General features: G+C 37.1%; 2 pseudogenes; one reads left to right on the forward strand and one right to left on the reverse strand.

Annotated features, from left to right (window-relative positions):
* Positions 1 to 22606: 22606 nt before the first annotated feature.
* On the reverse strand, positions 22607 to 23581 carry LOC139437889 (olfactory receptor 7A17-like; annotated as a pseudogene).
* Positions 23582 to 59081: 35500 nt separating this feature from the next.
* On the forward strand, positions 59082 to 112693 carry LOC101439535 (olfactory receptor 7A17-like; annotated as a pseudogene).
* The last annotated feature ends 9203 nt before the right edge of the window (positions 112694 to 121896 follow it).

Consider the following 121896-nt stretch of genomic DNA (forward strand, 5'->3'; position numbering starts at 1 on the left):
TATGTTGAACCATCCTTGCATACCTGGAATGAATCCCAGTTGGTCGTGGTGTATAATTCGTTTAATGTGTTGTTGAATACGATTAGCAAGTATTTTGTTAAGTATTTTTGCATCTAGGTACATTAGAGAAATTGGTCTCTAATTTTCCTTTCTTGTGGTGTCATTGTTTGGCTTTGGTACTAGGGTAATGTTGGTATCATAGAAGAAGTTAGGCAATGTTCCTTCTGTTTCAATTTTTTGGAACAGTTTCAGAAGGATTGGTGTTAGTTCTTTCCGGAATGTTTTGTAGAATTTACCTATGAAGCCGTCTGGCCCTGGGCTCTTCTTGGTTGGGAGGTTTTTAATGATGGATTCTATCTCTTTACTTGTGATTGGATTGTTGAGATCATCAAATTCTTCTTTCGTCAATATGGGCTGCTTATGTATTTCTAGGAAATTGTCCATTTCCTCTGAATTGTCATTTTTGTTGAAATATAGTTTTTCAAAGTATCTTCTTATGATAGTCTTTATTTCTGGGAGTCAGTGGTGATATCTTCTTTCTCATTTCTTCTTTTGTGTATTTGCATCTTCTCTCTTTTTTTCTTTGTTATTCTTACTAAAGGTTTGTCAATTTTGTTGATCTTTTCAAAAAACCAGCTCTTGGTCTTGTTTATCTTTTCAAGTGCTTTCTTATTTTCTATTTCATTTAGTTCTGCTCTTATCTTTGTTATTTCCTTCCTTCCTCTTCCTGTTGGATTACTTTGTTGTTATTTTTCTATTTCCTCCAAAATGTGCAGTTAGTTCTTCACTTTTGGTCTTTCTTCTTTTTTGATATATGACTTTATGACTATAAATTTCCCTCTCACTACTGCTTTTGCTGCATTTCATAAATTTTGGTATGTTGTGTTATCATTATCATTTGTTTCAAGGTAGTCATTGGTTTCTTTTGAGATTTCCTCTTTGACCCACTGTTTTTCTAAGAGTGTGCTGTTTAATTTCCAAACCGTGGTGTGAAATCTGGGCCTCTGAGCCTTGCAAATTTCCAGCTTCACTCCACTGTGGTCAGAGTTATTATTTTGTATGATTTAGATCTTTCTGAATTCATTAAGCCTTTCTTTGTGGCCTAGCATATGGTCTATCTTGGAGAATGATCCATGTGCGCTTGAGAAAAATGTATATCCTGCTGCGTTTGCGTGCAATGATCTATATAAATATGCTGTTCAAATGTTTTGTTTCTTTAGTGATTCTCTTTTGAGATGTTCTGTCCAGAGTTGATAGTGGTGTATTAAAATCCCCCACTAAAATTGTAGATGCATCTATTCTTTCACTTAGTTTTTCCAGTGTTTGCCTCATGTATTTAGAGGCACCCTTGTTAAGAGCATAAATATTTAGATTGTTCGATCTTCTTGACAGATTGTCCCTTTCACTAAAATGTAGTATCCTTCTTTGTCTCTCACAATTGTTTTGCATTTAAAGTCTATTTTGTCTCATATTAATATAGCTACTCCTGCTTTTTTTTGGTTATTGTTTGCTTGTATGATTTTTTTCCTGCCATCCACTTTCAACTTCCATGAGTCTCTGGGTCTAAGATGTGTCTCTTGTAGACAGCATATTGATGGGTCATATTTCCTTATCCAATGTCCTAGTCTGAATCTTTTGATAGGTGAGTTTAATCCCTTTATATTCAGTGTTATTACTTTCAAGGAATTATTTGTGTTAGCCATATTTTGATTGGAGTTGTGTTTGTCATATTTTGTTCCCTTTTTTTTTCCCCTTCTCTCTTTGTCTTGTTGGCATACTCTTTCAGTTACTGTTTATCTGTGAATATTCTGAACACTCCATCATTTTTGAATGCTAGTTTAGCTGGATAGTGTATTCTTGGTTGGAAATTTTTTTCCTTTAGTACTTTGACTATATCATACCGCTGCCTTCTTGCCTCCATGGTTTCAGATGAGAAATCAGCAATTAATCTTATGGAGCTTCCCTTGTATGTGCTGGTTTTCTTTTCTCTTGCTGCTTTTAGAATTTTTTCTTTGTCTTGAGCGTTGGATAATTTGACAAGTATATGTCTTGGGGTGGGCCTTCTTACCAAATTGATGTCCAGACACTTCCTGCCCTGCAAAAATCATGAAACAGCATGGTCCTGGAGAACCTCCAATGCTGCCCAGCCACTTTTTTGCAGGAGAGACCATCAGGTAAGCTCACTCAGCCACCATCTTGCTCAGCCCCCTGGAATTTCACAGTCTTAAATACATACATTAGAAAAGAAAAAAAAAAAAAGATCTAAATCAAAACTTTAATTAGACACCTGGAGGAAATAGAAAAAGAACATAAAATGAATCCCAAAGCAAACAGATGGAAGGAAATAATGATGAGCACAGCAGATTTAAATGAAGTGGAGAATAAGAAAAAGTAGAAACAATAAACAAAACCAAAGCTGGTTCTTTGAGAAAATTTATAAAATTGAATAACCTTTAGCTAAGCTAGCAAGGAGAAATAGAAAGAAGATGCACATAAATAAATTAATGAAAGAGTGAATCACCATTGGACCCAAAGAAATAGAGTATCCTAAGAGGTTACATTGAAAAATTAATGCCAAAAATACGGACAATTTAGATGAAAGGTACAAATTTCTAGAAAGACACATCAAACTACATTGAGGAAAAATAAATTGAAGAACCAAACGGAACAATTACTAGAAATGAGATTGAACTTGTCATAAAAATCTGCAAACAAAGAAAGGCCCAGGATGAAATGGCTTCATGGGCAAATTCTATCAATCATTCCCACAGAACTTATAAAATCTCTGTCTAAAAATTAGAAAGGAGGGAACATTACATGACTTAGTCTATGATCACATGATCATCTCAACAGACACAGAAAAGACGTTCAACAAAACACAGCCTCCTCCTTGATAAAATTACCTCTAAAGATAAGATTAGAGGGAAACTTCCTCAACATTATAAAGGGCATATATGAAACCCCACAGCCATCATCATACTCAATGGGGAAGGCTATAGGCTTCCTCTCTAAGGTCTGAAACAAGACAGAGTACCCACTGTCCCCACTTTTAGTTACCATTGGATTAGAAGTACTTACTTGAAACATAGGCAAGAAAAAAAATCAGCTTCCAGTTGGGAAAGGACAAACTTTCATAAATTGCAGATGCCATTATTCTACATATAGAAAGTAAAAAACAAACAAACACTGAAGCATAGCATTTAGAGCTGATAAAGTATTTCAGTAAAATGGCAGGGTATAAGATGAATAGGAAAATCAGCAGCTTTTCTCCACACCAGTAATAAGCAATCTGAAGATGACATCAAGAAAAAGAATTCTATTTAAAACAACTACTAAAAGAATCAAATATCTGGGAATAAACTTAAGTATGGATGTACAGGACTTGTAGACAGAAAATTACCTAACATTGCTAAAGGAAGTCAAATAAGACCTAAATATATGCAAGCATATTCCACAGTGATGGCTTGGAGGATCAAATATAATTAAGAGTGGGGTGAGGGGGAAGGGAGTATATGGGGACCTCATATTTTTTTAATGTATCATAAAAAATAGAGAAAAAAAGAAGTTATAAATATATATATATATATATATATATATATATATATATATATATATATATATATATATATATATATCCTTTTCAAATTCATTTACAGATTCAAAACAATTCCAATAAAAGTTCCAACAGGACTTATTAAGAGACCTGGAAAGGCAAATTACCAAATTTGTTTGGAAGTGTAAGGGCTCCCAAATAGCCAAAAAAACATCTTTAAAAAGAAAAATGAAATTAGAATGATCATACTACTTTACTTTAAGTATATTACAAAGCTACAATGGTCAAAATTTCATGATTTACACACAAGAATAGAAATACTGACCAAAGAGACCATTTTGAAAGTTCAGATATAGTCCAGCATATACAGAGCAAACTGATATTCAACAAGGCCAACAAACCCCTCAACTGGGACAGATCAATGTCTTCAAAAAATGGTGCTTGGAAAACTCGATATCCACATCTAAAAGAATGAAAGAGGATTGAAAGTGGCCTCCAATCTAATAGGTATAAGTTGATATCTCATTGTAGTTTTGGTTTACATTTTGCTTTTTATATCTAGGTAGTGATGTTGAGTATCTTTTCATGTGCTTTTTAGACATTTGTATTCCCCTTTGGAAAAGCTTCTATACAAATATCCTGCCCTTTCTTTAAAAAATTAATTTAATTTGAATGTCTTTTCATTTTTGAGATGTAGGATCTCTATAAATGTAGGATGTTAGGAATTCATCAGAGAAATGAGTCATAAATATTTTCAATCATTCGCAGACTCCCTTCTTATTTTCTTAACAAAAACCTTTGAAGTGTAATATGCAATAATTTTTTAAAAGGACCATTTTATCTATTTTCTTCTTTCATTGCTTTTGTTTTGGGTGAAAAATTTTATAAAACTATTTCATTCTACAGGATCTGGTATAATCACATCATTGTGGATTCATTACTTCAGTTATTATTAGATCATTTTTATTTCAATATTTATAATAGTAAAAATCAGGCAAAGAACTCATCACCTCCCAAAATCTCTGTTTCTATTTTTCTAGTTTATTTGTATTTATATTTTGTATAAACAGCTTTATATGTGCAAAATCACTCCTACTTATAATTCACATGTGGTTTCACTGTATTATGTATTTCTGTTATATTTTTTATCTTTCCTTCTAGTACTGTACATGCCCTTAGACTTGCCCTTTCAATCACTGTCATACTCCTTTAATACCTCTGCTAGTAACAAACATGATGTATTTTAACCATTTGTATTTTTGCATGAAAAACATATCCTGGATGGAAATTTACTTTTGATAAATGTTCACGTATATACAATGTTCATGTATATACATAAGCTTTTCAACAAATGGTTCTGGGAAAGCTGGATATATAAATGCAGATGAGTGATGTTAACCATCTACTTCACACCGCATACAAAAAATAAACTCATATTGGATCACATACCTAAGTATATGATCTAAAGCTATAAAACTCTTTGAGGATGATATAGGGACAACTCTTCATGAACTAAGATTTGGAAATATATTCTTGGATATGATTCCAAAGCACAGGCAACAAATAAGTAATATATTAATATCATTTTCTCAAATGTACTCATTAAAACATATTATGAAGAGATGAAAAGAGAACCAACAGAAGAGACAAAATAGATTCAAAAGATACTGGATGGAAACAGATGTAGATCAACCAATTGGCTCCCATCTACCTTATAGGAGGACCATGAATCAATACCCAAGGCCTCCTACTGAGGGCAAGCTGGCCAATATGGCAAGCTCACCCACATGGAGTATTGACCTATGCTCGAATCTGCCCCATGCAGGGAAACGACCCCACGTGGGAGTGCTAACTCATCCTGAAAGCTGGCACTGAAGGATTACACAAGAGACGCAGAAGAGAAGAAAAATAAGAAGACATAGCAAAACAGGGAGTTGAGGTGGCACAAGAGAGAAATTGCATCTCTCACACACCAGAAGTTCCCAGGATCAGTTCCCAGAGCTGCCTAAAAAAGACAAAAGTAGACTCAGAAGAACACAAAAAGAATGGAAACAGAGTGGACAATGGGGGGAACAGAGGGGAGAAATTTAAAAAAGTATATAAAATAAAAGATATAGCAGGTGAGGGCATAATATATAGAATATATAAATTACATGTGCATTGCCATAACAGAAAGGAAAACAATCCAATTAAAAATATGTCAATGAACTTGAATTGATATTTCACTAAAAAGGGTATATAAATGGGTAAAAAATACATGAAAAGATGCTCAACATCATTAGCCATTAGGGAAATGAAAGTTAAAGCTACAATGAACAACTTTGAGCCCAAAGAAGGACTATTTTAATAAATTCAGGAAAAATAACAAGTGTTGTGGATAAGGAAAAAAAAATTGGAACTCTGGAGGAGTGTTAGTGGGAATATAAAGTGGTGTAACCACTATGGAAAATAATATTTCATTTCCAAAAAAATTCATCTTTCAGTATATTTGACTACGCCCATGATTCTTTCCCCAATCTTCCTTTCTGGGATATGGATCAGTGCTTAGAGGTTAACTCATATTCTGTGTTCATGAGAATGAAAACAACACAATAATTTAATGAATACTGAGACCCTAGACATTTCATTGAGCTGTTATCCTAGTTCAGGGGTCCCTAAATATAGATTTGTGGTTTGTGGGTTAATAAAGCCTTAATTCCTAAAAAGCATTATTATGTTTGAAATTTTTACCTTGCAGATGAATTCCATTCCTAACTGATTCACTAATTATAGAATATTTTTAACTTGTATCACCCATAAAAGAGTCACAAAAGAATCAAAATAGTTATTCCCTGTAAAATGTATGATAATAAATGCATTTACTGGATAGTATCCTTTGAATGCTGTTACACACTAAGTAATTTCTTGTAAATCATAATACTTCCACAGAAGACAGTATAGTATAGAAGAAAATACAAACACATGGCATAGAAAAGCCTCAAGAATTCAAGGAAACATATTATTTGCATAAGAGAAGTACTGCAGCTTCACTTCAAGCCATCTCTGCTGGCAACATTGGAGTGTCCACTGCCCAGGCTCTACTCAAACCCATTTATGTTTGATACTTGCATTTTGGAAATGGTCTAATTCTGTCAGAAGTATTGACCCAGTATTTCAAAACTATTCCATTTTTCCAATTCCTATTTCTTTGCTGTCTATTTCCATTTGAAGCATCACATCATCCCAGTAGGACCCAACATCCCCAGTTACCACTACTAGAATTGAAATCTTTATATATGTACACACACAAACACACGCACACATTAATGAGCAGCTCAGTCAAATGTGACAATATATACATGAGAACTGGCTGGTAGTAGTGAAACAAGAAGTACAATGCTCTGGTAATCAGTAAGCCAAACATGAGTTCCTAGGATATAACCGGGAATGTCAAGGGGGAAAAAAAGCTGATATTTTGTCTTATCCTAGAAATTGCAAAAGACACATTAGGGGCATTTTTTGAATATTTACGTCTCAGAGTGCCATGTCCTTCTGGAATAGAATATCCCAATAAAACTTATTTGAGCCAAAATGTGTGCCTGTTGTAGAATCACTAAATAGATGGTCCCATTCCTCCAACTTTCTCTTATCAACATCTTTTGCAATAGGACAGTGCAGCTCCATCCAAGAGGTGAAATCCCGTTTTCCATCTTTGAATAAAGGTGGAAATGAGGATCTTTTATTTGATTTGGCCAACAGAATACGGTGTTACTGACAGAATGTCTCATTAGATCTCTGTGAGTTTCTGCTTTTCAGTCTTACATTCCTAATTCAGCCATGCAAACAACTCCAGTCTGGTCTGCTGGAAGTTGAGAGGACATGTGTAAGGAAGGCCAGTGTCAGAGTTAAGGCAATTCTAGACCAGTCTAAAGATTATGAGGCCAAACATATGTGAGAGAGCACAAGAAAAAAGATCAAAGCATCATGAGTTGACTCACACCTGACCACAGACACATAAGAAGAGGAAAGAGATTTAAAGAATTAAAAAACAAATTCCCATTGAATAAAAAAATCATCATCTTTAACCATTTATTTTGTGACTCAGGTTATGCTGCAATGGCTATGCAGCACAGTAATTAACATTCAGATCAGTCTGAATGTTCCTTAGACTTTGATATATTCAGATAACCTGATTCTTCTTGGTCTTTGCATTCTTTCAAACATTTGAAGGTCATTGAGGATCCTCTGGTTTTTCAAGTTTTCTTTAAATACCTTCACTTAAAAATAACCACCAATAAGTTTAGCTTCCAGATAACTAGGGGAATTTGGAAAGATCTTCATATTTCTGCCTGCGTAACTAGTGACAATGCATCTGAGGTCTCTATTACCAGGGGTATTTTGTGGGCAGGAATTAAAACTCTTATGTGAGCCATCCTTTGATCATGAGGCTTGAAGAGAATTTTGAGGCAGGTATGATAAATAGTGTCTTTCTAAGTACATAGTTTATTCTTTCACCTCCTATTTCCTGTTTACATATTTTAAAAGAGCAGATATGTTTCTTAGAGGAATATAAGGAGTCATGCTTGAGGGCATCTGAGGAAGTTTACAAGAAAAAATGGAAATATATTCCAATAAAATATTATAGAACAGCAGCTACTGTGGACACTTTCTCCACATCAATGCTACAATTTCTTCCATTACTAATAACAATATTCCATCGTAGAATATAGTAAGTCCACCCTAATCCATACTTTATTCCTCCAGCCTGTGGACCCTGGGATGGTGATGTCCACTCCACTTCTATATCAAGGGTGGCCTTAAATTCCTCATGGATGAGGGATGCAATTCTCTTGCTTGCAGTTTTAGGTACTTTGGCCCCCTGGTGTGGTGGATGACTTTCTTCACCTCCCTGTTAGCTGGCCAGGGTAAGTCCAATGAACCAGAGTGTAGAAGTTGCAAGTCTGCTGAGGCTCAGGAACTGGCTGTCACACACACAGTCCAGAGATTCAGGACTCCTGAGTATACACCAATTCCAGCGGCAACCACAGGGCAACTCCCATTTTGTCTTGCTGGGTAATTCTCTTACTATTCTCTTGGATTTGGCTTGTTAGTTTTTCCTGAGTGTTTTCTGTCTATATTTATGAGAGAAATTGGTCCTTGGTTTTCTTGCCTTGTTATGTCTTATTTAGTTTTGGTATCTAAATAACTTTAGTCTCATAGAATGAGTTTGGAAGCTATATATAGCTCGACTTCAAATTGGAAGGTTTGAGAATTATCACAATTAATTCCTCTTTGAATATTTCATACATTTCATTATTGAAGCTGTGCGATCCTCGACTTTTTTGGGGAGGTTTTTGATTATTAATTGAATCTCTTTACTTGTTATAATTTTGTTGAGATCTATTTCTTTTCAGTCAATTTAGGTAAATTGCATGGTTCTAGGAATTTCTCCATTTCTTCTACTTTTTCTAGATTGTTAGCAAACAATTGTACATAATTTTCATGAATAATCCCTTTAATCTCAGCAATATCTAGCAACTTCCCTGATTTCATTTTTTACTTTGGCTGTTTACATCCTCTTTATTGTTTCTTTTTCAACCTAAATGAACCTGTGCTATTTTATTGATCTTTTCAAGAAACAATTTCATTGGCTCACTCAATTCTATCTCTATTTAATTTCTCCTCACTCAAATCTATATTTCTTTCCTTCTACTAGATTTATGTCCAGTTTTTCCTTCTTTTTCTATTTCCCAGAAATCATTAGATAAGGTATTATGTGTTATTTCTTAAATATGAGGATTCACACCTATAAACTTCTCTGAGTCTTTTAAATTTATTCTTAATTTGACCTAACAGAATGAATTAATTTGGCCACAAATAAATAATAGAATGGACTGTGATTCTTAGTGGATCTCAAATTCCAGTTGCAGTTTTGAGAGACTGTCATCATTGAAGAATTTGAGATTCAATATCATCGAATATGTTTCATATGAAAATGAAGTAAAAAATTCCCCTAAGTGGAAACTCTGGTAAGAGATTCCTTTTTAAAGGTGGATCCTTGGAATTGTAGTTGCATCGTAAATGTTAACAATGTAAATTCATTAATCAATTATGGGTATCGAGAGATGCACTTCTCCTGATCATGGTGAGAAAGCCCTCTGAATAAGGATCCAGCATGCATTCTGAAATCACAGCCCCTATGTCACCATAAGACTCTTCATGCACAACTCAACTTTAAATTATTTTAATTTGCAATTTCAAAATAATGTCAAATGTGAATCTCTCTTTTCCACCAAGACATCCAAGAATTCACAGAAATATGGGCTCAACAAATTAAACAGAACACAATATAAAAAATCAATATATCAATGCTATAATTTCTTTCATTGCTAGAATCAAAATAAGTCCATAGTAGAATACCAGTAAGTCTACTTCAGTCCAAAGTTCATTCCCCAAACTAGAAGATTCTGGCATGGTATGTCTACTCCACATCTAGTTGAGAGGGTCTGTGATCCATTATGGCTGATGTATGGGACTCTCTTGATTGCAGTTGTAGACACTCTTGTTTCCTTGATATGGTAGTTGTCCTTCATCACCTCTTTGCTAGTTGTCCTGGGCTAGACCAATGTGTGGGAGAGTAGGTGTTGCAACTCCATTGAGACTCAGAGTCCACCTGGCACATGGACAGCCCAAAGATTTAAGTCTCTTGTACATACACCTACCAACTCTAGTAATAATTATAGGTTCAAATAAAAAAGCAGAAAAGCCACATGTAGAGAATGTGGAGGTAGTGGTCACTGGAAGTTCTGAGGGCAAGAAGAGGGAAAACTGGTGTAGTACAGGGACATTTTCAGGAATTGGTAATTGTCCTGAAGGACATTGCAATGACAGATGCAGGCCTTTATATATCTTGCCATAACTTACAGAATTGGAAGAAAGTGTAACCCTACAGTGTAAACTTTAATCCTTGTTTAGGGGCAATACTCCAAAATATGTTCCTCAGGTGCAATGAATGAACCTCACTAATGAAAGATGTTGTTAATGTGTGAAATTGTAGGAGTCGTGAGGAGCAGGGCATATGGGAATTCCCTATCTTTTTTCACTGATATTTGTGTAATATAAGTATTTTTAAAAATTTTAAAAAATCAATATAGACCCAAGGCCCTCACACCCTGAAAGAGAAATTGGAAAATAAGCCAAATATATATCCGTGGACTTTAGTAAATTTGACACATTCTCTGTGTCCCTCCATTTACTGCCAGTAAAACATTCCCTTTCATGCTATTTTATTCCCACAGTAAAACAGAACCACAATTCATTTCCATAATGTATTGTTCTGCTGATGGTTTCCTCTTTGGATTATAAATAAATACAAAATATCTTCATTCAGGAAACTCCAGGAGATGAAACATATATATGACCACACTTAGGATGATGTACCTCAGGCCTATTAATATGTGGGTGCTTACAATTCTTCTGAGAAGGGTGTTCTGGAAGTGAGGAGAAATGGGAAGAGTGGCATTGAGGAAAGACCCTAGGAGGTGAAATCTAGGACCTTCTCATCCAATTTTGTTACTCTAGATTTTGCTTCTTTTGTACACTCAGCTCTTGGCAGTGGAGGAAGGATTCATTGCTCCCATGTTTCTATATATATATATATACTCACTTAGACAGTGACTACATTATTACAATGCATTATAAAAATGTAAGGGCTCTATTACTGCTTTCTCTTCTATCTTAGTTCAAAGGATGTTCCATGGAACTGAGGGTGTTTATTCTTACTTCCCCCACTCCAAGCAATTAATCTGCAATTTACAGTGTTCATCTTTTCTAAATTTCTCATGATAGGGTCCCAAAATAATTCTCTGACTCAAAGAACATAATACAATAGAACCAAACAGAGCTCACTCAAAATGAGTCTAATTCTCTTTATATATAAAGTATATTTCATGCCTTTCAGACCATAAGCAAATTCCCAAATTGTCCATGAAATATACCAGTATCTCCTTGATCAACCGGGTGTGTATCACTCACTGATTTTATTGGAGTGTTTAGCAGAAATCAATATTTTAGGGCCTCTCTTCAAGTTTTCCCTTAAAAATAAAATCCCTAAACTACACTTAAGTTTCACCAATAACATTTTAATCTATAGACCTTTATAATTTTTGCTGTAATTTAACATGTCCGATATCCATCATTGCATGATCTTGTGGAACACTTCCACTGCCCCACAGTTAGACTGATTTCATCTATTCAACATCTCTTTCCCCCTCCCCTCAGGCCCACAGTGACAATCTTCACTACTTAAAGGACCATACTCAGAATTACTTGCAACAATGTTGAAGGCTTCACATACTCAACTGCCCTAACCCATTGGGAGCCATGAATTCTCTCGAGAAAACAATTGCCTCTGTTTGAGAACTTCAGACCTTCCCAGGATGTGGATATCCCTTCACTCTTAGTGAATGGGTCTCCAACCAATGATATAACCCACTATGAGAAAAATGGGCATTCATATACTCCCTAGAATCTTGCTCTGTGTCAGAAGACCCCCTTAAGCATCTTAAACAGGCATCCTTCATTATTATAATTTCCAAATAGTTTTCTCTTCATTATAATTTCAAACAGATACCTGAGAATCCCTATGCTCTAATATTCACCCCACCCTCCTCCCAATTTCTTACACTGGCCAGCTAACAGGGAGGTGAAGATGTTCAATCACCACACCAGGTAGCCAAGAGTGCTTACAACTGCCAGCAGGAAAATTGCGTCCATCATTCATATGGAATCTAAGCCCTCTCTTGATATAGAGGGGGAGTGGACATAACCATCCCAGGGTCCACAGGATGGAGGAACAGAGTATGGATTAGAGTGGACTTACTGATATTCAACTGTGGAATATTGTTATTAGTAATGGAAGAAATTGTACCATTGATGTGGACAAAGTGGCCATGGTAGCTGCTGAGGATAGGAAAAGTGAAGAAGAGATATGATGTGGGTCATTTTCAGGACATGGAGTTGTCCTGGGTGGTATGTCCTGTCATTGCCCACTGGTGGATTGAGGGAGAGTGTAAACTACAATGTAAATCACTATCCATGTGGTGCAGCAGTGCTCCAAAATGTATTCACCAAATGCAATGAGTGTTCCATGATGATAAAGAGGTTGTGGATGTGGAAGGAATGGGGTGAGGGGGTAAGGGGGTACATAGGGACCTCATATTTCTTTAATGTAACATTTTTTAGAAGTTTCATCAATAAAAATGTTATGTTTCTTTTTATAGCTTTTTATAAATTATTTAGAAAAATGTTAAATACATAAATTACAAAAAATGTTATATTAAAAAATATGAAGTTCTCATCAACCCCAAACACAACACCCCCACTCCTCCCATCAACAACTTTCTTCATTGTGGCACATTCATTGCATTTGGTGAATACATTTTGGAACACTGCTGCACTACATGAATTATAGGTTTCATTGAACTTTGCACTCTCCCCCAGTACTTCAAGTGTGTTATGGCAGGATATATAATGTCCAGCATCTGTCCCTGCAATACCACTTAGGACACCTCCAATCCCCCAAATATGCCCATATCACATCTCTTCTTCCCCCTCCATGCCTTCCACAACTACCATGGCCTCTTTCTCCACAACAATGCTGTAGTTTCTTCCATTATTAATCACGATTGTTCTAGAGTGAATAGCAGTGAGTCCACTCTAACCCATATTTTATTCCTTCATCCTGTGGAACCAGAGATGGTGATGTCCACTCCACTTCTACATCAAGAGGGGACTTAGTTCCCACATGATGCTAGATGCATTTTTCCTTCTTGGAGTTGAAGGAACTCTCGTTTCCTTGGTGTGGTGGTTAACCATGTTCACTTCCCTGTTAGCTGACTTCAGTAAGCCCAATGAACCAGAGAGTAGGATTTGCAACTTTCCTGAGTCTCAGGGACCAGGTGGTACATGGCCACTCAGAGATACAATTGTTCTATGTATACACCTACCCCAGCAACACCATACGTTCAGTAAAAGTGACAGAAAAGGCATGTGAAGAAAGGTCACATGTGAGTCAAGCTCCATCACACTAAGGAAGACAAATTACAAACTAAGGCACACTGACAATTCACTGAACTGCAGAGCCATTTGCCATGACCTGTCTCTCTATGTAACCCTCAGAAGTACCAGTACCTGGGGTTTCATCTCCTTTGGCGGTCTCTGGGGTCCTGCTGAGGCTTGCGTAAGCTCAACTCCTTTGATGACACCCTGACTCTTTTTTGAAGACTCTTAGCCATATAAACTCATTTTTCTTTATCATTTCACCCTTTTATTCAAGGTAATTTTCTAGTTTCATCCCAAGTTAGTGATTGGTAGTAATTTCTCAGTGACAGTGAGGCTCATCCCCGGGAATCATGTAGTATGCTTGGGGAAAGTTAATGCCTTTACATGCTGAATTTGGCTTCGATACTGGCCATATTTGATCAACATGGAGACACTCAGGAGGCATTTCTTAAGCACACTGTAGCCTAAGCCTAGTTGAAATTCCATTCAAAAAGGCTCATAAACATAGTCATCGTTGTCTTGGGCTGATCTTTGCCCCTGCACTTGGGGGCATTGTTGCTGTTCCTTTGGGCAATGTGACTGAGCTCCCCTGGCTATGAATTCAGCATGCCTTCAGTTGTCTTTTGTAACTGTAATTACTATGAAAATACCCAATGAATATCTGAATATTTTATGTTTTCTATATACATGCCCTGGAGAATTCCCTCCTCACCCTGTGTCCTCCATTAATAAAACCCACATCAGAGTTCCTCTCCTGCCATAGTTGAATCCAACTTTAGTCCAAAACTTCTTCAAAAATGAAGCCTGTTTTATTGTCAGATTCAAGTAAAAGAAAAATTATATATTAATGATAAGTTTAAAGATTAGAAATAGAATACATACTAATTTAGAAAAACTAAACTAAAGTAAAAATAAACTGGGGTATTAAAAGATGAAAAATATCAAAAAACTTTGTTTTTGCCATTTTGGCTTTCATTACTGTAATAGATATTGACCTGTATGTACAGTGGCAAGGAAATTTCTAACATTTCTTCATCATTGTCTACATCCTTTTTTTAACATTTTTAATTTTGTCTTCAAAAAAGTTTGAGGAAATTAGTATATACAATATAGGGGACTCCTGTATTTCCACATCAAACATTTCCCCCTTCCCCAAGAGTGATCTTTTTACATGTTCATATTATATTTTCTGCAGTTGATGTACAGATATTGAAACAATAGCTTTCAAACGTGATTTCATTTGGGTTTACATTATGGTTTATATTTTAGACTGTACAATTTTCTAAATTTTTAGTTATCTTATGTTTTATATTATGGTTTACATTTTAAACTATAGACTTTTATACTTTTTTGGTGTAATTTAACATGACCTATATCCATCATGGTATGATTCTTTAGAACACTTCCATTATCCCACAGTAACCCTGATGCCATATATTCACCACCTCTTTACCCTTTCATTCAGGACCCTCCATGACAATCAGTCTTCATTACTTGAGGGACCATATTCAGAGATACTTGCGAAAATGTTGAGAGTTTGACATTCTTGACTGCCCTAACACATTGGTAGCCACCAATTCACTCAAGAGATACAATTCCCTCTGAGAACATCAGTCTTGCCCAGGATGTGGGTAAACCTTCACTCTCATTGTATGGGTCTCCACCCAATAATATAATCCACTATGACAAAATGAGAACTCACACATGCCCCAGAAGCTTGCCCTGTGTCAGATGCCCCACCTTAAGCATCCCAAATGTACAAACTTCCATATTACATTTTCTAAAGAGTTTTCTCTGCACCACAATTTCAACCACATAGCTGACAATCTCCCATGATCAAATGTTCCCCACACCATTTCCTTTATTTCTTGGGCAATCTGACTCATCCTCCCAACCCAAGCACCCACAAAGCCAACACAATCCCACCCAAAGTTAGCCCTATGCCTCCAATTTATCCCTTCTTTGTACAAATACTTACCTCCAGCTTATCATAGATTTCACTTAAGTAGGTGTCACATCACAACCTTACTCTACCCTCCAAATACCGGAAAGTTTATCATCCAGTTTCTAGCTCTCTGAAACAGCTTGGTTTACTTATTTCATATCAGAGAGTTCATGTAGTATTTGTCCTTCAATGCCTGCCTTTCTTCACTCAACTTAAGGTTCTCAAGATTTATCCATGTTATCATATTTGTTTGTACTGTATTTGTTCTTATACCTGAGTAGTATTCCATTGTATGTCTATACCACATTTTATTTATCCATTCATCTGTTGATGGGCATTTGGGTTGATTCCACAGTTTGGCAATAGTAAATAGTGCTGCTAGGAACATTGATGTGCATATATCAGTTTGTTTACTTGTTTTCAGATCTTCTGGGTATATACCCAGCAGTGGAATTGCTGGGTCATATGGCAAATCTATAGCTAGTTTTTTTGAATAACCGCCAAACTGTCCTCCAGAATGGTTGGATTCTTCTCCATTCCCACCAGCAGTGGATGCTTGTTCCCATTCCTCCACATCCTCTCCAACAATTGTAGTCTTCTGATATTTTGATAGCTGCCAGTCTTATGGGAGTAAGATGGTATCTCATTGTTGTTTTGATTTGCATTTCCCAATAGCTAGGGATTTGGGACATTTTTTATGTGTTTTCCAGCCATTTGTATGTCATCCATGGAGAAGAGTCTCTTCAAATCTTTTTATCCCATTTTTAAAATGGGTTGTTTGTTTTTTTTTTTTATTTTCAAGATATAGGAGTTCTTTATATATGCAAGATATGTCTCCTATCAGATATATAGTTACCAAATATTTTCTCCCATTGTGTAGGCTCTCTTTTTACTTTCTGAACAAACTCCTTTGAGGTGCAGAAGGCTTTAATTTTGAGGAAGTCCCATTTATCTATTTGTTCTTTTGCTACTCATGCTTTTGGTGTGATGTTCATGAACCCATTTTCTATTACAAGTCTTGCAGATGTTTCCCTACACTGCTTTCCAAGGTCTTTATGGTCTTGGTTTTATATTTAGGTCTTTGATCCATCTTGAGTTGATTTTTGTATAAGGTGTGAGTTGGTAATCCTCTTTCATTCTTTTACATGTGGATATCCAGTTCTCCAGGCACCATTTGTTGAAGAGTCCATTCTCTCCCAGTTGAGAGGGTTTGATGGTCTTGTCAAATAAGATATGACTGTATATATGAGGATCTATATCAGAACTCTCAGTTCGGTTCCATTGGTCAACGTGTCTATCCTTGTGCCAATACCATGCCATTTCAATACTGTAGCTTTGTAGTATGTTTTGAAGTCAGGTAGTGTGATTCCTCCAATTTCATGTTTCTTTTTCAATATGTCTTTGGCTACTCGGGGCCTTTTTCCTTTCCAAATAAATTTCATAGTTAGTTTTTCTAGTTCCTTAAAGAAGGCTGTGTTGATTTTTATTGGGATTGCATTGAATCTGAAGATCAGTTTTGGTAGGTGAGACATCTTAATAATAGTCTTCCTATCCATGAACAGGGAATATTCTACCATTTATTTAGTTCTTCTTTGATTTCCTTGAACTGTGTTGTGTAGTTTTCTGTGTGTAAGTCATTTACCTCTTTAGTTAACTTTATTCCTAGGTATTTTATTTTTTTATTTACTATTGTGAATGGTATTTGGTTCCTTATTTCCTCCTCAGTTTGCTCATTATTGTTCTACAGAAATGGTACTGATTTTGCAGCATTTATCTTGTAACCTGCGACTTTACTGAACTCATTTTTAAGTTCTAGTAGCTTTGTTGTAGACTTCTCAGATTTTTCTATGTATAGGATCATATCATCGGCAAATAGTGAAATTTGACTTCTTCCTTTCCAATTTGGATGCATTTTATGTCTGGTTCTTGTCTCAGAGTTCGAACAAGTACTTCTAAGACTATGTTAAATAGGAGGGGTGATAGTGGGCATCCATGTCTTGTTCCTGATCTTAGAGGGAAAGATTTTAGGATTTCACCACTGTAAATGATGTTGGCTGTGGGTTTTTCATATATACTCCTTTTTTAATTTATATACCCTTCACCATCCTCACCTCACTCCTCCCCCCATATCAACAATCTCCTCCATCATCATGAGACATTCATTGCATTTGGTGAATACATCTCTGAGCACCGCTGCACCTCGTGGTCAGTGGTCCACATCATAGCCCACACTCTCCCACGTTCCACCCAGTGGGCCATGGGAGGACATACAATGTCTGGTAACTGTCCCTGAAGCATAACCCAGGACAACTCGAAGTCCCCAAAACACCTCCACTCTCATCTCTTCCTCCCTTTCCCCACACCCAGCAGCCACCATGGCCACTTTCTATAATGTTCAGAAAGTTTCCTTCTCTTCCAGTTTTTGCAGGGTTTTTATCAAGAAAGGGTGTAATGTTCTGTATATGTCTATTAGGTCCAGCTCCACTAATATAGTGTTCAAATGTTTGTTTCTTTATTGATTCTCTTTTGAGATATTCTGTCCAAAGTTGATAATGGTGTATTAAAGTCCCCCACTATAATTGTAGAGGCATCTGTTCCTTCAATTAGTTTTTCCAGTATTTGCCTCGCATATTTTGGGGCACCCTTGTTAAGAGCATAAATGTTATTGATTGTTCTTTCTTCTTGAAAGATTATCCCTTTCACTAATATGTAGTGTCCGTCTTTGTCTCTCACAATTGTTTTGCTTTTAAAGTCTGTTTTGTCTGATATTATTATAGCTACTCCTGCCCTTTTTTTGGTTATTGTTTCCTTTAAGACTGTTTTCCAGCAATTCACTTATAACCTCCTTGAATCCCTGGGTCTAAGATGTGTTTCTTGGAGACAGCATTTAGATGGGTCATATTTCCTTATCCAATCTTCCAATCTCAGTGTCTTGACAGGTGAGTTTAATCCATTGCCATTCTCTGTTATTACTTTCAAGGAGTTACTTATATTAGCCATATCTTCTTTGAATTTGTATTTGTCATATTCTTTTTTTTTTTTGTCTTTTTAGTTGCTGTTACACTCTCCTCCAATTCTATCACTCTTGTTTTTTTTTCTTTCTTTCTGCCAAACTCCCTTTAGTATTTCTTGAAGAGTAGGATTCTTGTTGGCATATGCTCCTAGTTTTTGTTTATCTGTGAATATTTTGAACTCTCCATCATTTTTGAATGCTAACTTTGCTGGATAGAGTTTTATCAGTTGGATTTCTTTTTTCTTTTAGTACCTTGACTTTCTTCTTGCTTCCATGGTTTCAGGTGAGAAATCATCACTTAATCTTAGGGAGCTTCCCTTGTATGTGATGGCTCTCCTTTCTCGTGCTGCTTTTAGTATTTTGTCTTTGTCTTGAGCATTGGATACCTTGACAAATATATGTCTTGGAGTAGGCCTGTTAGCATTTATGCTGTTAGGGTTGCGTTGCACTTCCTGGACATGTGCATCCATCTCCCTCAATAGGTTTGGGAAGTTTTCAGCCATTATTTCCTCCAACACCCCTTCTGTCCACTTTCCCTTTTCTTCTCCTTCTGGGATGCCCATAATACATATGTTTGCACGTTTTGCATTATCATTCAGTTCCCTAAGCCCCTGCTTGGTTTTTTCTATCTTTTGATCGACCAGTTCTACTCTCTGTTTGATTTCAAATGTACTGTCTTCCACATCACTTAATCTCTCCTCTGCCTCTTCGAGTCTGCTGTTATTCGCTGAGAGTGTATTTTTGATTTCTTGAATTGTGCTGTTCATCACCATCACAGCTGTTATATTTTTGCATATGACTGCAATTTCTTCTGCATTCTCTCCAATTGTTCTCTTCATAGTCTTAATCTCTTCCTTCACCTCATCAAATTGGTCCCTAATATATTTTTTGAGATCTTTAATTCCCTGTTCGATGTTCTGCTCCTCTTCCTGGTATTTTGTTTGTTTATTTGATTGTGACATGTTTTCCTGATTATTGGTTTGGTTTGTAGTTTTTGGTTGCTGTCTGGTCATAATTTTATCTTGACAGGTTTAGTCACTCGCTTAGGTTCTTTTTCTCGTTTGGAGTTTAATTAGTTGTTTTTGCATGCATATTAGTCTTCTCTTTATCACTTTGTTCTTCTTATTCTATTTCCTTGTTGTTGGCTAAGTTCTCTTAAAGAAAAATATTATGGCCAGTGAAAGCAAAGTGAGTAAGAAAAGAAGATGAATAATAGTAGTATTGATAGTATACATTAACAGAGGAACCATGTGAAATATATGAGAATGGATATAAGATTCATGTAGGGTATGTAGAGTAATAACAGTAAGAAAAGTAGATTAGATAAAAATATTAATATGGGAAGGAAGACAGTGTGAATTAAAAGTCCTGTGTGTTCAGGAAAGAGGGAAAGAGAAAAGAGAGGGCAATAATATAAAGAGTGAATATAAGGTAGAAAACAGAACAAAGGTATTAGTAACAAAAAGCCAGAAAAAATCAGGGGGCTAACAAAGAGAAGTGTAATGTAAGAGAAACAATCAATGATGTAGAATAGAAAGATGTAGAGGAAAGGGAATAGTGTTGGTGGCCAAAATCAATACATACAGAAAAGCGTACATGGAGAATGAGAAAATACAGCACATGTGAAGCTCTCCCTGCAGCACATAATATATGAAGAATAAGAAATCAGAGGAAGAAAGGGGACAAAAAAGGGACAAAAGGGAGTCAGGAAGTAAGTAGGAAAAAGAAAAAAGGCAAGAAAGAAAAAAGAAAGAAAAAGGGGCCTTGAGGGGATGAAGAGGAAGGAAAAACAAGGAAAAACCAACCAAATACTAGGGAAGGTTTCAAGCTAGGAATTCTGTTTGTACTTAAATAAAACACTTAGGGATCTGACGTTTCCCCCTTTCTTCCTTCCGCACTTCCCTCTCTCCCAAGCAGCAGGAAAGCTGCCTAAGAGGTCTGGTAGGAGATTCAAATGGGTCCTTGTTGAATCAGCTCTGCAATGAAAACAATGACGCTTAATTTCTAGAGAGAGAACACCCACACCTCACCAGGAACCCCAAGTAGCAAATAGGGGCTTGGAAAGCAGCTCCTACAGTCCCTCTCCTTTAGGTGTGCTATGGGAGGCCTTGTTGATTTTCTGACTCCACCTTCTCCCAGTGAATTTTTATTTTTAAAGAATCTTTAGATTATTTAAATGTCACATAAAAAATAAAGAACTCTCCTGTATGTTCCACATCCTTACCCTCCTACACTTTATCACATTTACAGTATGTTTCATTATTGTGGCACATTTGTTAACATTGAAGAAAACTTATTGAAGCATTGCTACTAACCATAGAATATAGTTTAGAATATAGTTTACCATCTGTCTCACACAATTTTATAGGTTATGACAATATGTATAATGGCCTGTTTCTACCACTGAAATGTCATGCAGGAGAATCCCCTTGTCTCCAGAATATCCTTATACTGTACACAATCATCCCTGTCCCTCTCCTCAAACCTCTGTTGGTCACTCTCTTTATATCAATGGTAAAATTCTTTAATTGCTAGAATAATAATATCTACTTATTATAATGAACAAAAATCAAAGTCAAAATTCTTGAAAAGCTTTTATTTGGAAAGCGATTTCTGCTTGAAATAACCCTTTCGTATAAACTATTTTGTACAACACAGTTTTGCAAAAAACTGTTGTGCAGAGTAGCAGTCTAGGAATTGGTACTTCAAATTGTTGGGAGTGGGAACACCAATGACACTGTTTCAAATGGATAAATGTACAAGATTGTGTATAAATAGCTTGGAAAAAATGATTCGCAATATTTTGTTTGCAGTAATATCTAAAGACAATACCTGAGAAGATTATTTACAAACTGACTGGTTTATGTGATAAATGCTTTTACTGTAAATCCTAAATGAAGTAATTTTGAATAGGGTGGGGATCTAACTTGCACTGGAGAAAATTCCAGAAAGAAATGACAAGTTGATGATTTTTAATTCTGAGATTATTTTGCAATCAAAACACAGTATTTTATAAGAATGCATGAAAGAAATATCTTTCCCTAAAATTGCAGTTCTGAACTAGTAATGACTCACATAAGAGCCTGATCTTGTGTGATAATACATTACAAATGAAAATGAATTCAGTTTTCCCAAAGAGTGTGAAATGAATACAACTACATAACCATTTATTAATATTTTAAAAAATGACCATTAATTCAGACATCACTAACTCCAAAATGCCACTCTGGTTTGCTATTTGTAGTGATGACACAGAAATAAGTTGATGAATGAAGTATTCACCTTATTCTACCTCAGAAAGAAAACAGTATGCCTACATAAAAATCTGAAATTATGTCCTAATATCTGGATTTAATAGTAGATTAAGATATGTAGAAAATGAGGAAAACACTTACATTGGTTTTATGATCTATAAATGTGTATTATTATTGTAGGGAGTTCTGAGAAAAATTCCCAGAAAATATGCTTAACTATGAAAATAATTTTTAAAGGGCAATGTGATGTCACTGGAAGAATGATAGAAATTATTGAGACCATCAATATTTGAAGAATCATGGATTGTGTTGTTGATTGCATCCTCACTTAATTTATGATTTGGAATATGCAGGAGAAAGGCATATATTGGGGATGGAATGTGGATTATTGTATAGCAGTCAGATAAGGTCTACTATACAGGATGTAATCTCTTTCAGGAAACAATGAATAAAACCTTGATAGCTGGTAAACAGACTTTGGTATGAGAGCTTATTTTTCAGTAAAACCATGAAACACAAGCAGTTTCTTTCATCTGGCAGTGACTGCAGTACACCTTTATCCATCCAGCAAATGTACATTTATAAATATAGAATAATCTACATGAAATATTCTACTGCTGAAAATCCAGGCAGCAGATTCTGCTTTCAATCCTGATGATGGGAAATATAATGATAGAAAACATGTAAAATAAAAGAAACAGATATCCTTGATACATAAAAATTAAATAAACAGAATTCTGTTGTTAGGAAAATAACAGATTATCTCTCCATTCACTTGTAAGTATCTAGATTAAGATCTCCTAGTGTTTGAACTCTGAGCACTTTTGTAAACTTGAAAGTATCTTTTTATAGATAATGTTTCTCAGCTTTTTTAAGGCCTGCTTTATGTCCTTGTTTTTAAGACTGTATATAAAGGGGTTCAACATGGGAGTGACCACTGTGTACATCACTGAGGCTATTGAATTTGCCCTTGAGTTTTTGGTAGTAGCAGAACTAAGATAGACTCCAAGACCTGTAGCATAAAACAAGGTCACTACTGAGAGGTGAGACCCTCAAGTAGAAAATACTTTGTACTTACCCTCAGTTGTTGAAATTCTCAAAATGGAGGATATAATCTTATAGTAAGAGAAAAGGATTCCAGTGAATGGAATAACATCCAGTAGTCCAACAATAAAATACATCACTAAGTCATTGAGGAAGGTGTCAGAACAAGCACGTCTGATCACCTGATTAAGTTCACAGAAAAAATGGGGCATTTCCAACTCTGTACAAAAAGACAATCGCAAAACCATTAAACATTCTAAAAGAGAGAACAAAACATTCAATAGCCAAGAGGTCAGCAGCAGAAGGCCACAGAATCGGGTGTTCATGATGACTGTGTAATACAGGAGGCAACAGATGGCCACGAAACGGTCATAGGCCATCACAGTCAAGAATGAGTTATCTAATTGTGTAAAAAGTATGAAAAAATACATCTGGGTGAGACAATTTTCAAAAGCTATGGTTGTGATGCCTTTCTGGATGTTCAGCAACATCTTTGGTACCGTGGTGGAGGTGAAACAGGTATCTATGAAAGACAGGTTAGAGAGGAAGAAGTACATGGGTGTGTGGAGGTGGGAGTCTGAGATGATGGCCAGGATGATGAGCATATTTCCAATGAAAGTGACTAGGTACATGGACAGAAACAGCCCAAAGAGGAGGGGTTGCACTCCTATATCTTCTGAGAGCCCCAGGAGGATAAATTCCAAGACATACGTTTGATTTTCTGTTTGCATGTAGATAATGAATTTCCTGGAAGAGATATCAGAGCAATGTTATTTTATACACAAGCAGTGAGCAGAAAAATATATAAGCCATATGGTTTGTATTGTAAATATGTTATTAATATATAGATCTATGTTATTAATATGTAGATTTTATGTAGATCTAGTATTCTTATCTGAAAATGTCAGGGAAAACATATGTTTCTACTTCTCCTTGATATATTTGCCTACTAGAAATCCTTGTCCGTAATAGAAAACACTTTGCCCAGTGAATATTTTCCATGATAAATTCTCTCAGACTTTATTTGATTTATTTTTTTCCTTCAGTCTTTATTTTAAATAACAGACACTATGACCAGTCTTTTTGTACCCTGTGACAAAATAGTAGAGAAGAACAAAGTTGTACGAACCATATTACCTTGTTTCAACACTTAGTATAAACACACAATACTTAAAGAGAATCCTATTGATGATGTGGTCAAATGACCCCACACACATGAGGCCTACTGGTGTTGCACAGAGGACAAGGCCAGTCGAAGTAGAAAGTATGGTCTTCTCAAGAATTTGTTTTGGAAAAACAAGATGCACTCATGCCAAACAAAGAAAGACGCTAGGCCCTGATTGTATTCGTTACACAAAAATTGAATCAAAATGAATCATGTAACTTTAAAGTAAAATTCGTTGTAAAAGTGCTAGACTAAAAACTAAAGAAAATCTAGGAACCCCTAGTATGATAACGAGTTTTTTAGATATAGCGACAAAAGCATGATCCATGAGAGATTAAAATTTTAAATTAGTTTTTATTCAAATGTAAAATCTCTGCTCTGTGAAAAACATTGATAAAGTGTTGCAAAGAATATTTACAGTTTTGGAAAAATATTTACAAAACACATCTGACAAATGATTTGTATAAAAATGAATAAAATTACTATTAACATTGCAAAATAAGAAAGAAAATATTGAATTAAAAAAATAGGATCTGAAGAGAATCCTGATGTAAGATAACACTTCCCAAATAAGCATACAAAAATTACTTCAAACTCACTGGCACCTAGATATTATTGCTAAGTGTCAACTTGCAATGCATGTGGAAAAAGACCTTGAACAAAAGGGGGAAATAATAGAGATGAGTTTTTATGACTAAGAGATTTCAAAGTGAGTTTTGAGGTCCTTCCAGAGGTTACACTTAGGCATGTCTCAGCAGAATCTCCCTGTCTGCTACAGTTAACATTGCCTCAAAAGGCAGGGCTGCTGATAGTTCTAGGGACATCTAGACACTAGAAACAGTGCAGAGAATCTCAGGATTTAAGCACCCTGTCTGTGGGCCTTACTTTGGAATGTATGCTCCTCAGTGCAAAAGAGTTAGACTCATTTGAAGATTCCCAACAGGTGGCTCTTTTGCACATTTTATTTATTTACAGAAGAGCCATGTGTTGGCATTATATTTTTTAAATGTATGTCCCAGAGTCTTCAATCTTTGGTCTTTTTATGTGACAGTTGAGCCCTGAATCTAAGCAGAGTTTCACCACCTACTCTCCAGTTCATTAGATCTACCCAGGACAACTAACAAGGAGATGATAATTGACAATGTCCAACCCAAGGAACAAAGAGCGTCAGCAACTGCAAGCAAGATAAGTCCATCCATCTGCCCCATGGGATCTAAGCCCCCTCTCAGTTAGAAACAGAGTCGGCATCACCATCACAAAATCCTCAAGATTGGGGAAAGAAAAATGGAATAAAGTGAACTTACTATTTTTCTATTATAGACTTTTTATTATACTAGCAATGGAAGAACTTTTGTCATTGATATAAAGGCAGTGGTGATCAGATGTTCTGAGTGAAGAGGGAAGAATAGGTGTATAATATGGCCATTTTCAGGAAATTGGGATTGTTCTGTACAACACTGCAATGACAGATACAGACCATTTTATATTTTTTGCAGGATAGACTGTTTAATATAAACCATAGTCCATGGTTAATAGCATTGCTGCAATATGTATTCATCAATTGTAGCAAATGTACCATACTAATGAAAGATGGTGTTAATATGGTAAAGAGTGGGAGGGAAAAGTTATGGGGCATATGGAACTCCCTATATTTTTGGGTAACGTTAATGTAATCTAAACCTACATTAAACATTTAAATAAATAAATGAATGAATAAATTTAAAATTTTTTTTAAAAAGTTAAAACATCTTTGTTAATAGGGAGTTACAAAATTTAAACCATAATGATATATCATCACCACTTATTAGAAGAGATAAAAACAATAAACACTGAGAATACCAATTGCTGTTGAGTATATGGAACAGTACACCTCTCATTCATTGATAGTGAGAACTCAAAATTATTTTGCTGATACAATTTAACAGTTTCTTGTAAAACTAAATATTGTCTTACCATACAACCCAGCAATTTTGTTTTAGGTATATATGTGACTTATATGAAACCTGGAGTCCACACAAAAACCCACACATGGATGGTTATAGCAGCTGTATTTGTAGTCTCCAAATTTGAAAGCAAACAAGATATTGGTCAACCACCATACCGGGGAACTGAGAGTTTACAACTGCAAGCAGGATAATCCCATCCATCAGCCATGTGAGATCTAAGCCCCCTTTTGATTAAGAACTGGAGTGGACATCATTACCCCAAGGTTTGTTGCATGGAAAGATAAAATATGGGTTAGAGTTGACTTACTGGTATTCTACTATAGACTTATTTTGACCTAGCAATGGAAGAAATTATATCAGTGATATGGAAACAGTGGCCATGGATGTTGATGTCAAGGAGAGGGAAGAAGAGGTGTGATATGTGGGCATTTTGGGGACTTGGAGCCATCATGAATGACACTGCAGGGACAGATGTAGACATTATATATCCTGCTATAACCTACTGAATGGACTGGGAGAGAGTAAACTACAATGTAAACTATAATCCACGCAGTGTGGCTGTGCTCCAAAATATATTCATCAAGTACGAAAATGTACCACACTGATGAAAGAGGTTGTTGATGTGAGAGGAGTGAGGGAGGTAGGAAGTGGGGGTATATGGGAACCTCTTATTTTTTTAATGTAACCTTTTTTTGTGATATGTGTCTTTAAAAAAGTGAAAATAAAAAAATCCTAAAGGGCTGTGAGGTGGCCAAATGGACATTTTCCAGAAATTTTATCAACTACTAAGGTAATTTACAATCCAGACAAATATCTGATAGCATTTCCACAATATAAATATTGTCTGGTAAAAAAAAGTATTGTTCAATAGTTTAATAGATAAACTCAGTGTGCTATAAGTATACAATGGAACATTCGTGAGATACAAAAAATTAACATCCAGCCAAAAAAAATGATGAATGAATCTTAAATAATTATTTCTAATTAAATGAGGCCAATATTAAAATGCTGCATGTGGTGATATCAATTATATCTAATTCTGGAAATGGCAAACAAAGAGACAATAGAATGTTCACTGGTTTCCAGAGGACTGAGAAGAGAGGAGAGTTTAGAAGGTGAACTCCAGGGAAATTTTTAGAGCAATGACTCTATTATGTGTAACAACATAATTGTAGACACATGACTATAGGCCTTTTTAAAACCCTTTATACTTGACAACACAAAGACTGAACTTCCCGTATGCAAGTAGAAAATCAGTGCTCCAAAATGTATTCACCGAATGCAATGAACATGCTATGATGATTAAAGAGGATGTGGATGTGGGAGGAGTGGGGTGAAGGGGTGGGGGTATATGGAGGCCTCTTATACTTTTTGAATGTAACATTAAAAAAATAAAGACAGGAATAAAAGTCATTTACAAGGCCAAGGGGATACCAGATAGAATGAAAATGTTGCAAATCTATTTAATATATCACAAATGCATAATTTGCCCTGAAAAGAGGGGCTGAGTACAGAGGTGCAGTTAAAGTAATAGTCAATATGATTGAAGCTTGTAAAATGAAGTCAAATAAAATGTGTATAGGGAAACGGACTTGGCCCAGTGGTTAGGGCATTCGTCTACCACATGACAGGTCCGCGGTTCAAACCCCGGACCTCCTTGACCCGTGTGGACCGGGCACATGCACAGTGCTGATGCATGCAAAGGAGTGCTGTGCTGTGCAGGGGTGTCCCCCACGTAGGGGAGCCCCAAGCGCAGGGAGTGCGGCCCCTAGGGAGAGCTGCCCAGCATGAGAGAAAGTGCAGCCTGCCCAGGAATGGTGCTGCCCACACTTCCCTTGCAGCTGAGGACAACAGAAGCAGACAAAGAAACAAGACGCAGCAAATAGACACAGAGAACAGACAACCAGGGGAGGGGGAGAAATAAATAAGTAAATCTTTTAAAAAAGTAAAATAAAATAAAATGTGTATAAATACTGTACTCTAGCTAATAAAGTAGGGTTCTATACTCTATGGATTAATAATTTTGATGCTTCTAAACATGTAGACTGGAATAAATAAATCCATAGAGAGATGGCAGATGAGGGAATATTTTTCTCACTGTGAAGTGGGAGCTTACAGATAAGCAAGGGGAGGAGTCTAGAATGCTCTTTGTGATAGTGATTTAGAGTTAGACACAACAGTATCAACTTATGTTCAGGTGTATATAGGTAATGTTGGTTGCATGTAGACATAATTTTACACATTAATATATAGAAGCTCAGTATACACACATACACATTCTCTGGAGAGAGTGCCTAGAGGCCACAGTAGCAGGAGCACAGATAGTGCCCAGACCTTGGAATTTAACACCATTCTCTAAATAAAATCTTCTTGGAGAAATTGTTGATTCTAAGAAACAAATATGCAAGAAGCACATGGCATTTCTTCTGGTATAAAAGATGAAATAGTCACTAAAATAAACCACTCAATGACAGGGTTATAGTAAACAGAACCAGGGTGCAAATGAAAGTGCTCTGATGGCCAAAAGTGGAATAAACTGAAAAACAAAAATAACAATTATAGTATTGTGTCATACCCAAAGTATGAAATAAATGTCATGTGTTCATCCTGAAATAACTAAATTATTGATTAAGTAAGTAAAAAGAGACAAATCTCTTATGCAGAAGAATTCAATAATTGATTTAGATTTTGTTCTCTCAATCCTGTGGAACAAAAGTCCCACTCCTGAAGACCTCCTCATGACTCTTTCCAAAGATGATATAAGGAAAGGCTGAGAAATGAAGAACTTTATACTGGGGAACCTCAAAACCCTGTTGATCAAAGTCAGCATGAGCAATGATAAGTCCCATTGATAGGCTACAACCTGGATAGGATGTGTTGAAAATGACACTTTATCTCTGGTGTTCTCCTCCAAAATGCATAAAACAAGTCTAATTATGAGAAGAACATCAGAAAATTGTACTTGGGGAAACTACAATAGACCTCAATTCCGCTCCTCAAAAGTATATCAAAAATGAGGAGAGTCTGAGAAGCTGTCACCCTCACAAAGGGACTAAGAAGTTATGACAAATAAGTGTAAGAAGTTATTTTGAGTGGCAGATGTTAAAAACAGGGGAAAAGGGGTGAGAGGTTCTTGGAAACTATCTCTAACATCCTTACCATTTTCCTAACAATCTAAGACTGTTCTAATATATTAAGTTTATTATTAGTGAAATGCAAAATCCTAGGAATATTGAACTCCAAGATTGAATCCTGACAAAATTACATGCCTTGTACAAGCATATCACATTTTGGTAAGTCTCACATTTTTCATACCTTGAATCAGAATCATGAAGCTGATTTCATAGTGTAATTTAAAGAATTAAATAATGAACATAAAATATCTGACATTCTGCCTAGAATTAATAGCCAATATTTTATACATTATGAATCAAGTGTACACAGATTCATTCCTCACACTTCCATCCCCATCTTCACAGTGCTGATTCCATCCCTCATGACCAATGTGGGGTTTTAACAAAAGTGGTACTCATCCTGGTCCGGAGTCATCTTTCTTCGGGGCAAGCTTCTATAAACCAGCACTTACTCTCCAATAACTCCAAACATTTATATGCATATTGTGGAAAAAATACAAGGTTCTCTGTTATCTGCCTGCTGCCAACCCAGCCAGGCTCATTTTCCCCTTTTCAAATCCCTGCCCCTCATTTTTGATCAGATATTACGAGCAATTTTTAAAACCTTACCACCTTATGGCTATATTGATTGCACTTTTGTGTCCCTTTCATCTCTTCTAGTTGTGCTTCTTCCCTTTTATCCTCCTGAAATTATTCTAAAGCTTCCTTCAAGTCTCATTACAATTAAAAACATCCTTGTGACATTTTCAGTAAAATCCACAGGATGAGTCTATATTTTGATCCATTTCACCATGATTCCAGAAACACTTCAGGGTATTGGACATACTCATTTCTATGACTACTACCCCATATGGATGTAATCTCTATAAGAAGAAGAATAGATACTTACTCATTTCTTTATTCCCAAAATAATATCTATGGCTCATCATGAAGTAACTGATGACTAAACATTTGTTGAATGAAAGAAAACACAAATGAATGAAAGAAAAAACAAATTGTAGAGAAAGAAGAATGAGCAAAATAAGGAAAAATGACCCTGAGAGAGGGAAGACCCAAGAGAGAGACCAGAGGAGACAGTTTGGAAAAAGAATATATTTTAGTGCATTTGCTATCTATTTCCACTCAGTCTTTTTAATAAGACAGAACATTGTACTTTAAGCTATCTCTATGGTCAAAACCTGTTGACATCCTTAATGCTTCTACAAATAAAAGGGGTCCATGGAGACGAAATATATTCCCTCAGTAACTGTGAAGCTTTTATAACTCACCCTGAAATTATCAAGGCAGGGTCGAAGTTCACCTGCAGATTCTTCCTTGAATGATGGATGAAGTTGGAAGCTCTGTTCCCAGGAAGAAATGGGAGATAAAACCAGTCATGTGGTATCTACAAGATAAATTGTGCTTTCTCTTCACCAAAGCTTAATAAAAGTAGATTTGATATCTTTAGAGTTTCTGAGCATTAGAGATTCCATACCCATGAGCCATATTAATGAAGTGATCTTTTGTCTCAGTACTCCCTGAGATATTTACTTCTCTCGAGATAAGAAAGGAAAGCACAATGGAAGCTTGTGCCAATTTTGTCCCTTGTGAGAGCTTTGGAGCTCCATGTTCATCTCTTATACCTGTGGACGCTTGCCTCCCAAGAGGAGTTCACCTCTCTTAAGGCATGGGCTTTTGTATTTCCAGGTATTGCTTTTGCTGATTCTTGAGAAAGTTTCTGGGTACAATAAAATGCCTTATTTTCCCAATATTTCTCCTCTGGATTTGGGTCTCGTGAATGGAGACATCCATTTTCAAGAGAATTTCCTCTTGTCTCACTGCTTCTCCTTTATCCACATAGTTAGCAATATTTATTCAAATCACACAACCATTTGCTTTCTCAGTCATCCAACAACTATTTATTCAGCAATTCTGTATGGCAAAACCCTGTAAGGAGAGCTGCCTAGTGTGAAAGAAAGTGCAGCCTGCCCAGGAATGGTGCCACACTCATGGAGAGCTGACACAGCAAGATGACACAACAAAAAGAGACACAGATTCCTGTGCAGTTGACAACAGAAGCGAACAAAAGAAAACACAGCAAATAGACAACCGGGTTTGGGAGGGGAAGGGGAGAGAAATGAATAAATAAATCTTTTAAAAAAAAGACCTAAGCATTGTTGCAAATGTCAATGAATCTTGTACTTCAAGCAGTGAAGCTTGTTTGTCACGGTGAGCTCTGATGGGAAGGGGAGAGAGGAATAGAATAGTTGAAAGAGGGGTTAACTGAGGAATAACTTAATTGTTCTGCATGATCAAGCAATGATGGATACAGTCCATGCTAATTTTCACTAAAAATTTATGAAAGTGTATAGCCTAAAATGTAAACCATATGTTAACTACAGTGCATGGTTGGTAGCTATGTTTCAATATTTGTACATCAGTTGTAGCAAACATTACATTCATGTGTAAAAACATTATTAGAGGAGAAGGGGGAAAAGGGGGAAGGTATTTGTTATACAGGAAACCCCCTATATTCTCTATGTGACTTTACTATGTCCTAAACATCTTTGAAGAAATAATAAAAAAAGAGGCAAAACACTAAGGAAGAAATGAAAGAGATTGCCTTGTCACTGTATAAACAGGAAAACAACTATTACATTGATAAAAGGCAAAACATCAAAACAAATATAAAATTTTCATTTTTAGTACCCCAATTTTATTTTAGTTTTTCTAAATTATTATACATTTTTTTCTAATATTTAAACCAATCATTACTATTTCATTTTCCAGTTATTTGAATTAGGCAATAATTTTGGCTTCATTTTTGAAGAAATTTTGGATCATAGAGGGGTTCAACTATGGCAAGAAAGGAACATTGCTGTAGGGTATCGTTGATGGGGGATGGATGAGAGGGAGTTCACCTGGGCACATATATAGGGTGCATAGATATGTTTGGATGTTCATTAGGTATTGATGCAGTGGGTATAGAGTCACATGACAAGAGAAGAAGTGCTGGGTTCCCATTCTGGGGAGTCTGCTATAATTCCCAATGGAATGGGAACAATCCCCCAAATGCAAGGGCTAAGGCAAGTAAAGAACGATGGTCCAATGATAGGCACTTGATACTGATGATTATGCTTATGGGTCTGGTATGCTTGAAATTTAAACTTTGCCTAGTGTTGCTCAGTGCCTTAGTGTCACCTTCTGAGAGGATACAAATTGCTAATATGTGGCCACTCTCTAAGCCAAACTCAACATATAAATGGGTTACTTTCCCCCACAGCATCAGACATGACTCCAGGGATGAACTTTCCTGGCACTGAAGGATTACTACAAAGCACCAGCTGGTGATCAACCTGGAAAAAATAAAAATAAAACAGTTCATTGAACTTAAACAGGTCCTGACAGGGAGGAACCAAGATAGTCTACAGCTGTGGACATGAGAGTCCCATCCATCAGCCCTGGGGGATCAAAACTCCCACCCAATTGAGAGGTGGAGTGGGCATCACCATCCCAGAATCCTCAGGATGGAGAAATAAAATATGGATAGAGTAGACTTACTGGTATTCTACTATAAAATTATTGTGACTCTAACAATGGAAGAAATTATATCATTGAGGTGGAGCCAGTGATGACAGCTGTGGCTGAAGGCAGGGAGAGGGAAAAAGAGGTGTGATATGGGAGTATTCGGGAACTTGGAGTTGTCCTGAATGATATTGCAGGGACAGATGCAGGATATTATATATCCTGCCATAAAACATTGAATGGACTGGGAGAGAAATACAATGCAACTTATAATCTATGCTGTGTAGCTCAAAATGCATTCATCTATTGCAATGAATGTACATCGCTAATGAAAAAAACCTTATGTGTATTTAATAGTTCTTCCATTTGGCCTAAGTCTCTTTTATGGGTTATATGGGAATACCTAATACTTCCTATGTGGCTTTTCTGTAGCCTAAATCTTCTTTGAAGATAAAATGGAAAAAAATAAGACTCTGGGGGAATATAAGGAAGACATTGTCACAGTATATAGAAGACAGCATAACTTACAATGCTGAGAGGCACAATGTCTAAAAAATATATATTATTTCAATGTTTTAAATTATTTTGCATTTTATTTGTTATTTTTATAGCTATTATTTCATTTTTTAAATTTTATTTATTTACTAGGCTTTGATTTTGGAGAGGTTTTGGATCATAGAAGGTTTACAACAGTGGCAAGGGAAGATAACTGCTATGGGCTGTCAGTGATGGGGGATGTGTGGATTGGGTGCACCTGGGGCATACTTCTAAGTCAAATGAATATGTTCAAGTGTTCATTGGTTATCCTCTAGGTAGGTGGAGACCCACATAATGACCAAGAGAATATTGAATTCCCATCCTGGGGAGTCTTGCTTCAATCTAATGGAACTTCAAGAAGCCCCTGAGTACATGGGCAGTGCCTAGTGAAGGAAAAACAACCATTACTCCAGACCACTTATATTGATGATTCTACATAAGAACCTTTTCCTGTAAAATTGAAACTTACCTAGTATTATACACTACCTTTGAGTTACCTCTCGTAAGCTTCCTTGTTGCTCTCTAAACAAAATTCAGCATATATACACTCTAATTTCCCCCCAGCATTGGACATGACTCCTGGGGGTGAGACTCCCTGGAACCAAGGGATTATTACCAAGTGCAAAACAGTATTGGCATCTTAATAATTTTAACGTTTCCTATCAATGAACACAGGAGTTCTTATCATTTGCTTAGGTTTTTATTCTAAATTTTTGTAGCAGTGTTTTATAGTTTTCAGTATATAAGTTTTTCAAAGCTTTAAATAAAATTTATTTCTAATTTAGATTCCTTTAGATATTATTGTGAATGAATTCTTTTTAATTTCCAGTTGGGAATATTCTTAGCTAGTGAATACAACACAACTGATTTTTGTATATTAATCTCATATCTTCTACTTTGCTAGATTCATTTATGAGCTTTTGAAATTTTCTTGTGGAAGCTTTGTTATTTTCTGTATAAATGATCTTATTATCACTGAGTACAGATTGTTTTGCTTCTTCCTGTCAAATTTGGATGCATTTTTGGGGTTTATTGTATAATTTATTTGAGAGGGACTTCTACTACAATACCGTATAGAAATAGTGAAAGCAGGCGTGCTTGTCTTGTTCCAGTCCACCAAAGGAATTGTTTCACTTTTTGAGCATCGAGGATATTATTAACTGTACATATACAGATATATATTTATATATGTACATATATATATGACTTTTACCATGTTGAGGAATATATTTTGTATTCTTATTTTTCTGAGTGTTTTTATCATGAAAAGGCATTGGATTTTGTCAAATGCATTTTCTGCACCAGGAGATCTTCATGTAATTTTCCCCATGATTAAATTAGATGTTCTATTGATTTTCTTAAATTGAAAACCCTTGCATCCTGGGTGTGGAAGTTTGATATTTTTATGAATTCCAAAAGGAAATATAGATTAAGTTTGTAAGCTGGTCTATTCTTCTGACATGATAACCCTTTGATTTTCTTGGAATCAGCCATGATGTCTGACTAAATTATGTTATGCTTAGTGTTTTAATCCAGCCATGTCTTTAGATTGTGACTCAGCATTGAGTTGCAGCCCCCTTTGTCTGATAAAACAGATTCTCATTTGTAAGTAGACAAACAGAAGCAGACATGCAGAATGAAGAGGTGCTCCATAGGCATGGCCCCAGGAAGAGAGATCAGGCCGTTATACAGCAGACTTTGCGGAAAGAGCAGAGCAGCTAAACCGGGAAAGTGATGAGCCCCAGGAAGAGAGATGAGTCTTATGCTAGCCTAAAGCTGAAGATCTAAAGAAGATGGGAACATGAAGCTTTAAGAGGAGGGATGAAGGCTGAAACCATGCAGACATTATCCACCATATTGCATCAACACATGGCAACAGAATTTCAGTGGAAAAGTGCCTCTCCTAATACATTGGTTTGGAATATTTAGGGCCTTTGTTTGTGCTATGACACTAAATAAATACTCTTTATAAAAGCTAACAGAGTTTGGTAGTTGGCATCAGCAATACCACTTGCTAATGGTGGATAATTATTTTAATATTCGCTTTGATTTGATCTGCAAATATTTAACAGAGTTTGGTAGTTGGCATCAGCAATACCACTTGCTAATGGTGGATAATTATTTTAATATTCGCTTTGATTTGATCTGCAAATATTTAGTTTAGGGTTTTTTCATGTATATTTATAAGAGAAATTTGTCCTTCATTTTCATTCCTTGTTTAATTTTTATGTAGCTTTGGGATCACAATAATTTTAGCCTCATAGAAGGAGTTAGGAAGTTATTCCTCATCTTCAATTTTGAAAATTTTGAGAAGTGCTGGAACTAATTCTTCTTTGAATGTTCGTTAGGATTTACCTTTGATGTTGTCTGGTTCTGAAATTCTCGTTTTTTTCTCTCTCTTTATTTTTTAATGTTACATTAAAAAAATGCGAGGTCCCATATACCCCGACCCCCCTCACCCCACTTCTCCCCCATCAACAACCTCTTCCATCATCATGGGACATGCATTACATTTGGTAAATAGACTTTGGAACACCGTTGCACCACATGGATAATGGTTTACATTGTAGCTGACACTCTCACCCAGTCCACCCAGCAGACCAAAGCAGGACATACAACGTCCAGCATCTGTCCCTGCAGTACCACCCAGGAAAACTCCAAGTCCTGAAAATGCCTGAACATCATATCTCTTCTTTCCCCTCCCTACCCTCAGCAGCTACCATGACCACTTTCTCCACATCAATGCTACAATTACTTCTGTTATTAATCACAATATTTCCATAGTAGAATATCATAAGTGCTCTCTAATCCATACTCTATTCCTCCATCCTGTGGACCCTGGGATTGTTATGTCCACCTCTTTATCAAGAGGGGGCTGAGATTCCACATTGATGATGGATGCAATTCTCCTGCTGGGAGTTGTAGGCACTCTTGTCTCCCTCGTGCAGTGGTTGGCATTCTTCACCTCCTTGTTAGCTGGTTGGGGTAAGTCCAAAATACCAGAGGGTAGGAGTTGTAAGTCTGCTGAGGCTCAGAACCTGGCTGTCACATTGAAAGTCCAGAGATTCAGGTCTCCTGAGTATACACCAACCTCAGCACCAACCACAGGTCTTGTAAAAGTAACAGGAGAGGCATGTGTAGAAAGGTAATGTCTGAGTCCAACTTCATCACACTCAGCAACACAAATTCCAATGTAGGGCCAACTAACATGCCATTGAACTCCATAGTCATCTGCCATTACCATATTAATTGTGGGTCTCTCTAACCCTCAGGAGAACCAGTACCTGAGGTTTTATCTACTTGGCTGTCTCTGGGACATGATGAGGCATTCAAAAGCACGACCCCTCTGATGACCTCCTGTCCCTTTTTGGAGACTCATAGCCATAAAAACTCATCTCTCTTTTCTATTTCCCCTTTTTATTCAAGGTCAAAAGCAGTTTTTAACACCCGATATTACATTTAGGCTGTGATATTCTCCTGGTCTGAAGTGACCCTTTTATTCAAGATCTTTTTCTAGCTGATTTTCTCTTTATTGGGCAGTTCTGAATACTGATTGAAACTCTTCCTTTTTTTGTAAGTCTTTGGAGATCTCTTTCTTCTTGTCTCAACTTAGGTACGTTGTGTGCTTCTAGTAAATTTGTCCATTTCTTATAGGTTATCTAGATTTTTGGCATATAGATATTCATAATATTCACTCATAATTGCTCTAATATCTGCAAAACCTAGCAATGCCCACAAATTCTTTTTATACTTTAATAATTTTCATGCTCTCTTTTTTTCTTTTCCAATATAACTAAACCTTTGCAATTTTATCAACTTTCCCAAGAACTCTTGGTTTCATTGGATATACTAATTATTTTTGCATTTTCTATTTCATTTTCTCCACTCACATGTTTTCTATTTCCTTCCTTCTACTAGATTTAAGTCCAGTTTTACCTACTTTTTATAGTTCCCCTAGATCTGTAGATAGACTATTGATAGTGATTGTTCTTCTTTTTTATATAATCATTCACACCTATAAATTTCCCTTCATCTTTTAAATGCATCCCTAATTTAACCTGACATAGAATTAATTTAACCTCAAAATAAAAGATAATAGGGATCTTGCTGTTCAGAGGAGTTCAAATACCAGCTGTAGTTTTGACAAACCATCAATTCTGAGGAGCTTGAAAATCTATAATAGTAAAGTAGGTTCATATGAAAACAAATTCCACACTTCTCTTAAGTGAAAACTCTGAAATCTACAGTCGGATGTTGGCATGAGTCAAAATCAGAGTCTGATCCTGTTGTTTGATAAAGAACAAACTAAGATGATTTTGAACCTGGGTCAAAGAATATGAGGTGAATAAAAGAAATAACCAGAACACTTTTTTTTTTCCAATTTGGGCACAAGCTCTAAGCAATTACTAATCTGAAAATGTCACTCTGTTTTGCAGTCAAAGGAATGGCTCTGAAGTCAGGTGATGAATGAAGCATTAGCCTTTTTCCAGCTCATAGAATATACAGTTGGTCTATAAAAAAACACTGATGTTTCCCCCTAATATCTGGGATTAACATGGGAGTTAAACACTTGATTTAAACCCTGGAGTTCAACAACAGTGAGTTGTTTCGGGAACTGACAGAACTGGATACTTCAGGGCAATAATCTGGAAAAAGAGGCCAAAAGGCCAAGGGAAAACCATGAGTTTCTTGCCCTGGTGGCAGGAAATGGCAGTTGGTTAAGCCCCACCCTCAAGGCAAAATGCTGCTGCACAAATTCTGACTCCCACCAGTCACCAAAGTAGAGTTAGAGAACTCCTGGTGTCAGGGAGATCTGGCAAAGAGTGGACAGGGGTTTCCTTTCTGGGGTTTTGGTTACCTGGACCACCTTTGAACCTTAGGGAGCATACCGGCTAGCAAGTAGGAGCCACAGGAAGAGGGGGAAGATGAATCTGCACGAGCAGTCTGATTTACCTAGCCTTCCTGGGAAAAAGGAATTTAGTCTATGAGAGGGTGGAATCAGGCAATTCAATAGTTTGGTTCTGTAAACTATAAAATTCCATCTTCTCGAAGGAAGGTGGGGAGTAGAAAGTGCTTTAAAACCTTCCAAGAGCCTCCTTGGAGGAGGGGGAGGTCTGGAAGTGGTTTGAGGGTCATTTCTCTATGGTGAGTTCAGATACCAGGGTCCCATTTGAATTTCGGAAGGGAACTCAACCTCACCAGGAAAGTTGACGGAGGATGTTATCACACAGGCTTTCAGGTCCTGCTACCTTGGTAGAAGAAGCAAGAAGAATAGGAAAGGGAATAGGGTCACACAGATTCCTAATCAGCAGGAATCTCCCCAACTGCAAGAAGTCAACTCTGCCCTAGGTAAAGTAAAGGAATAGCTCTCCAGGTAACAGACCCATAAGAAAGTTTATCTCAGCAGAGGAGTTTCCAAATTGAACACATAAGGTCCCTGGTTCAATTCGGAGGTCACCTTGGAGAAGTAATACGCTGGGTTATTAACCACTGAGCTGATAATTTAGAACACGGAACACATAGGTAGTATTTCTGTATTAGCTTCCCTTGAGTCTCTTTTTTTTTTCTTTATAAAATGTTCCCTACTTTAATTTTAACTTGTTTTACTTGCTAAAACCCAATTAAAAACCTGTGGAAAGCAAGCTATGGAGTAACTGTGGTACCTGGAGAAGTGCATATCCATATGCAAAAGAATGAAAGGCGATTACCATCTCACACCTTATGCAAAAATCAACTCAAATGGATCAAATAGCTAAACATAAAAGCCAAGATCACAAAGACCTTGGAAAACAATGTAGGGAAGCAACTACAGGACCTTGTAATAAGAAATGGCTTGATGAACTTCACACCCAAAGCAGAAGCAGGAAAAGAACAAATATAAATGTGGGACCTCCTCAATATTTAAGCCATTTGCACTTCAAAGGACATTGTCAAGGAAGTGAAAAGAGAGCCTATACCATGGGAGAAAATAATTGATATCTATGTTTCTGACTGGAGACTAATACCTTGCTTGTTTAAAGAAATAGTATTTCTCAAATATAAAAGGACAAAAAATCCATTTAAAAAATGTGAAAGAAATGTAAACAGACCCTTTCCCAAAGAAGAAATACAATAGCTAAAAAGCATATGAAAAAAAACTTCAAATCACTAGCTATTAGTGAAACGCAAATCAAAACAAGAACGAGATACCCTCTTACTCCCATTAGACTGGTGGCTAAAAAAAAAAATAGTACGAGTGTTAGTAAGAATGTGGAGGAATGTGAACACTCATCCACTTTTGGTGGGAAAGCAGAAGGATCCAGCCATTTTGGAGAAGAGTTCGGCGGTTTCTCAAAACATTGCCTGAAGATTTGCCACATGACTCAGCAATCCTACAGCTGAGTACATACCCAGAAGAACTGAAAACAACGACACAAAGATGTATAGACTTCGATGTTCAAAGCGGCCTAACTCACCATTGCCAAAAGTTGGAATCAACCCAAATGGCCATCAAAGGATGAATTGATAAACAAAATGTGTTATATACATATGATGGAATACTACTCAGCTATAAGAAGGAAAACATGGGATAATGTGGAGGAATCTTGAGGACCTTATGTTCAGTGAAGCAAGCCAGGCGTCGAAGGACAAATACTACTTGAACTCTCTGATAAGTAATGAATTGATAAACAAAATGTGTTATATACATATGATGAAATACTACTCAGCTATAAGAAGGAAAACATGGGATAATGTGGAGGAATCTTGAGGACCTTATGTTCAGTGAAGCAAGCCAGGCATTGAAGGACAAATACTACATGAACTCTCTGATAAGTAATAAGGAAACCAAGCTGCCTCAGAGAGCTAGATGATAGGCTTACAGGAAATTGGCGGGGAGAGGAATGTTGAGAGCAGACGCCTACATGGTTGAAATCTATTATAAAGTTTAGGTACTATTTGTATAGGGAAAGGAAAAGGTGGGGGCATAACGATAACTCTTGGTGGGGCTTTGAAAGCTTAAGGGGGGCTAGGGTTTGGAGGATGTTACAGATGTCCCAAGGAATTGGGGGCAGGCCTGGGGTGAACAGTTGAACATGAGATATTATTAGGTATGTGATTGGAACTATAATGTTGAGGAACCACTGTAGAAAATATGCTAAGGATGGATTACCTGTTTAAGGTGGCTTAGGGAAGGCCTCTAGGGAGTATGTGAGTGCTCATCTTGTCATAGTGTGTTATATCATTGGGAGGAGAACTAAACAAAGTGTGTGAATGTGTGCTCACATCCTGGGAAGGGCTGATGTTCTGAAATAGAGGGAATTGTGTCTCTTGAGAGAATTGGTGGCCCCAATGGGGAAGTAGAGTTTAGTATGTCAAGCTCTCAACATTGCTGCATATATCTGTGAATCTGGTCCTTCAAGCAATGAAGATTGGTTGTCACTATGGGCCCTGAGGGGAGGGGGAAAAAGGAATAAAATAGATGGAAGCAGGGTAACTGGGGGCAATGAAAGTGTTCCACAAGATTATGAAAAATGGATATAGGACATGTTAATTTACACCACAACTGTATAAAAGTCTACAGGTGAAAATGTAAACCATAATGTAACTAAAAATTTAGAAAATTGTACAGTCTAAAATATAAACTATAATGTAAACCAAAATGGATTCATGTTTGATAGTTGTTTCAATATCTGAACATCAACTGCAGCAAAAATTATGTGAACATGCAAAAAGATCATTGTTGATAAAGGAGGAAAAGGGCTTGATATTGGATACATGGGAGTTCCCTATATTGCATAGGTGAACTAAAACTTATTTGAAGACAACATTAAAAGTTAGGGAAAAAAAAGACAGGATGTACATACTGAGGAAGATATGAAAGAAATTGCTTTGCCACTGTACAGACAGGCACTATTACAGTGAAAGGCAAAATGTCAAAAAAGAAGTTTTATGATAGTTTCATTTTTAATACCCCATTTTATTTTTACTATATTTCAGTTTTTCTAAACTAGTATGTATCAATTCTAATCTTTAAACCTATCACTAATATTTCATTTTCCTATTAATTGAACTTGGCAATAAATTAGGCTTCATTTTTGAAGAAGTTTTGTACCACTGTGTGGTTCAACAATGACAGGGGAGGAAAGCCGGTCTGGGGTGTATTGACAGGGGACACATGGTTGGGAGGAAAACCTCTGAGGCCTGAATATAGAGTAAATAAAAATGTTCACATATATGTTGGTTAACTTCATAGTAGTTTCAGTTACAAATGAGAACTGAGGGAGTGTTGAGTTCCTATCTAGGGAGCTCTGTCACAATCCCCTAAGGAACAGCAATAATCCCCCAAGTGCAAGGGCAAAGATCAGTGCAGAAGGATGCTCCAACAATGAGCCCTTCATACTGATGACTATGCTTATCAGCCTGTGCACCTGAAATTTGAACTAGGCCTACAGCTGCAAGGTGCCTAAGAGTTACTTCCTGAAACCCTCCATGTTGCACAAATGTGGCCACTCTCTAAGTCATACTCAGCATGTAAATGCATTACCTCCCCCTCAGCATGTGACATGACTCTGGGGGATGAGCCTCCCTGGCACTGAGGAATTACTAGCAATCACTATCTGGTGATGCAACTAGAAAAATAACTTGAATAAAATGGGGGAATGGTAAAGAGAAATGATTTTATATGGCTAAGAATCTTCAAAAAAGAGTTAGAAAGTCATCAGTAGAGTCACGCTTAAGCATACTTCAGGAGTATCACATAGACAGCCAAAGTAGATAAAACCCCAGTTTGTCATGCTCCTGAGGGCTACAGAGACACACAGGTTATATGGCCATGACTGTTGTCTCTCGAGTTCAGTGCCTAGTTCATAATTTCTGTTCCGGAGTGTTATGGAGTTGGACTCAGGTGTGACCTTTCTACACATGTCTCTTCTATCACTTTCAGTGAAACTGTGGTTGGTGCTCAGGTTGTTGTATACCCAGAGGACTTCAACCTCCAGACTGGCCATTTGCCAGCTGAGTCCTGAGTCTCAGGAGAGTTGGAACTCCTCTTATCCGGTTTGCTGGACTTACACAGATCAGTTAACAGGGAGGTGAATATGGTAGGTACCTGAGAGTACCTACAAGTTCATGCAGGAGAATTGCATCCATCAACCATGTGAGATCTAAGCCCCTTCTTGATATAGAGGTGGCATGGACATCAACATCTCAGTGTCCACAGGATGGAAAAATAAAATATGGATTAGAGTGGACTTACTGGAATTCTAGTATAGAACTATTGTGACTAATAATGGAAGAATTTGTAGCATTAATGTGGAGAAAGTGACCACAGTGGTTGCTGAGGGCAGGGAGAGGGAAGAAGAGATGTGATGTGAGAGCATTTTGGGGACTTGAAGTTGTCCCAAATGATATTACAGGGACAGATGCTGGATGTTATATATCCTGCCATATCTCATCTCTTTTTCCTCTGTTTGTCCACCTGTTCAGTCTTATCAACTGTCTATACATATATTCAGTCTCTCTACTCATCCTTTGGTACACTTTCCTTCATTGCCTCTATGTGGTCACTTTGTCCATTCCTCTCTCTTTCCTTCTTTTCTTCCTTTCATTCAACTATCAACTCTTTTCATCTTTTTCTCTTTGACTCTCTGTCTGGATCCATCTGTCTATCCATTCTTTTTCTCCATTCCTTCATTTGACAAATATTTTTCTTTTTATTTGTACACTTAATAATCCAGTAAGGATTGTGCTAGAAAGAAAAATTATACACTAATGTAATTTTAAATATATGCAATAATACTTTATGTAAATTAATTCCAAAAAGTCTCATTTAAAAAAAAAAACACACACATCATGGCCCATTATGGTTTTCCCCAATAATTCATATTCAACATTATTAATGAATTTTTTTAAATGAACAGGTATAAGAAAAAATAAACACTGTGAAAAAAGTCAACAAAGACATTGACCAAATCATTATAAATTTCTGAACAATATAAAAATTGAAGAAATATTTTTAATTTTAAAAAGATTATGGTAAAACAACCTATTTTTATCATAAAAGCTTTGGCAAATTTCTCAATTAAGACATAAGAAACAGATGGAAATTCATGAGAAATAACTAAGATTAAACATCTTAATAGCAAAAAAAAGAAAAATAAATAAGAATGGTAAAGAATAGGAAAGAAAAAATATTGTAAATTTGCCTACAAAATATATGAACCATCAAGTACTTCACTATAAGTGAAGGTGGTACAAAATTTAATTGAAAGAAAGCATATTATCCTTTAATAAAACTATTGCATGAAGTAGCATTTCTCAATTATATGAGTTAGATCATCAAAGTACTTATTCTTTTTCTTTTTCAAAATGAAGAGATGAAGCAGATGAAATGGAACAGCTTGTAATATTTAGATTGAATTATTACTTCTTTTTTCAAGTGAATTGGTGGTATTTTCCATCTCCATATATAAGTTTGTAGTAAGGGAATAAATAGAAATAAAATGAAAGATTAGTGAAAGTCTTTTCCTTTTTATTATATTATTTTTACCTTATTATTGAAGATACATAGATCAGAAAAAATGTTACATTGAAAAATATAAGAGGTCAAAGCTGAGGAGGAAACTAGCAAGATGGCCACAGAGTAAGGAGCTCCCAGATTCAGCTCCTGCTGCAAAATAATTAGTAAAACCCAGAGCTATCTGGAGCAAGCTGAAGCACCTGTTTAGGGGCTCCAGGAGGCCAGAAGAGCATCCTGCCAGATCCTTGAAGGAATGGAAGGAGGAGACTGCACATTTGAAGAGAAGATTTGTAAGTAGAACACTCTGTGCCCCAGAGGCTGCCCAGGCTCTACTGGAGCCACAAACCCTCTCAGGAGCTGTTCTGTGGCTGGAATTGAAAGCTCCACATCCCCAAATTGATGGAGGTAGAGACAGTTGGCCACCAACTTCAGCTACTGATGAGTAAATTCACTGGGCTAAAGTATAATCCTGGGAACAGCTAAAGTATGAGCCTGTCCAAGTCAGAAAGAGGTCAGTGGTTGCCATCAAAACCCCATGCCTGGCACAAGGGGAAACAGAGTAGACTGAAAATGCCAGTGCTGGTAGGGACTGACTTCTTTCTATCCAGGTCAGATTGCAGCTCTAACCTAGGCTCAAGTGCCAACCTCCAGCAGGAAGTAAGCTGTGGGGACCTGCATCAGCCTCTCTGGGAAATTACCAGCGAAGCCAAGGAGGCTGGTGAGTATCCTACTCTGGTGGCATGAGCGGTCCCAGGAGATATTTTATGGCTGGAACTGGAAACTCCATTTCCCCAAAACAGGGGAGGAGGAGTTGGTTGACTCTCAATTTCAGATACTGATTGGTAGAGTTGAAAATGGTGGCCACCATTTTGACTCTGCCCCCAGCCAGAGTAGAAACCTTGCTGACCAAAAATAAGAATGATGATTTCACAAGACTTTCATGCTACTTTACTTTACTAGAATTGTAGTTGGTGTTGGGGTTTAAGATATATTTAGGGGATTTGAATCCCTGGACTGACAATATGATAGCTATGCCCTGAACAGCAACAGACTTCAACTCCTACACTCTGATTTATTGGACTTACCCCACTCAGCTAACATGGAGTTGAAGAATGTCAACCATCACACCATGGAGCCTAGAGTGCCTAAAACTGAAAGCAGGAGGATTGCATCCAGTATCCATGTGGAATCTAAGCCCCCTCTTGACATAGATGTGCAATGGACACAACCAATCCAATGTCCACAGAGAAAATGTGGCATTGGTGTGGGAAGGGTGGCCATGGTGGCTGCTGGGTGTGGGGAATGGGAGGAAGAGATGAGATGGGGAGGCATTTTCGGGACTTGGAGTTGTCCTGGATGGTGCTTCACGGACAACTACGGGACATTGTAGATCCCCCCACGGTCCACTGGATGGAACGTGGGAGAGTGTGGACTATGATGTGGACCATTGACTATGGGGTGCAGCAATGCCCAGAGATGTACTTACCAGGTGCAATGGATGTGTCATGATGATAGGAGAGAGTGTTGCTGTGGGGTGAGTGGGGGTTGGGGGCGGTGGGGTTGAATGGGACTTCATATTTTTTTAATGTAATATATTTTTTTAAATGAATAAAAATTTAAAAAAAAGTTTCTTTCACCCAGATCCACTTGCAGCTCTAGAATAGGCTTCTGCCCCACCTCTGGCAGGGAGGAGGCTGTTGGGTCTGCACCAACACATCCAGGTAATGGCCGGTACATTTGACTATCACTGACTAAAAATTGGAAGTCTATGGAGCAATTGTGGTCATGTTGGACCTGAACTACAGAGATTTCTGCTTACACAATCAGTTCCATCATCACCCCAGGCAGGGGAGAAAGGGGTGTTAAGCTTCATCAGTCTCTCTGGGCAACTGCAGACTAGGTCTGCTCAACTTTAATTATTCCACACAGCTGTGACTCTGTCCTACCCCTGGCAAAGGAGAAAGTTGACAGAAGTTTCATAAGTCCTTGGCACAATGAGGGCAGTTTGAGTATTCACAGCTATAGGACTAATTACGGTCTTGGCTCCGATTGAATAATCAGTAAGGGAGAGAGACCAGGAAGCCCTAAACTAAAGAGAAAAAACCGCAGTCAGAATAAATATGCTAGTAATCAAGATGCCAAGACACCAACAAAAATTTGAAATGCACATCAAGAAACAGGAAGATATGGTTCAGGAACAAAATAAGCCTCCAGATGACATAAAGGACTTGAGACAACTAATCACATATTTTCTCTCAAATCTCCTCAATAAATTCAATGAGATGGTTAAAAAGATTAAGGTATTAAGAAGACACTGGATGAGCACAAAGAAGACTTTCAAAGCATATACAGAAAAATAAAAGATCTTATAGGAATAAAAGGTGCAATAAATGAAATTTTAAAAAACTTTGTATCATATAATAGAAGATTTGAGGCAGCAGAAGAAAGGATTGGTGACCTTGAAGAAATGACCTCTGAAAGTGAACATACAAAAGAACAAATGAAGAAAAGAATGGAAAAAATTGAACACCTCAGGAAACTAAATTACAGAAAAAGTAATGCAAATACACATGTCATGGGTGTCCCAGAAGGAGAAGAGAAGGGAAAAGGGGAAGAAGGCATATTTGAAGATGGTAAAAACATCCCAACCCTATTGAAGGACATAGATATTCATGTCCAAGAAGCACAACATGCTCCCATTCAGGAAAAATCTGAATAGACCAATTCTAAGAAACATACTCATCAGAATGTCAAATGGCAAAGACAAAGAGAGAATTCTGAAAACAGCAAGAGAAATGCAATGCATAAGTTTTAAGTGATATGCAATAAGATTAAGTGTTAATTTCTCACCAGAAACCATGGAGGTAAGAAGACAGTGGTCTGATATATTTAAGATAGTATAAGAGTAAATCTTTCAACCAAGAATCTTATATCCAACAAAACAGTCTTTCAAAAATGAGGGAAGATTAGAATATTCACACATAAACAGACACTGAGAGCATTTCTAAGGAAGAGATCAGATTTTCAGGAAATACTAAAGGGTGTCCTAGAGCCTGAAAAGAAAAGACAGGAGAGAGAGAGGCCTGGAAGAGAGTCAAGAAATGAAGATTATGTCAATAAAAGTAACTAAAAATGTCAAAAGAGTGGTGAAAATAAAATATGACAGATACAACTCAAATAGCCAGCAATAAACTTAACCAACAATGTAAAGCAATTGTATTCAGAAAACTGAAACTCAATGTTAAAATAAATTTTAAAAAGGCCTAAATAACTGGACGAACATTCCATGCTCATGGATTGGAAGACTAAATTACATTAGGATGTCAATACTACACAAATTGATATACAGATTCAATGCAATTACAATAAAAATTTCATCAGCATTAACAAAATTTGAAAACATGATCATCAAATTTATTTGGAAGGGTAAGTGGTCCTGAATTGCCAGAAGCATCATAAAAAGGAAAAGCGAACCCTCATCTCCAGGCTTTAAATCATATTACCTAACTATAGTGGTAAAAACAACATGATACTGGCATAAGGACAGACACATAGACCAATGGAACCAATTGATGCTTTACAAACAGACCCTCACATGTATGTCAAGTGATTTTTAACTAACCTGTCAAACATTCATAGCTCAGACAGAACAGTCCATTCAAGAAATGGTGCTGAAAGAATTGGATATCCATAGCCCAAAGAAGGAAAGAGGACCCCTATCTCACTACTTATCCAAAAATTAACTCAAAATCATTCAAAAACCTAAAATTAAAAGCATGAATCTTAAAACTTCTAGAAGATATTGTAGGAAAATACCTTCAAGAACTGGTGGTAGGTAGTGGATTCTTAAAGAGATAAGAGGAGGACTAAGATGGAATAATGATGTTTAATATATGTAGAAGTTTTAATTAGCTTCACTGTAAAAGTGTGGAAATGTATAGAGTGGAAAGTAACACATAGTTTATAAATGGAGATGTGGCCAAAAATTGTAGTCTAGGTATGTAAATATTAATTGACAGAATGCTAGAGAATAATCTAGGAATTGAATAGCACGGTAAACCAGGAGGTGGATGAGAATTTTGGTCGATGGTGCAAATGTAAGAGTGTTCTTTGTGAGCTAAAGCAAATGAGTATCATTATTGCAGGGTGTTGGGAATGTGGAGAAGCATGTGAAAAATACAGCTGGAGAGACATATGGGCTATGATTATCAGTAATAACATAATATTCTTGCATCTATGTCAAAGATGCGCTGTGTTGATAATGGGGCAATATGGAAAATGTGAACCAAATGTACATTACAGACATGGTAACCATCATATGATATTATCTTTTCTGTAGCAAGTGTTCCATGATGGTGTGGTGTGTTGATGGAGAGTGTTGGTTGATAATTCTGCACATGTGCATGACTGTTTTATAAGTTTATAATTTCTGTCATAAAAATATTTAAAAAAATAATAGGTTGTGTTGGAAAAACACACTGAAGTTATGATAAGGAATATGACTTGTAGTAAGATATTGACAATATACTTTCATAATTTGTAACAAATATATCACAACAATGCAAGGTATTGGTGGATGGTTGATATATTGGACAACTGAATGAGATTATGCATGTTTGCTTTTTAAGGTCACAACTTTTAGTGTACACTTAGTTGTTTATGTAGATTCATATGTAAATGATATAAAGGTAATAATAGGGTTGGCTGGGGAAAAGTAATTTCTTAGTAGTAATATATTTTTTTAAAGATTTATTTATTTATTTAATTTCCCCCCCTCCCCTGGTTGTCTGTTCTTGGTGTCTATTTGCTGCGTCTTGTTTCTTTGTCCGCTTCTGTTGTCGTCAGCGGCACAGGAAGTGTGGGTGGCGCCATTCCTGGGCAGGCTGCACTTTCTTTTCACGCTGGGTGGCTTTCCTCACGGGCGTACTCCTTGCACATGGGGCTCCCCCACGCGGGGGACACCCTTGCGTGGCATGGCACTCCTTGCGTGCATCAGCACTGCACATGGCCAGCTCCACACAGGTCAAGGAGGCCCGGGGTTTGAACCGCGGACCTCCCATATGGTAGACCAACGCCCTAACCACTGGGCCAAAGTCCGTTTTCCAGTAGTAATATTTTGACAATGCACTTTAATCATTACTTAAAAATGTTTAACAACAAAGCAAGTTGTCAGTAGTAGGGTGAGTTATGAGAGTCATGTATGATGATATGTATGTTTGTTTGGTAAAATCATAACTATTACTATACAATTATTGTTTATGCATGTTTATGTATGAGTTATACATTGAAATAAATAAATTTAAGGAATATATAAGAGGTTCCTGTAAACCTCAACCCCCCCACCACCACCACTCCTCCCATATCAACAACCTCTTTCATCATTGTGGTACATTCATTGCACTTGGTGAATACATTGTGGAGCACTGCTACACCACATGGATATTAGTTTGCATTGTAGTTTAATATCTCCCCCAGTTCATTCAGTGGGTTATGGAAGGAGATATAATGTCCAGCATCTGTCCCCGCAATATCACTTAGGACAACTCCAAGTCCAGAAAATGCCCCCATATCACATCTCTTCTTCCTTTTTCCTGCCCTCAACAACTACTGTGATCACTTTCTCCAAATTGATTCTAATTTTTCCCATTACTAGTCACAATAATTCTATAATAGAATAACAGAAAATCCACTCTAATCCATAATTTATTACTACAACCTGTGGGCCCTGGGATAGTGATGTCCACTCTACAACCAAATCAAGATGGGGCTTAGATCTCACATGTTTGATGCATGAGGTTCTCCTGATTGCTGTTGTAAGCTCTCTTGATTCCCTGGTGTGGTGGTTGACCATTTTCACCTCCCTGTTAGCTGAACTGGGTAATTCCAACAAACCAGAGCATAGACGTTGCAACTATGCTGAGTCTCAGGGCCCAGCTGGCACATAAACAGTCCAAAAATTCAAGTCTCCTGAGTATACACCAACCCCATTGCCAACCACAGGTTCAGTAAAAGTGACAAAATGGGCAAGTGTAGAAAGGTCACATCCGAGTCTAACTCCATCACACTCAGGAGCACAAATTACAAAATAGGGCTGAATAACAAGGCACTGAACTCCAGAGACATCTGCCATTACTGTAGAACCTGTGTGTCTCCATAGCCCTCAGGAGTATGAGTAACTGGGGTTGTATTCACTTTGACTATCTCAGTGATCCTGCTGAGGTGTGTGCAAGGGTGACCTCTCTGATGACCTCCCAACTCTTTTTAAAGACTCTTAGCCATATAATCTCACTTGTCTTTACCATTTCCCCTTTTTATTGAATGCCTTTTTCTAGTTGCATAACAAGTTAGTGATTGGTAGTAATCCTTTGGCACCAGGGAGGCTCTTCCCTGGGAATCATGTCCCACACTGGGGGGAAGGTGATGCATTCACATACTGAGTTTGGCTTAGAGAGTGTCCACATTCAAACAACATGGAGATATTCATGAGGAAAGACTTAGGCACCCTGCAGCTCTAGATATAGTTGGGTTTTCAGGCACACAGGCTCATAAGCATAGTCATCAGTATCACAGGCTCATCAATGAATCATCCTACTTCACTGGTCTTTGCCCTTGCACTTGTAGGATGCTGTTATAACATTGGGCAATGTGATAGAGCTCCCCTGGCTAGGAACTCAGCACTCCATCAATTGTTGTTTCTAACTGTGACCATCATGAAAATACCCAGTGAATATCTGAACATTTTTCTATACCCTATATATGTGCCCTACAGATGTCCCTCCTAACTATGTGATCCCCATCAATACCCCACAGCAGTGTTCCTCCCCTACCATACTCCTCTGTGGTCCAAAACATCTTCAAAAATGAATCCTAATATATTGCCAAATTCAATTAGTAGGAAAATGAAATAGTAATGATTTGTTTAAAGATTAGAATTAGTATACAACCTAATTTAGAAAAACAAAAATAAAATAAAAAATAATTTGGGGTATTAAAAATTAAAAACATCTTAAAATTTTGTTCCTGATATTTTGCCTTTCATCACGTAATGTGTGTTACCCTATATGTAAAATGGCAAGGCGATTTCTTTCTTTTCTTCCTCAGTGCCTAAATCCTTTTTTTGGGGGGAAAGAAACCCTGAATAGCCAAAGACTTATTGAAAAAGAAGAAAAGAAATTGGAGGTATCACACGACTTGAAAGTCATTTCTGAAACCACCTAGTAAAAGGCTAAGCTTCTTAGGAGATATTGAGCCCAGGAAATATTGCAGCATTACCCTTTTGCACTTAATATATTTAAGTTTATTTACAGCAATTAGTATAAACTCCAGTTTGAAATTGAGCAAAAGGATGCTGAAGTCTGATTCCCTTGTTTGACAGATAATTCAATTTAGCCCAAAGCCCCACCAAATTAGATGTAGAACAGGAAACAAGATCTCCTACTATTAAATGAAATCCTTTTATTTACCCCTTCATTTTTCCTTCATCTTTATTATCTGTAAATGAAGAGGTAGCTCAAGAGGTCTTATTACTTTCTTCATGTACTCTTTTGTCTTTACCAAAATGATAAACTATATTATTTTCACCATTGTTCTACAAAGAGTTCTAGAATATATAAAAATATCTTCTAAGGGGAAAAAAATCCTTGGCTCTCAAAAAATCTATGGCTTTATTTTGAGATTCACAAATAATAAGCAAGTATGTTAAAGGTCACTGAAATTTTAGAGTAAATCAACCTGTCTTATAGCCTTGGGAATCTTGTGAACCACTTAAAAAATATATTCATCTATATTTCTATAACTCCAGGATTTTGATTAGACAGAAACCAAAAACCTTAGAAATGAAAAAAAAAATCATTCCTAATTTAGATAGTGCATGGATAAATACCCCATCACCCCTAGGACTGGAGGTGGTCCCAGTAAAGAAGTGGACACTAAGCTAATACATAAATATGTTTTTTTCTTTTTTTTTTTTTTTTTTTTTTTTTTTACCAAAAAGCAGAGCAATATCCCATCATCATAGGCAAGACAACCAACTCCATGGAGAAATGAGTAGCTCATACTCCCAGCATGGACTGGGTGAAGAATTTGTCTGACCACATGGGTGTGGGTGGTGAACGTTGCCAATTAAAAGCTCTCAGATTTAGTCATTTTAGGTATCAGCTTAATCCATCTGTGCACTCCTCTCTCACCTGAATCATTTTTAAATGAATATAGCAGTTTAGTAAAAATTACTGAAATGGAAGTCGAGATCTGATCGTTTTCATTTTTCTTTTGAGTCCAATATAAGTGAACACATTTCTATTCCCTCATAGTGTATCACTGAACCTTAATTTTTTCTTCTCTGAAGTGATATTATAAATATGACTCCTTAACTCTTCAGAGGAAATGTTTTCTATGCATGCAGCCTGGTGCACAAAAGACATCAATACATTAGTTGAAAAAAATTTTGAATGTGTAATAATTTTGTTATATGTGCATTTCATTTTCTGCGCATACATTTATTCATTCACTCAACATATATGGATTAATATCCTTAAATTATTGTGCTTTGTGTAGAAACAAAAGTAATACAATAGAAACTCAAATTGCCTTTATGAATCTAGTTGAAAAGATGATTGGACAGCATTGGACTAGCTAGGGAAATTGAGGGTGCAATGAGAGATTAGAGGGTAATGTCTACACCTAGTTATAGCAAGTAAGGAAAAAGAGAAAAGAATAGAGGAGTTACCTAGAGAATGAGCAGGAATAGGGTAAAAACTGGCACTTAGGATTAGGCAGGGGAAAGGGATGGTGAGGTAGAAAAGAAATCTACAAGCATGAGGATATCCTAAGCAAAGACCCTGAGCTTGCCAGGTGCAGGGAGGAAACAGAATCTCTGGAACTTAATGAGGAGGGAGAAGATGTGAGATAAGAAAACCCCTGATCACATTGTATAGATGGTGTGTAGTTCATTTAGGCTTTGAACTTTATTCTAAGAACAAGGCAGGCCATTAAAAGACAGACAAGTGGAGTGGGAGTTGTTCATTATAAAGGATTTAATTTTGATAGCACACTATTGAGAGTATAATTAACAAGGGTAAATTATGTACGTGAAAGGGAAAACTTTAAGTTGTATAGATTACTAGAAAAAAATAAAAGATTATAAGATAACAGGGAACACAAAGTGAACTTTTTGGAAATAAAAGACTACAAATTATAGTGCAAGTATAAGAATTTTCTTTCATGATATAACTAATGTATGACATACTTAATAAAAGTGGTAATTATAGGCTGCTTTATGTGAAAAAATACATATATAAATTATGGATGATAGTTAAAAAAAACTATTTAAATAATCTTTCATGAACTGTAATAAAGAAAACTCACTAATGTAAAGTGCCAAGGATATGGGGCTATATGGGAATGCAGTACTTTTTTACAGGATTTTTCTGTAGAAGTACTTTTTAAAATTAAATTAAAAATAATAACTCTAGGAAATATTTCACAGTCATTGTTGGGTGTTTTAAATGGTTAATTCATATAATTTGCTTTACAGAGTACCTAGAATAGACTCTCTCATTGAAGTTTATATTGCTATTGCTATGAAAATATAGGACAATTATAAATTGAAATTGTAATTACATCAATTGTAATTAATGTTTCACACCAATGGGAGAGGTTGGTGGTGGGGTAGTACAGGAAAATCCTCTATTTTCTGCACAATTATTCTGTAAAGCCAGAATTTATCTGATTTAAAATTGATCTTATTTGTTGCATTTTCATAGAATATGGAGTCATATAATGCAGGGTTGGGTATAAATATCTCTGAAATAAAGTCTTGGTAACTGTTTAAAAATTTTATTAAAATATAGCAATATTAAATGTTATTATTCACAAGCAGGACCATATACCAAATATTTTGCTAAACATTTATGTTCATATATGAAGAATAAGTAGAAAATGCTGTATCCAATTTTTCTGTTTGCTTATGCAGATTTAAATGATGAGAAACCTGGAAGGTACAGATGATCAAACATGGGGTAAGTTCTCTGAATATAATACATAAAGAAAAAGTATATTTTGAGGACAGATAAGGTTGAAAAGCATTTAATAGTTATTATAAAGATGTAAAAACCCCAAACCAGGGTTTTAAAAATACAAGCACAGGAAAGAAAGTAGAGGCACAAATAGATCTTTATGTAAAATAATTTTCATCAGTTTTGCTTGAATTGCTTATATAAACAATTATATGTTTCCATTGTATGATAATATAAATATTTTAACCTGTTGTATTATGAGGAGGACATATAGTTATATGCTATAATAATTTTGCTTTGTTTTGTAAAAAAAATCATGAATTTATATCATACTTAAGAAAGACCTACTCTGCCATCCTCATAAGGGATGGAAATCAAAAAACACAGAGAAGAGCTTTGAATATAAATAGCAGATGAGAAATGCAAAGAGATATGGATAATACGTGTTATTTATATTTCAAGAACATGAACTCTTGACATTTAAATTTATTTATTGATATGCCAGAAGGAAGCTTGGAGCTGGCAGAAGGAAGCATCAGAGAAATTTAAGATAAGATATTTAAAATGCATCAGGCTGAGAAGTATAAAGACAAGAGAATTATTAAAACCTAAAATAACCCAGCATCTCTAGGACACTTTCAAGCACACGTATATAGAGATTATGGGAGTCCAAGAAGGAGAATAAGAGGAGATATTCAAAGAATTAATGACAGAGAATTTTCCAAACTTAGCAAAAGTTGTGTATATGGATATCCAAGAAGCCCAAAAAGTATCAAACAAGATAAATACATATGAGGATACAACCCTTTATATATTGATCATGAAATCAAATGCTAGGGTCAAGGAAAGATTACTGAAAGGTGCAAGAGAAAAGCAACTTGTTATGTCCAATGGAGCCCCAATTAGGTGGAGTTCCAATTACTCATGAGAGACCTTGGAGGCAAGAAGGCAGCAGGCCGAAATGATTAAAGTGCTTAAAGAAAACAACTGCTAGCCAAGAATTTTATCACCAGTAAAAAAAAAAAAAAAAATACTTAAGTCAATGGGGAATGATCTTCAGGATTTTGTGTCAGGCAATGATTTCTTAGACTTTGCACTCAAAGCACAAATATCAAAGGAATAAATGTATACCAGGACCACATCAAAATTAACAACAACAACAACAACTTTTGTGCCTCAAAGGATTTTTATAATGTAAATCAACTGATAGCTTACAAAATGAGTGAACATTTTTAGAAACCACATATTCAATAAGGGCTTAATATCCAGAATATATAAGAAAATTCCTCAACTTACCTACAAAAAATACGAACAACCCAGTTGAAAATTGGGCTGCACAACTCTCCAAAAATGTACCCAAAGGACCAGAAAGCACCTGAAAAGATGCTCAACATCATTATTTAAGCGCAAATGCAAATCAAAGCCAGAAAGAGATAATATTCACACCTATTGGAATCGCATATATGGAAAAGAAAACAGAAAATAACAAGTGTTGGAGAGGATGTAGAGAAATTGGGACATTCATTGATTGCTGGTGGGAATGTAAAATGGGACAGCTGCTGCAAAAGACAGTTTGTATGATCTGGCAATCCCACTACTCTGCATATGCTTTAAAAAAATAGGAAAAAAGGCACTTGAAAAACTATTAATAAACCAATACAAGCTATGCAGTGGGCTGGTGTAGTTTTTGCTCAATTATTCTAGCTTAATTTTTCTTAGCCTGAGAATAATGAGAGGGTTGTAAAGTCACAGAGAGCTCCTTTTCTACATGTTGTACATCTTGCACTTAATTTAGTTCCAAACAAAGCTCCCAAAATTAAATGAGTCACTCCTATTGCCTTCTATAGGAGTGCATCCAAACTCAGTACTATATGAGACAAATATTAGAATTTATGAGCTCAGATGCTCCTACTTTGAAGACAGTGACCCCACCAAGCACACACACACTCAGAACCCCTAGGCTTTCTGCTGCCCTGATAAGGCCATTTACCACCTGTGGTCAACTCCCCCCTAAGTTTCCGATAAATAATAATGTGCTCAAGAAACAGAGACATACTGCACTAATGAAAGAAGTTGTTGATGTGGGAGAAGTGGTGGTGTGGGGGGTCAGGTTTATGCGAACCTCATATTTTTTAATGTAACATTTTGTGTGATTAATGCATCTAAAAAGATGACAATAAAATATAAATTAATGTAAAGAAGCAGAGACAGAGCATGTTGAAATAGTCTTGAAGGAAACTATAAGGCATTAGCTCAGGTTTTCACTGATATATGTTGATGAAGAAAACCTAACTTGATTCTAGTGGCATTCCAAACCATTTATATAGCCTCAATGTCAAAGGAAAAAAACCAATAAAAATAAAAAACTACTTATCCAAACAAAAGTAGGGGTATCTTTTTAAAATGCCAGAAAAAAATAAAAAGAAAAACAAGTCGACTGACCACGCCAAGAGTAAAATGAGCAAAGGGAAGAAAGAAATATCTCACAAAAGAAAATATAATAAGGACAACAAAAGTTGGGACTTTTTAAGTTATCTAATAGAATGCTTTTCAAATTTAAATGCAAATTTTGGAATCAGATTAAATTGATTTTGAATCTTGTATGTGACATGTGCTTGATGATAAACTTTGATAGGAAGTGAATCATTATAAATCTTAATCTTATACAGTAGGAGTATAGCATCCATTCTCCTAAGAATGGTGAGAGATAGTTAATATATTTTAAAAGCTTCGTATTGTTCCACCCTTCTTGTAAACATGTGGATATCAATGTTAATGAAATGAAGCTGACTTGTTTCCAAATGTCTTATTCTTCCCACTCCTCATCCACTCTGATTTCCAAGATGATGAACTTGACGTGCACCATTAACAGTCCTGCCATGGCCCACGGGGTGGACTGGGGGAGAGTGTCAGCTGCAATGTAAACCATTATCCATGTGGTGCAGCAGTGCTCCAAAATGTATTCACCAAATGCAGTGAAGGTCCCATGATGATGAAAGAGGCTGTTGATGTGAGAGGAGTGGGGTGAGGGTTGTGGGGGTATATGGGAACCTCTAATATTTTTTGAATGAAAAATTAAAAAAAATAGAGAGAGAAAAAAGGAAGTCCATATTTTCCATACTCGGTGACTTTGCATTTCTTCTTCCCTCTTCTGGTGTGCCTGCAACAATTTCAGTTGAAATTTTTCACTCCTGATCTTTATGGGAAACTCTAAACCCTTTCAGGACAGTCTGACATCAACTACTTTTGAAACTTATTTTTTAACACCTTCACTGGTTCACATAATTTAGGTGATAGGAACTATGGTTTTATGCTGCTTTTATTTAAGACTTCGTTTTTTTCTCTCCCAAATATGAGGGATGTAATACAAATCTATATGCTCTCCTTGAGACCTGTTCAGTTGGTGCCTGTTTACAACAATAACTGTTTAAATATATATTTTGAGAATGAAGGAAAGAATGTGGAAAGAAATGTCAATGACGGAAAAATATAAGGAGCAGAGAATTGCTAAAATACATGTAAAAGACATACTAATGGCATATTCTGTGACTAGCTCCCATATGTGGGTCAATACTATATTTTCTAAGAATTATAGAATAGACTTAAATATGCTATAAGAAATGTAAGAGGGTCTCATAAAAGTAAGGACACATTCAAAGTAATTTCATGCTTATACATGTGTCTATGAGTGATTTGCAAATCAGACCTGGAGGAGGAAATGCACAGCTACAGAAACAGAGAACACACAGGAATTGAAATAAATCATGGCAAGTGGGAAAAGCATGAGGTTGATAGAATGGATGGAGTAAAGGCTAAATGACTCCATGAACCACTAGAGAATTTTCTATTTGTGTGCTTTTTCCATCGCGTGCCCCTCTCTGTGTATCTGAAGTAACTTCACACAAAATCCGATCTTCTCTCCTCACTGTGGCAGTTTCTAGCCTTCACTGAGTCAGCAAGATTCCATCAGTGAGGCAAGAATTCTTCTGTTCTATGAATTAATGACTTGTGTAAGAGCTCCCTACACTGGAAGAGATATTAAGAAAGAATAGGGTGTATTTCATCTTAGGAAATAAATGCTGATCTGGGGGCAAGCGACGGGGAGAGAATGTTTATACTCAAGGAAGCCACAGTGATCCGGTGCGAGAATAACTCATGTCCCTGAATCAGACTATACCAGGAAGCACATTGGGAGTGATTTCAAATGTTGATGTTAGACATTCCTTCTTCATAAAGATTGAAAAAGGTTTTGAACAAATTGGTGATAAAAAATTTGGTAATAGAGAAAACACATAGATTTTTTCACATGGAGACTTGAAAGATTTTGACAAATATAGGAAAAAGAAATATTTTGTTTAGAGCAATGGAAATATTTATACTTTTCTATTTGTGTAATATAAAACATGAAATCTAGTCCTGTATTATAATGCATAAACACTCTGAAACAAAGATACCAAGGTTTCCTAATTAAATGAATAGATGTAAGTTATCAAATCAATATATTGTAACAAAATATATGATTAAAATTTTTTGTCATTAATATTATGTAATTAAAATGAAAATTTTTACAATAATTTTTCTACAAATTACACTCACCCATAAATGAAATCATTGAGGACTTCATTTTCAAAGACTGCACTTTTTAAAGGAGCTATTGAAATACCATACAATTTCAAGTAATGTGTAGTTTATCTGTTGGGTAGCACTTTCATTCTCAGGAAATAATCTATATTAAAATGCTAATAGATAATTAACTGCCATTTTCAAGGTTTATATTTTGCCAGGTATTTTTAAAATGTTTTTTCTATTGTAAAAACACCAAATAAGTGTACAAAAATTATATATAAGCCATATCTGACTTTTCGGTAAATTCTAGTTTCATGAGTTGTTCAAATAATTGAAATTTTGAGGTCTGAGCCTTTAAGTCCTGTAATCATGTGCCCTTCAAAAAGAAGAGACATTTTAATGATTTCCCATTAAGAATCTTGTCAGAGCCCCATTTATGTCTTTCTTCCTCAAAATGTAGATGAATGTGTTTGCCATGGGTGTGACCCTGGTGTACATCACTGAGATGCTGAACTTGAATATGTGTTGTATGAAGCAGCAGGATGAAGGTAAACAACTATGCTTGTACAGAAATAGACCACTGAGAGGTGAGACACGTATGTGGAAAATGCTTTAGATTTCCTGCAAACTGATTTTATTACACATATGGAGGTCAGAATCTTAGAATAAGAGTAAAGATCCCAATAAAATGACTCTACTCCCAGCACCCCAGATGAAAAATATTTCACTATGTCATTAAGAAAGGTGTCAGAAGAGACAAATTGGACCATCTGATTTACATCACAGACAAAGTGTAGTAACAATCCAGTGTAGTAACAAACCAGTGCAGGGCACTCAGGTTCCAAAATCCTAGGACTGGCAGGACACAATGTTGGAGGTTAATGATGACCACATAGTGCTACAGGTGACAGATGACCACAAGGCTATCATAGGTTATCACAGCCAGGAGAAAGTTTTCTGCCCCTGCAAAGAACACAAAGAAGTACATCTAGTCATTATTGTAACTAGTAATGGAGGAAACTGTAGCATTGACGTAGAGAAAGTGGCCATGGTAGTTGCTGAGGTCAGTGAGAGGGAAGAAGAAATGTGATGGGGGGGGTGCATTTTCAGGACTTGGAGCTGTCCTAAATGATATTACAAGGACAGATGTTGGACATACTATATCCTGCCATAATCCACTGAATGGACTGGGGGAGAGTGTAAAGTACAAGGTCAACTATTATCCATGTGGTGCAGCAGTGCTCTGAAATGTATTCACCACATTCAATGAATGTGCTACAATGAAGAAAGAGGTTGTTGGTATGGTAGGAGTAAGGTGAGGGGTGTAGGCAATATATGGGAAACATGTTCTTTAATGTAACATTTAAAAAAATAAAGAGACCATAGGACAAAGAAAAAAAAAAAAAAAGGACATCTAGGTGAGGCAGCCAGTATAGGTTATGACTCTACTCTTCCTATGTATGTTCACCAAAATTTTTGGTGTGGTAATGGAGGTAAAGCAGATATCACAAATGAAAGTTTGCAAAGGAAGAAGTATAGGGGCATATGGAGATAGGAATCAGTGATGGTGGACAGGAAGCTAAACAGATTCCCAGTGAAGGTGACCAGGTACATGGACAGGAACAGCCCACAGAGAAGGTATGGCTATTCGTATTCCACTGAGAACCACAGGAGAAGAAATTCTGAAATGTATATCTAATTTGCTGGTTACATATGGTTTAAGTGGCTAAAGTAAATAGACAAAAAAATAACATAACTCATTTTCAAACAATCTTCATTACTTATATATCTATACTTTATATTTGGACTAAAGTAAATAATTTCCATATACCCTTGTTATAACTGAAAGATTATTAAAATAATATTAGTATCCATCATCTATGTTTTACATTAGGGGCTTTCATGTCATATACCACATTATTATTAACACCTTGTATCACTATGATTTCTTTGTTGTAATTAATGAAAGAACATTCTTATATTTTAGTACTTGCTATTGTCCATCTTCTACTAAAGGTTTCACTGTGTTGTACTGTCCTTTGTTTTATTTTGGTCTGGTAACTTATATGACCTAAAGTTTCCCCCTTTTAAGGACATTCACCTATACAGTTCAGCGCTGTAGAATGCACTCTGTCATGTACAACCACACATTATTTTATGTCATGACTGTGTTTTCCTTTTATTGAATTCCTTGTCTTTTTTCCTGCAAAACTGTGAACACCTTGAAGGATAGAGCAATGTTCTATATACTTTATTTATTTGGTTGCTTAGTTATAATAGTAGATGAATAAATGTATATTTTGTGAATGACTGAATGTGATTTCATAGGAATTTTTTATGCTGGGAGAAACAGAAGAAGGAGTTCTATTTTTAAAATGCTGTTCAGTATGGTGATTTCATCCAGATCCATACATGCTGCTGGACGAACCTTCCACCAGCTTAAATAGAATAGCCAGAGAATTCCACGTCCCGTCAGGCAAGGTCAGCTGCCCTTTATCACCAGGAAGCACCTACGGAAGAAAGACCACCTCGATTCAGCTCCACCTTCAGAATAAGGGTATAGAATCTCTGCATGATGAGTTGGAGCAGGTCAGTATAGGAAATAAGCGAAGGCTCCTGGCCAGGACATAGACAAGAGATCCAGCATCAAAATCCCCTGAAGGAAGGTAGCATATGAGAAAAAAGCTGTAACCATTAGAGAAGAAGATTCCCGAGATATTGGTCCTGAGATCACATTTGAAATTTCCATGGCCAAATGAAGACGTAGACAATTCCGAGCAGAAAGTCCAACTTACTGGTTCCCTGAAAACTGACAAATGAAGGTAGAAGGAAACTAACCAGGAAATAAATAGCTGAGGTACCTCCTTGATATGGGGAATGAGGTGGAGGAAAGCACTAAAAAGGCCCCAAATTTCACATCTCACCCTGTAGCATGCCTTTGATTACTATCTCTTTTCCTCTTTCTTAATAAACATTGTTCAATAGCCTCATTTAAAGAAATATGGTCTGCAGGACATGGTAGAAATAACTTTCATATTCTGAGATGGCTGCTCATTAGAAGGTCAAAGTTACATGTATTTATTTTATCCATTAGGCTAGAATCATAGAAAACCACAAAAAATATCATAGGGCCACACACGTAATACAGGCAAGTACAAAATCACATCAGAACGTATTTTCTTAGGATGAGCTTGTGTTATCTGTGTGAATTGTGTGTGCTTACATGTGTAAGTGTGTTTTCTGTATGTGTGTGGGCGCAGAAGTACAATGCAGACCACAATGTAATGAAAGAACTTCTTACTCTGGGAAAGGGGCGATAATTTTTTGAAACCACTAAACTTAAGGCAAGAAAAGATTGAAAAGAAAGCTAGCCCCTGCTAATGGGAAAATGTCCTTGAAATTTTAAGCAATGGAAGGACAAGGTTTCAGAGAAAACAGGCAACCAGTGTGGGAGTCAATTCTCCTCTAGACTCCAGGGCCACAGTCAGAGCAGGAGTTCTTGTTGCCCCTGCCTTGTCAAGATCGCCTTTCCATGCCCTGATCTACCTGGTATTCCTGTGCCTGTCTCATATTTATTTGACTACACCGGTTTTTATATAGCCCCAGAGCTGATGCCACAGGTCCCTTTTTCAGTTTTCTTTAATGGCATTCTCTTCTTAAGATTCTTGGCCTTGGGTTTCGATATGCTTTTTGACAGTCTAATAAGGACACACCAGTACTAGCTTGTAACTCATCATATACAAAGGACTTCCCAGAACATCCTCAATAAAACTTTGCATAAATCATCACTGTGTACTCTGATGTACCTTCTTCATATAGCATATTACTAAGGACTTTTTTTTGCAATTCTTTTTAAAGATTTATTTTTTCATTTCTCTCCCATTCCTGCCCCCCACCCCAGTTGTCTGCTCTCTGTGTCCTTTTGCTGCATGTTCTTTTTGTCCGCTTTTGTTGCTGTCAGTGGCACAGGAACCTGTATTTCTTTTGTTGTTGTTGTGTCATCTTGCTGCATCAGCTCTCCGTGTGTGTGGCACCATTCCTGGGCAGGCAGCATTTTCTTTCATGCTGGGTGGCTCTCCTTATGAGACACTTTCCTTGAGTGTGGGGCTCCCCCATGCAGGGGGCACCCCTGCGAGGCACCACACTCCTTGCATGTATCAGCACTGAACATGGGCCAACTCCACACAGGACAAGGAGGCCCGGGGTTTGAACCGTGGACCTCCCATGTGGTAGACGGATGCCCTATCCACTGGGCCATGTCTGCTTCCCCATCATTAGTTCTTTGATAGTTGTTCTGGGTGAGTCCAATCAACTGGGGTGTAGGTGTTGCAACTCTATGATATAAACATATTTCAATAACAAAACGCATAGTACCTCTAAGTTTGAAATGGGAAAAATTAGCTGCAATCGAAACCAAAGCCTCCATCACCACCGCTTAACAGAAATTAGAAAATAAATCACAATGGGTCTCCTCCTCTGTCTGTCTAACATACATTTCATGCTTCACAGGCAGCAATCAAGACTCCCACTTATCCAGAAAAAATACTAGTATTTCCCTCTGTAACCTAGTGTTTATCTGTCACTCAATTTATAGAAGTTTCTTTATCAGAAATCAATATTTTAGGGCTTCTCTTCAAGTTTTCCCCTAAAAATGCCTACCCTGCATGTAAGTTTCACATATAGCAGGCAATTTGATGATTTTTTTCTTGTAGCCATTTATAGATTCTTCAGGAAAAAATTTAGATTTCCATGAGAACAAATTAAACTTTCACTTCAGAGTGAATCATTAAATCATTACTGATTCCACGTATTTTAGGAACCTGGAGAAGAGCACAATTCTACTGACAAAACCCAGAATATATATATATATATATATATATATATATATATATATATATATTCTAGAGAATATATATATATAGAATATATATTCTAGAGAACATATATATAGAGAGAATATATATATAGAGAGAATATATTCTAGAGAGAAAAATAAGAGAAGTAGGAATAGGGGAATAAATAGTATCTATGAAACATACCAGATTTGAACCCATCTCCATCACTTACTCATGATATAGGCTTAAAATTTTTTTCGTAAGAAACAGTGTACCAGCCAGGTATTCTAGTAAGGAAATAGAAAAGTTTCTTAGGAGTTTTGAAAGAAATTCATTTACCTTTTTTCTTTAATTACACTCAATGTATAAGTTTGGCATCCACCTTTGTGTCTACATGATATGGTGTGAGGTCAGTAGGGTAGGCTGGCTCTTTCATCTTACTTTATTTTTTGTCTTTTAATTTTTTAATTCTTTAAAAAATACTTCAATTACATAAAATATTACAGAGAATATATAGGGGATTCCCATACAACCTGCTGCCCACACCTCCCATATATTCCCACATTTGGAACATCTTTCTGTAGCGTGGTACATTCATTTCAATTGACAAATATATTTTGGAGCAGTGCCACTAAGCATTGATTAAAGTTTACATTGTAGTTTACACACTCTCCCACTCAATTCTGTAGGTTATGTAAAGATATATTATGACCTGCATCTGTGATTGTAATGTCATTCATGATAATTCCCAAGTTCCAAAAAGGCCCCCTTGTTACACCTGTTTTTCCCTCTCTCTGCCCTTGGAACCTCTAGGAACCCTTGCATCCACATCAGTAATATTCCTTCCATTCACTGTTAGCAACCTTTCATCCCTCTTTTTGATTTGTGCTCCTATACTCCAGAAGATGGGGAACTTACAAGTATGGTGCCTGTTAACCAATACTTAAGGCAAGAACCTCCTACTACCTGATTGCAGAAAAGGGGCATATTTGTGGAGCCAACAATTTCAGTAGAGTCTTCTTGAGTATACAGCGTTCCTGGTGAAAACAGAACTATCATCTTTCTTAGCTGGCCTATTTCCCAGGGTTTTTCTATACTTCCAATTACTTGAAAGACATTGGCTTATTCTAGCTTCTACAATAACATGGAGGTTCATGCTTACTATATTTTTTCTCAAAATTCTTAAAAATGTTTTCTTCTTTTAAAGAGATTTCTGCTTAAAGAAAATAAACCATACAGGTATAGATTTCTCTTGAAGAAAATAAGCCATACAGCTATACTCTTTTATAAAGGAACTAATTGCAAAAGCACATTCTTCTAGGATATGGATCTTCGAATTTATCAGATTTTTGGGAGTGAGAAAATCAACGACACTATTTCTAGAGGATAAATATAAACATCCAGTGTATGTATACCCTGGAAAAATACAGTTTATAATATAATTTTCCCTGGGGAAAAAAAGCAACTTATTTATTAGACTAAATAAATATAAAAAGAACTGAATAGGAACAAATTTTAAGTCCAAAGAGTCCCCAACAGTGTATTAAAACTGCAGTGGCAGATAAATCATCTCCTCTCTATGTTCTCCAGCCTTTTCCGTGGATCACAGTGATTCAATTAGGAAGCCCGATAACTAACACAGGAGTTGTGGAAAAATGTTCACTGTTTCTTCACCTGCTTGTTGCCTTCAAGCCTGCAGCCTGCAGAATAAAATTTAAGATTTCAAAGTTAAAGCCAAAAAGTAAAAAAGAATGAAACCACTTCCTGACTTTCCTGAAGGTCTGGGGAAGATTTTCTTTACTTCCCTCACCTTCCTACCAAATTGATGGTACCTATGTTTCCACTGTATTGCCTAATTTTTAAAGTACCAAGAGGGAACTGACACCCCAGATGATCTTGCAACATGGTTTCTGTCACCAGGGAGTCATTCTGGTGGTGCATATTCCTCCCATCATACCTTGGACAAATTAAAATGCAAGATGCTTAGCTTAATCATTCAATATTGTTTGCATTAACCTAAAGAGAGTGTCTAGGAAAGATTTTGAAAAACTCACTAGTTTATGTGGCAAGTGATTTTGCTGGAAATAATAATTAAAGAAATATGGAGTGAGATGGGGCTTTTACTTGGCCCACTGGGTGGACTGGCGGAGAGTGTAAACTATAATGTGCACCAAGTGCAATGAATGTCCCATGATGATGATGGGTTGTTTGAATGGGAGGAGTGGGGTTAAGGGGTTGGGGGGGTATATGGCGACCTCATATTTTTTGAATGTAACATTAAAATGATAAATAAAGACAAAAAAAATAGGTGAGTATAAAGTGCATGGGTTTTTTTGAGCAATGGAAATGTTCTAAAATTGATCATGTATTTAATATACAAATCTGTAATTAGAGTGAGAGCTACTGTTTGTACACTTTGGATGGATTATTTCTTGTGTGACTATATCTCAATAACATTACCTTAAACAATGTGAAATGTGAAGTATAAAACATCTTGAAGAATAAAAGAAAACAGAAAATGCAATGACCTAAGTTTTGGCGATGAATTTTTAGATATAGCTCCCAAAGCATAATCCATGAGAGAATAATCTTTACAATTTGGACTTTATTAAAATATGAAACTTCTGCTCTGTGAAAGAAAATGTAAGGGGATGAAAAGAAATCCACAGATTAAGAGAAAATATTTGCAAAAAATATATCTGATAAATGATTTGTATCGAAATATTGATGGAACTCTTAACACCCAACAATAAGAAAGCAAACATCCAATTAAGATGGGTAAAAGATCTGCAAGTAAGTACACAAAATGATATTCAAAATTATTTGCTATTAGGTAATTGCAAAAGAAAACTGCAATAATATATCATGACACACTCATTAATTAAACAAGGATGGAAAGCAATACAACGTCCATTCATTGCTAGTGAGAATGCAAAATAGTGCAGCCAGAAGATAGCTTAGCAGTTTCTTCAAAAACTAAACATAGTGAGAATGCAAAATAGTGCAGCCAGAAGATAGCTTAGCAGTTTCTTCAAAAACTAAACATAGTCTTGCCTTATATGGTAGTTTGAAGTGTGTACCCAGATAAAAAAATATTCTTACTTTTAATCTATTACTGTTGATGTGAAGTCCTTGTAAGTAGGACCATTGTATAAGGTTCCTTCAGTAAAGTTGTGCCCAACTCAATCCTTATATTGCCTCAATCAGGATGGGTCTTAATTTTATTATTGGTATCCTTCATACACTGAATATAATTCAGAAAATAGAAAGTCAAAGGAAGCAAGAAGGTCAACAGAACCTAGAAGGGAAGGAAAAGGCAAGAAAATCCATCATGTGCCTTGCCATGTGACAGAGGGCCCCAGGAACAAGGACAACTGGCAGAATGTCCCAGAATGCCAGACTTCAGGAAAAAAGCATAACCTAGTTGATAACTTGATTTGGAATTTTTTCTTATCCTCAAAGCATTAGTCTAATAAATTTCCATTGTTTAAGCCAACCCCTTGCATGATATTTGCTTGACTAGATAAAAAATTAAAACACCAAAAAATCAAGCAATTTCCCTCTTAGATATTGCATTAGTCAGGGTTATCTAGGGAAACAGAATTAACAGGGGATATCTGTAAAGTATATGAGATTTAATAAGAGTCTCTCAGGTGACTGTGAGGATGCACAATTCCACGTTCTGTAGGCAAGTTGTAAACCAAGGACTCTGATGAAAGTCCAAAGAGGATTCTTGCTGAGGTTCTAGGAGATGTTGGCTGTCCAAAAATGAGCTCAAAAATTCTCTCTGAATGCTGAAATCACTTCCCCTTTTAAGGCATTCAGCTGACTGGATAAAGCCTCACCTATTGCTGAAGGCAGTCTCCCTGGTTGATGCAGATATAATCAGTCACCTATGCAGTAAACTCACCAATAACTAAAGCCCATAAATATCCTTTCATTACACTAAACCCAGGGTTTGCTTGACCAAACAACTGGGCACAATTACCAGGCAAAATCATCAGAAGGATAAATGCAGCTGATTCCAAAACTTAGGTCCACACAAAACCCACAGTTTAAAGTTTGTAGCATTTTTATTTATAATCTCCAAAATCTGAAAGAAATTATGATATCCTACCATAGGTGAAAAGAAAAACACATTTTGTATATCTATACAAAGAAATACAATGGGCAATTAATCAGTGATAAAAAAAATAGTGTGCCATCTAGTTGAAAAATATAAGGATTAAGCTTAAATTTTTGTTAGTAGTTGAAATAAAACATTCTATAAATGCTACCTGTTTATTATTTCACTTATATGACAATCTGGGTACTGCAAAATAATGGAGACAATAGAATTACTATTAGTTGCTATGAAAATGAGAGAGGGGAAGAAGGTTGAGAGCTGAAGCACAGGGGAAATTTTAGAGCACTGAAACTATTCTGTATAATTCTGTATTTGTAGAAACATGACATTCTGCATTTGTTAAAACTACCTGATTCAACAACACAACTAGCAAACCTTAATGTATACAAATAAAATTTTATTTATAAGGTCAAGGGAATCCCCAGATGGTATACAAAATGCTCATAAACAAACTAACTGTATTACAAATTTATGATAAACCCTTGCTGAATGTATGGGGGAAAGGTACTGAAAGAAATAATATTGGATATGAGTGGAATCTGTAAAGTGAATGCAATACTCACTGCATATAATTGCTGTACTCTAGCTGATAATGTTGCATCCCACCAAGTGCGGTCACCCCTCGGGCTGAAGTGTGGTTTGCTGGCCTGGCGAGGGGAGCGGCCGCGGTAGGCCTAATTCCGCTGCCCCCATAAAAGGGTGGTTGGTCGGGCCCACCGCCACCCCTGAAGTAAGCTCGGCATGGGCGCAGAGTGCCCTCGGGTCTCCCCTTCTCGGCAGCCATGCTTCCGCGGCCACCCCTCCTCCCAGATGGCGCCACCCGATGCCTTGTGGGGCGGCACCCTTCTTCTTCCTTCTCCCTGCGCAGGCGCAGGGCAGAAAATTCCAGTCTGCCCTTTTCCCCTCCCCCGACAGCAGCAACAGCTAGGCGTGGGCGGAAAAATCCAGTCTGCCCTTTTCCCCTCCCCCGACAGCAGCAACAGCCAGGCGTGGGCGGAAAAATCCAGTCTGCCCTCCACCCCAGCAACAGCAGCCACCAATCCCTAAACCCTGCCCCTTCCCCCAGCAATAGCGACAGCCAATCCCTAACCACAACCCCTCCCCCGTCCAGTACCGCCCACTGACCTTTCGCCGGCAACCAATCAGAACAGGGCATGGCTTCGACCAATCAGCCTTCCCCAGCCCCTATAAAACTGTTGCCTCTCCCTCAGTAAAGTGGACTTGCGTGTTTACCTTGTCTCCGCGGTAGTTCTTCTGCCGTGCACCCTCCAGTCCTGAGAGCCCCCGACAAGGGCCTGGCCTCCCTTGTCCCCAGTTCGTCGCCTGCTTCTCCGGGCGACCCCTTCATCGCCGGCTTTGCCGGGCGACCCCGTCAGCCGAACTGCGCAACCCCTGTGAGACCGATCCCTCGTCTGCTGCCGAACCGACCCCTCGTCCCAAGTGGGACCGACCCTTCTTCCCAAGTGGGACCAACCCCTCGTCCAGAGCTGGACCGACCCCTCGTCCGCAGCCAGACCCCACCTCTACCGACCGAGCAAACCGTCGCAGTTGGCGCCCAACGTGGGGCAAGGCAACTCCACCACAGCCTCACTCCATAACCTGGCGGCCCCTCCCCCCCCTCCTCTCTTCTCACCTTGGGACTTCTCTCGTGCAACATTGCTGCTACCTGAGCCTTGGCTACCTCATATGATCCACAGCGGTCTGGGAGAATCACTGGATGGCTTTCTCCTTCCATGTCGGGGGCTTATACCGACCCGCTATGATTAAGAGGAGCCTTGGATTTCTCGGGAGCGCGCGCTTGCACGTCTGAAGTAATCCTACCACAGCCCTACGCCCTCCTCTCTTCTCACCTTGGGACTTCTCTCGTGCAACATTGCTGCTACCTGAGCCTTGGCTACCTCATACGATCCATGGCGGTCTGGGAGAATCGCTGGATGGCTTTCTCCTTCCATGTCGGGGGCTTATACCGACCTGCTATGATTAAGAGGAGCCTTGGATTTCTAGGGAGTGCACGCTTGCACGTCTGAAGCAACCCTACCACAGCCCTACGCCCTCCTCTCTTCTCACCCCTATCTTTTCGCTCTGCATTGCTGCTCCTGAACCTTGGTGACCTCATATGATCCACGGCGGTCTGGGAGAATCGCTGGATGGCTTTCTCCTTCCATGTCGGGGGCTTATACTGACCCGCTATGATTAAGAGGCACCAATAAAACTCTCAGGAGCGCGTGCCTGAGGACCTCCACCCCTGCCTTCACCTCTGCTTCCTCCCCTCTGCGCTTGCTCCCCTTTGCCTTGCTCCACTGCTCGTCGTCCCGCCCTCCCCTCGTCGGGGCCTTCTCTTGGCCCGCGACCACCGTCGGAGCCCCACCAGCTCCGACCCCTCGTCTCACCACGCACCTTGGCTCCCATCGCCGCGCTCTCAAGGTAAGGGCCCCTTTTCTTATCGGCTCCAAAAGGCCATTAGCAATGGGTAACATCCTATCTGCTAAGCAAGCCCCACAAGTTCGGGCCCTCGCCGGTCTCCTAGACACTCACCGGTGTAAGATCTCTTTGAAACAGCTTCAAGTGTATTGGGACCTTCTTCTCCCCTTTAATCTGTGGCTTACCACGTGTCAGCTTTGGGACCCGGACACCTATACTCGCCTTATAGATAGGGTCACTTTTGCTGTGGAGCAGGAAGGTAAAAGATTCCCTCCTGGCTTATTACAGGCAACTTGAAGTCCAGAAGAAATCTTGAAGGGTATAATCTATGATGTGCTATATAAAAAAGGATTTAAAAGCAGCTATACCAAGAAAGTAAGAATTATGAGTCAACTGTAAATAAATTATATATTTCTGTTAATGTGTTGTAATTGTTCTGTTTTTGTCTGTCTGTTCCTTCAATGTCAACATATATTGTGATACCTCCGGATGGTAAATATAAATTACTAGAAATCTTTAAAAGAGCTCTATTCAAATGGCCAAAAATTAAATAAGCGCTTATATTAATACTGAAGTTTATTATATTAATACATAAGTTTAAATGTTAATAAGATATCTACAATTAAAAAAAAATTGTAAGTCTTAATTAACAAAATTAACTGTACGTCTTCATAAAAAGTTGTTCTTGCCTAGATTAAATGAATAACTTATTTTTCTTCACAGGATAATATGAAGAATGTAAAACTTATATGAATATTAAAAAGGTTAAAAGTTTGTAAAAATGCTAACGGAAATGTAATAAGTTTTGCAAAAAGACGTATTTTGTCCTAAAGTAGGATGGCTAATTTTTCATAAACTCTTGAAACTTAATTTGCATGCGGCAAGTGTAAAAGGTATTGTGATAACTTTACATAAGGGAATGTGTTCTGTAAAGATAAAATTTATCTTCAATAGTTTACATTATGGTATTAAATGGCTAATTCCAAAAGTTCATTCTTAAATATATATATATATAAAACTGAATTGATGATAATAATAATAAATAGTAATTTTATAACAGGAAAGATTAACAGCAACCAAGCTCCCCTGTCAACTTGCTTTTAGGAAACGGTTTCTAATATTGCATGCTACTAAGTATTTAAAGAAAAGTTATTCTTAAGGAAACAGAAGATGATTTTGTCTTTGCAGCCATTGTCTATTTATCAACACCCCTCGCTATCGGCCTAGCCACTGTTGCACCAGATGATTGGAACCTTAAACAAAGACTCCTCCTCACTGTCATCTTCCTATCTATCGTTACTATATTTACTGCCCTCATTCTCCTTCGTTTATAAAGCAGTCTCCTACAAACCACAAAGCTTCTGTCTTAAACATACCATTCTCAACCCTATCCTCTAAATGATCTTCTCACTTCCCCCACAGCCTTTAATACTTTATTTCTTCCTCATAACCTTTGCTTTCTTGATAATATTTTCCACCATCTGTCTAGCCGCTACCGCCCCAGAAGATTGGAACCTCGGCCAATGAATTCTACTCTCCATCGCCTTTCTGTTTATTATCCTCTTTTATGCTTTACTCCTTATCTTCCTCCCATAATGACTTCACCAAGCCTCCTCTTGTCCAAAACCATCACCCTTCTTTTCCTCACACTCCCCATTGCACTCACCAACCCCAGCCATCAGCCTTTTAATTGGACAATAAGCCTCTGGCAGGAAAAAGTAATCCTCTCCTACAATGTCTTCGCTGCCAAGGAGAGATCAACTACCTGCAACGCGCTGTCATCCTGGACTTTTAACAACAGATGGATCTTATAGCCGCCGAGTTCAACAAGAATTGGACATTGGCCACCCTTGCTTGCAACGGCAAGATACCACCCCCTAAATTGTACATTTATATCCCCATCATACTCACCTCCCTCTTCAGCCCCGCTTCCCTCATTGCTTACTGCCTCTTGGGCCTCGGCTACTTGTTGCTGCTGCCATCCTGGCCCTTATTTGAAAAGAAGGGGGAAATGCGGTCACCCCTCGGGCTGAAGGGTGGTTTGCTGGCCTGGCGAGGGGAGCGGTTGCGGTAGGCCTAATTCCGCTGCCCCCATAAAAGGGTGGTTGGTCGGGCCCACTGCCACCCCTGAAGGAAGCTCGGCATGGGCGCAGAGTGCCCTCGGGTCTCCCCTTCTCGGCAGCCATGCTTCCGCGGCCGCCCCTCCTCCCAGATGGCGCCACCCGATGCCTTGTGGGGCGGCACCCTTCTTCTTCCTTCTCCCTGTGCAGGCGCAGGGCAGAAAATTCCAGTCTGCCCTTTTCCCCTCCCCCGACAGCAGCAACAGCCAGGCGTGGGCGGAAAAATCCAGTCTGCCCTTTTCCCCTCCCCCGACAGCAGCAATAGCCAGGCGTGGGCGGAAAAATCCAGTCTGCCCTCCACCCCAGCAACAGCAGCCACCAATCCCTAAACCCTGCCCCTTCCCCCAGCAATAGCGACAGCCAATCCCTAACCACAACCCCTCCCCCATCCAGTACCGCCCACTGACCTTTTGCCGGCAACCAATCAGCACAGGGCATGGCTTCGACCAATCAGCCTTCCCCAGCCCCTATAAAACTGTTGCCTCTCCCTCAGTAAAGTGGACTTGCGTGTTTACCTTGTCTCCGTGGTAGTTCTTCTGCCGTGCGCCCTCCAGTCCTGAGAGCCCCCGACAAGGGCCTGGCCTCCCTTGTCCCCAGTTCGTCGCCTGCTTCTCCGGGCGACCCCTTCATCGCCGGCTTCGCCGGGCGACCCCGTCAGCCGAACTGCGCAACCCCTGTGAGACCGATCCCTCGTCTGCTGCCGGACCGACCCCTCGTCCCAAGTGGGACCGACCCTTCTTCCCAAGTGGGACCAACCCCTCGTCCAGAGCTGGACCGACCCCTCGTCCGCAGCCAGACCCCACCTCTACCGACCGAGCAAACCGTCGCACCAAGAGATGGGTTAACAGGTCATTTGTTTCTCTACATAGACACTAGAATCAGACATTTAAGAAAATGTATGACAGATTGGAGGGAAACATTTTTCACTGTGGAGTGGAAGGTTACAGATAAGCAAGGGGAAGAGACTGGAATGTTCTATGTTATGATAATATAAATCTAGACACCTCAGTATGAACTTCTGTTAGATTAACATAGATAAAGAGGGTAACATGAAGAAATATTTTAGATGTGTATATATATATGGATTAGTGTACACACATGGATTTCCTTACGCTTCTAGCAGAGGAGGCCCAGAGGCTCAAGAAAAAAGAAGCACAGCTGGTGCTTGGGTTTTAACCCCATTCTCTAATGCAAGGATCCTAAGAGAAGTGTCTGGCACTAATACTGGGGAAAGAGATATACAAGAGGAGCCTGGAGCATCTCATTGTACCACAAAGCAAGTAGGGGATAAAATGAAGCCCTCAATGATGGGGTTATATGAAAGAGAACAGGGCACAGCTGAAAGGGCTCCCTTATAAAATTTTGGAAAGAATTGAACAAAATAAATGAAATAGTATTACAACTCAATCCAAAATATAAAACAAATGCCTTGTGTCCATCCTGATGTAAATAAATTATTGACTAAATAAATAAAATTGGAAAATATACCATACAGAAGAATTCCAATAATTTATGCAGCTATTGCTGTTTCAAGGTTATTGGGCAATTATCCCACTCCTGAATGTGGGTTTTTTTCAGAAGTGACTTCTTTCAGTGACTTCTTTCAGAAAGTGATATATGGAAAGACAGAGAAATTAGAAACTCTATACTGGGGGAACCTCAAAACACTGTTGGTCAAGGTCGACATCAACAATGATAAGTTAAATTGATAGGATGTACCCTGGATAGGATGTAACAAAAATGAAAAGGGCACTTTATGTCTGATGTCTTCCTCCAAAAATAAAATGAAATAAATCCAGTCTAATCATGAGTAAAGCATCAGACAAATTGCAACTGAAGGACACATTACAAAATATATGACTTGCACTCATCCCATTATTCAGCTCATTGAAACAAGGAGAGCCTGAGAAAATGTCATCAACAAAAAGAGAATTAACACAAATAAATATGATCTGGTATTCTGGATGGGAGATGTTTAAACAGGGGAATGTGTGGGCATGACTATGGAATTTCTCTACCAGACTTGCAATTGTTCTGTAAATCTAACTCTTACAAAAAATTAAATTTACTAGAAGTAAATATATTAGTGAAATGCAAAAACCTAAGAAAAATTAACTGTGAGCTTCATTTCAGATGGGATTACTATTATCACACTGAGGTAAATTGCACATTCTTCATCCATTATATGAGAATTGTAAAATTAATTTAATTTAATAACTAATAGAATGAAATGAAATAATGAATATATAATTTTCTGCATTGTGCCTAGTATTAATAGTGAATGTTTTACTCATTATTAATCAACCCCACAGAGATTCACTCCCCATACCTCATCCATCCTTCATCACCTGCACAGGGTTTGGATAACAGCAACAGACAGACTGACCCAGAGTGAGCTTAACAAAGGGCAAGATTTTAAATGAACATCACCCTCCATAAATCTTCACTGACTCTCCAATAATTTCAAACATAAATATCCATCTTGTAGACACAAGCCTTTCTATTATCTGGCTGATGCCAATCACCTTAGGCTCATGATTCACATTTCACATCCTGCCCCTCATTTTTCATCAGAGATTAAGAACTTTTTTTTAAAACCTCACCACATCTTAGATTTATAGTGATCCCACATTTGTGTCTCTGTCATCTCTTTTTGATGTGCTTCTACCCCCTTCTCCTAAAATTACTCCAATTCCTCCTTCAAGGTTCAGTACCATAATCAGCTCTCTTGAAAACCTTTACTAACCTCCTCAGGATGTGTCAAAACTTCTGGAATTACTTCATCACTATTTCAGAATGAACTCAGGATATTGCCTGTACTCATTTCTATGACTCCTGTCCTTTTTTATGTAATGTCTTTGAAATGAGGAGCAACATCTTACTCATTTCATTATTTCCCAAATTAAATATTGTGTCTACATGAAGTAATTGATGAATAACTGCTTGTTGAATGACTAAAAGAAAATTGAATGAAAGTGAATAAACAGATACTTTCAAAAATTGTTGAGAGAGAAGAATGAGTAAAATATGGAAAAATGCTCATGAGAGAGGCAAGTGTCATAACTAAGAGTTAATGCCTGAGGAGGAAAATTGGAGAAACTTGTTTTGGAGTATTCATTATCTACCTCTACTCAGGCTATTTATATATGCAGGACTTTTCAATTTTAAGACATCTCTATGTTCCTACCTTGCTGTACCTAAAGGTACGACAAATTAAAAGTGTCTATGGAGCATTGAAATATTCCATCAGGTCGCATTAAGATTCTATGACTAACCCTGAAATCATAAATGCAGGATTTGCATTCACCAAGGCAGATTATTTCTTCAATGATAGTTGATTTTGGAATCTCTACTCCAAAGAAGGGCAGGGAGGTGAAACCACTCACCAGGTCTCCAGAAGACACAATTGTGTTTTCTCTTCATTTTGATAGTGTTGTCTATTACATTCATTGAATTTATTATGTTGAAAACAAATGCAAACTGGATAAATATCACTTGGCCATGGTGGATCATTCTTTTATTATTCTGTTGGGTTTGATAGTCTGGATTTTGTTGAGGGTTTTTCAATTAATATTCTCAAGGGAATTTAGTCCTAGGTTTTCTTTCCTTATGTCTCTTTGTAGACATAACAAAACCCAAAACTGAACACACAATTCAACAATAGCAGACAGTTGGACGATTTTCTGGTAGCCATTTATAGATTCTTCAAGAATAAAATTTAGATTTCCATGAGAACATATCTGTATCATAAGGTCATAGTGAATCATTATTGTTAAACTATTTCAAGGATTCTGAAGATTAAAATTCTATTGTTAAGTCTAGTAAGATCTTTTTCTGAGACAAAAATAGGAGGAGCAGGAATGATAAATTAAGTAGAGATCTAGGAGTATAAGGCATATTTGAAATGGTTTGCATCACTTAGTAGGGAAATGTTCTACAAACATTTTTCTTAAGAATCAATGAAGCACCTAGCTGTTTTAGGAATCAGGGAAAAGACTCATGAGTCTTAAAAGAGCTGCAATTGTCCTCTTTTCTAAACTACCCAAAAAGTGTAAGTTTGGCATCCAACATTGTGTCTACATGATCTGTTGTGTGGTGGGTAGGGAGGACTGGCTTTTAGTAACCATTTCTCTCTCCTTATGTTTTGCAGCCCAGTACTCCAGAGGATGGGCAAACTAGTACGTGCAGTTCCTATTTAACCAATATTTATGGCAAGAGTGTCCTCCTACCTGGGTTGCAGAAAATGCTGCATATTTTTGTGTCAACAATTTCAGTGGGATCTTCTTGATTATATAATATTTTTGATGGTAGTAGAGAAAGCAAATTTCTTGGTTGACCTGTTTTTCAGTCTTTTCTACTTCCAATTAATTGAAAAACATTCCTCTATATTCTTCAACAAATAGTCAGAGTACATAGTTAGTAAGTTGTTCTCAACATCTTAATAGAGATTTTTTTTGTAAAAGAGATTCTATTTAAATAAAATCGGTCATACACGTAAACTACTGGATACAAGAACTGATTTCATAAACACAGATCTTCCAAGGTAGAAAACTGGCCATTGATACATATATATTACTGGGTATGAGAACAAGAATGACACTATTTCCATTGGAAAAAAGAATACCATAAGTGTATGTGTAACACTGGCAATTCTGATTCACAATACATTACTTACACTCACCCCTAAATGACAATGTGTAGGAAAATTTTTGACAAGCTGAATGGTTTATGAATAAATGATTTTGTTCATTATCATAATCCAAAGGATTTTTTTAAATTGCCCTGGAGAGATTGTCAAAAATTGGCAAGCTGTAGATTTTTAATCCTCAGATTAAGGTACATTTGAAAATCAGAAATTTTCTAGGATCGCATGAATCAATTCTTTTTTCTTGAAAGATACTGTCAGATTTCGGAAAGACTCAAAATCAGAGCCTGATTCTGTGTGTTGATGAATTACAAAGTAAGTTGAATACACACACTGCCAAAGAATGTGAAGTGAATGAAAATAAATTACCAGATCACATTTATTTTTCAAAATTGGACACTAGCTCAGAACAATTTTTAATTCCAAAATGCCACTAAAATCGTTGAGGAATCTATTGCTCCACTTAGTTTTTGCAGTGTTTGCCTCACGTATTTTTAGGTGCCCTGGTTAGGTGAATAAATGTTTATGATTTTTCTTTCTTCTTGAGAGATTACATCTTTTCCGAAAAGGTAGTTTCCATCTTTGTCTCTCACAGTAGTTTTGCATTTTAAGTCTATTTTGTCCGATATTAGTATAGCCACTCCTGCCCTTTTATGGTTATTGTTTACTTGTATGGTTGTTTTCTAGCCGTTCACTTTCAACATCCTTGAATCCTGGGGTCTAAGATGTGTTTCTTGTAGACAGCATATAGATGTGTCATATTTCCTGTCAGTCTGTGTCTTTTGACAGGGGAATTTTAATCCGTCATCATCCAGTTTTATTACTATCAAATAATTACTTATATTGTCATATTTTCTTTGGATTTGTTTATGTCATATGTTGTTGTTTTTCTCTTTTAGTCTTTTTAGTTGTTCTTACACTCTCCTACATCTTTGTCTCTCCTGTTTTTTCTTCTGTCCTGTAGAACTTCCTTTAGTATTTCTTGATGTGTAGGTTTCTTATTGACATACTCTCTTAGTTTCTGTTTATCTGTGAATATTCTGAACCCTCTATCATTTTTGAAAGGCAGCATTACTGGGCAGAGTACTTTTGACTGGAATTTTTTTTCTAAGAGATTATGAAGTGGAAACATCCTTTCAGGGTTTGCAACTATTCCCCAGGCTTTACTCAGTTTATATTTTTATGAAGTACTTAGCCCTTTTGACCAGACCCATTTCTAGAAATGTGGAATTGGGTTCATAATATTACTGTTCTTGTAGAATGGATTTTTGTAAGAATTAAATGGCACAATTACTGTAAATGTGCTTAGCCCAGGTAATATTGCATAAAGAAATGAAATTAAATCTCATGTAAATAATACATTATTTAAATAAAGGACTAAATGACATATCTTAATGTTCATTATTGGCAGAAGATTATTAATTGATTGGAAAAGTGTGATTAAAGCAAGCTGTGTTTTTCTACATTTGATTTCATATCTAAGGAGGACAGTTCTCTACTTGGTACAAAGAGGAAAAGAATGTTCTAGAAAGAGCAATAGGGGCTGTTTCTTCATCAAAAGGCAAGGCTTTAATGAGCCAAAGGTCTAATAGAAATGCCTTCTTCAGTTGTAGATATGGTGAAAAATTTAATTTGTAAGATGGCAAAGGTGCTAGAAGATTAGACCTACATAAAGAAGAAAAAAATCCATGAGGAGGAGGATTGTTGAAAACTGGATCCACCAGGTACAACCTCATCCCTTGGGAAAAGAGAATGAACAGGAACCATTTCCATTCTTTCCTGACTAGTGGCCCAAAGGGAATTTATGGCTCAGGGGATGAAGCAGTATGGTAATTTGCTTTTGTGAGGCAGAGGGAAATGTGCTAATAAGCAACTAAATGAAAGCTGTAAATGTGTCCTCTGGTGATTTCCCTCTGGCTGTGCAAATTGGGCTGAAGGGAATGATTGTTTCTTTAGGGTCCTAACTCTGGCAAGCAGACCAATTACCTTTCTGATGACTTGTCTGGGAATAGAGAGTTTGTTTCCATCATCAACCTCCCAGGGGAAAATCCAGATTACACATGGATTCCTGACTCATAGAAATGACATGCATGTCAGCAGGAGAGCCCAATAAGTAATTCAGGAAGGTTTAGAAAGAATGGAAGCCAAAAACTTTAGTAAGAGATTATCTAGCCTAATCCAGAACTAAAGAGGGGAACATTGATGGCTCTATGCTTGTTTGCTTGCTTGACTAATGAATTAATACTTTATTTATTATGTTAAAATGTAAAGTGGGTTTTTTCTTGTATGCCCGACATCATGTTGAGGCAATTTGCTTCTATTTCTGTTTTTCAAAGTGTTCTAATCAAGAAAGGATGCTTGATTTTGTCAAATGATCTGCTATATTGTTGTAGAATTTAAGAGAAGTTCAATTATTTGAGTATAGAGAGGCCAGTACTCAGGAATGATTTTGAGAAGGAAAAATGGTTTATTGACGGCTGGCCGGACTCGGGAACTTCTGTTTGAATCCCGAGCCCTGAACAAGATTTTCAAACGTCTTTTATACAGAGAGGAAAGGCCAAATGGTCCCTTTGTTTCAGTTCTCAATAGGCTTCAATTAGCATATATCTCTTCCACATCTTAGGTAAGCTTTTAGCATGGACTCCAGATATTCTAGATAAGCTTTTAGCATATTTACTTTTTGCATTTCCCCTAAATACTTAAAAGTTTATAGCCCTTGCATTGTTAAACATTTCCTGGGACTGGAGCTGCTGCCACTGTCCCTAAGGGCAGGACTGCAGCCTCTTACCGTTCCACACCCACAACTCAAACAACTTAGTTATCTCTGAAGAGACAAAGAGCCTTCCACCCATAGACCACATCAGTATCAGTTGAAATGATCATGTGGTTTTTCTCATTTGATTTATTAATGTTGTTTATTATGTCAATTGATTTTCTTGTGTTGAATCAATGTTGCATACGTGATAGAAAATCCACTAGGTCATAATGCATAATCATTTTCCTATGCTAAGGGGTTCAATTTGCAAGTATTTTTTAATGTTTCTACATCTACATTCATTGGAAAGATTTCTCTGTAATTTCTTTCCCTGTAGTATCTTTATCTGGCTTTAGTATTAAGGTAAGTGTGACTTCATAGAATAAGTTAGGTAATGTTTCCTCCACTTCATATTTTTGGAAGAGCTTGAGAAGAATTGGTATTAATTCTTCTTGAAAATTACATGCAAAGTTCAACTTTAAAGCTGTCTAGTTCTGGGACTTCCTTTCTCGGGAGGTATTTAACGACTGAATCAAACTTTTTGCTTGTTATTTCTTTCTTTTATTTCTTTTATTTCTTCTAGAGTCAGGGTAGGTAGTTTGTGTATTTCTGTGAATTTTTTAATTGTAGGCATTCAGTTGTGTATAGCATCATCTCATGATCTTTTAATTTGTGTAATCAGTAGTAATGCCCTCCTTTAATTTCTGATTATGTGTACCTGCATCTCCTCTTTTTTTGACAGCCTAAGTATTTGTCAATTTTGTTGATCACCCATCAAAGCATCGACTTTTTTGATATTTTTAAATTTTTTTTCACTCTTTATTATTTTAAAAATGTTATTTTAAAAAGATATGAGGTCCCCATACACCCCCACTCCCCTCACCTCACTCATCCCACATCAACATCTTTCATCATTGTGGGACATTCATTACATTTTGTGAATACATTTTGGAGCACTGCTGCATCACATGGATAATGGTCTACATTGTAGTTTACACTCTCTCCCAGGCCACCCAGTGGGCCATGGCAGGACATAAATGTCCAGCATCTGTCCCTGCAGTACCACCCAGGACAACTCTAAATCTTGAAAATGCCCCACATCAAATCTCTTCTTCCCACTCCCTAACTTAGCAGCTACCATAGTCAGTTTCTTCAAATCATTGCTACATTTACTTCCATTACTAATCACAATACTTCCAGAATAGAATATCAGTAAATACACCCTAATCCATACCTTATTGCTCCATACTGTGGACCCTGGGATGGTTATGTCCACCCCACCTCTATGTCGAGAGGGTGCTTAGATTACACTTGGATGATGGATGTAATTCTCCTGCTTGTAGTTGTAGGCATTCTTGGTTCTCTGGTGTGGTGGTTGACCTTCTTCACCTCCCTGTTAGCTGGCTGGGGTAAATCCAATAAACCAGAAGTTAGTAGTTACAAATCTGTTGAGGCTCAGGGCCTGGCTATCACATGGACAGTCCAGAGATTCAGGTACCCTGAGTATAAAGTAAAAGCCAGCACCAACCACATTTCTGGTAAAAAAAAAAAAAAAGGAGAGGCTTCTGAACAAAGATCACATCTGAATCCAACTCCATCGCACTCAGGAACACAAACTCCAAAGTAAGGCCAAATGACATGGCACTGAACTCCATCTGCCATGACCATAGAAACTGTGGGTCTATGAAGCCCTCAGAAGAACCAATACCTGGGCTTGTATCTACTTTGGCTGTCTCTGGGACTCTGCTGAGGTGTATGTAAGGGCAATCCCTCTAATGACCTCCCAGCTCTTTTTGGGAGACTCATAGCCATATACACTCATTCGTCCTTTCCATTTCACCTTTTATTCAAGGTCAAAAAGCATTTTTTAACTCCTGATATTACATGTAGACTGAGATATTCTGCTGGTTTGAGTTGACCCTTTTATTCAAGGTCATTTTCTAGTTACATCATCAGCTGGTATGTGGTAGTAATCCCCCAGTGCCAGGGAAGCTCATCCCCAGGAGTCATGACCCACACTGGGGGGAAGGCAATGCATTTACATGCTGAGTTTGGCTTTGAGACTGGCCACATTTGAGCAACATGGAGGATCTCAGGAGGTAACTCTCAGGCACTCTGAAGCTCTAGGCCTAGTTCTTATTTCAGGTGCACAATCTGACAAGCATAGTCATTAGTATCAAGGGCTCATCGTTGGACCATCCTTCTTTATTGGTTTTTGCCATTGCAGTTGGGGGATTGTTGCTGTTCCATTGGGGAATGTGATAGAGCTCCCGTGGCAAGGAACTCAGCACTCCCTCAGTTGTCATTTGTAAATGTAAACACTATGAAAATATCCAAACATTTTATGTACCCTGTTTATATGCCCTGGAGAATGCTCTCCCAAACGTTTGCCCCTTATCAATAACACCCCACACCAATATTGCTCCCCTGCCACTGTTGAACCTCTTTGTGGTCCAAAACTTCTTTGAAAATGAAGCCTAATATATTGCCATGTTCCATTAATAGGAAAATGAATATGTTGATGGGTTTAAAGGTTAGATATAGAATACATACTAATTTTAAAAAATTATAGTAAAAATAAGTTTGGTTATCAAAAAATTAAAAAATTAAAAAGATTTGTTTTTGATGTTTTGCCTTCCATCACTGCAATAAGTTTTGCCCTGCATGCACATTGGCAAGGCAACTTCTTCCATTTCCTCCTCAGTGTCTACATCCTTTCTTTCTTTTTCTTTTTTTTTTCAAATAATTAAGCTTCTCCTCACAAAAGTTTTAGATCACAGTAATTCATATGTATAATATATGGTACTCCCACATATCCAACATCAGACACTTTCTCTCTTCCTCGGCAATAATCTTTTTACATGTTCATACTATATTAACTGCAACTGATGTACAGATATTGAGACAATAGCTTTCAAACAAAGTTACACTTGCATTTACATTATGGTTTATATTTTAGACTACACAACTTTCTAAATTTTTAGTTATCTTATGTTTTACATTATGATTTACATTTTAGCTTATCGGCCACTATACATTTTTGGTGTAATTTAACATGTCCTATATCCATCCTTGCATAATCTTGTGCAACACTTCCATTGCTCCACAGTTACACTGATTCCATCTATTCAATACCTCTTTCCCCCTCCCCTCAAGACCCACAGTGACAATAATTCTTCCTTACTTGAAGGGTCATATTCAGCATACATTCAACAATGTTGAGGGCTTGATATGCTCGACTGCCCTAACTCATTGGGAGCCACCATTTCTCTCAAGATATACAAGTCCCTCTATTTGAGAACATCAGTTCTCCCCAGGATGTGGGCATACCTTTACTCTCAGTGTATGGGTCTCCATTCAATGGTATAAACCACTATGACAAAATGTATACTCACCTATTATTGACTCTTATCTTCGATGTAGCTTCTTTGTTACAAATGCTGAAAGAATATTAAAATATTATTGTTAATTATGTTCATAATTTGTATTATTTGTATTTTTCCAAATGCCACCCTATCATTACAACTTATTAGCTGCTGTTTCATTTGTTACACTTATATTTTATTTAAATGAAGCCAAACAAAATGTATTACTTTGTGTCTGTTTTCTTTCACTTAGTATAATGTTTTTATTTGATGGAAGATTATTAATATATTATTACACACTACAGTCCACAGGTTGTTGTAGGTATATTTTTGCCTTCACTCCACCCTATTATTAACACCTTGTGATAGTAACATAACTTTTTTCAAATTCATGGAAAACATTCTTATATTTGTACTATTAACCACACTCACTGTCCACAACAGAGTTCACTACATTTTACAATTCTCTTTCTTTTTTTTTTAATTTTTTTAAATTTATTTTTTATTATTGATTCTGTAAAAATATTACATTAAAAAAAATATATGAGGACCCATTCAACCCCACCACCCCCACCCCACCACTCCCCGCCCCAGCAACACTCATTGCCATCATCATGACACATCCATTGCATTTGGTAAGTACATCTCTGGGCACCTCTGGACCTCATGGTCAATGGTCCACATCATGGCCCATACTCTCCCCCATTCCATCCAGTGTCCTTCTAGTGACATGCATGACCATAAAATTTCCCTTTCAAACACAATCACACCCACATATCTGCACTGTTAATTACAGTGCTTCATAAAATGCTTCTTTCACTTCTGTCTATTTACAATCAACCTTATTACAAATACTGCACAAAGAAGGCATCAGCTCTCCATTCCCTACCCTCATTCTATCATATGGGTGACCCATGGTATACATGTGGACTTCATGTTTTATCTTTCATTTAAATTATGTTTGTGAGATCATATGATATTTGCCATTTTCTGTCTCACTTATTTCACTCAGTGTAATGTCCTCAAGGCTCATTCATGTTGTTGCACACATCAGGACTTCATTTCTTCCTACAGGGGAAAAATATTCTATTGTAAATAGATTCTACATTTTTTTATCTAGTCATCTGTTGCTAGGCAGTTGGGATGTTTCCATCTTTTGGCAATTGTGAATAATAGCTGGTATGAACATTGGTGTGCAAATGTCTGTTCACTTCACTGCTTTTATTTTTCTGACTATATACCTAGTAGGTCTAATCCCTAGTGGATTAGTCTAATCCCTAGTGGGATTACGGGATCATATTGCAGTTCTATATTTAGCTTCCTGAGGAGCTGCCAAACTATTCCACAGTGACTGCAACATTATGATGTGGGCTATGGGGGGCCGGTTCTTTGTCTCTTCAGAGATAATCTAAACTATCTGTGACTTGTGGGTGTGGGATAATGAAAGGCTGCAGTTCTGCCCTTGGGGAGCAGGAAACAGTTTAACAATGCAAAGTTTATAAACTTTAAGTATTCAGGGGAATTGCAAACCAAATATGCTAAAGGCTCATCTAGAATGTTTGGAGTCCATGCTAAAAGTTTACCTAAGATGTGGAAGATATATATGCTAATTGAAGCCTATTGAAAACTAAAACAAAGCGACCATTTGGCCTTTCCTCGGGGTATAAAAGACATTTGAAAATCTTGTTCAGGGCTCGGGATTCAAACTGAAAGCTCCCTAGTCCAGCAGGCCATCAATAAACCATTTTTCCTTCTCAAAATCATTCCTGAGTTCTGGCCTCTCTATACACAAATAATTGAGCCTCTCTCAAATTCTACAACATTTTTGGTGACTCCGCCGGGACAACAAACGAAGGCCAGAGACGGTAGCATTTTGCTGCCCTTTCCAAATCCCCGAGGAAGCCGGGAGGACTCGGGTGAACCCCAAATCTGGGCGCCCCTGGATTAAATTTAATCCAGAAAAGATGTGGGCTCCACCAGAATCTTCCTGACAAAAATTGAGGGCAATGGAAAGTCTGAAGAGAAAGATTCTGGGAACGAAAAAAAACTCCAAACATGGAAGAAGGTAAGACTCCCCGGGTAAGCACAGTCTGGAAGGCCCTAGATTTAATTCCTAGGAAGGGAAGGCTAATCACCTCCCAAGAGAACCCTAGTAGCCCCAAAAAATTGGGGAGAAGCCTTTCTCTCTAGGCTTGGGAAAAGGGAAAAAACCGGGGAAAAGCCCTGGTGTTTTGGGTTTGTCTAACTGCATGTTAAAATCTGGTACTAGTCTTATATCCACTAAAGGAGTGGAGACTTGATTTTAATAGGAAGGGCTTTTATAGGTTCGAGTCCTAATGTCCTGGAAAAAAAATGGGAAAAATCCCTGGTGTTTTGGGTTTGTCTAGTCTTATATCCACTAAAAGAGTGGAGTCTTGATTTTAGTAAAAAGGGCTATTTATAGGTTCAAGTCCTAATATCCTAGAAATTAGTCTAGATTAAGAAAAACAAAACTTGGTTACAGGAAAATGAATCAGCTTTTCTGGTGGAGCTTAGTCTAGGTGTAAAGTTTAAACAGTGGAAAAAGTCTAGCTGAAATCTTTTGTTACGGTGCTAAATTGTGAATGAATTCGCTTTATACCAAATGTTAAGTGTTCTGAGGTTTGTGATGGCTGTGGGGGCAGCCATGGTGAAAATATATATAAACTTGTGGGTCAAATTAGTAACCTTTGTGCTTCTGTCTGTGTCAGCTCAGTGCTAGTGTTGGAGTTGTGTCCTTATGTAAGGTAGAATTACAGCTGAGCTGTAGCCCTCCCTTGCCATTGGCAAGGGGGTGAAATGATCATGGGGCAAAACTGAAGAGTCTGGATGTTTGCAGAGTCTAGATGTTTGTGCATGCTCTGCTGTCTTGTCTCTGGTCTGGCCCTTTGCCGGGGCTTGGAGGCCATCTGTGTCCAAGCCATGCACCCAAGTTTGTTAGGTCTGCCCCAGTCAGGGTGGCTGAGTCCCTGGGAGAGTTGATGAATTTGAGTAGGTTCTGTCTACCCATTTTGGCCTGAAAGCTGAGAAGGAGGGAGCAGCTTGCCCCTTTCCAGTGAGTCCACACCTTCTATTCATAAGCTGCATTCCTGTTTGATTGCTGTGCACTCGACTGCGGTGGAGGGGGTAAAAAGCAGAATCAAAATAAAATGCAGTAAAGTTCCCTCCTTAGGGTGTCAAAGCCAAAATACCTTTGCATTCTGCCCAGGTTCTTAAAAGGTATTGTATGTAAAGGTAAAATTTGTCTTAAGGGTATAAATAATTATAAAAGTTTTACAAAGCATTGTTTAAATTAAAGTATTTAAATGGCTAATTGCAAAAGGTCATTATTTAACAAAAACTGAATTAATAATAATAATAAAAGGCAATTTTATAACAAACTTATTCGGCAGCCAGTCTCCCCTGCCAACTTGCTTCCAAAAAACTGTTTCTGGTATTACATGCTACTAAGTATTTAAAGTGAAGAAAAGTTCATTATTTTAACAAACTTAGTTAGTATTAATGGCAATTATATGTTATAAAAAGTTTGCCTGGTAACTTAGTATGTGGGATATATGGAGTGCGTTTTTATTGTTAAAAAAACAGAAAATGATTTTGTCCTAAAATAAAATGATTGATTATTGGAAAGAGTAGAGTATGGGACAAAATCTGAATGAATACTGAAAGTGTAGAAAGTTTGTGGAAAGGAAATTTTTTATGAGTAAAATTAAGATCAATATACAAAGAAAATCTTTACAAAATAGCTTCTTGTGCTTTAACCTCATCATTTCCTCAGTGTTTGAAGAAGAGTCTTACCTCTTTTAAAAAAACATTTATGTTCTAAAAATCAAATCCTGAAAAATAGCTTTTTATTTCAAACTAACTGCAAGAGATTTATTCTTTTACTTTAAATGAAAAATTAAAGTAATGGTTAAGTTCATTTAATATGTTATAAGTCGAATGAAAGGTATTTAAAGGTGTTATAAATTATTTTTAATTAATAAAAACTGTAACTAAGAGTTAAAATCATTTATAAATGCATTTATGTTATAAAACAGTGGAAAAGTAATAACTAAAATTATAGCTGGGTGAATTTAGCTTAAAATTAATAAGTGCAAACTCTAAACTTTACCTTTCCTTAGTTTATGGTTACTTCAAGTCTAACCTCACCCCTTGCCTTTGCCTATGGTTATTTCATAATAGCTTCTGCCCCTATAGGCCAGAGAAGAGCTGGGACATCACTGTCTCCTCTCCTGGTATTAGTAACCCTTTCTCTCATGAATTCAAGTGTAAACTAAATAAATTGCTGCCTAATGGAATAAGGTTAAATAACCACTAGAGTTTTATTATCTCCAAAATCAAAAAGGGGGGTGGAGGAGGAAAAGTCTCCTGCCTTAACAGTCAGTGTTCCTAAGAGTGGCAATTCATGAGAGAAAGCAGTCTGTCTCCCTGAGGTTTCAAATAGCCTCAGTAAAAATATATAAAATTAATCTTGTTGCTTATCCAAAATTCTGCTAAATTCAAAGTAAAATATGAAGTTCTGAAACAAAAGAATAGTGCTAAAGCATTGAAAACATTTTGGTTACAATCCATTAAGAAAAAATTCTTGTGTAAAACTACATAGTCATAGTATAAAACTGCATAGTCATAGTGCAAATTAAGAGTTTCAAAAGTCTTTAAAATGTTTTGCAGTCACACTTGTTTTGTAAGAATTAGAAGTTTAAAGTAACTAAAGTTATGTTGTGTCAAACTATTCATGTCTGCCTATTTGCTCAAATTGTTGAAGTTAAATATGCAGTTATAAGTAATATATATTTCAAAACTCCAAATTAAGCTGAACAGTATATATAATATAATGCAAATTATAAATAATTTCAATGAGTTTTGTTTCTGTGTCTAACTCTTTGTGTCTGCCCATTTGCTCAATGTATGTCTTCATACATCAGGATAATAATATCAAATTAACAAATAAAGATTCTTAAAAGAGCTCTATTCAAATTGTTAATTAAATATGCAGTTATATATGTAAATATTCTTAAAGCCCAAATTAAACTAAGCAGAATAAAAAAGTCGTAAAAATCTGATTATAGAAACAATTGGGAAAGGGCCTCCTCTTTGCAAGAGCTTTAAAGGCAAGACTAGGTGTAGCAGATTAAACCTATCTACTAGGCTAGGGAATTAAGAATCAGTTTGCCTAGTAATTTCCCAGTTTAAGCCTTTTGTCAGCCATAAAATGCAAAAAAACAAAGATTAGGTTAATTTTCAAATAAGAAAAATGTTAATGTAACCTGGCAGCCTGCTGCCTCAGTCTCCCACTCCCGGGTTAAACAGCAGTGGAGGAAACCAGTTTAAGCCAGTCCTATGGGCAGTGGAAGGATGCCCAAGAAAGAGCTAAGTCAGTGCCATTTCAGCACTAAATTCTATTCCTTATTTGACAAAGGGGGGGAGCAGGTAAAAACTAAAATGGTTAAAATGTAATAGAAGAAGCAGTTAAATCAAACTTTTGTGTGGAAAAGTTAAATCTGAAATAAGCTGTAACTTCTGAAGTATCCAATCTATGGAAAAACAGAGGAAGAGCTTGCATGATAGGCTTAGGGGTATAAATTGTGTCATTTTTCTTTGTTCGGGGCACCAGCCATATCTGGCTCTACGCCCCTTCTTGCAAGATTGAGAATAAATTATTTTCTTCTCCACAATCTAGTAAGCCTTATTTCTTCCAGAAGATTTCTTTCCAACAAAATAAAGGTAATTAGTGGCTCTATTAACAAATTTCAGTAAGTAAAGGAAAGTCCATAAAAACTATGGAAAAATCTTTCCTAAGTTATGATTTAAAAAAATTAAGTAATTGTGTAATGTGTTTTAAAACCTGGTAGTCAGTATGCATGTGTTTTAAAACCTAGTAGACAGTATGCTTTTAAATTAATAATTTTCATAACTTAAAGAAAAGAAGTTTTTAGCTTCCTGTAAAGGAAAAAGAAAACATTCCTTGCATAAACTATTATAGTTTCAATTTTATTTCACTTGAGTCTAATCTCCCATAGTTAATTTATAAACTAAATTAACATTATGTACGAAATCTTTAGAGTAATGAAAATTTTAAGTTCACATTAGTGAAATTAAGCTAAAAGAAAAAAAATATAGATATGCTCTCTTAAATAGATATGCTCTCTTAATTTCTTTGGTAATTGTAATTTAATAAGTTTATTTAAACATGAGGTGTCTAGTCAATGTGATTATAGTCAATTATAAAGAGTTTGTAAAACATCTGCCAAACTAAAAATGTTTAAATAGTTCTAGTTCTAAAAAAGTCATTGTTAAGTAAACTTAGATTGGTATTAGTAGCAGAAATAACTTAATGATAATAAAACCTGTCTAAAGGCCACCGCAAAGTGGCCTCTATTACTATTTTCCTCTATTACTATTACTCTATTACTCTATTTCCTCTATTACTATTCCATAGTGCCAGAGAGCACTATGCACCAGGCTAGTAGAATACTGGAAAATCTCTCTAAAATCAAGGATGCTGCAACTTGCTCACTGCATTGAAGAATATGCTAAGTGGAACCATGATACCAAGATACTGTAAGTAAAACCTAAACACAATTGGCATTATAGCCTGTTCTCATGGAAAAATAACATGTAAAGTATTACAAACCTGAAACTCAAAATTAATAATTGCAACTCCGAATCATTATGCATTAAGTAATACAGTAGTTAATATTAAGTGCTGTACTTTTATCCTGTACTAAATATATGCCTAATAATTATAATGTTATCTTTTCTATTTTGAATCAACTGCAGAAGTATATTAAATATTTTAAATTCCTAGTAAAATCATTTTCTAAACAGTTAATAAACATGTCTATAGAATAAGGTGGCAGTCTCAGCCAGTCTCAGTCAACTTCTATATTTTGCTGTACTCTGCTGTGTAACAAAAGTAAGGCTTGCTTGCTAATAGTGAGTCACCTATTAAACAAGTCAAAATTGCTAGAAATTGTACAATGAAAACCAAGGTGTAAAAATCTTTATTCTGTAGTTCTGATCACTCCCACAGGTGAAAACTAAGAGTATTTCCAAATTAGGGTTCTAATCCTGAGTGAAGCCAGTTGCCCAAGGAGTGCCAGTTCACCAGGAGCATCTAACAGAGCGAATGAGTGTCAGTCATTAAACAGCTTAGAATGTGTCTTCAGACAAAGCTAAGTGTCTGTTGCAATTTCTCTCTAAAGATAGATAACTTAAAAAAGAATATATATGCTGTTCCCACCAGCTTTTAAGGAGTGCCATCTTTATAGGCACCTAACCTTGTTTACCTCTGTAATCCAATGTGTTCTCTTTTAAAACGGGTATTCCAAATTTTTAATTAAGTTTGTTTCTTTCAGAGTAAACATCTTAATAACCATATAAAAACTTCATCCAACTTCGTACAGAAAGCCAGATCCATCTTCCTCCAGTTAGAATAAATTAAGAATTTTTCACCTTATTAGGCAATGACTACAGCCCATAGCCAGCAGGAAGCAGTTACAGAAAAGAAATCCATCTCCCTTCAGCACCCCTTTTAAATTAAAGGTGTAAACTCTTCAAGGGTAAAATAAAATTAATAGATGGATCTAAAACCTGACTGGAAATCCATGTAAGCGCCGGTGGCCGCAGAATAACTGCAGGAGGCTCCCGCCCCAGGATTCTGCTGTCCAAAATAAAATATTCTAAACTCTTAAAAATAGTCCTAGATGCTACACTAAAGATTGATAAATAATCAATCAAAACAACAAACAGCCATCCACCTCATAGCTCCAACAATAATTATGCCAAAGCTTAACAAATTAAACTTTGGCAAAAGGGGGAAATGATGTGGGCTATGGGTGGCAGGCTCTGTCTCTTCAGAGATAATCTAAACTATATGTGACTTGTGGGTGTGGGATGATGAAAGGCTGCAGTTCTGCCCTTGGGGAGCAGGAAACAGTTTAACAATGCAAAGTCTATAAACTTTAAGTATTCAGGGGAATTGCAAACCAAATATGCTAAAGGCTCATCTAGAATGTCTGGAGTCCATGCTAAAAGCTTACCTAAGATGTGGAAGATATTTATGCTAATTGAAGCCTATTGAAAACTAAAACAAAGCGACCATTTGGCCTTTCCTCGTGGTATAAAAGACATTTGAAAATCTTGTTCAGGGCTCGGGATTCAAACTGAAAGCTCCCGAGTCCGGCCGGCCGTCAATAAACCATTTTTCCTTCTCAAAATCATTCCTAAGTCCTGGCCTCTCTATACACAAATAATTGAGCCTCTCTCGGATTCTACAACAATTATACATACCCACCAACAGTGAAAACATTTTTCTATTTTCCCTATCCTCTCAAAGTCTTGTAGTCTTCTGTTTTTTTTTTAATAGTGGCCATTTTAGTATATGTGAAGTAATGTCACGTTGTAGTTTAGTGTTTTGTGTTTTTTTAAATTTTTTTCAGTTTATTTTTAAAGAAGTTTTAGGTAACAGAAAAGTTACATTAAAAATGTAGGGGATTCCCATACACCATTTCTTCCCCATCACACAATTTCCCCTATTAATCACATCTTATATATGGGTGGTATATTTGTTACAATTCATGAACACATTTTGAAACATTGCTCCTAATCATGGTCAATAGTTTCCATTATGGTTGACACCTTGCACCACACAAATGTAAAGGTTTTTGTAAAATGTATAGTGGCCTATATCCATTATTGCAGTGCTAGGAGGCACATCAATTTCCCCTGACAACTGTGTCAACCATGAAGAAGACTGATGACAACACACTTGTGTTCATTGTGGAGGTCAAGTCCACCAAGCACCAGATCAAGCAAGCTGTGTAGAAGCTCTATGAACTTGATGTGGCAAAGGTTAACATCCTGAGTTTGCCTGATGGAGGGAAAGAAGCATATATTCGACTGGCTCCTGACTATGAAGCTTTGGATGTTGCCAACAAAATTGGAATCATCAAAACTGAGTCCTGGTTGCTAATTCTAAATATGTTTTTAACCATAAAAAAAGAACAATTAGAATGCCCTTAAAAAAATACCTTTTTTCCAGGTATTCTTCCCTTTCACTTTCCTCAGAACCTCTGGTAACCACTATTCTCATGTCAATGTTACAAGTTCTTCTGTACAATGTTACAAGTTCTTCATAGTTGCAACACACACTTATATTTATTTTTTCCTTAAACTTTAGGATTTGGAGATGGTGATACCTGCTCTGCTGCAGGATGAGAGGTCGCTTAGCTCTTATGGGGTGGATGGGTGCAACTGTCTTCTTGCAGTTGTAAGTACTCTCTGTTGTTTCTTATGGGCATTGCCCATCCTCCTTGTTTTGTTAGATATCTTGAGTGAGTCTGATGAACTGGGGATTGAAGTGTCGGTTGCAAGTCTGCTAGGATTTAGGGCTCAATCAGCATATGAACATACCAAAGACTTAAGTCTCTGGGACATACATTTAGTGGGTATAATGCTAATTATAGGTTCAAATAAAAGGAGTAGAAGAATCATGAATATGGAAATGATAAATGAATCTCATTCATTTACATTGGGTGATAGGTTATTATCATATGTATTATTATATGTATTAAAGTAAAACCGACTGATAGGGTGCGGACTTCATAGTGCTTTGTGTCCTACCTATTGTGTCTAGATCTCTAGAGCCCTCAGGTTCACCCCTGTTTGAAGCTTTGTTCACTGTGACATTTGTCAGATCCACCTGAAGATGCTTCCCAATATTTTCTCCTAGGAGATATATGGTTCTGACTTAAATATTTAAGTACGTGCTCCATTTTGTATTAATTTTGTATAAGATGTGGGAATAGGGATTCTCTTTCATTCTTTGGGTATGGAAATGCTGCTCCCCAAGTACCATTTTTTTCTATGTAAATTTTAACATGTTCTATTTTGAGATTAATGTAGACTCACATGCAATTGTAAGAAATGATACAGAGAAATGTATACAGAAATGATGCAGAAAGATACTTTGTACCCTTTTCCCAGTTCTTCCCAATATAACATCTTTCACAACTATAGTACAACATCACAACCACCATGATGTTTTTACTGCCATGATACAGAACATTTTCATTAACACGAGAATCCTTTTTATTTTCATTAGTGTGGTAAATTCATTGCAATTGATAAATACATTTTGGACACTGCTATACAGCATGGATTATAGTTTACATTACAGTTTACACCCTCTCCCAGTCCTTTCAGTGAGTTATGGTGCACTGGGATATATAATATCCTGCATCTGTTCCTGCAACATCATTCAAAAACCTCCAAGTTCCAAAAATGCCCCCATATCTAGCACCATTTTAGGCAGAGATTTCTCTTTCCAATTGGGTGGATTGGCAGTGTAACCAAAATGCAATTGACCATAGATGTGAAGTTGTATTTTTGAAAATTCAATTTGATTTCATTGGTCAATCTGTCTATCTTGCATACATGCAGAAAATTGCTATACTTTGCTACAAGAATTTAAAGAAGTTCTAAATAAATGGAAGGACATTCCATGTACATGGGTGGAAGACATACTACTCCAATTAATTTAGAGTTCCAATGCAATACTAAATAAAATTCCAACAGCCTACATTGCCAAAGAAGGAAAATCAGTTGTCAAATTTATTTGAAAGGATATAGGACAACAAATTGCATTTTAATTTCAAGTGTAACATTCATTTTGAGTTATTTTGTGTGAAATATGTACAATCTGGGCCTAAGTAGCCTTTTTATTTTGGATGTGTTCACCTGATTGTTCCAGCAACATTTGTTGAAAAGACCACACTTTCTCTACTGAATGGTTCTTACTCCTTTGTCTGTGATCATTTGAATACATTTATGAGGGTCTATTTGTGATTTTCTTTTAAATAAGTCTATTTGTCTATTCAACCAATACAACACTGTTTATTATTGCTCTTTCATGGTAGGTCTTGAAATCTACTGATATGTGTCCTACAACTTTGTTCCTGTTCAATAGGTTTTTTAGGAATTCTAGAGCTTTTGCCTATCCATAGAAACTGTAGAACTGACTTGGTGATATCTACAAAATAACTTGCTGATACTGAGAAAGAGATTGAATTAAACATATGAATCTGTTTGGGAAGAAGCTCGTCTTACCAATATTGAATCATCCAATCCATAAGAATGGAATAAATTTATTTATTCACTTATTTACTTATATATTTATTAATTTATTCATTAACTTACTAATTTAGTAACCTGTATAGAACTCAAAATTTGTCATTTTATCAATTTTCATGTGTACTGTTTGGTAACATTAATTAAACTCAATATCTAATACCCCAACTTTCCATCACATGGTACAAAATAACTGATCACAATGTATGCTGAAAAAAATTAAGTCTAAGAGAATTTATAGTGAAAATTGGTGCCTTCAGAAAATTCTTGCAGTTGTGGACAAGAATGGCTAGTAAGCTAGTGAACTGAGGAGAAGGAGAGGCATTAGGTTCCCTGATATTTTCAGAAAAAGAGCAGAACATCTATATATAATAAACAAATAAGTTAGTAATTTTACATGTTTTTAGTACATTCCCTTGCATTTATATTAATTCAGTGGGAGCTGTTTTGTTTTTTTTAGAATTTGCCCTCCTGTCTCAGATGATACAGAAATGCAGCCCTTCCTCTTTGGCTTTTCCTGTCCATGTACCTGGTCACCTCCAGTGGGAACCTGTTTACCACCCTGACCATCATTTCAGACTTCCACTTCCACAAGACCATGTAAACCTTCCTCTCTACCCTGTCTTTAAAAGATCTGTTTCACCTCCAGCACTGTCCCAGATATTCTGCTGAAGATCCAGACAGAAAGCAAAACCATTACTTATGGAAGTGGTTTAAACCAGACATATTTTTCATGATTTTTGGCATGATTAGACACTTTTCTCCTGTCTACAATGGCCCATGACTACTACATTTATGTCTCTGTGTTTTTTTGTTGTTTTGTTTTTGAATTAAATGCTGTGTTAATTTTGTTGGGCCCATATATATGAGAATTCTTGGAAGCCCTGATGGAAGAGAGAATATTTACACTTGATTTTACTTTGCCATTACCAAGTCACAACAGATTAAATTTAAGTTTATACCTAGAGTTTTTATGACTATTTCGGTGCTGTGATTTCAGACTGCCCACTTGCTTGTCATTCAGGGGGCTTTCCCCATCTGGTAGCAATAGTGTGAGCACAAATATGTATCTTTTTTTAAGATTTATTTATTTGTTTATTCCCTTCTCCCTCACACACACACACACCCTCCCCCCTCCCCCCAGTTATCTGTTCTCTGTGTCCATTTGCTGTGTGTTCTTCTGTGTCTGCTTGTCTTCTCATTAGGTGGCTCTGGGAACCAATCCTGGGACCTTCTGGAGTGGGATAGAGGTGATCATTCTCATGAGCCACTGCAGCTCCCTGGTCTGGCTCGTCTCTTATTATGTCTTCTCTGTGTCTCTTTTTGTTGTGTCTTCTTGCTGCACCAGCTTTCTGCATAGGCCAGCTACTCCTGCAAGGGCACAATTCCGCACAGGCCAGCACTCTACGTAGGCCAGCTCACCACATGGGCCAGCTTGCTTGATTAGTGTGCCTATATTTATTTCAGCTTTAGAATGCAGTTATAATTCCAAGGATCTCATTTTTAACCAGGAATCTTTCACCAGAGATTGCACTTGGGTGAGGTTTGGGTTGCGTCTTCATATTAACGCTCTTCATTAACACAGAGTCTCAAGCTCTTCTGGGTTGAGAGTCGCTAAACTTGCAGCTGACATCTGAGTACTCTAAGAAACTTCCTATTATTGTTTATTTTGTGGCTACATTTTTCTAATATACTTTCTAATTTTTTTAAAGATACTTAGGTTACATGAATGTTACATAAAAAAAAAATAGGGGATTCACACATGCCCTTCTTCCAAGCCCTCCCACATTTCTGACATTAACTATATCATTTATTAATATATTATGTTTGTAACAATTGATGAACACATTTTGGAGCATTGTCACCAGGCATGGATTAAAATTTATGTTGTAGTTTATACTCTCCGCTATGCGTTTTCGTAAGTTATTGCAGGATATATAATGGCTTTATCTGTCTCTCATTACAATGTCATTCAGGACAATTCCCAAATCCACAAAACACCCCCATATTACATCTGTTTTCCCTCTCCATTCCCTAAGAAACTCCACAGAAATAATAAACACAGAAATAAGAAACTTCACAGAAATAATAAACTTTTCACATTTCTGGAATCCCAATAAGCCTATAGTAGAATAACTGTAAAAGTACGCTTAGACCATTGTACATTCCCTTATCCTGAGAATTCTGGGATGGTGATTGCCCAATCTGCTTCTAATTGAGAGGGAGCTCATATTCCATAGGAAGAGATGGATGGAACAATCTTGCTTGCAGTTGTAGACTGTCGGTATTCCTTGAGATGGTTGTTGTTCATCATCATCTCCTTGTTAGTTCTTCTGAGTGAGTCCAATGACCTGGAGTGTAAGTGTTGCAAATCTGTTGAGATTTAGGGCCCAGCTGACACATGGATATCCCAAATATTTAAGTCTCTTAGACAAACACCTATCAACCTCTAGTATTAATTATAGGTTCAAATAGAAAGGGCAGAAGAGCCATGCCTATTTAAACCATGATTGAGTCCAACTCTATCTCATACCAGGAGCATAAATTCCAAAGTAGGCCATATTGGTAGAGCACCAAACTCCTGAGCAGTCTGCACTGCCTATACTGTTCAGATGTGTCCAGAGCACTTAAGAGTGCTCTGCCCACTTGTTTTAGGCATTATTTACTTTGGCAGTTAATGATATCCTGCTGAGATGTACATAAGCGTAATCTCTGGAATGACCTCCTGACCCACTTTGAAGACTTCTAGACATATTACATCATTTATCTTTCTCCTTTCCCCCTTTAGGTCAAGGTCTTTTCCAGCTGCATTGCTAGCTCATGCTTGGTAGTAATCCCTCAGTGCCAGGGAGGTTAATCCCCAGGATTCATGTGCCATGCTGGGGGGAAGGTAAGGCATTTATATACTGAGTTTGGCTTAGAGATGTTTGTGGCTAAATTAACTCCATATGTCAGGCTAGGTTAAGGAGGAATTTTAATATGAAGGGAAATTTGTAAGTCTGGATGTCTATATTAAAAAAGGGGAAAGACCATGAATAAATAGCAGAACTATAAATCTGGAGGTACTATAAAATGAAAGGTAACCAAAATCTAATAGAAGGAAGGACATAATAAGATGAGATGGAGAGAAATGAAATAGAGAATATAAATCACTTGAGGGAACCAAATACATTAAAATTAGATTCCGGGCAAAGTTCAAGAAAATTGCAAAGATTTAGTGATACTGAAAAAGAAAATAAGGAGAGGATGAAAACTGCTAAAATCTTATATGAAATTGGGGACATTGCTAAATATAGCAGATACTAAAGAATTTTAAGTGAATACTATGAATGATTGTATATCATCAATCTAGATAAGCTAGAAGAAATGGATAAATTCATAGAAACACACAACTACCTAATGACCTAAGAAGAAATAGAAGATCTTCACAAACGTATGCCATGTTATCAGATTCAACCAGTAGTCAAAGGCCTCTGAAAAAAGAGAAGCCCAGATCGCTTCAAAGGCGAATTCCATGAAACATTCAAAGAAAAATTAATTTGAATACTTTTCAAACACTTCCAAATTGAAGGTGAGACATCTCTTCATAACTCCTTCTATGAAGTTAATGTTATTGTGATACCAAAGCTATGTAAAAATTTACCAAGGAATGAAAACCAAGGACCAATTTCCCTTATGAATATGAAGCAAAAGCCCTCAAGAATAAACTAACAAATCAAATCCACCAGAACATTAAGAGAAGTATCCATCATGCCCGAGTGGGATTCATCTGGAGATGCAAAGCTGTATAACATCAGAAAATAATAAGTTTAATAGACTCTTTAACACAGTGAAGGGAAAAATCATATGATAAGTTTAATTTAGGCAGAAATGCATTTGACACAATCCAATGCCTATTTACAAAATGAAAAAAAAAATCTTTAGGAAAAAGGAAAGAATAGAAGGTAATTCCCACTACATGCTAAAGGGCATATATGTAAAAACCCAACTAATCATCCATTGAATGGTGAAAGAGTTTAAACTTCACCCTGCAGTATCAAAAAAGACAAGGATGCCTGCTTTAATTATTGCTATTCAGTATACTATTGGAAGTCCTCTCCTCAGTAATTAGGCAATAAAACTAAAATTAATATAAGCACCCAAATTAAAGATACCCTGTGTTCATGGATAGGAAGAAATCCTATTATTAAGATGTCACTACTAACCATATTCACCTATAGCTTCACATCACACCACTCAAAGTCCCAGGAGACTGCTTAAGCAGAAATGGAAATCCTCATTCATATGGAATTATATTTCACCAGGACTGAGTATACCACAATAGCATATTGTATTTATTTATTTCCATGTCTTTCCGCCTGTTTACACTGGGCATTTTTTGAGACCCTGCACAGTATCTTACTTCTTTCTTTTCCCACAGTACATAGTTTAGTGCTTATCATACAGTATTCAGAATAGGTATTTGTTGAATGAATGAGAAATCAAAGAGTTGAGTGAGTAAAAAGAATATTGCTAGCTATGGGGAAGAAAACAGAAGCAATTTTAGAATTTGAGAGAAGTTCAATTATTTGAGTATAAGAGGCCAGGACTCAGGAATGATTTTGAGAAGGAAAAATGGTTTATTGACGGCCAGGCGGACTTGGGAGCTTTCTGTTTGAATCCTGAGCCCTGAACAAGATTTTCAAATGTCTTTTATACTGCAAGGAAAGGCCAAATGGTCGCTTGTTTCAGTTCTCAATAGGCATCAATTAGCATATATATCTTCCACATCTTAAGTAAGCTTTTAGCATGGACTCCAGACATTCTAGATAAGCCTTTAGCATATTTGGTTTGCATTTCCCCTGAATACTTAAAGTTTATAGACCTTGCATTGTTAAACTGTTTCCTGCTCCCCAAGGGCAGGACTGCAGCCTTTCATCATCCCACACCCACAAGTCACAGACAGTTTAGATTGTCTCTGAAGAGACAAAGAGCCTGCGACCCATAGCCCACATCACAATGAGACAAGAGAAAATCATGTTTAGAGACAACAGCCTCATTAATGAAAGACAATGACAGATGAGACAAATTAGAGATAGAAAATAGTTTTTGTATCCATAATCTCTCTCCAGGATCAGTATTAGGGAAATCACTACAGGAAATGTTGCAATATTAGAGTAGACAGCTAAAAATAGGTGACCTCGTCCTTGGAAGAAGGTTTCCACTGGGCTAAAAGATGAACACACAGCTTCAAATCTGTCTCTGAAAGGTCAAAACTGACACAAGTTTGCATTGTGGTTGTTTTTCTTTCCTCCAGGTACCTAAATATCTCAGGGAGAAAAAAGACAAAAGAATTCTTCATTAGTCATGCTCATGGGAATGATATCCCTAAAGGCACAGAAACTCAAAATGCTTAAGCTACACTATCTAAGTCTACTTTACTAATTTCTGGTGATGAAATAACACAATTGTGTCTTCTGGACGCCTGGTAAGTGGTTCCATCTCTCTGCCCTTTATGGGAGCAAAGCTTCCAACTTCATCCATCATTCAAGAAAGAATCTGCATTGGTGAAATCTGACCCTTCTTTGATCATTTCAAAGTGAGTCACAATCTTCACAGGTGCTGGGGTAATATGTTATGGCTTAACGTATCCCTTTTGTTGGTGTTAGCTTGAGAAGTGTAACAGGATATACACATAAAGAAAGAAAGATGATACAAAGCCTTGCCTATTTAAAAAGCTTGAGTGCAATTAGATAGTGGCCCAAGTAAAATATCTTCTTTCTACTATCTGTCACCTCTGATATTAGCACTTAATCATGGTGCTTCCCTATCCTGGCAACATCTTCCCTTTTTTACTGCAACTTCTTTCTCTATATTTGTTAGAGAAATAGGTTTTTCACTTTCATCCATATATGTACATATATATATACATGTATATATATAGTATTTTATTAGAGAAGTTGTGAAATTATAAAGCAATCATGCAAATGTGAAGAATTTCCTTTCAGCACTTCTGTAACACCACCTTACATTGTTGTAATTTATATTAAAATGTAACACCTTACATTTGGTTAATAATAGTGGGGTATGAAAAAAGTAAACCAAAATTACACTGTAGACAATAATTATTGGTAATAGTCTGATGATGTTATTTCATCCATTTTTTTGTTAGTTACTCAACAAACTTTTATTCATCAAATACTTCATGGCATGCACTAAATATTATTCTGGGAGCAAAGAGATGAACAACACTTTGTTCCTTACATTAAAGAGATTATATCTAAATGGATTTAGAAAAAATAGAAATGAGTACATGCTATATCCTGAGGTGGCTTTGAAATGCTCCAGAACAATATCCAAAAGTTTGAACTCATTCTATGAAGGTTAGTGAAGGCTTCACAAGGGACTTGGTAACTGTACTGAGACTTGAAGGAGGAAGTGGAGTAATTCCAAGAGATGAAAGTGTTAGAAGCACACTAAGAAGAAATGATAAGGACAGGATGCTGGGATCAAAGTAACCATAAGATGTGGGTAGGTTTTAGCAATAATTGTTAATATCTGTGAACAATGAGGGGCAGGAGATGACAAGCGGAACATGAGTCTTGATATGTTGGCAGTAACCAGATAACAGAGATCCTTATGTTTTGTTCACAAGAGGGACATTATGTTTAAAGTTATTGGAGAGTCAGTGTGGGGTTTAGAGAAGTTCATGAAATGGCTTCCTCATTACAAAGCTCACTCTGGGTCATTGTGACTATTCCTCTTCTCAAATCCCTGGAGAGATGATTAGCAATGGAAATAACACAGTGGATGTGAGAAAGATGTGGCAGTGAAACTGTGAGGGGTTGAAAAATAATGTATAGGATAATTCACTATTATTTCTTTTGCATTTCACCAATAATTCTGCTTGTTAATAAACTTAACTTTTTAAACTGTCAGATTTACAAAAATTTGCAAGGATAGTACAGAGAATTTCTAAAACAATGCATTCACTTTCCCCTTCATTGATACCACCCATCCAAAATACTGTTTTAAAATTATTTGTCGTAAATTCTTAGTCCATTTGTGATGGAGACAGTTTCTCAAACCATCCTTGTTTCTGATGAGCTGAATAGATTTTAGAAGTGCTGGCAGGCATTTTGTAAAATGTATCTTACTTTGGATTTGTCTGATGTTTTTCTCATACTACACTGGGATTGTTGTAGAATTTGAGAGAAGTTCAATTATTTGAGTATAGAGAGGCCAGGACTCAGGAATGATTTTGAGAAGGAAAAATGGTTTCTTGACGGCCGGCCGGACTCGGGAACTTCTGTTTGAATCCCGAGCCCGGAACAAGATTTTCAAACGTCTTTTGGGAGGAAAGGGCAAATATACAGAGAGGAAAGGCCAAATGGTCCCTTTGTTTCAGTTCTCAATAGGCTTCAATTAGCATATATATCTTCCACATCTTAGGTAAGCTTTTAGCATGGACTCCAGATATTGTAGATAAGCTTTTAGCATATTTACTTTTTGCATTTCCCCTAAATACTTAAAGTTTATAGCCCTTGCATTGTTAAACTGTTTCCTGGGACTGGAGCCTGTTGCCATTGTCCCTAAGGGCAGGACTGCAGCCTCTTACCGTTCCACACCCACAGCCTTCAGGTTACGTTATCTCTGAAGACACAAAGCCTTCCACCCATAGCCCACATCATTCCCCCCTTTTGCCAAAGTTTAACTTGCTAAGCTTTGGCATAATTATTGTTGGAGCTATGAGGTGGATGGCTGTTTGTTGTTTTGATTGATTATTTATAAGTCTTTAGTACAGCATCCAGGACTGTTTTTAGAAGTTTAGAACTTTTCATTCTGGACAGTAGAATGTTGGGCAGGGGTCTCCTGCAGTTATTCTGCTGCCACTGGCGCTCACGTGGATTTCCAGTCAGGTTCCAGATCCATCTATTACTTTTATTTTACTCTTAAAGAGTTTACAACTTTAATTTAAAAGGGGTGCTGAAGGGAGATGATCTCTTTTCTGTAACTGCTTCCTGCTGGCCATGGGCTGTAGTCATTGCCTAATAAGGTGTAAAACTCTTAATTTATTCTAACTGGAGGAAGATGGATCTGGCATTCTGTACGAAGTTGGATGAAGTTTTCATATGGTTAATAAGATGTTCACTCTGAAAGAAACAAACTTAATTAAAAATTTGGAATACCCATTTTTAAAAGAGGACACATTGGATTACAGAGGTAGACAAGGTTAGATGCCTATGAAGATGGCACTCCTTAAAAGATGGTGGGAAAAGCATATATATTCTTTTTTAAGTTATCCATCTTTAGAGATAAATTGCAACAGACACTTAGCTTTGTCTGAAGACACATTTCAAGCTATTCAATGATTGACACTCATTCGCTCTGTCAGATGCTCCTGGTGAACTGGCACTCCTTGGGCAACTGACTTCACTCAGGATTAGAACACTAATTTGGAAATACTCTTAGTTTTCACCTGTGGGAGTGATCAGAACTACAGAATAAAGATTTTTACACCTTGGTTTTCATTGTACAATTTCTAGCAATTTTGACTTGTTCAATAGGTGACTCACCATCAGCAAGCAAGCCTCACTTTTGCTACACAGCAGAGTAGAGCAGAATATAGAAGTTGACTGAGACTGGCTGAGACTGCCACCTTATTCTATAGACATGTTATTAACTGTTTAGAAAATGATTTTACCAGGAATTTAACATGTCTAATATACTTCTGTACTTGATCCAAAATAGAAAAGTTAACATTACAATTATTAGGCATATATTTAGTGCAGGATAAAAGTACAGCACTTAATATTAACTAATGTATTACTTAATGCATAAGGATTCAGAGTTGCAATTATTAGTTTTGAGTTTCAGGTTTGTAATACCTTACATGTTATCTCTCCATGAGAGCAGGCCATAATGCCAATTGTGTTTAAGTTTCACTTACAGTATCCTGGTATCATGGCTCCACTTAGCATGTTCTTCAATGCAGTGAGCAAGTTGCAGCATCCTTCATCTTAGAGTGATTTTCCAGTATTCTACTAGCCTGGTGCATAGTGCTCTCTGGCACTATGGAACAGTGCCAGTCTGGAGGCGATATCCATTGTACACTTGGCTGTACCGAGTCATTATTGGCTGCTGCAGGAGCTTGAAACTGCAATATAGTTTCTATCGACTTCAGGAGCAGAACCAGAGACTGATATAGCACATATTTTAATTGAGGGGTCAGTGACCAGCCTAGCCAATAACTCACATGGAGAGGCCACCTGTAATGTATTCAAGGCCTGGTTTGAATGCACAAGAGTTTGACAATGTTAAAGTTTATTCCTTGTTTTTATATATATTTTAACCAACTTAATGCAACACATATATCAAATGACTGTTTACTTACACAATTTTACTATGAAGATAACAGTAGGTACTTTACTTTAGTAATAGAGGAAAAATATTATTTTTCATTGTTAGAATGAAAACAGAATATTTCCAATAAAATCAAGACAACTTTTTATTACCATTTACTTAAATGTGTACTTTGCAGTGGCCGTCAGACAGGTTTATTATCATGAAGTTATTTCTGCTACCAGTACCAATCTAAGTTTTTTTTAGTTAACAATGACTTCTACAACTAGAACTATTTAAATATTTTCAGTTTGGAAGATGTTTTACAAACTCTTTATAATTGACTATAACCACATTGACTAGCCACCTTATGTTTAAATAAACTTACTAAATTGTTGTAGAATTTGAGAGAAGTTCAATTACTTGAGTATAGAGAGGCCAGGACTCAGGAATGATTTTGAGAAGGAAAAATGGTTTATTGACAGCCGGCCGGACTCGGGAGCTTTCTGTTTGAATCCCGAGCCCTGAACAAGATTTTTAAATGTCTTTTATACTGTGAGGAAAGGCCAAATGGTCGCTTTGTTTCAGTTCAATAAGCTTCAATTAGCATATATATCTTCCACATCTTAGGTAAGCTTTTAGCATGGACTCCAGACATTTTAGATAAGCTTTTAGAGTATTTGGTTTTTGCATTTCCCTTTAATACTTAAAGTTTATAGCCCTTGCATTGTTAAACTGTTTCCTGGGACTGGAGCAGTAGCCATTGTCCCTAAGGGCAGGACTGCAGCCTCTTATAGTTCCACACCCACAAGTCAAACAGCTTGGGTTATCTCTGAAGAGACAGCCTTCCACCCATAGTCCACATCAAAATTACAATTACCAATGAAAGAAATTCACTCTTTATTTAAGAGAGCATATCTACAATCTTTTGCCTTTAGCCTAATTTCACTAATGTGTACTTACAATTTTCATTACTCTAAAGATTTTGTACATAAGTTAATTTAGTTTATAAATTAACTATGGGAGATTACACTCAAGTTAAATAAAATTGAAACCATAATAGTTTATGCAAGGAATGTTCTCTTTTTCCTTTAAAGGAAGCTAAAAACTTCTTTTCTTTAAGTTATGAAAATTATTAATTTAAAAGCATACTGACTACCAGGTTTTAAAACACATGCATACTGACTACCAGGTTTTAAAACATATTACACAATTACTTAATTTTTTTAAATCATAACCCAGGAAAGATCTTTCCATAGTTTTTATGGACTTTCCTTTACTTATGGAAATTTGTTAATAGAGCCACTAATTACCTTTATTTTGTTGGAAAGAAATCTTCTGGAAGAAAATAAGGCTCACCAGATTGTGGAGAAGAAAATAATTTATTCTCAATCTTGCAAGAAGGGTGCAGAGCCAGATATGGCTGGTGCCATGAACAAAGAAAAATGACACAATTTATACCCCTAAGCCTAGCATGCAAGCTCTTCCTCTGTTTTTCCATAGATTGGATACTTCAGAAGTTACAGCTTATCTGAGATTTAACTTTCCCACGCAAAAGTTTGATTTAACTGCTTCTTCTATCACATTCCAAACATTTTAGTTTTTACCTGCTCCCCTTTGTCAAATAAGGAACAGAATTTAGTGCTGAAATAGCACCGACTTAGTTAGCTCCTTCTTGGGCATCCTTCCACTGCCCATAGGACTGGCCTAAACTGGTCGCCTCCACTGCTGTCCAACCCGGGAGTGGGAGACTGAGGCTGCAGGCCGCCAGGTTACATCAACATTTTTCTTATGTGAAAATTAACCTAATCTTTGTGTTTTTTTTTTTTTGCATTTTATGGCTGACAAAGGTTTAAACTGGGAAATTACCAGGCAAACTGATTCTTAATTCCCTAGCCTAGTAGATAGGTTTAATCTGCTACACCTAGTCTTGCCTTTAAAGCTCTTGCAAAGGAGGCCCTTTCCCAATTGTTTCTATAATCAGATTTCTATGACTTTTTCATTCTGCTTAGTTTAATTTGGGCTTTAAGAATATTTATAAATATAACTGCATATTTAATTTTTAACAATTTGAATAGACTTTTTTAAAGAATTTTTATTTGTTAATTTGATATTATCCTGATGTATGAAGACATACATTGAGCATTTTTTTTAAATGGGCAGACACAAAGAGTTAGACACAAACACAACTCACTGATATTACTTATAATTTGCATTATTTTATATACTGTTTAGCTTAATTAATTAGGGGTCCAGAAATACATATTACTTATATAACTGCATATTTAACCTCAACAATTTGAGCAAATAGGCAGATATAAATAGTTTGAGACAAAAACATAACTTTAATTACTTTGAACTTCTAATCTTTACAAAACAAGTGTGACTGCAAACATTTCAAAGACTTTTGAAACTCTTCTTAATTTGCACTATGACCATGCAGTTTACCACAAGAATTTTCTTTCTTACTTAATGGATTGTAATAACCAACATGTTCTCAATGCCTTAGCACCATTTTGTTTTAGAACTTTATATTTTACTTTGAAATTAGCAGAATTTTGGATAAGCAACAAGATTAATTTTATATATATTTACTGAGGCTATTTGAAGCCTCAGGGAGACAGACTGCTTTCTCTCATGAATTGCCACTCTTAGGAACACTGACTGTTAAGGCAGGAGACTTCTCCCCCTCCACCCCCCTTTTTGATTTTGGAGATAATAAAACTCCAGTGGCCATTTAACCTTATTCTATCAGGCAGCAATTTATTTAGTTTACACTTGAATTCATGAGAGAAAGGGTTACTAATACCAGGAGAGGAGACAGTGATGTCCCAGCTCTTCTCAATTATGAAATAACCATAGGCAAAGGCAAAGGGTGAGGTTAGGCTTGAAGTAACCATAAACAAAGGAAAGGTTAGTGTAGAATTTACACTTAAATAATAGTTTCAGGCTAAATTCACCCAGCTATAATCTCAGTTATTGTTTTTCCACTGTTTTATAATATAAATGCATTTATAAATGATTTTAACTCTTAGTTACAGTTTTTATTAATTTTTTAAACTTATTATTTTTATAACACTTTTAAATACTTTTCATTTAACTTATAACATATTAAATGAACTTAACCATTACTTTAATTTTTCTTTTAAAGTAAAAGAATAAATCTCTTGCAGTTAGTTTCAAATAAAAAGCTACTTTTCAGGATTTGATTTCTAGAACATAAATGTTCTTTTAAAAGAGGTAAGACTTTTTTAAACACTGAGGAAATCATGAGGTTAAAGCACAAGAAGCTATTGATAAAAGATATTCTTTGTATATTGATTTGATTCTATTTTAATCATAAAAATTTTCCTTCCACAAACCTTCTACACTTTCAGTATTCATTCAGGTTCTGTCCCACACTCTACTCTTTCCAATAATCAATTATTTTATCTTAGGACAAAATCATCTTCTGTTTCCTTAACAATAAAAACACACTCCATATATCCCACATACTAAGTTACCAGGCAAACTTCTTACAACATATAATTGCCATTAATACTAAACAAGCTTTTTAAAATAATGAACTTTTCTTCACTTTAAATACTTAGTAGCATGTAATACCAGAAACAGTTTTTTTGGAAGCAAGTTGGCAGGGGAGATTGCCTGCGGAATAAGTTTGTTAAAAAATTGCCTTATATTATTATTATTATCAATTCAGTTTTGTTAAATAATGACTTTCTGAAATTAGCCATTTAAATACCTTAATTTAAACAATGTTTTGTAAAACTTTGATAATTATTTATACCCTTAAGACAAATTTTACCTTCACAGAACACATTCTCTTACTTAAAGTTACTACAATACCTTCTAAGAACCTGGGCAGAAAGCAAAGGTATTTTGGCTTTGACACCCTAAGGAGGGAAATTTACTGCATTTATTCTGATTCTGCTTTTCACCCCCTTCACTTCCCCCACTTCCAGGCAGTCGGGTGCACAACAAACAGGAATGCGGCTTATGAATAGAAGGGTGGACTCACTGGAAAGGGGCAAGCCACTCTCCCCTTTCCAGCTTTCAGCCAAAATGGGCAGACAGAACCTACTCAAATTTGGCAACTCTCCCAGGAACCCAGCCACCCTGACTGGGACATTCCCAACAAACTTGGGTGCTTGGCACGGACACAGATGGCCTCCAAGCCCCGGCAAAGGGCCACACCAGAGACAAGACAGCAGAGCATGCACAAACATCTAGACTCTGCAAATATCCAGACTCCTCAGCTTTTGCCCCAGAATCATTTCACCCCCTTGCCAATGGCAAGGGAGGGCTCCAGCTCAGCTGTAATTCTACTTTACATAAGGGCACAACTCCAACACTAGCACTGAGCTGACACAGACAGAAGCACAAAGGTCACTAATCTGACCCACAAGTTTATATATTTATTTTCACCATGGCTGCCCCCACAGCCATCACAAACCTCAGAACACTTAACATTTGGTATGAAGCGAATTCATTCACAAATTAGCATCATAACAAAAGATTTCAGCTAGACTTTTCCACTGTTTAAACTTTACACCCAGACCAAGCTCCACCAGAAAAGCCGATCCATTTTCCTGTAACCAAGTTTTGTTTTCCTTAATCTAGACCAATTTCCAGGACATTAGGACTTGAACCTATAAATAGCCCTTCCTATTAAAATTGAGACTCCACTCCTTTAGTGGATATAAGACCAGTACCAGATTCTAACATGCATTTAGACAAACCCAAAACACCAGGGCTTTTCCCCGATTTTTCTCCTTTTCCCAAGCCTAGAGAGAACAGCTTCCCCCCAGCCTTCTGGGGCTACTAGTGTTCTCTCAGGAGGTGATCAGCCTCCCCTTCCTAGCAATTAAAGCTAGGGCCTTCCAGACTGTGCTCACCCATGGAGTCTTACCTTCTTCCAAGTTCAGAGTTCTTTTTCGTTCCCAGAATCTTTCTCTTCAGACCTTCCATTGCCCTCGATTTTTGTTGGGAAGATTCTGGTGGAGCCCACATCTTTTCTGGATTAAATTTAATCCAGGGGCGCCCAGATTTGTGGTTCACCCGAGTCCTCCCGGCTTCCTTGGGGATTTGGAAGGGGCAGCAAAATGCTACCATCTCTGGCCTTCCTTTGTTGTCCCACCAGGGTCACCAAAAATGTTGTAGAATTTGAGAGAAGTTCAATTATTTGAGTATAGAGAGGCCAGGACTCAGGAAAGATTTTGAGAAGGAAAAATGGTTTATTGTTGCCCGGCCAGACTTGGGAACTTCTGTTTGAATCCCGAGCCCTGAACAAGATTTTCAAACATCTTTTATACAGAGAGGAAAGGCCAAATGGTCCCTTTGTTTCAGTTCTCAATAGGCTTCAATTAGCATATATATCTTCCACATCTTAGGTAAGCTTTTAGCATGGACTCCAGATATTGTAGATAAGCTTTTAGCATATTTACTTTTTGCATTTCCCCTAAATACTTAAAGTTTATAGCCCTTGCATTGTTAAACTGTTTCCTGGGACTGGAGCCTGTTGCCATTGTCCCTAAGGGCAGGACTGCAGTCTCTTACCGTTCCACACCCAAAGCCTTCAGCTTAGGTTATCTCTGAAGAGACAAAGCCTTCCATCCATAGCCCACATCAGGATATGTGTGTTTGGATGAAGGCACCAGTTGTGAAGTGCAATTTTCATCACATCATATCCAGGATGCATCCTATTAATGTCAGGCATCACTGTTGATGTTGACTGTGATCAACAGTGACATGAGTTCCCCCAGAGTAAAGGTCCTAATGTCTCTGCCTTTCCAGATATCACCTTTGGTAAGACATCACTAGATGAAGTTGAGGAGTGGGAGGTATGCTCCACCTCCTTGAGAGAGCAATATCTGCATAAATTATTGGAATATTTCCCCATAAGAGCTTTGTCTCTTTTTATTTATTTTGGCAATAATTTATTAGTATCAGGATGGATTCGTGACATGTATTTGATACTTTGGGTGAGCAGTAATACTATTTTATTTATTCCATTCAATTTTTTCCATTTTTTTTTCCATGGGAGCTCTTTCAAGTATGCCCTGTGTCTCTCTGATGTACTCCATCACTGAGAGTTTTATTTTCGCACCTACTTCCTTTCTGGTACTATAAGATGCTCCAGGCTCTTCTTGTATATTTCTTTCCCCAGTACTAGAATCAGTCATTTCTCCATGGCACCTCATACATGAAAATGGTGCATTAAAACCAGGGTATGGGCCAAAGTTCTGCTCCTCTGTTTATTTAATATGTTTTTAAAATTATATTAAAGAAGCTTTAGGTTACGTAAATGTTACTGAAAAAGTAAAAGAGATTCTCATATTATCACTCCCTCCCCCTCCCACAATTGTCTACATTTACAACATCTTTCATTATTGTGGTATGTTTACTAAAATTGATGAACACATACTGAAGCATTGCTACTAACCATGGACTACAGCTTCCATTTTAGTTCATACTTTGTCCCGCAGAATTTTGTAAGTTATGACAAAACATATAATGGTCTGTATCTGTCACTACAATGTCATGCACAACAAATCTAATGTCCTGAAAATACCCCTATATTATAACTATTCTTCCCTCTGGCATCCCTCAGAACCTCTGGCAGCCACTGCCTTTACATCAATCAATAATAAGAGTTCTTCCATTGTTATAATAATAGTAAGTCTATAGTCAAATAATAAATTTTGCTCTTTATTTCTGGGAAATCTAGGCGTTCTCTGCTGAAAGACTAAGGAAATATGTGTGCATTTACACATATGAATACATATTTCTACATGCAATTCTCTCTATCTATATTGATCTACACGTGCATTCATACTGATGTATCTACCTCTAAATCATTATCACAGAGAAAAGTCTAGCTTCCCTTCTTTGCTTATCTGTAAACTTCCACTCCACATTTGGAAGCATATTACCTCATCTGCAACCCATTTGCTTTTTGATTGACACAGACACAGAAATAAAAGAATTGTTAACCCATACTCCGGTGGGATATAAGTTCACAAAGTAGAGTACAGGGCTTATGTACAGTGTGCTTTGACTTCCATTTTCATATGCTATTCATATACGGTATTACTTCTTTCAGCAGCTTTCTCACATCCCCTAAAGAGAGGACATGTCATATATTGTAATACAGTCAGATGGTTTTGAATATTTTGCATCCATCCTGGGATTCCCTTAACCTTCTAAATGAATTTTTAATTTGCATTCATCAATTTTCATTCTTTGTGTTACAAATGCATAATGTCATGTGTCTACAATTACAGTATTATACAGAATACTTTCACTGCTCTGAAAAAAATCACCTGTGCTTCATGTATTCATTACATCTCCCCACTCATTAAACCCTGTCAACAAGTGATCATTGATTAGTCAGTGTTATTTTGTCTTATCAAGATAGGAATTTGTATATTGGTTTATATCATATCTATGTACTGTTTTTACCTTCATTTATTTCAATTTGCAGCAGTCATTTGAGATTCATCCTCCCTTTTGTGGATAGATGGAACATTTCTTTTTGAACTCAGAGTATATTGCTTCGTATAGGTATAGCACAGTGTTTATTCACCCATGGAATGACTTTTTGGCTGCTTACAGATTTTGGAGAATATAAATATACCTGCTAGAAATATCCATCCATGGGTGTTTGTGTGGACTTAAGTTTTCATATAAGCTACATATGTACCTAAGGTCACAATTGTAGAATTGTGTGGGAAGATGATACTTAGTATTGCAAGAAACAGCTAAACTGTCTTCTGCTTCTACCATTTTGTATTCTCAATAATGAACAAGAGCCTATATTGTGCCACATCCTTACCAGCAATTGTTATTTTTAGTGCTCAGGTTTTTAACTATCCTAATAAGCATGTGGTGAAATATCATTGTGGTTTCAAATTTGAAATTTCCTAATGCCAATGTTGTTGACCTCTCTTTGTTTATGCTTATGTGCCAACAGTATATGTTCTTGGTGAGGATTCTGTTCAGTAATTTTGCCAAATTTTAAATTGTGTATTTGCTTTCTTATTGTTGGGTGTAAAGAGGTATTTATATCTTTGAATACAAAGCATTTATCAGACATGTGTTCTTTAAATATTTTCCCCAATCCTATTGATTTTCTTTTCATTCCCTTATCAATTCTTTCAGAGAGTAGCAGTTTTATATTTCAATAAAGCCAAAGTTATACATTTTCTTCTCTCTTTTTCATGATTTGGCTATTAGATCAAAACTCTCATCTCCAAACCCTGGTCCCTAGATTTTCTTGTATGTTTTATTTCAGAAATTTTATATATTACATTTGACTTATAAAAGTATGATTGATATTAAACACATTTTTCTGTAAAATGTGGTAATATTAATTTCATTTAAATGTGGTGCTACCATTACTAATAAACATTACTTCAACCTTTTTCATCAAAGGGTACAAAATTAGTGGTTAAAATATATGCTTAATAAAATAAATTTTAAGAGAATTTGTAGTGGAAATTATTGCCATGAGTATATATTTCCAATTATGGACAAGGAGAGCGATTCCCCAAAATTATTAAGGAGAAGTAGGAACATTTGTTTTCTCTGACATTTTCCATTAAAGCACACTAGATCTCTCTCTCTCTCTCTCTCTCTCTCTCTCTATATATATATATATATATATGAGGAAATCGTGAATTTAATGTATATACGAGCCATAGAATTTATGATAATTTGTGTGTCATTGTTTGTGGTTATATTCTCATTGTTCTGGTCTCTTTTCTAGTACTTTCATCAGGTACATGGAAAACCAAACAAATGTTTTAGAATTTGTCCTCCTTGGTCTCTCAGAGGATACTGAATTGCAACTTCTCATCTTTGGACTGTTCCTGTCCATGTACCTGGTCATCGTATTTGGGAACCTGCTCATCATCTTGTCCATCATCACTGACTCCCACCTTCACACACCCATGTACTTCTTCCTCTCCAACTTGTCTTTTACAGATATCTGTTTCACCTCCACCACTGTCCCAAAGATGCTGCTGAACATCCAGACAAAGACCAAGACTATAACTTATGAAAACTGCCTCAGCCAGATGTTTTTTTTCATACTTTTTGGGCAATTAGAAATCTCCCTCTTGACTGCAATGGCTTATGACCGCTTTGTGGCCATCTGTCACCCTCTGCAGTACAGTCATCATGAAACCCCAGGTCTGTGGCCTCCTGCTGCTGACATCCTGGTTATTGAGTGTTTGTGTCTCCCTTTTGCATGACTTAATGGTTTTGCGATTGTCTTTTTGTACAGAGTTGGAAATGCCGCAGTTTTTCTGTGAACTTAACCAGGTGATCCAACTGGCTTGTTCTGACACTTTCCTCAATGACCTAGTGCTGTATTTTGAAACTGGACTTCTCAGTGTTATTCCACTCATTGGAATCCTTTTCTCTTATTCTAAGATTGCATCCTCCATTTTGAGAATTTCAACAATGGAGGGCAAGTATAAAGCTTTATCAACTTGTGGGTCTCACCTCTCGGTAGTTACCTTGTTTTATAGCACAGGGCTTGGAGTTTATCTTAGCTCTGCTGCTACCCAAAACTTAAGGGCAATTGCAGTAGCCTCAGTGATGTACATGGTGGTCACTCCCATGTTGAACACTTTTATCTACAGTCTTAGGAACAAGGACATAAAGCAGGGCTTAAAAAACCTGAGAAGCATTCTCTCTGTAAAAGAACACTTTGTGTCAAGTTTAGAAAAATGTTCATAACACAGTGATTAAACACTGGGAGATATAAATATAGAAACTTTGTAAGTGACTAGAGAGATAATTTGTTATTCAATTTTCAGAATTCAATTTTTTTAAATATTTACATATCAAGGAGACCTGTTTATTCAGAATTATTTTACATCCTGAGATCTCTCATTGTTTTCCCTGGAATCAGTATTGAAGGTAGAAACTGCTGTTTGGACATTCAGCAGTAAAATATTTAGCAAACATACTTCCATACATATATAATTATTGCAGGTTCTGGAGGGATGAAGGTGTACTGCAGTCACTGCCAGATGAAAGCAACTCATTGTATTGTATGATTTTTGTGAAAAATAATCTTACTCCACAGGCTGGGGAGCAGCTTCCGGAGTTTTCATTCATTCACTCCAGAAAGATGTCACATCCTGAAATGGAGACATCATCTGATTTGGTTTACAATAATCACATTCCAACTCCAATTTGGTCCTTTCTTCTGCTCATTTCCAATGATACGATAAGTGAAATTGTTCTCGACGTAACAATCCCTGATTCTTCAAAAATTGATGGTCTCAATAATTTCTGTGATTCTTCCAGGAATTTAACATTGCCATTTAAAAATTTTTTTCATAGGTAAAGGAAATTTCCAGGAAATTTCTCTTGGTACTTCCTATAATAACAGTACACATTTATAGATCATAAAAGGCAATATGCATGCTTTCCCCATTTACAACTATGTCTTCTTAACTATTTAACCCAGATAGTAGGCCATAATTGTAGGTTTTTATGTAGACCTACTTTGTTCTTTGTGAGACAGACTAAGGTGAATGCTTCATCCATTTCTTCATCCAAGGACCGTCACTACAACTGGCAAATCAGAATGCCGTTTGGGATTTATGATTGTTCTGAGCTGGGAGCAATGTTTTGGGAAAAAATAATTGTATTCACTTGGGAAACCTTTGAATTCAGTCTTTTTGTTTGTAATTTATTAGCCCACAGGTTCAGGCTCTGCTTTTAAGTCATATCCACATCAAAACTGCAATATTCATAGAAGGATATTTCATTCATGCAGGCTTATAAAATTTCCGTGGTTTGATTGCATCATAATCTGAGAATTAAAAATCTTCAGCTTATCATTCTGTCTGGAAGTATCTCCAGTGCAAATAAAAGACCCATCTCACTCCACATTCCTTGAATTATGGTTACCAGGAAAATAAATTTTCACATAAACCAGTCCTTCAAAATCTTTCTTAGGCACTGTCTTTAGAGGTTACTGCAAACAATATGGAATGATTAAGTTAAACATTTTGGCTTTTAATATGTCCAAGGCAGGTATAATGTGATGAATATGCACCACCAGAATGACTCCTCTGGGCACTGAAACCATGGTATAAGGCCATCTGGGGTGTTAGCTCTCTCCTACCCTTTTTAAAACAGGTAATGCAGATGCAATATGGGTCCCAACAATTTGGTTGATAAGTGAGGGTATTGAAGAAAGTATTTCCATCACCTTTAGGAAAAAGTAGATTTTTGGGGGGATGAGTGAGCTTTCCTTTTACTTCCTTTTCGCTTTTATTTTGAAGCCTTATATTTTACACCGCAGCCTGCAGATTTGACAGGCTGCAAGCAGGTGAAGAACCAATGGAAATGTGTTAAAAAAAAAAAAAACTCCTGTGCTTGTAAACAGGCTTCTTTTTTTTGTTTTTATTTTTTTAATATTACATTAAAAAAATATGAGGTCCCCATATACCCCACATCCCCCTCACCCCACCCCTCCCATAACAACAACCTCCTCCATCATCACGGGACATTGATTGCACTTGTTGAATACATCTCTGAGCTCTGTTGCATCACATGGTCAATGGTCCACATTATAGTTTACAGTCTTCCCCAGTCCACCCAGTGAGCCATGGGAAGACATACAATGCCTGGTAAATATCTCTGCAGCACCACCCAGGACAGCTCCCAGTCCTGAAAATGCCCCCACATCAAAACAGGCTTCTGAATGAATCACTGTGTTCCACAGAGCAGGCAGGAGAAGTTGGCAAGGAGATGTTTTACCTGCCACAGAGGCTTTAATATAATGTGGATGTCTCTTTGGACTTGCAAATTGTTCCTATGCAGTTTATTTTTATTTAATCAAATAAACAAGAGATTTTTTCCCATGTGAAAATATATTATGAATCATGGTTTTCCAAGTTACACATGCACCAGAGGTTTATATTTATCCCCTGGAAATAGTGTCATTGATGTTCCCACTCCCAAAATTTGATGATAATTTCCCCGATTCCTATCCTACATGAATGTCCTTTTGTAATCAGTTCATTTACCAAAAAGTTTACCTGTGTGGCTTATTTTCTTCAAGCAGAAATCTCCACCTGTATGATTTATTTTCCTTAAGGAGAAATCTCCTAAAAAATAGAAATCTTTTTTTTTTAATTTTGAGAAAAAAAATATAGTTAGCCTGCATACTCATCATATTGAGGAAGTTAGAGTTATGCCTTTCAAATAATTGGAAGTATAGAAAACACTGAAGAAATAAGCCATCTTAGAAAGTTGATACTTCTGTTATCATCAGGAATACTGTACTCTCAGGCAGACTCCCCTGAAGTTACTGGCTCCATAAATATGCCCCTTTTCTGCAATTAGTTAGTAAGAGGCTCTTGCCTTAAGTACTAGTTAATAGGGACCATACCTGCTAGTTTCCCTTCCCTGGAGTATAGGACCACTAGCCAGAAAGAGGGAGAAAAGTATGCTAAGAGAGAGAATGGAAGGAATACCAATGACATGGATGCAGTAGCCACTGGCGTTTCTGAGGGCAAGGAGAGGGAAAAACAGGTGTAACAAGGGGGAATTTTTGTGACTTCTGGAATTTTCCTGAATTACTTTAAAATGACAGACACAGGTCATAATATATTTTGCCATAACCTAACAGAACTGAATGGGAGAGAGGGTAAACTGATGTGGGCTATGGCTGGCAGGCTGTTTGTCTCTTCAGAGATAATCTAAACTATCTGTGACTTGTGGGTGTGGGATGATGAAAGGCTGCAGTCCTGCCCTTGGGGAGCAGGAAACAGTTTAACAATGCAAGGGCTATAAACTTTAAGTATTCAGGGGAAATGCAAACCAAATATGCTAAAGGCTTATCTAGAATGTCTGGAGTCCATGCTAAAAGCTTACCTAAGATGTGGAAGATATATATACTAATTGAAGCCTATTGAGAACTGAAACAAAGCGACCATTTGGCCTTTCCTCGAGGTATAAAAGACATTTGAAAATCTTGTTCAGGGCTTGGGATTCAAACTGAAAGCTCCCGAGTCTGGCCGGCCGTCAATAAACCATTTTTCCATCTCAAAATCATTCCTGAGTCCTGGCCTCTCTATAAACAAATAATTGAGCCTCTCTCAAATTCTACAACATTTTTGGTGACTCTGGTGGGATAACAAACGAAGGCCAGAGACGGTAGCATTTTGCTGCCCCTTCCAAATCCCCAAGGAAGCCGGGAGGACTTGGGTGAACCCCAAATCTGGGCACCCCTGGATTAAATTTAATCCAGAAAAGATGTGGGCTCCACCAGAATCTTCCTCACAAAAATGGAGGGCAATGAAAGGTCTGAAGAGAAAGATTCTGGGAACGAAAAAGAACTCCGAACATGGAAGAAGGTAAGACTCCCCGGGTGAGCACAGTCTGGAAGGCCCTAGCTTTAATTGCTAGGAAGGGGAGGCTGATCACCTCCCGAGAGAACCCTAGTAGCCCCAGAAAATTGGGGGGAAGCCATTCTCTCTAGGCTTCGGAAAAGGAGAAAAACCGGGAAAAAGCCCTGGTGTTTTGGATTTGTCTAGTCTTATATCCACTAAAGGAGTGGAGTCTTGATTTTAGTAAAAAGGGCTATTTATAGGTTCAAGTCCTAATGTCCTGGAAATTGGTCTAGATTAAGAAAAACAAAACTTGGTTACAGGAAAATGGATTGGCTTTTCTGGTGGAGCTTGGTCAACGTGTAAAGTTTAAACAGTGGAAAAGTCTAGCTGAAATCTTTTGTTATGGTGCTAAATTGTGAATGAATTCGCTTTATACCGAATGTTAAGTGTTCTGAGGTTTGTGATGGCTGTGGGGGCAGCCATGGTGAAAATATATATAAACTTGTGGGTCAGATTAGTGACCTTTGTGCTTCTGTCTGTGTCAGCTCATTGCTAGTGTTGGAGTTGTGTCTTTATGTAAAGTAGAATTACAGCTGAGCTGGAGCCCTCCCTTGCCATTGGCAAAGGAGTGAAATGATTATGGGCCAAATTAAAGAGTCTGGATATTTGCGGAGTCCAGATGTTTGTGCATGCTCTGCTGTCTTGTCTCTGGTGTGGCCCTTTGCCGGGGCTTTGAGGCCATCTGTGTCCGTGCCAAGCACCCAAGTTTGTTGGGAATGTCCCAGTCAGGTGGCTGGGTTCCTGGGAGAGTTGCCAAATTTGAGTAAGTTCTGTCTGCCCGTTTTGGCTGAAAGCTGGAAAGGGGGGAGCGGCTTGCCCCTTTCCAGTGAGTCCACCCTTCTATTCATAAGCCGCATTCCTGTTTGTTGTGCCCCTGACTGCCTGGAAGGGGGGGAAGTGAAGAGGGTGAAAAGCAGAATCAGAATAAATGCGGTAAAGTTCCCTCCTTAGGGTGTCAAAGCCAAAATACCTTTGCATTCTGCTCAGGTTCTTAGAAGGTATTATAGTAACTTTAAGTAAGAGAATGTGTTCTGTGAAGGTAAAATTTGTCTTAAGGGTATAAATAATTATAAAAGTTTTACAAAGCATTGTTTAAATTAAGGTATTTAAATGGCTAATTTCAGAAGGTCATTATTTAACAAACTGAATTAATAATAATAATAATAAAAGGCAATTTTATAACAAACATATTCGGCAGCCAGTCTCCCCTGCCAACTTGCTTCCAAAAAACTGTTTCTGGTATTACATGCTACTAAGTATTTAAAGTGAAGAAAAGTTCATTACTTTAACAAACTTGTTTAGTATTAATGGCAATTATATGTTGTAAGAAGTTTGCCTGGTAACTTAGTATGTGGGATATATGGAGTGTGTTTTTATTGTTAAGGAAACAGAAGATGATTTTGTCCTAAGATAAAATAATTGATTATTGGAAAGAGTAGAGTGTGGGACAGAACCTGAATGAATACTGAAAGTGTAGAAGGTTTGTGGAAGGAAAATTTTTATGATTAAAATTGAATAAAATCAATATACAAAGAATATCTTTTATCAATAGCTTCTTGTGCTTTAACCTCATCATTTCCTCAGTGTTTGAAGAAGAGTCTTACCTCTTTTAAAAGAACATTTTATGTTCTAGAAATCAAATCCTGAAAAGTAGCCTTTTATTTCATACTAACTGCAAGAGATTTATTCTTTTACTTTAAAGGAAAAATTAAAGTAATGGTTAAGTTCATTTAATATGTTATAAGTTGAATGAAAGGTATTTAAAGGTGTTATAAAATTAATAGGTTTTAAAAAAATTAATAAAAACTGTAACTAAGAGTTAAAATCATTTATAAATGCATTTATATTATAAAACAGTGGAAAGACAATAACTGAGATTATAGCTGGGTGAATTTAGCCTGAAACTATTATTTAAGTGTAAATTCTACACTAACCTTTCCTTTGTTTATGGTTACTTCAAGCCTAACCTCACCCTTTGCCTTTGCCTATGGTTATTTCATAATTGAGAAGAGCTGGGACATCACTGTCTCCTCTCCTGGTATTAGTAACCCTTTCTCTCATGAATTCAAGTGTAAACTAAATAAATTGCTGCCTGATAGAATAAGGTTAAATGGCCACTGGAGTTTTATTATCTCCAAAATCAAAAAGGGGGGTGGAGGGGGAGAAGTCTCCTGCCTTAACAGTCAGTGTTCCTAAGAGTGGCAATTCATGAGAGAAAGCAGTCTGTCTCCCTGAGGCTTCAAATAGCCTCAGTAAATATATATAAAATTAATCTTGTTGCTTATCCAAAATTCTGCTAATTTCAAAGTAAAATATAAAGTTCTAAAACAAAATGGTGCTAAGGCATTGAGAACATGTTGGTTATTACAATCCATTAAGTAAGAAAGAAAATTCTTGTGGTAAACTGCATGGTCATAGTGCAAATTAAGAAGAGTTTCAAAAGTCTTTGAAATGTTTGCAGTCACACTTGTTTTGTAAAGATTAGAAGTTCAAAGTAATTAAAGTTATGTTTTTGTCTCAAACTATTTATATCTGCCTATTTGCTCAAATTGTTGAGGTTAAATATGCAGTTATATAAGTAATATGTATTTCTGGACCCCTAATTAATTAAGCTAAACAGTATATAAAATAATGCAAATTATAAGTAATATCAGTGAGTTGTGTTTGTGTCTAACTCTTTGTGTCTGCCCATTTAAAAAAAATGCTCAATGTATGTCTTCATACATCAGGATAATATCAAATTAACAAATAAAAATTCTTTAAAAAAGTCTATTCAAATTGTTAAAAATTAAATATGCAGTTATATTTATAAATATTCTTAAAGCCCAAATTAAACTAAGCAGAATGAAAAAGTCATAGAAATCTGATTATAGAAACAATTGGGAAAGGGCCTCCTTTGCAAGAGCTTTAAAGACAAGACTAGGTGTAGCAGATTAAACCTATCTACTAGGCTAGGGAATTAAGAATCAGTTTGCCTGGTAATTTCCCAGTTTAAACCTTTGTCAGCCATAAAATGCAAAAAAAAAAAACAAACACAAAGATTAGGTTAATTTTCACATAAGAAAAATGTTGATGTAACCTGGCGGCCTGCAGCCTCAGTCTCCCACTCCCGGGTTGGACAGCAGTGGAGGCGACCAGTTTAGGCCAGTCCTATGGGCAGTGGAAGGAGGCCCAAGAAGGAGCTAACTAAGTCGGTGCCATTTCAGCACTAAATTCTATTCCTTATTTGACAAAGGGGGGAGCAGGTAAAAACTAAAATGGTTGGAATGTGATAGAAGAAGCAGTTAAATCAAACTTTTGCGTGGGAAAGTTAAATCTCAGATAAGCTGTAACTTTTTTTTTTAAATTTTTTTATTTTTTATTGACTTTGTAATAATATTACATTAAAAATATATATGTGAGGTCCCATTCAACCCCATCCCCCCACCTCCCCTCCCCCCCCCCCCCAACAACACTCGTTCCCATCATCATGACACATGCATTGGATTTTGTAAGTAAGTCTTTGGGCACCTCTGCACCTCATATACATAGGTTCACATCATAGCCCATAATCTCCTCCATTCCATCCAGTGGGCCCTGTGAGGATTTACAATGTCCGGTGATTGCCTCTGAAGTACCATCCAGGGCCACTCCATGTCCCAAAGACGCCTCCACCTCTCATCTCTTCCTGCCTTTCCCCATACCCTCCGTCCACTATGTCCACTTTTCCCATTCCCATGCCACCTCTTCTATGTGGACATTGGATTGGTTGTGTCCATTGCACCGCTATGTCAAGAGGAGGGTCAGATTCCACCTGGATGCTGGATGCAATCCTCCCATTTTCAGTTGTAATCACTCTAGGCTCCATGGTGTGGTGGTTGTCCTTCTTCAACTACATCTTAGCTGAGTGTGGTAAGTCCAATAAATCAGATTGTAGGTGCTGGAGTCTGTTGAGGCTCAGGATCTGGCTATCACATTGTCAGTCCAGAGATTCAAATCCCCTAAATATATCTTAAACCCCAACATTAACTGCACCTCCAGCACATTGGCATGAAAGTCTTATGAAGGGAGATCCCATCTGAGTCCAGATTCATCACACATAAACACCATTTCCAAAGAGGGGCCATCTGACCTGGTAGTTAACCCCATCGGCCATGACCATAACTCCCGTGGGTCTCTTTAGCCCTCAAAGGAACCAATATCTGGGGGTTGTATCTGCTTTATCTGTCTCTCTGACTCCACTCAGTTGTGCATGAGGGCAAACCTTCTGCCAGCCTCCAGACTCTTTTTTAGAAACTCGTAGCCATATAAACTCATTTCTCCTTTCCATTTCCCCCTTACTTTAGGTCAAACAGCATTTTAAAGTCATGGTATTTTATGTAGACATGGATATTCTGCTGATCCGCATTGAACCTTCTGTATAAGGTCATTTTCCAGTTGCATCATCAGTTGGTAGTTGATAGTGGTCCCTCGGTGCCAGGGAGGCTCATCCCCGGGTGTCATGTCCCACGCTGGGGGGAAGGCATTGCATTTACATGCTGAGTTTGGCTTCGAGACTGGCCACATTTGAGTAACATGAAGGCTGACAGGAGGAAATTCCCAGGCACAAAGTTGTTCTAGGCCTTGTTCTTATTTTGGGTTTATCAGCTCACAAGCATAGTCATTAGCATCAGGGGCTCACTGTTGAACCCTCACTCCCTCCCGGTCCCCGCCACTGTACCTGGGAGACTGTCGCTGCTCCCCTAGGGACCACGACAGAGCACCATTGGCCAGGAACCCAGTACCCCCCCTACTGTGGTTTTTAATTGTTGCCACTATGAGTATATCCAAACATTACCATGCACCCTGGACATATGTTCTTTACAGCTCCCTGTCAGCCATATATCACCTGTCATTGATACCCCATACCAGTATCCCTCCATTGCCATTGGTGAAACACTCTGTGATCCAGAACTCCCTGAAATTTGAAGCCCAATATAATTTCATGGTCCCTTACTAGGGAATGGCATATAGCGATGAGCTTAAAGGATAGATAAAGAACTTGGATAAAGTTAGATAAAGAACTTAGATAAAGAATGTTGACTTGAAAAAATTCCACATCCTATCTTTTTCTTCCCCCCCCCCCCTAATTATTCAGCTTTTCTTCACAGGAGTCCTAGACCACAGCAATGTATATATATAATATACAGCATTCCCACACATCCACCAGAAAACCTTTTCCCTTCCACAGTGATACTCTTACGCCCTATTCATATCATATTTACTTAAAGTGATGTACAGAGTCTGAGACATTAGCTTTCTAACAAGGTGACATCTGTGCTTACATTGTGGTGCATACTTTAGGATACACAGTTCTTTACATTTTTAGTTATCCTATGTTTTACATTATGGTTTACATTATCAGTCTGTCATCTCCTATATGTTATAGTGTAATATTACATGTTTTATATCCATCCTTGTGTACTCTCAAGAAACTCCTCTCTTACCCCCCATTTACTTTGGTTCCACACATTTAACGTCCATTTTCCCTTCCACCTTGGTGTACTC

The sequence above is a fragment of the Dasypus novemcinctus genome, chromosome 30, assembly GCF_030445035.2.
Source record: "Dasypus novemcinctus isolate mDasNov1 chromosome 30, mDasNov1.1.hap2, whole genome shotgun sequence".
Lineage (NCBI taxonomy): Eukaryota > Metazoa > Chordata > Mammalia > Cingulata > Dasypodidae > Dasypus > Dasypus novemcinctus.